General features: G+C 41.4%; 3 protein-coding genes across 18 annotated transcripts; 1 reads left to right on the top strand and 2 right to left on the bottom strand.

Annotated features, from left to right (window-relative positions):
• Positions 1-1,679: 1,679 nt before the first annotated feature.
• Positions 1,680-68,561, bottom strand: cacna1aa (calcium channel, voltage-dependent, P/Q type, alpha 1A subunit, a). 13 transcript variants are annotated; one of them, XM_069701089.1, is made up of 48 exons: positions 68,431-68,561; positions 67,901-68,040; positions 58,979-59,070; positions 57,802-57,954; positions 57,148-57,335; positions 55,053-55,156; positions 54,769-54,884; positions 53,971-54,015; positions 53,749-53,832; positions 52,733-52,939; positions 52,108-52,220; positions 51,649-51,761; positions 51,411-51,542; positions 51,091-51,163; positions 50,495-50,612; positions 50,029-50,096; positions 49,767-49,873; positions 47,219-47,269; positions 46,241-46,409; positions 45,385-46,013; positions 44,892-45,241; positions 44,651-44,786; positions 43,896-44,025; positions 43,378-43,437; positions 42,445-42,551; positions 35,172-35,271; positions 34,795-34,955; positions 34,431-34,571; positions 34,137-34,338; positions 33,873-34,037; positions 33,459-33,569; positions 31,097-31,180; positions 27,244-27,360; positions 27,011-27,076; positions 26,597-26,694; positions 26,272-26,422; positions 25,622-25,749; positions 23,406-23,502; positions 18,534-18,639; positions 17,859-17,966; positions 16,652-16,755; positions 14,301-14,416; positions 13,956-14,088; positions 12,177-12,290; positions 10,601-10,639; positions 8,440-8,656; positions 7,541-7,866; positions 1,680-6,223 (listed from the first exon to the last, which is right to left on the bottom strand). In XM_069701089.1, exons 1-48 carry the CDS (start codon positions 68,521-68,523, stop codon positions 5,423-5,425), a joined length of 7,263 nt encoding a protein of 2,420 aa, XP_069557190.1. In that variant the 5' UTR covers positions 68,524-68,561; the 3' UTR covers positions 1,680-5,422. The 13 variants fall into 13 exon arrangements, with proteins under 13 accessions (XP_069557190.1, XP_069557195.1, XP_069557193.1 ...); XM_069701094.1 differs by having other exon boundaries at positions 14,301-14,392; XM_069701092.1 differs by having other exon boundaries at positions 16,652-16,752.
• Positions 68,562-96,684: 28,123 nt separating this feature from the next.
• alkbh7 (alkB homolog 7) lies at positions 96,685-98,815 on the top strand. Of its 2 annotated transcripts, none has more exons than XM_069701088.1 (4): positions 96,685-97,100; positions 97,763-97,936; positions 98,041-98,165; positions 98,308-98,471. In XM_069701088.1, the coding sequence occupies exons 1-4, from the start codon at positions 96,828-96,830 to the stop codon at positions 98,330-98,332; spliced, it is 597 nt and encodes a 198-aa protein (XP_069557189.1). In that variant the 5' UTR covers positions 96,685-96,827; the 3' UTR covers positions 98,333-98,471. The 2 variants fall into 2 exon arrangements, with proteins under 2 accessions (XP_069557189.1, XP_069557188.1); XM_069701087.1 differs by having other exon boundaries at positions 96,687-97,100; positions 98,381-98,815.
• An 869-nt stretch (positions 98,816-99,684) lies between these two features.
• Positions 99,685-105,956, bottom strand: gtf2f1 (general transcription factor IIF, polypeptide 1). 3 transcript variants are annotated; one of them, XM_069701085.1, is made up of 15 exons: positions 105,906-105,947; positions 105,022-105,082; positions 104,706-104,778; positions 104,103-104,149; positions 103,874-103,946; positions 103,512-103,705; positions 102,888-103,058; positions 102,578-102,783; positions 102,285-102,435; positions 102,114-102,169; positions 101,753-101,884; positions 101,541-101,611; positions 101,093-101,237; positions 100,475-100,613; positions 99,685-100,283 (listed from the first exon to the last, which is right to left on the bottom strand). In XM_069701085.1, the coding sequence occupies exons 3-15, from the start codon at positions 104,715-104,717 to the stop codon at positions 100,079-100,081; spliced, it is 1,602 nt and encodes a 533-aa protein (XP_069557186.1). In that variant the 5' UTR covers positions 104,718-104,778; positions 105,022-105,082; positions 105,906-105,947; the 3' UTR covers positions 99,685-100,078. The 3 variants fall into 3 exon arrangements, with proteins under 3 accessions (XP_069557186.1, XP_069557185.1, XP_069557187.1); XM_069701084.1 differs by lacking the exon at positions 105,022-105,082 and having other exon boundaries at positions 105,906-105,956; XM_069701086.1 differs by lacking the exons at positions 99,685-100,283; positions 105,022-105,082 and having other exon boundaries at positions 100,500-100,613; positions 101,541-101,604; positions 101,745-101,884; positions 105,906-105,956.
• Positions 105,957-117,515: the final 11,559 nt, after the last annotated feature.

Here is a 117,515-nt window from a genome sequence, read left to right as displayed (position 1 = left end):
AACAATGAGTACAGTCAAACCAAGAAAATCGGATTGAGCACCAAGATTTGCAGTGTGAACTAAACGAGCTTCCCGATTTCTACAAAACGTGTGTATGTGAACTTGTGACAGCTGAGTATTACCACTATTAGGGAAATATTTTAAAGTCATGTTATGGCCCACTTTTTTGTGTTTCTGATCAAAAAGATTGTGTTTTAAGCGGCCAAACTTCCTTTGGACCTTAAAGGCAGCTGGCGAACACAAAACGATTTTTCCCTAAGGAGTCAATAGAAACAGAGCTCAAAGAAATTGAATATTGGCTTTGCATTTGGCCGATATTGGTGGATGGAAACAAGACTTCAAATGAATGTCTGCTGGAAGTTTAAGTAGCCAATTGTTTGCTTGCCGCAACAGCTTTATAAAGTTATATATCAGTGCTGTGTTCACAGCTTATTCTCATGTCCCCAACAGGCTAAAAAAAACAACAACAACAATGTAGCTTTAGAGGCAACCTGCGTTTCGGACCTTCAGCTCATCTGCACGCTCTTTCAGTTTTGTATTCAGGCTTTAAACAATTCTAGCCTGTGAAGGAGACTTTAGATCAACCCCAAGTTTCTTCCAGAGATTGGCTGTTCTACAAATGCAGATGGACATGCACATTTCTTTAAATAGTAAGTGATTTAATGGTGAAACCATAGACTGTATATTAAAATGGACTTAAGGCTCCAGGGCCGAAGAGTGAAGCCAATGCGGAAGTGCCTTAGAAGTGCAATACCGCCGAGGGCGCCAAGGGGTTGCTTTCAAAAATTCGGTGGCTCCATAGACTCCCATTCAAATTCTCTCATGACATACGACGTCAATAAAAAAAAATTTTTTTCAACAAGTCATCACTAAAGTCACTCTCGATCAGTGTTCTGGCGGTTCATCTGAAAATAATTTCATAATTAATTAGATAACAGGCCTCAAAGAGCGGTACATTTGGAGGCACGTCTGGTTTGATCGAAATGCTTGGAATGAAACCAGGCTTCTGCTGTTAGTAGGCTGGGCACGGTGTCCTCGCCATCTCGGTTAGATTGAGACAGATGGCTCTGGTCAGATCTACCACTCACTCTTCCCCAGCTTGGCAAAATATGGTCACTTCTCGCGCCAAAACAGCAAGATGGCGATGGCCAAAATGCCAGACTCGAAGCATCAAAATAGCACTTTGCAAATCAATGGGTTGGTTGCTGCTGGGGTGAAACAATCTGGAGGAGAAGTTGCTACACCTTCACTGCAAAGCAACTGAAACCAAAAGGAAGAAGATTTATCAAAATAGTTAAAAAAAGACTTTGACAATTAATATAGTCGGGGGTGTACTTGGAAAGAAATTCAGCCTTGGACTCATCTACTGGGACCGCGCCAGCCACAACCTACTCTCGTGCACACCCTGAATGACACCGAGAGGACAAGGTAGAGAGACAGTCAGGGCCGGTAAACATTTTTTTTTGGATGGACAAGAGAGGGGAGAGCAGCAGCGCTTGGGCTGTATTTTCAAATTCTGTATCTGCCATCTCCAGAACTGAAAACCCCAGCTTTAAGCAAAAAAACAACAACAACAACAACAACAAAAAACATCTGCATTACCCACTCGCAACACACATGCTCATTAAAAAGACAACAACAACAACAACAAAAAAATGCAAATAAGAAATGAGACAAAGCAGTGTGCATTCTCTCTGGATTTTATTCTTTAGGAAGAATTCTGTTTGGAATTACAAAATGCACTGGTAGAAATAGCGGTGAGACTGGTTGAGAGTGAGACAGGGAAGAGTGTGAGAGAGACAGAGTTAGAGAGAGGGGAAAAAAGAGGAAGTGAGTGAGAGATCAAAGGTCCAAAGGCCAGTTCTAATGAGTACGTCATCCGATTTGGCCAGCTCCTGCACCTCCTGACCCCCCACACAAAGTAGAAGGGAGAATTCACCATCTTCTGAACTGTATATTCTTTTCTTTGTATATATATATTTTTTTTGTAATCTTTTCATTAAAAACAGTTCTTTTTTTGTAGTGTCCTGAACATGGTTGTGTGGTGCCTCAACCCCATGTAACAGAAGAAATAAAACAAGACTTTGACTCTCACCAAAGTCTCTTTTGTGTTTTTACTCTTTAGACATTTTTTTTTTTCATTTTTTCATTTTTTTTGTTCTCAAAAATAGAAGGAAAAAAAGGAAACATTGCTTTTTAAAAACATCTATCTATTTATATATCTTTTTTTTTTTTTTTTTTTTTTCTCCTCTGAATTAATTAATCTGCTTTTTCTTTTATGTCCTGAAGATGACTTTTAACCCACGGTGTGGCATGCACATAGCACATGCATTTCTGGAACTAGATATTTTTTCCTTTTTGTTTTTAATCTTTTGTACTTCAAAAAAAAAAACATTTTTCTCCCAGTAGCGACTTTACATTGCTTTTTGAAGACTTTGTGTGGTTAATCAGCGTGTTAGTGGATTTTACTGCAGCATATACACAAAGATGGAAGGTGAACGGTTGGGGCTTTGCATGTTTCATTCAGGGTACATCACACACACACACACACACACACACACGCACGCACGCACGCACACGCACACGCACACGCACAATCATACAAACACAGAGTTGAAAGTCATTACAATGATATGACTGAAACATCTTAAGATCTCAAAAGGATTTCTGCAGACAAAGAATAGAAACCAAAGCAAGCGCAAAAACAAAACACCGAACTTCATCAGAAACACACTCACCCGTGTGTACACACACACACACACACACACACACACACACACACACACACGCAAAAAAACCCACTTACACGTACACAACCAGGAGCTACATACCCAGTGTGCTTTCTGATTTTAAATGTAGTGATGTGAAAAATACTTGTCTGACATTCCACTGAGGTTGGAAAGACACTAATAGGCAATTTTTTTTTTCTTTTTTTTTTTTCTTTTTCATTTCTATTTTTTCAATGCATTCTCTGGTCAGCATGTGATAGGCCTCCAGGTAAAATGTAGGTCAAATAAATGAATACTAAATGAAAATCATAACAATGTTGGGGCTGACGGTGGTGTGTGTTAGTGATAAGTGTTAGTTCGAGGCACACAGAGAAACACACAGAGAGAAATAAACATTATATAGGGTGTTACACACAGAACGTAGGTGGTTGTCCAGGACCATGACCAGGCCCAGATATCTTTTCTCCAACCCTGCTACAATGCACTTCAGTCACCCGTGTTTACACGGGGGGTGAACACAGGGGCGAGGTGGTCCACTCTTGAGCCAAACTGCATTACTGGTACTCTGGTACTTTATAACAACCAGGAAGGAAGGAAAAGGGAGCAGTACAAAAAAAACAGCGACACTGTTTGTCTTACAGCGCCACCCAAAGGTCACACGCGGTGGTGGAACTTTCCTTTAGCATCTGGACTGGACTCATCTGTAGGGCACTGTTATGGTTGATAAAACCCCCAAAGGGGATTCCACACAGTTATTAACTTTGAAAAAAGGTCAAAGAAGACCGGTGTATTGACAGCCTCGGGAAATGTCTGATTCTCGTCTTGCCGTCATGTAGCTCCACCCCAGGGTTGGAAAAATGATTAGCTGAGCTCAAAACCAAACAAACATACCGGACATAATGTAAGACCAAATATGGAGAATCTGTCTCATTCTCACGATCATCATGATCATTATAAGTTATTATATTCTCGGTTTATCCATTATTACGGTCAGTAACAATTAAAACAAAAATGAAGAGTTTCTCTCCTTTCTGCACCTTTCTATTGCTCTCTTCCTCTCTGATGCCTCTGTTTTAACCCCAAACCCTGGAAGACTTTGAGATGTTACTGATTTGTCAGACTCGACACCACATCTTTTTTTTCTTTTTTGTTTTGTTTTGTTTTTTTTGTATCCACGTTTATACCCTGCTTTCCATTATATCATTTTAGCCTCATGACCTTAGTTACAAAAATTTACTTCCACGGAAAAAAAAAAACATGTGCAATTCCAACTGTATCAGTGGCAGGCATTTGGCACAGAACAAACAGTAGACAAGCAAGCAAAAGTAATCATTTTGTTCCCTCTAGGTATACATACAATAACTGTCCAATCTCCATATAACCTTCTGACTTTTGACTTTTAGTGTAAATGAAGGTACAGAGAGAGGAATGTTATTCAGAGAGAGAGAGAGAGAGAGAGAGAAACAGAAAGCATTTGTAATAAAAAAGAGAGAAACCCCACAGACCACAACAGAAAGGACTGAGGAAAGTTTCCCTCCACAGACAGTAGATTCTCATTGTTGCTATTATTAGTATTCTTTTGTATCATTCATGCAGGATTCCATAGGGTGTACAACTCCGCAAGTCTAAAAGACGAAGCCGTGTGGGGTGCAACAGAAGATTCAAGCTTCAATGTTTTGAAGAAGTAGAAGAGAAGGAGGAAGAAGAAGAAGCAGCTGCAGGAATAGAAGAAGAAATACTGCAGAAAACAGTTATTGTTTTTTTTTGTTGTTGTTTTTTTTTTGTTTCTGAAACCCATCTCCACAATTTTGTTTTTCTTCTCTTGTAGGTCATATGTTGAGGTTGGTTAAATTGTCCGTTTCTGGGAGGAGTGCCTTCTCCAGTGACAGGGGTGAATATCCCCAAAGCACCCGTCCTGTCCTCTAGATTTTTGACACGGGGGTTCGCCGAACACCCGCCCGCGCAACACTCCCCAACTCTCCCACCCAGGAAGCCTTTTCACCTCATACAGGTGGAGGGCTCTTTGTCAGTTTGGTTCTTATTTAAAAACACAGATGATAAAACTCATCAATATTCAACTGGTGGCTGGGAGGGTTGGATTTGATTCTTTTAGGGGCTAACTTAACACAAGTTAGCTTTGAGAAGCAAACAAACAAACAAAAACAAAAACAAAAAACAGTGGTCGCTCTTTTGTCTCTGTAAAGTGTCACTGTAAAGTGTCTTTTGTCGAGTCGCAACTCTTGACATCTTGTGTGTGGCTATAGCTCATTGCCAGAGGCATAATTTAAGACACAAAGATTAGTGTCCGTCACTCCTCCTGCCTGCATCCTTAAACGCTGCAATTTGAGATTGGTCTCATTTGGCATCAAGAGATGATTAACAACAATGCCAGCAGAGCATGGAGGAGGTTTGTCACTTTCTCTTGCACTACGTGTTTCTCCAGATTCTGCCTCAGCATTCTTGTCCCTTCCCCTTCATCCCGATACCTAATCTTTCTTTTAGCCCCCCGTCCCTCGGACGTGCCAAGCAGAGGAGGAGAGGGAAAAAAAAAATAAAAAAATGCAACAGACAAGAAAGAAAAGTCTTGGTTTCCCTTGGCAGTCAGTGCTCTGGCTCAGAGCTTCCTCGCTTCTTTCGGTCAAGTTATCAATTACTTTTTTCCTCCTCACGCCCCTCCCCCCCGTCCCCAGAGGCTAGCACCAATCGTCGTCCTCCGTCTCGCTGTAGGGTTCATGCAGGCCCTTGCGGGGACCCCTTTGATGCCCGGCTGGAGGGGGGACCTTGTGAGGCCCGGTGTGAGGAGGTCCATGAAGGTGTGTGGAAGGCGATGAAGATCGGTAGCCGTTGGGTAGACGGCGCTGGGCAGCAGTCTGAACCTGGCCCTGCACAGGCCCAGTCAGGGCGGTGGTGGGAGGAGGCGCATGGCCGGCAGTCCGTGGTGAGGTGCGACTGGGCGGCGGGTGGGGGTTGTTTACAGGGTGTGGTTGCGGTGGAGGGAGGGGATGGGGATTATGTGGCTGCGCTTGTGTTGGAGGTGGCAGTGGGTGGTTGGTCAGGGCATGGGGGTGGGGGTTGCCACCCTGCATGGGGCCCGGCTCATAGGCAGGTGGTTCATGGTGGGGATCATAGTCCTGATAGTCCTGGTTGTAGAAACAGCCATCCCCTTCCATGGAGCCACCTCCTCCACCTGCGTCTCCCCAGCGAGGTGGGGGATGATGACCCTGGCGGGGAGTGACATGGTGGGCCACTGGGAGGCCAGCGGGGGGAGGACCCTGGCCTTGGGGAGGCTCTGGAGAAAAGTGGCGAGGGGCTGGGGCTGTGGGCCGGCCCTGTGGCCCCCCGGGAGGTGTGGGCATGGCCTTACGGACTACAGGGGAGTACGTGACATGGGGCCGAGGTGTTGCCGGGGTCTGAGGCAACTGTCGACGGCCTCGCCGCGGTGTACTGGTCCCCGAGGTTGAGGGGACGGGACTTCCGCTGACCGAACTACTGCCCTACACAAAAAGTGAAATAAAGCAAATAAAAAGAACGAACCACAAATTCAACGACAAAACATGTAGAATAAAGTAGAGGATGGTAAAGAGAGAGTATGGAACAATCAGAGAGGGAAGGAAAGAATGCGGAGAGGCAGAGAGAAAAGCAAGAAAAGACAAGAACAAGAACCACAACAGCAATAAGAAGAAAAGCACCAGTCATAATGTAAGTGGAGGAGAGAAAGGCAGAAATGAAAGGCATCAAACAGGAGCAGAGCAGTGGATGTGGATAAAAACGAAGAGTCCAAACAGCAGCATACATAGAGAAGCAAAATGTCACGCAGAGGAAAGAAAACAAAAGACGACAGGAGAAAAGAAGGGCAAAGGGTTGATTTCCACACCAACAAATGTAGTACAGGGTAAATTATGGTAACTAAACATACATAAAAAGGGTTTGGTTTGGTATTCTGACTGAGCTGTGTGATATATATGTCAAGTTTTAAATCACCACTCTTTTTTTTTTTTTTTTTTTTTAACGCAAAGGCAAAAACTGATGAGGGGAAAATTCTTCCTTTTCAAAGTTATAACAAAATATCAACACATAAGGCTAAATAATGTCCATCACAAGCAAAATATCATTTAGATTGGGTCTAAAGTGTTGCAGTATGTGTTTAGAAAAGGATGTCATAAAGGGAAACATAGTGGAGGGAACATGACATAACATTGGCAATCTAAAAACACTTGGGGAAGGCAGCTAAAGACAGGAGTAAGGTACTCAAATATACATTTTTATGCATATTTGTTTGGTTTTTGGTGGTTTAATAAAACATTTTCACTTGTATTTGCATTATTATACCACAATAATGCAGTAAAACATAAACATACATGGAGGGCAAATACTATCTCGGCCATGTTGGCCTCTAATTTGAGGGCAGTTAGTGGAGTATAAAGACTCAGGATGTTGCATTGTTTCTCCATCTAGTATTAAATCAAGGAGAGACTTTCTAGTCAGGAATGAGTTCATAGTACTTTTAGTCCCATTCAAAGCGTCTCCAGAGATCTGTTTTCCATCCAGCCATTACAGGTGGTGATGTGCTCTTTATCATCAGAGGAACATTTGTAACACAGCTCTTAATGCAGCACAGTGTTTCGTTATAGCCAGAAAAGACTGCTATAGGCCATTACTGGTTGATAGTCCACCACTTAACTGCCATCAAATTAGAGGCCCTTAAAATATAACAAGGAAACACTGAAAATGTTTTTGCAATAGGAACAATAGAAGGTGTGTTGCTCCAAAGTAGGTAGACACCACATGCCCATAATAACCCAGAATCCCACCTGTCTGTGTGTCATGCACTCACGACCCTCGCTGGGTGATCGCGACCAGCGCCGGTCCCTTTCTCTCTCCCTGTCCCGGTCGTGCTCCCTGTCCCGGTCGTGCTCCCTGTCCCGGTCGTGCTCGTGCTCTCTGTCGCGGGAGTGCCTGTGTCCGTACTCGCCCCCTCGCTCTGCTACGTAGCGCTCCTTGTCCACAGAGCCGTGGTGGTGGTGATGATGGTGGTGGTGCTTACGGTCCTTGGAGCGGCCGCGGTCTCTGTCGCGGTCCTTGTCTTTTGACGTGAGGTCACCCGACTGGGTGGTTGTGCTCAGGTCTGTGCCCAGGCCTGGTGATGGAGTTTCATTGGAGTTATTTGTGGGGTTGAGTTTGGAAAAAACAACTTAGTGTTTGGACCGCAAAATGGGTCCCCCAGCCTCTCCGCTGCAGTAGCAGTACAGATGTTTGTTTGGCTGCTAGGTTTGTTGTGTTGTTTTTTTTTTTTACTTTGGTAGACAACATTAGTTTAAAACTGCCTGGATGCTCGTCATATGTTGCAGACATTGGCTTGGCCTGAAGGTTGCTTTTAACTCTGCAGCTATTATTAGCTGCAGTGAGGTATATGTGACCGCCTAAAGGCTGCTATTACATACTGCTTTTTAAAAAAAAAAAAAAAATTTTACAACACTTAAGTAATGTGATACAAAACATAATGATCTTTCATGAGGTTTTGTTCAATGGATAAAAATGTGCTTCAATGATTGCAGTGTATTTAGAATTCAATTTAAAGCTGAGGATGTTTCTGCTTTCTTATAAAGTCCTTTCTACACTGTGCACCCGTGTTAATACAGCATCTGTCAAACCATCACATTGTTGCACTGTCTCTACATGAGGCAGTTTGTGTGTCTGCGGTCTCCCCCACCTGTGTCACCCTCCGTGTAGCGACAGAGGGACCTCTCAGATGCCCGATGACTCCGGTCTTTTCGCCGGTGTCCGTGTCTGGGAGTCCTCCCCTCCTCAGGTATTGAACGCTCCATGTTGTAATCGTCTGCGCCTCCTTTGTCTCGGTGGCCTCGCCCGGACCGGCTGTGGCCCAGCGACGAGACCGAGCGCTTCATGGGACTGCTGTCGTTGATGGTCTAAGAGAGAAAGAGAAAGAAACCACCGAGGGATGGAGAGAGAGAGAGGGAGAGAGAGAGAGAGAGAGATACAGGGAGAGGTGTTTCCTTTGACTGTTTAGTTGGTGTTTTCTGTGAGCGGTGGGGTAACACAAATAATGTGTATTTGTGTGCGTGTATATGTGTTAATGGGGTTTGTTTCTAAGGAAGCCCTCCACCCACCTTCCTCCCAAAATTCATCCCAAATCATACTCGCCCACATTAGTAATAATGTTGGAATCATGGTACTTTGAAAATATAGACACGGTATACATTTTATAAGGCATGGGGTCGGCAAGAAAGTCCACGTCCATCACAATTACTTCTGGGTCTACAGGAAAATATAATCACTTTTAATAAATCCACTGTAGAGAGATGCAACAAAATCTTGCGTGAACATAAATCAAAATAATCTTAACATTCTACGTAAATACTCAAATGTGCCAAAATTAACTTGAAAACATGTAAGGTCAATTACTAAAACCACAGTTTAAACTAAACTTGATCTTGCCTCTTTAATTATCCAGCATTATTCCATCAAAACATGATTTATGACACGATGATATTCTTTTCTGATAGTTCTGATGCTAGGGAGACACAGCAGTTAGCAAATATTTAAAACCCCCTTTGTTTATTTCAACTTTTAATTTGCAAAGTTATTAGAGAGACATTTATCTTATTTTTTAGGTATTTTTGGCTTCCTCTGAAGCCTCTGTAAATGAGAGGCTTAATAAATTAATCAAAAACATAGTCTGCTATATATTTCAGTGGCTAAAGTCCTGAGCTTGGCTACTAAAAGGCCAGTCCACTTTTGTTTCCTATTGCAATTGCCGACCCCTGATGATGAGGACTAAAAGGGTATATACAAAAAAATAATAAAAAGAAATAGAGGAAAAGAGATGATGGCAAACGGCCATGCCTTCCATGCTTCTGTAACTTGCTTAGTAGAAAAAAAAAAAAAAAAAGGGATAGAAGGGTCAGTAAAACTTGCAACATTTCTTCACCCCCGCCCACCCCCATAAATGTCCTGAACATGGCACATTCCAGGCTGCACAAAATTCTTCTATTCTTGCACTGTCTCAGCGTGCTCTCCTACAGCCATGCATGTACATAGGGGTTGTCCTGAGTCCTCGAACGACATGAAAACTTTCTTCGGCAGTGCTGAGGCCTCATGCTCGAAGGCAGGACAGAAGGACAGAGCCTATGGTGCCACAAGTTGCTGACCTGGGCATGAAAACCAGGTTACTTCAGTGCTAAATCCTATGGCAGCTGAGCTGGCCAAGTTTTGTGGTTATTGTACATTACACAAATTAAGTGACAGATTTTCTGGCTTCATAGAAGTAGCACTGAGAATCCCAACAACATATCCATTCACATATGCCCAAACCCCTCCTCTTTCTGTCTCTCATACTTCCACACACTCACACAAACACGCTTAAACACAATTCAACACATTTCTGGCATGCGGTTATGAATGGAGACCCGGACACAAATGGGAGACCACTGATCATCATTACAGACAAGCACACAGGCATGAGGACATAAAGCAAGAAAGCACGAGCAGCGGCAACTGAGCAAAGAGAGACAGAGACGCCGAAGGCCTGGAGACAGTAGTATGATGAGAGGGAACAGCAGAATTCAGCCCAATTCCAAACTTACTACAATAGGTGAATGAGAGAATGTAGCTGAGGATACTGGGATCAGTTTGGAAACTGGGCTGGCATATAATTTCATGCCAAAAAAAAAAAAAAAAAGGTTGTTATAATACATTTGAAGAAACCCCTGCACTCCAAAATTATAAATACACATGAAGACATGACAGATGAGGAAAAGAACAATCTTTCGAGAGTGTTTCGAGAGAGCGAAAAGGGATTGAAAAAGGAGAAAGAGGGGGAGGAGAGAAGACAGAGAAGACAGGGTACATACACTGAGGTTACTGCCACGTTGCTTCCCTTTCCTCCGCCGCTGTATGAGCACAGAGAAGACACACACAAACACACGCGCACACACCGAGCCACAAATACACCAAAGGTATGGCCACACATGGAGCATACACACAAAATCATGAAAAGGAAGAAGAGGGAGGGGAGAGAGGGCGGGGAGACAGGGATGGTTTGATACACAATGAAACACAGAAGTCAAAACCAAAGAGTGTTAGTTGGAGGTTTAATCCAAAAAGAGATGGGGTGCCACGGTGGAGAGAGGAAAGAGAGAGACAGGAAGAGAAGGAGGGACAGAGAAAGAAGGTCTGATTAGACACCGAAGCAGCAGTGAAGGTGGAAGAGAAACACTTACCACAGACAACTGGGGGTGGTTGGCGCCACAACAGTGTTTTATAGACAAGATCACCATGAAAGTGCTCAATCAACGGCACCACGGTCACAACAGCAGTGACGACAATTAGCAAAAGACACGCACAAATGGATATGTGCACACTCACTAACACAAACACGCACGCGCGCGCACGCACGCACACACACACACACACACACACACACACACACACACACACACACACACACACACACACACACACACACACACACACACACACTCACTCACGATTTCAAACAGCAGCAAAGTGACAGGAACAGTGTGACTTTTAGAGCACAGAGAACAATGAGGGCACAGATAAACTGCAGAAGACACAGATATACACAACACACACACACACACACACACGCACACGTCTGTAACACTCAATATCATGCCCATTCGAGTCCTGGTTTAAAAAAAGATAAAAAATAAAAACATGCCCCGGAAATTCAGAATGAGCTCAGCACAGGAAAAACCTTTGACAGGAAGGAAGAGACAGTTTAGTAAAACCACATGAACCACAAAAGAGAAATAAATCAGGGTCCTGACAAAACAAGAGGAAATAATGTGGGGGTAGAGAACTGTATATGTGTGTGTGTGTGTGTGTGTGTGTGTGTGTGTGTTTATTTATAAATGTGTTGTGTGCGGATGACAACCAGAGCACTCACCGGGAAATGAAACAATAGAAAATGAATGAGGGTGTGAGATGGAAAACAAGACAACCACAATTAAAAACCTTCATGCAGGTGTCAGGATGAGAGGAAGGGAAGAAGACAGCAGGAGAAACCAAAAAGGGATGGAAGGTCTGACTTTGCCTTTCTGTGGCCTTTTTGAATTCAAGCTTGGAGGTCAACATTTGAGCAAAAATATCTCCATGTTAAAATGTTGTCTTGATAGGATAGTCCACACAACGACAGCCACATTACTGGTTGTTCTTCGGCTGTAACCCAATATAAAATGTACCCCAATGATAACAGAGATTTGTGAACTGTGGTCTGTATATTGCAGAAGTCCCTTTAACCCTGCTCTAAGCTTTCTCCAATATGGATTCCAGTAACCGCAGCAAAATATTCTTTAAGCAACGAGTCAGACCTTTGTAAATGTGATCTTTCCAAACAAAAGGAGGTCAGGAACAGACATCATGGGGGAAACAGAGAGACAGTGGAGAGGTGAGAATGCTGCTCACTTGGTTGTCGCCTGGGAGGCGGGGCATGGAAGCGGCCCTGCCGTGGCCTTCCATTGGTGGAAAGTGCTCAGTATCCGAGTAACCATCCTGCCCCATCTCTCTCATCTCTACCGTCTGCAAACAGAGCAGGAGAGCAGGAGATGGTGTGACTGGCTGCCATGAAAACGAATAGGGAGGAGGGGGGAGGTAGGTGGTAAAGTTTGTTATCCAAAGAAAGCAGAGAACTGAGCGTCGCAGAGAGGCGAGTGTAGTCAGTGGGATAATTTGGTGAGTGTGTGTATGGTGAGTGACTTTGCCTGATTTCTTTAAATGCTGTTTTTGTTTTAAGTTGTTTTACGAATGGAATAAAAGAAATTGAACTGAATTGCAGATAAGAAGTCTCCAAACAAAATGTCATTTTGTATTTGCATATGCTGCTATCAATTGAGCTGCGAGCAAATGCCAGCAGAGGAAAGATTTTTTTTTATTTTTTTTTTATCAATGGCAATTATGCCCGACGGAGGAGCGTGTGAGTCACAGTAGGAATGGATTTGAGGGGAAAAGCGTATGCAGCCCAAAGGGCGAGTGAAAAACACAGCTGATGTGATGATAATGTTGGCCAGACGCCGGTGCGGATACGTTGCAGGCAGTAAATTAAGTTATGTACAAATGACAACTGCTTTGGCAGGTTAGCTTGTACACACTGCAGTTATCTAAAATACAGCATGTTGTCTTGGTCACAACCATGCAAATTTCCCCTGGCAAAAATGCAAAATTATATTTTTGTTTGGAGGATACCTTGAGAATCGGAGGAGAATCTGACGTCTGTCGGTTTGGCCTCACCTTGCTTAACCACACCTTGGATTTAAACAGAGGTGTGGCACTTTATTTTGCTCCTATGCCTTGCATCATTCCAACTACTGAGTCTGAACTTCTCCAGACCTCTAATGATTGGCTGACTGATTCAGAGACCTGTCAGGCCCTCCAAGAGGCTCATAAGCAGAAAGGTTTAACAGCACGAAGACAGAGACATGAACCACTCTGAAGACAGAGATACGATAGATTTCAAATAAATCGCGGAAATGTACAGTGAAGGAAAAAAAAATTCAGTTCGATGGAGACCGGTTCGAAAGACGGAGCCAATCAAAGAAAGGTTAACGCTAAGTGAGAACTGAAGAATCAAGGTAAGAGAGATTGCAGGAAAGGATACTGACCTACTTGTTAGAAATAATCAAAGGTATCTTTGCAGTAAGAATGTTGCATGTTATGACCACTGAACTTCTCTAGCCAGGGTGGCTTCAGTTTACACAGCAGAAGAATAAGCAAGTATGTATGATGTTAACTGAGCTGGAAAGTAAGAACATGAAACAAAGAGCAAATCAAAGCCCTCTTCAGCTACAGGCTGCTGTATTTGTATTTAAACCTCCTTTATAATGAAGCCCGAAGTCCTTCACCTTCATCTAAATCATGGGACATAAAGGTGTTATGAATAGGCACTGCTGTCCATGGAAGTGGAACTGCAATCTTTAACAGTGTAAAGATTAGAGTTTGTTTTACCATGTAACTGTCCTCAGTTGTTCTTTGTCGATAGCAATGACATGAAAGTAAAAACAAATGTTGGATGGACCAAGTGTTTGAATACTTGTTGACATATAAACCTACATACAACAAGGATGCATTTTATGTGTATAGAGTGTGTTGTTATTTGTATGGTCCTGTGTGTGTGTGTGTGTGTGTGTGTGTGTGTGTGTGTGTGTGTGTGTGTGTGTGTGTGTGCGCGCGCGTGTAAGGACCTTCTACCTGCGAGTTGGTCATGCTTCCCAGGCCATCTTCAGGGTGTCCTTCAGGGGTCCAGCTGCCGACCTGCTGGGATATCTCCTGAGCACGAGCCGTCACCCATGATTGGCTCTCTGGGAGCCCCCCTTCCGCCGGCCTAGGAGACACACACACACACACACACACACACACACACACACACACACACACACACACACACACACACACACACACACACACACACACACACACACACACACACACACACACACACACACACACAGAGACACGGACACATCTTCCTTCTCTGGTCTTCCTTCAACAAATCCCCTCCTGTAAAGTGAAACAAACCAACCACTTCTAACTCACAGATTGTTGACAGTGTCTGTTGTCTCAGGTGGAGGCAGGGCGTTGTTAAGTCCCGGAACCCCATCCAGGGCGGGGGTACTTGGCTCCATGGGCTGAAACAGTAATGGCGTTCGATTCTGTGTGAGATATACAACATGGCCGTCGCCAGCTATCAGGCAGACTGACAGGGAAATGCGGGGAAAAGGGGCAGAGCAGGAAAAGAGGGAGTGTAAATAGGGGGGGCTGTCGGCTACAGCAAGGCCAGGCAAACTACTTAATGGAAATGGAATAAACGGGGGAGAGGGACTCTTAAGCAAGCGATGCCCAGCAGCTAATATAAGTAAGAGATGAGTGGACTCAAGAGTGCATTCTGGGACCTAAGCAAAAGAGTGCACTATCGGGTTCAATAAGGTTCAGTTGTCATTCCAAAAAAAACTAAAACAAACAACAACAACAACAAAAACACATTTCAAATTCCTAAATAGGGGAACAATAAAAGAAGTCCCCCGTCCAAAGGATGATGGAGGGCATCATAGCAGATAAACACTGGAACAATCTTGTGGAGGGGAACATATAGCAGGTGAAATGCATGATGGGACTAGTCAAATATGAACTGCTATGTTCGTTGTCATTTATCAATTAGTCATCCACTGAAGAAGACGCAACAGTACGGCCAAATAACCACCTTTCGCAATCTCAAAGTGGCAGTAACCTTGTTACATATGCAAGTTGGATAAAGCAAACATTAAAAAGATAAAATAAAATCAGGAAATGTAAAATCTTTTACATTCAAAATGTCAAATTCTTGAGTTTTGTGATTTTAAAAGGTGTCATTTTCTTGATCCATCTACCTCAGGGGTCTCCAACCAGTGGCTTGCGAGTTAACTGTTAACTGGTAGAGATTTTATCAGTTGATTCTGCAGCTCTATCAACCTGGCTTCATGGACCTTCATAGCGAGCTTTGGCTCTTTGTTTAGCTATCAGGATCCAACTTTAGGTTTACTGACACAGCCTGACACCAGCTATTGAACATAGTGGAGAATTTAGCGGCTAAATTGCCAGATTTGCCTGAGAGCTAACAGGTAGCTCGCGAGCTTCTGGTTGAGTCAGTATGAGTTGAATGTCAATTGGTTATTGTTCAGATGAAAGAAGCTTATTCAGCTGGTTTGGTGGAGCTCAGCTATGTGAATAAATGTGACAAGTGTCCAAGAGCTGCGCGATTAGCGCTTGGACACTGGAATTCAAAGTAGCTCTCAGAAGAAAACAGGTGGGAGACCCCTGCTCTACCGTTGTTAAATTCCAAACTGTGGCATCTATGTGTGCAAACACTAAATACAATGTAAATGTAAAGTACAGCAGGTAAAGCATATTTGAAACTTTTAGATCACAGCGTGAGGTTGTCTGCACTGGTGACATTTTTGGATCGAGGCCTCTCATTGTGTGCTGCTGCAATGCAGCAGGTGGACTGAGGAGAGGAAATGATGTGGCCCATAGGTGTGTTAGCGGAGAGAAGAAGTGAAAATAAAAGACGATAAAGTACAAATAAATTAGTGAGCGTGGATAATTGTTTGTGGCCAGAGGCAGAGTAAAGGAAGGCAAAATGTCCATTAGAAAAAAGAAAAAGAAAAACAAAGTGGTGTTTTCCAACATTTTAAGTATTTCAATATGTTAAATAAGAAATGAATGAGTGCTGTCAGTAGCATGCAAATGTTTATGGTCTGGCAGCATTAACCTGTTCAGGACCATCACATTTTTGTTCCGATAAGATATCATCTTCCGTTAAATGCAGCAAAATGAATGTGGAGCGCGGTCATCTCTGTCATTGAAATCCTTCTCTCCTTTAACAAGAGGCAGTGTGCTGACTTAAAGGAAAGAAAACGTGCCAGAATGCAATGCGAACTGTCCAAGGTTACAAGCATGGGTGATGGGGAGTTAGAAGCTCTACAGTATCTTTACAAGCAGTCGATACAAGACAGGAGCTCAGCAAAAGAAGCCGTAGTGAAGGTTCCCATGATGTTCAGGTATGGGCACCTTTGGGGCTGTGACAACACTTCAGCCTGTTTAAAAGCAAATGCAACCTGCTAAATTCTCAGTTTCAAATTTTCTGTAAAGTATGGTAATTGACCTTGCATTTTTTTTTTCATCCATAATGCTGAAATTACTGGAGCACACTTTGCCCAGAAGATGGCAGCACAGTTTTTGCTGTGAATCCTTTGTAGGGACTCCTCCCTGATCTGAACAGCGGCTGTCACAGCCCGGGTTTGTATGAAGGAAGCTACAGACCTGTGGCCTTGATTTCAGCACGTCAGTCTGCCTTTATCTTTACACGGTCGGATGCGGCTAGGCTGTTACTTTACTAGAGACAGCAGTACCTGTTCGTCACGAAGAGCTTGCGATCGCTTGATCTTGCTCTGCCGGTAGTACTCCATGATCATCATGGCAGCGTAGATTTTCCCCACTGTCAGGTCTGTAGCTGCTGAGAGAATGACAAGTTACCCTGCAAGATTAGACCCTTTGGTATGGACCCTCAGCGCAAGGAATGGTAGAAAGTGGTGAGGCATGCACACAAAAACACACTTACACTCTCACATACATCTCACACACACACACACACACACACACACACACACACACACACACACACACACACACACACACACACACACACACACACACACACACACACACACACACACACACACACGAACATAAAGCAAATAGTCTTTTCACTGACAGATAGATTAAAATACCAGCATGTTCATTTATTCCAACTCTATTTAAACTGTATTGAGCATTTACTGAACAATAATCGCAAGCAAAAATCGTTTAATTGAAGAATATCATGCTGATATAAATCATGCTTGATAAGCAATACCAATCAATCAAACAAAATGCAGTCCCTCCAAATAAAATAATAACATAAAATCGGTGACATCTTTGAACTTGGTTGTAGAAGTGAAACTCAGTCCAGAATAGATTTCCGATGCTCCATGCTATTTTGATAGTAATTCTCATGCACTCCGCGAAACTAGAGCAGCTACTGTTTTACGTTTGGGCACCTGTGCATTTGCTCTCAGTGTAATCAAGGTTTAATTTGCAGAAATGTAGTGGACAGAGCTGACTGCCCTGGAGTGAAAAGACGTCTATAGAGAGTTAATCTATAGTAGGGCACCCTCTGATCTCAGGCACAGGGAGGAGGGGGCTGGGGGAGTGTTGTGGTCTAAACCTGGTGGTGGGTTTATTCTGCTGGGTGTAGGTAGAAGAAAGGACAGGAGTTATGGTTTTGTGTGTCCCGACTGTGTGTCTCTCTCTCTCTCTGTGTGTGTGTGTGTGTGTGTGTGTGTGTGTGTGTGTGTGCGCGGGTGTCTGACGTGCAGCCTCTGTTTGTCTTTCTAGACCTGAGGTATGTGTGTGTGAGGTGATGTGCCGGCTGATTCAGAGGGTGCGGCAGTGAGAGAGACTGGCTGAGAGAAGCGAACCTCAGGTGGCGTGAAGAGAAACAACGTCGGAGCACTGGGTGGCACGAGGTGGTCGAATCGAGCCGCGCTGCTGTGCCTACACCCACGCTCTGCAACTTACACTTGTGCGGTGTAACCAGCAAATCCAGGGTCTTCTGCGAGAGGTTGGGCCAGATGGCCATCATCTCTTTCCTCAGCTCGGCGTCCATCTGGTGCTTGTCGATGCCACCTAGTTTGGTCATAACCAGCACATGCATGCACACGTGCAGATACGTGCACAGATGCATGGACATCCGTGCCCAAGTAGGTGGACACAAATGAAGATGCATACAAAAATGCACATTAAAAGGTTGACCCATACACACAAAAGCCCACACGTCAGTCATAACCATTCAGATAGATAAAAAGAGGTATAAGACAAGACATACGAACATGAAAACAAACAGGAAAAAAATATGTTTTAATTAGTGAGGTAATAATAATTATGATCAAGTCATAGCTGCACTGAAAACTGTACACAGGCTGTACACACACTTGTGGCAGCATCTTGATTCCCCAACCTTCAGGCTCACAAACAAATTATCAACATGCTACACATAGGATCTCCACAGCCATAGTAAAGCACACTATACATAAGCTATGGAAGGAGAAGCGTCGCAGAGAGCTGAAGGTTTCTGGATTCAGCCCAGAAATAGCACCAAGAGCTCCACTAAGGTCAGAATAAGAAAAAAAAAGACAAGAGAGCTTGTGATAATTGGACCAAAGCATGTAGGGAGGGATCGGAAAGCTTCCGTACCCTTGGCGATCTTGATGTCCAGCGCAGTGCGGATCAAGGCCATGAGAGTGGAGTTGAAGTGGACCGAGTTGTCGTCGGCCACAGGCAGATCCATACGGAGCAGCCTCTGTGAGAGAGCCAGTGAGCAGTGAGAAAACTGTGGGGGAAGCAGGGTGAGTGTGGAACCTCCAGGTGACAAGGGGAAGGGGCTCAGAGGGAGGCAGGGAGGGGAGCGGGGAGAAGGTGGGAGTCTGAGGTTGGAGGAGCTGCTCATTGCATCTGCAGCAGGCACTGACTGGGTCTGTCTGTCATAGCTCAGACTGAGGTGCCAAATTAGGCATACTTAATTTTCAGAGCTGCAGTAACAACACATTCTCAGTAATTGTTTTGTGATGTGAAAGAACCTGTGAGGACCAGAGTGATCAATGAAAAACCTTCCATCGAGTCACACACTCATTTATTTGTCAGTTTTATTCTGTGTTTCTTGACATCCAAAGGACCTCACAGGTTCATTATGCATGCAGTCTCAAGCCTTCAATGACAAAAACGGAGGACCGGCTGAGCAGCAGCTACTATTATCCACAGCTCCCCCTAGAGGTTTGGAGGTTCACAGTGAACACAACAGAGACCAGAAGATAAACCAAAAACAAACCGAGCGACTGCTCTGAGGAAGAAGAACACTTTGTTTTTCGTTTATCGGTTTGATCAGTTGTAGGTCTTGTTGGTTGGTAATAGAACCAGACAACACAAAGTCACACACCATCTCGCAGAGTGACGTTCGTGCGTGTTTGGTGACATAAGACGGCAACCCGGCGACAACCCAGACATGCAGTGCCTCATCATGCCTCCCTCCCCACATTCCGATTAAAAGCCTCTCCTTTAATCCATTTTACCCCAAACCCTTCTTGCACATCCCGCCCGCATGCAGCATGCAGTGCACACACAATATGCCTCATAGGACAAGCAGCTGTGCAGCTGTACACTGAAAGCATCCTCTGTTGGCGACATTAAAATGAGTTTGTGAGATTTTTTTTTTAATGTGGCTGTTACAGGAGGCAATAAGAAAATTTGTAGACGATGGGGCTATGCTGAAATGATAGCACAAGTGGCCCTACTGCTAATTTTCTGATGTCTAATGTGTGAACAATGGATACAGACTTAGAGGGTTAATAGGTGAGAGAGAGCAGCGTTCTGTGGAAAAAGAAAGAAGGGGAAAAAAAAAAAAGCCCACGATGGAAGTGTTGTTTTGGTGCATAATGATTTTTCAGGTGAGAATGTAGGAAATATGAAGTGGGAATTTTTTTTTTTTTTCTGCCAGAAAAAAAACAAAAACAAGAATTGAAAGGGAAAGTTTAAGAGAAAGAGATGATAAAGAATTAAATGTTATGAGCTGGAGCAAAAGTAAAAGTGACAAAAAATGAAGAAACAAAACAATGCAAAGAAAAAATTGAAATAAACATCACCATACTTAGTTGGCTGTGTCTGTAAAAAAAAAAAAAAAAAAAAAAAAAAGCTGTCCTTTCTGAAGGCTCTGCTGCCTCTCTTCAGGACAGAGATGATCGAAGGTTAACAACAGTGGACCTACATGGGTCATTGTTCTGTGGACTGGTTGGAGGGGTCAAAGGTTTGGATCTCTCATTGGCAAGTGTTTTGGGGAAGTGGTAGGGATTGTAAGATATAAACACAGAAATGGTGGATTTCTGGACAATTGATCTAGTAGTATGTATCAAAGCATGCATGAAAAGCATGTTAGGTTGTTGAGCGGGGGAAACTGAGGTTGTTGTTTTTGTTTATTTCAGGAAGGAGGCTTATAGTTGATAAATAGTTTGAGAATACAAATTAGGAGAGAAAGAAAAAGAAGGAGGTTGGCAGTGTTCGGGGTTAAAAATAAAGATATGATAAAGTGAGAAAGAGACAGAGATAGAGAGCTAAAAAAACCTGGGTCAAATAGTACAGTTTAGACCCCCGAGGCAGCAAGCTTTAATTTCTTACGAGCTCATAGATATAGATTTCCATACAGGACAATTACCATAGACTGTTAAGTCAAGTAGCCTATGATAAATAATCTTGCAGCATTTCCTTGACTGACACGCTATAAATCAACCCCATGTTTAAGCCTTATCCATATACAATTGGAAAAAGTGTATAATGTCAGTATCATTTGACCCAGGTCTGTTGGAGAAGGAAGGGGAGGTGAATAAAGCAATGGTTAGCAATGGAGTAATCTCCTGTGCCTACAGGCCTTTTGGCTGGTAGCCCCCTGAGGCTCACAGTGATCCGCCAATGATTTTTCAACCTGATCACAAGAGGAGTTCCAAGAACATGTTGTAACATGAAGGTAAATGTGTCATTATTATTCTTTCTATTTGGATAATTGGTGTAAGATTCCTTGTGTCTGTGTTGTACTCGACAGACAGGGGCGTGTGCAGGAGGGAGGTGGTGGTGGAGGTGGTGATCGGCCATGCAGAAGGCAGGTGAGGGAGTGTATGTATGTGTGGGGAAGGGAGCAGTTTGCAGAGATGAAAGGGAGGGGGCTGGAAACAGAATAGAACTGCATTGACGACAGAACCAAAGGACAAAGAGAAGATTGGACTTGCAGATAGAAAAGGCTGCTTGGGGGCTTGGAGCTGCTACATGAAGGGTGACAGAAAAAGAACTGCTTCTGTATGGCAACCAAAGGCTCTCTGAGGAAAACACATCACTGACACAAGCCCTTCTGCTCTCTCTACCATGAAAAATAACAGAAAATATCCACGTGTAGGTTGATGTGACCTCATTCTGGGTGTGTTTCTGTGTACGTGTGTGTGTGTGTGTGTGTGTGTGTGTGTGTGTGTGTGTGTGTGTGTGTATCCGCCTCATCCACAGGATGGAACGAGTCGGAGGACAGAAGTCTAGCGGTCCTTCCAAGCCCTGCTGCACACGCATGCTTCTGTGTAAAAGTGTGTGTGTTTAGAAGTGCCTACCTGCATGGAAAGTTTATCATTAATATGATTTAATTGGTTTCATACAAATATGTCTAAGTAATTGCATTAATCTGTACACTTACTACCATCACTCTATTTGCAAAATAGTTAGAGCCCAACCGATTTGATTGGCTGATTTTAGCCTACCACAAATATGTTGCTGTTGGCGTAAGTTGGCTGATATGCACCAATATATATATTTTTTTCAACTGAACAAAATGAAGAAAAAGATGATTGGGGTACATTCGTAACTGTACCATTTGTTTTTGTTATGATTAATAATGATTAAATTCTCATGAAGTTTACTATTTCAGTGCACATATACTGTAAAAAAAATAATACTGCCTCCATTACATGGCTTTGTCACAAGTGTCAAAAGTGTCACTTGAAGAAAATGTGTTCAGAAAATTGGTTGATATCAATATCAGAATTTTTTTAATGCCCTCATATCAGTGTCGGGCATCGGCCCCAAAAATGCGACATCAGTGTCCATCATACACGGTGCAAACGAGCTGAGAAGGTCCCTCTTTTTCGTCCCCTCCTGTGGATATACACCCCCACCTCTAACCTTTCAACCTAATGGTCTTGCCACTGCCGCCACCCCACCAATCCCACGCCACCACACAACGCCACAACACCGACCAGCCCACCCTCACTTTCCACGAAAAGAAACAGAAACAGAACCAAAGAAACAATGACACTAAAGTTTACACCACGTGGAGCGTTGATAATCCCTGGCCCCTCCCTCCTATAGAGCCGACCCCCTCCCCCCCCAAAAAAAACCCACGACACCCATGGAAGACTCCGGTGAAGAAGGGGGCCTTTCTGACCTTGTAGGCCACCCGTGCTGGACACCTCTTCCCGAGGCCTAGTGGAGGACACATGTGCCTCAGCATGTCATACATTTCCCTGCAACTGATCCTGCCACTGCATCATCAGCCAGTACCACCACCCCATTAACAAAAGCACAAGAGAGAGAGAGAGAGAGAGAGAGAAAGAGAGAGAGAAGCAGATATTGAGAGAGGGGGGAAAGAGAACGGAAAAGATACAGCAGTAAAAAAAAAAGAGATGGAGGAGATATAGTTGAAAAAGAGAGGAGATATTAGCGAGAAGGGGAGAATGACAGAGAAAAATGACCAAAACAAAGTAACAAAACAACAGAAAAGACAAGGTTATTGAGCTGATTTGGAGAGATTGTGGTTTTGTGGCTTTTGTTTGAGCTACAGTTCTCTCTTAACAGTTTGTCATGACAAAACAGAGAGGGAGTAAATGACAAGAGAGAAGGGAGACAACAAGAGGGATCTGAGGATTGGACTTTGAAAAGTAAATATTCTCTTGTAGATAATTCTGTGCAAGCAAAGACAAGATACAGCATATGTGTGAGTGCGTGTGTTTGAGTGTGTACGTTTGCACAGAAGAGCAGGGCAGAGCTTGACAGCAGGCACCAAGCTGCTCCTGCTCGGATGAGAGAGGGGAGGAAGAGGAAGGGGTGTCAATGCAGTTTCTGTCTTTCCCCCAACCCCCAAATACTAAGAACAATGCAACACTACAGTGGGCAACCGTAGCTTGCTACATTATAGCCATGGCTCCACAGCAAGCAAAAGAAAAAGATATTCATAAGAAAATTAAAAAAATAAAAATAAATTTACTTTACAATGTGATAAAACGTCTAAATGTGGATTTTTGCCCCCACCCCCCATTTCAGTTAGTGCATTTCACATGCTTCTCTGGGTGTCTGCATTGTCCCACACATTCTCTCAGCAGTTCAGAATGCAAGTCGATAATGGTGGAAAAAAAAAGAAAAAAAAAAAAAAGAAGTTGTAAAGTGTAAATGAAAAAGAAAAAGAAAAACAAAGCAGCATTCACTCCATTCCTGGATGCTATGGCTAGCAAGTGTGGTTGAGAGGTTTTGTTTGAATGGAAGTCAAACCTTGCAGGCCACCCTATGGGGACATTTCTTGCCTAAGCCGAGAGGCGGGTCGATAACTCGTAATAAACTGTACATGTCCTTATAATGTATGCGCCCGCTGCAAGAAGAATACAGGGGAGTTAACAAACACACGCATACACACAGGGAAGAAACACACGCACACACACATCCAGAAAAAAAGAGAGAACATTGGGAGGAAGAGCACAAGAGTGACAAGAACACAGTATCTGAAAATACTTTACAAATATTTAAAAAAGGACTCTTGAGACACTTGAATACAACACACAAATAATAAACACATCACTTCACTGCATGGCACATTGTTTCACTTTACAAAGCCCTCGTCCTTTGTTCTCTCGTTTTTCTTTCTTCTTTTACGCCTTTAGTTTGACACCCCTTTCCTTCTGCTTTTTGAACCATCCCCTAACTGCATGTGTGCACAATGTAATTGATGGCATCGCAAACAGACTGGAAAACCACGTGCTTGGTAAAAAAGCTAATTGCCTAATAGGTGCTTGTGGAGTGCAGATCCCCTCCCTCTTAAATATGTGTTCAGTGTCAGCCATGTGTCTTCTGTTCCCTGTGCAGCAGTGTTCATTTCACAGTCTGTAATGTAGTGGTCGAAAAATAGCTCGTTAGTCTCAAGGTTGTCACAATTGTGCAATGCGCACAAAGGTTAAAAAGTTATAGGCAGATACATTTTTATACATTTCTAAAAAGTCTCTATTGATTATACAACATGTAGTTATTCTCCAGAAATCTGATTGGTCAACTGTACATTCGAAACGTGCTCAAATCAGCATAACAGCACACCCCGCTCTTCAATAGAAAATATTACTTTGCCGTCTCCATGGCAAATATATATAATTGGAATTGAATTTCATATAATATGCAATATAATTTAGTTTTTACTTGTGATAGGCCTATTAAATGTGACCCATTTGACGAAATCGGGTCTTTCTTTGTCCTTTTTTGTCGCTGACAGCACCCTTACCGTAATACCACGGATAGTCGTGCACTTAAAATCCAAGCGCCGGCTCACTCGACCGCAGTCCAGTGAGTGGGTGACACGGCGATACTATCTTAAAAATATATGTGCCCATGGATTTCTTCTTTTTCAGCCTGTGGCCTACAGCCTATTTTCAGCCGTAGTTACAATAAGATTGAGCTCGCAAAAGCACTTTTGTGAATCTTCGTGTTGAATCTATTCAGTTTGAAAAACAATCTCGAGAAAGCTTTAAAGCAGACTTGAAATTGTCTCTGTTGCTAGGTCGTAACTAAGGGTTGGCCTACTTGCTGGAGAAGTAAACTCATTGACGTCATTAATTGGCACGACCGTGATACGGTCAGTGCCGAGGTCCTTAATTTAATTATCTACTTTCTCTTAATTAAAGAAAGCCCTAACTTCTCAATGATCTATCTTTCCTTCTCCTTCGTCTTCTTTTCCTTTTATTTCACATTTTCCTGTTTATAGAAGTCTATGTGCCGTTTACAGGACAGCATGAGGGCAACACACAGGCACTGGAATGCAGTTACCATGAAACTTAGCATGTCTACAGTAGACACTCAGACTACAAGGACGTTTTTCTTTGGGGTGTAGACGTTGCCACATTAAGTTTTTAGCAGTATACCGATTCCAGATGAGGGAGAAGGTCCGGGAAGGGGTGAAGGGGGATCTCAGGACAGTTTACAGAAAGAGGGGAGGCAGGAGAGGAGAAAGGGAGGGGCTGTACGGCATGAGAGAGATAACCAGATGCCTGATGAGGTTATACTCCGATCCGTCACAGCCCGCTTGCAGCTTTTTCGCCAGAACATTAGTTTGTTTTAACTAGCGGACGCTTGTGCTTTGTTCATTTCTGTATTTTTCTATGCCATATAAAATATTGAAAAAAAAAAAAAAAAAAAAAACATCGGCAAAATGGTTGAGAAGTTGCTGCTTGGGTCTTTCTCTGTGTGAGCAATCTTATTAAAACAACCACATAAAACATACAAAAATGCATTTCATGTGTCTCAACGTGGGGTTGTAAGATACATAGATAGATACTTTATTTATCCCTCAAAGGGAAATTTTAATAGTTGTCTTGGTAGTTGTATGTAGACTGCATGCACAATTTTGTGTTCATAAATATGTGTGCAAATACTTCTACACGCATTACAGTTGTGTTTTCTTGTACATGTGTATATCTGCAGCTGAGTGTGTGAATGTTACCACTCACCAAGCAGCAGGATCATACTCGGCCCATATCCTGACATACTCATCCAGATGGTGAGGTCCCAGTATGGATGAATCTCTAGTGAGGTACTCAAAGTTGTCCATGATGACGGCCACAAACAGATTCAGCATCTACACGTGTGGGCACACACACACACACACACACACACACACACACACACACACACACACACACACACACACACACACACACACACACACACACACACACACACACACACACACACACACACACACACAATGGTAGGAAAGTTAAACTTCCCATCTGACAAATAGCCACTCACATAATTACGTAGTGAATTACTGATTCCTGTTTTTAGCCGGAACTAAAAGACGGTGAACAAATTGACAATAAAGATGGACATTTCTGCTCAGATTAAATTCAAAACAAATTTTAAGTTTTCATCTGGAGTCTTGGCATTTGGAGCATCCTGCCGGAAGAGATTATGCTGACATAAACAGGGCTTTCTTTTTACAAAAACATTTTTAGATGCAGCTAATACAATCTTCTAAAAGCTGCATCTGCTGTATTGGCATGGTGTACAAAATACAATCTGTATATCAAATGTTTTATGCTTTTCGAGTGATACTGGATCAAAAGTATAGGGGCAGGGTGTGGAAGTATGTGCTCACCAAGAATGAACAGAAGAAAATGAAGGAGACAAAGTAGAGGTAGGCAAACTGGCTGCCACACTCCGGCTCTGGATTCCCTGCCAGTAAGTCGCATTCTTTACCTCCCAGACACGACAGCATGATCTCGTGCCACGCCTCTCCCGTCGCGCTTCTGCAGACGCAAAAAGAGACTTCTTGATTTGTCAAGAACTTGAGGAAGTTTGTCAATCTCAAACATTTGTTCGGAGGACAAAAGGTGGACCCAGATATGCATGGAAATAAGCAAAAGTGTAATGTATAGACTATATACAGAGACCTTCACACACACACAGACACATATAAGCACCTAAAGAGAAGCATCAGAGCCATAATGAAGGTCCTGAAGTTGTTGTGCTGGTTGATGGCACTCTCTCCTTCCTCTTCGATGGCAATATTCCCAAACAGCTGTCAAACACAGTCAAAACAGTTGACACTGAAAAACAGACTGTAATTGCTAATCTGTGAGTTTTTAGGCCGTCTTTGACACCAAATCACGCAGGGCTAAGGAGTTTGACTCTGAAACTTTACGACACACATGCCGTTGTCTCTATTTCCATAATCTTCCTCCTCCTCCTCCTCCTCCCATCATGCACCAAATCCTTATGACTATTATCATCACCATCCTCATTCTCCTTCTCTACCGTGTCCTCCTCATCATAATTATCCTATAAAACATATTTAATGCATCCCAAAAGCACTGTAGGTGGAGGCTCTCACCCACCTGCATTCCAATGATGGCGTAGATGAAAAACAGCATGGCAATGAGGAGGCAGACATAAGGCAGAGCCTGAGGAGAGACACATTCATCGTTTGGTATTAAGCTGGTACGAAGTGAGAAAAGTGCACTGCACACGATACAAAAGATTGCACCTACGTACGTGTACATTTTGAACATGTAAAGTCTACACATGTGAATGCATATGTGTGCGTTATGCTGTATAATTGGAAGTTAACCTTGAAGGACTGAACAAAGGTCCAGAGCAAGATGCGGATGGTTTCTCCCTGCCTCAGCAGCTTGATGAGACGAGCTGCCCTGAATAGCCTCAGGAAACTTAGGTTGATGAAATTATTCTACAGAACAGCCACAACATAACCAGAGAGGGAGAGATATATGGAGAAGATGATGATGGGAGAGTGAAAAAAAAAAATAAAAAAAAGGGGGAAATAACAGAGGAAGGTGAAAGAGAGGGGCGAGGGTTGGAATAAAAGGAAAGAAAAGTTAGTTGGACTGCAAAGTGTAAAAACTATTTTCCTCAGACAACCAAAACATACAAAAATTAAAGGAAAAACAGTCAAACTCAAGTAAATGGAGATTCAAACTCAATACAAACGAAAGAATCGGGAGCCAAACAAGTCAAAGCAAACCAAACTAAAATCAGCAAGGCTCCAACAAGCTTTTCATACCCAGTAAGGTCAACAAAACAGAACAATACAACACAGGGGAAAGGAAATCATCCAAATCTAACTAGTTGTATCTAATTGGGATATATCATTAGTAACTGTGGTAGGAGAGGTGAGTAGTTAGAGTGCAGGGACGTCAGGACATTTTCTTGGAAAGACAACCAAATGCACTAATTCTCTCAAGGCAAAATATGCAATTTTTCTTTTTTTTAAATGAAGCAAGCCCACAGCATGCAGATGTGAACTGTTACAAGGCAAAGCATCAAATCAGCTCATGCACCATCCGAAGGGATTGACTGTGACAGACAGTAGCGCTGTCACAGCCAAGTAAGAACCTGGTTCAAGGACCAACGAAAGTCATTATATCTTTGGCTAACTTTAGGTTTCCATATGTTCAGTCTCATCGGCTTCATTATGTGGCTTACAAACTGCATTTAAGTTGAGACATCATTGTGGCAATTACAAGTGACTTTAATTTGATATTTTTTCATTTTTTCCACTTTTATTTATTTGAAAAATGAAACACAATATCGATTTATATGAAATCTAATTTTATAATATGTATATCATTATATATATATATATTTTTTTTTTCAACTGTTCACAACAGTAAAGAACAAAATACGGCAGTTTAGTGCTCGAAAGGAACTGGCAGCAGCACATGCAGGTTCCATTTACAATACGACATGTATTACAATGCTTTGAGTATGTGTGTGTGTGTGTGTGTGTGTGTGTGTGTTGTGAAAATAAAGAGTTCCTGCCAAAGACATGCAACGGGCAGCATGCATCACTTGTTCTCTCTGCCACAGGCAAAGCTTTGGACTCACTCTGTCGTTACTGGAAACACTCTCCCAGTCACTGTCATATGTATGTGTGTGTGTGTGTGTGTGTGTGTGTGTGTGTGTGTGTGTGTGTGTGTGTGTGTGTGTGTGTGTGTGTGTGTGTGTATTGTACAATGGCTAATCTCAATGGACAGATGTAGCAATCTATTTCAGTTTATAGAGTCCGATCCTTTACAAACTGTTAGTTTTCAGTAAAGGATACAAATACACTGTATATACTGTGTATATATACAGTGACTGACAGAGAGGCAACAAATAAAAATGTAGAGCTCACTCAGAGATGAGGTCTCTGAGTGATGGGAGTCAAGCACAGCACGCACATTTCACAGCCATTGACCAGGATGCAGTTAAAAGAGATGCAGTAAAATAAGATCTCCAAAAAATTACAAACCATCTACATGTGGATGTTGCAGACATATGGTTTATAGCAGCAAATTTTTGGATTTTTGGTTGGTTCGAAGAACAACCACACAGATTGACCAAGCCGGTTGTCATGGGTGGACACAGAGGATTCATAGTGCATTTTGATTGGACGGAATCACAGCAAGTAGTAGTTGTTGGGGGGGAGGAGGGGGATGGGGCGAAGTAGATTACAGTAGGTCGTCGTTAAGTTTGTGGACGATTTAAAGAAAGCATGTAAAAAGATAAAAACAAAGAAAGAAATCAACGGTCATTACAGAGACATATTAGCACATCAGCTGGTGTCTGTCTGCAGATTTATACAATAATAGCAAGAATCAAGATGGCAGGGTATTTTTGTAAAAATGTAAATAAATATCCATCATTTTATGTCAATATAAAGATCAGCTCGTCGCAGAAATAATGACTAGAATTTGACTGGCGAATAAATTCAATTTAAGCCTCGAGAGGGCTTGAATCATTGGCGTCCCCCCCGCTTCCTCAGACAGAACTGTGAGGTCACAGGGATTCGTAACTTTGCTCTCGAATCTTGGTCGAGCATTTACTGTACAAATCTGACATTCTTGGGCATAACCTTTTGAATTGCTTTGAATCAAAGCTATCCAAGAGGTCGACACATCTCTTCAATACAGTTTATGTCTTCCATTCCTACCAAGTTCTACCTGAAATTCTGTATGACTTCAATCCTAAGGCAACAAGAGGCAACTTTTAAGGTGTGTTCAGACAGCATATTTTCACCCTCCATTATTCGCACAGGTTATTCACCCCAAACAGTCAATGTTACAATTGTTAAATGGTAGCTCTGAGCTAGCTCATGAGTATGTCTCTCGTTTTTCCTCTCATCTTTCTACATTTGTAAGATGATTCATAAAGTCCCAAGACACATGCTCATTTTTCTTTGCTACAGTTGAAATTTCTTCACCTCAGTTTGCAGCAGCCTGGGCAAATTCATATCTAATCACACCGATACATCAACGCATCTTTGCATTGACTTTGTATGCATCTGAAAATGTTCTATCTGAACACAACTTGAGAATTATTTCTAAATATGATATCTCTCCTGATATCTGCAGCAAAGAGACATTATATACGCACTCACACATACAGACCAGAGCAACACATCATCAGTTCATGCTGTCTCATTCTAGTGTTTCATGTTATCATATACAGTGAACCCTCGCTATAACGCGGTTCACCTTTCACGGTCTCGCTGCTTCACGGATTTGCATCGTGCATTGAAATCACATTACGACTATATGTAACGTAGATATATTTAATGTCCAGTTCTATCTATTTCAATTGTAAAATAAAGGTTACTACTTAACGGATTTCGCCTATCACGGTTTCTATTTGGAACGTAACCCCCGCGAAAAACGAGGGTTCACTGTATATAGCTTTCAGCTTTCAGGTGATCTAAAACAACCTGCTATTGTTACCGTTATCTGAAATAATTGAATGTACGGGAATAAATGGAATGTGTTTTTATTTATGATGGGTATGATTTTAGTGCAATTTGTAGCAACAATGTCACTCTGGACACAAAATATGATTCACTAATTCACCTCTATTTATGACGCTAAAGAAAGGGGGCACAACTTTTCTTTCTCAAATGTTTCATTTTCTTAGTCTAGCTCTTTGTGTAGTCTTATTTTTAAATGGGCCTTCAAGACTTCAGCTGCAGTTAATAACTAAAGTCTGATTCAACTTTAAAGCCCATTTGAGCCACCAGAGCTGCAACCTGATAACATGACTGACTAGTTGGCTGTTCGGAGAAGCTGTCAGCATGCTCCCTGCCTCGCTGTCAGTGGCTCAGTGCTGGCTAGCTGGATCCCACCAACTGGGACAATTATATAAGACTTTCAAGAGATGCTCATGCATGACTGAACAGCGCTAGACTGGAACTCATGCTCTCCCCTTACTCCTTGTCTTGTCTACTGTATGTTTTTTTAGACAGTGTGGCAGATGTGAAAGTCCACAGACGTATGCTGAAGCTCACCTCGCAAATACTTCAGTCAAACTTGCGCAACAAACATACATTGAGCAAACACTGATAGTTTAAGGTCTAATCTGTGTGCATATAGTCTTGATTCCTCAGTACAGAGCATACACATCTTTACACCAACGCCTCAAATCCTGCTACTTACCCCAAGCTCTGTAACCAGGATGTCAGTAATGCTGCCCAGAACTGTCACACAGTCAAAAATATTCCAGGCATCTTTGAAATAATTCTGTGATTAGGACAAGAGAGAGGAGACAGAAGAGAAGGAGTACAAGAGAGAGAGAGAGAGAGGCAACACAGGGACAGAGAGGACAGGAGTATGAAGTGGAAAAAGGAAAAGTATGAGGTGACATGCGGAGAGAGTGACACAGCAGAAGAACATGGATGTGGCAGGGAAGCAGACAAAGAGGAAGTTAGAAAGGAATAGAGGAGATACATATTGACAGAGAAATGGGGCGATGCAAGGGGATGAAGTAAAGATAGACCCACATTGAAATAACAGAGAAAAGGGGATGGTAAGATTAAAGTAATATTAGAAGTAAAATGCACACAAGGTGGAAAGAGATTGAGAGGCAAAGAATGAGAAAATGAGAGAAAGAGAGAGAGAATGTGTGTCAGACAGAATGAGAAAGAAGAAAGTGGACAAAAAAAAACAAAAAAGACATGTCAGTGTCCGACAGGAACAGGAAAGAAATTAGATGAGACAAATGGACCATCAGTGACGGCATGTTGGACGGATGCCAGCAGACAGGCTAAGGACAAATTGTACTGCATCAGAAGACTACAGCAGCCTTCAAACATCACATACTGTAGGTATATTTCTGTATCACACAAATCAATCCAACATAAAGTCACAGTGAATGTTTCCCATTTCAAAAACTTTCATAAAAGTATTGGATATCTAATTACCTCCATCCATATATCTGTTTAAATATATTTATCCACAAATGCATATAATTGTTAATTCTTTTAAAATGTTCTTTTTAAAAGTAGAGCGACTCAAAGAGAAAAGGCCGTGGGACACTCAGGACGAAATTCTAATGAGCGAGCTCTGTTATACTTTTGCTTTTCTACATATTGCCTGAAGCCAAACTGTGCATTAGACAAGTGGAGGGACACGGGAGGAGCCAGGGAGGCGGCTATTAAAATAAACCACCTTGAAACACACACACACACACACACACACACACACACACACACACACACACACACACACACACACACACACGTATGCACACTGACATATCTGGGAGTCGAGGTTAGTTGTATTTACAACAGGCACGTTGAGTGCACTCAAGACTAAAATCTGATTCTGTTTAAACGCCACCCTCTCTGTAATCTTTATGTCTTTTTTTACCGCCTGTATGTCATTCACTCTCTCTCTTCTAATTACTGGATTACCGCTCCCCCTCTATCCTCCCATCCAGGAACAATGTCCTCTGTCCATTTTGTCCTTGTCCACCTCCACTGTAGCTCCAATAACTGCGCACTTTACTGCCGACCTCTGTTAGTGTTTCTTTGCATCTTTGCTTTTTACCTAAAAGAAAAAAAAGAAGCTAATTATTAGTTCCTCCGCTGCCGTTTTCGACATTTTGGTGTCTTTCAGCACATTCAGTACCATGTGAAATTCTTACCAACAATAAAACTATTACAGGACAATTAAAATTAGGGCTGGGTATTGTTAAAACAAAGTTTTGATACTGTTACCAGTACCTTGATTTTGATACCGGTTCCTGAATGAAACATTTTCCTATACCAATTTTATGAGATCCATTTTTAATAAAAAGATAGTAACACTTGGTTTTCTTCTGTTGCTACAATTTAAAAGTGTCCCTTTAACACCTTGAATGTCCCTTTAACACCTTGAATGCAGGCTATTGGTATTCAAACATTTGAACCCTAACCCTAAGTGCCACGCATGCAGGCAATCAGTAGAAACTAGCTGGCAGATGGTGCACAGAGAAGCCTCCAGTTACTGTGCCCAAAAATTTGTATGAAAAGGGCGATACCGGATAGTATCAAAGCAATTCAGTTGGTGCCATAAAAGAATTGAAGTTTGGCACCTTGTCTTAAATTCAATACAAAGCCAAAAAAACTAAACATATAACAACTTTCCTGAGCTCTAAGATCAGGGTGGATGTCAAAGTGGAGTAGATCTGCAAAGAATTTGAGCTGCGGACATCACCAGTTGTTACAAAGAACCTTTTTTTTTTTTTTTTTGTGCTCCATAAAATGTTTCTGGAGTATTTTCCCTTCCAAATTTTTTTTTTTTTTGCGTTCGAGTGAATCCCGGTTTTGATTTCTGCATTTTTGTCTCACGGAGGACATTTTTCATTGTGTCACGATTGTATCGCCTTGTCCGCAAGTCTCACCGCACGTCTTGGTGATCTCTGTACGTACGGCCTTGTGATAATATTAACAGCCGACTCTTATTGTGGCAATTTGACAAAGACGCAGTAGAGCGGTACACCCTCGCCACACACAAACCCGCGCAAACGTACACTCACCAGTACTCCAAAGGCGATGATCTTGAGTACACACTCCATGGAGAAGAGGGAGGTAAACACTATGTTCAGGTTGCCTAACACAGCTTCATAGGTATCAGAAGCTCCGTCGTACTATAAACATAAACACACGCACACGCAGCCGGGGACAGAAAGGAGGGTGAGCGTAAAGACATATAAAGCGACAGATCAGCTCACTCAAACCAGAGTCCTTCAAATGTGAAACAGTACAAACAGCGTCAGTCTAACCAAAAGAGTGTAGGGTGCACTGCATGTTTTTAACTGGCGCAGGCAGCAAGAGCTAAAGGTACAAAGCTAGACAAATGTGAACCTCAGCACCTTAACGGTTGATAGTCCATGTTGTTTATGTTCCTGTTTGTATCACTGTTTTTGTGTTTGTAGCTCGTCGACTTTTACCTTCATCATCAGCACAACGGTGTTGAGCGCGATCATTGCCATGATGGTATACTCAAACGGCGGCGATACCACGAACTCCCACATTTTGTACTGGAAGCTCAGCTTGTTTTGAGGCATATGGCGAGTCAGAGGCCTGGCGTTGATGGCAAAGTCTATACAGGCTCTCTGTCGAAAACAAACAACGAATACAGTTTTTGTCGTTTCCATTTCTCGACCAAAACCTTTTATTCCCAACTCCCCTTTGCTTCCTCAATCCTTCCTCACCTCATTCTTTTCTAAACTGTAGTCCTCCATCATCTTGTCTCCTTGTTCTTGGAAGGTGATGATAATGAGAGCGACGAAGATGTTGACGAAGAAGAAGGGGAAGACCACGAAGTACACCACGTAAAAGATGGACATTTCCATCCTGTATCCTGGGCTCGGGCCCTGGTTCTCATAGGTCGCATCCACTGAATGTTTCAGCACCCTGAATGTTTCGGAGACAGGAACAGGAGGGCGTTACGGCTCGTCACAAACCACGTGTGCCGCATGTGACCGCACATCTTCGCGTGTACTCACTGCGGCCACCCCTCTCCGGTTGAAACAGTGAAGAGGGTGAGGAGGGCCCAAGCCACATTGTCGTAGTGGAAATCGTACTTCTTCCACTCCCGCTTCTGCGCCTTCACTTCGTTATCACGTTCATACACCAGATACTCGCCTCTGGAATACACGTCATCAGCACAATGAGTGGAGAGTTGCCTCATGCATTTATATATTTGTGTGTTTCTGAGCAGACACTGAAAATGCAGAGGAAGCAGGAGAGACGCTTGAAGCATAAATCCTATCCTAATTATAACGTGTGAAGGGAGATGAAACCAAATATTATGCCGGCGACCAGAACATTTTCACAGCTCGTGGGAGAGTACAGTTGGTATTTCCTGACCTGCAATCGCGCTCAAACTCTTTGGATTCATCGGTGCAGTAAAAGAAACGGCCCTTGAAGAGCTGAACAGCCACCACAGCGAAGATGAACATGAAGAGTAAGTAGACGATCAAGATGTTGAGCACATTCTTCAGAGAGTTCACCACACAGTCAAACACAGCCTGGGGACGCAGGGGGATGTTGGTTACAGGATGAAAAAACAAACAAGCATTGGATTTAAATGATTTTGACTGTGTGTATTTTGGTCTGGAACTGTGGTGGCAAATTAAGAGGGGTGAGGGGGGGGGATAAGATTTGAACAATTTTCTGGTGGCAGTCAACATATCTTTCATAAGTTTACCCTACTCTGAGGTGAAAGTTTTTCTGCGTGAACCTGCCTTGAGTTTGGGAAGACGTTTAATAGTCTTCAGAGGTCGTAGCACTCTCAGGACCCTCAGAGACTTGATGGTGCTGATGTCTTTTCCCTTACTGCTCCCCCTACATACACACACATTCACACAGACATACCAAACCAAGAAACAGATACAAACACGCACACACAACACACACACACACACACGCACACACACACACACACACACGCACACACACACAAATGAAAAGAGTCAGCAGGTTTTAGGTTACACAGTGCGACAACCTTAGTCCCCTGGAATCCAAAATGGCAGCGGGCAGCCCATTTCTCGACGGCATTTGTGTCCGAGTTAACTCAAAATGAGTAACTGCGTCTGGGGTTTAATACATAGCAACACATGCAGCATTGCTATCATATTACGTCCGCTTCAGCCTCGTTTTTTTTTTTTTTTTTTAAGTGTGGGGTTAGCATTGTAGCTACATGCCAGTAGTAGTGGTGGTGTTTCACGACCACAGTACATGCTATGGGAACAGCTGATATCATTCCTGTCCGAATGCTATCTGGGAGCTCCACTCGTTTTGACACTTTGCGATGTGTTTCGAGGCTTCACGAAGACGGCTGAAGCCTCAGCTCGCACATGCCCAGCTCATGGTGAAATATATTCATGCTGCATTGAAACCTTGCTTTTCCATGCTGCAGCATTTTTTATTTATTTTTTTCATTTAAGCAGCACCTTTGAGTGACGGAGAACTCTATTCTATATCGAGACATTTACAGAGAGAGTTTAGTCGTGATCTCAGCAAGACATAAATAAACCAATATTTTCTGTTAAGAGCGAACTAACAAATGTAAAGTGAAGTGCCCTCCTGCTCCCAACTGTAAACAGTTACCGGGTTAAAAAAAATATATATATATATAACGCCTTAAAATTCAAACACGAGTCGTAATTTGGGAGCGTCACTGTCTTCAAAAGCAGTAGAAAAGGAATTAAATAAACAGCCAAACTCTCTCTTTTGATGACTCAGTTCATTTCTATAAGCTCTAAAGTACAAGTAGGATCAGCTGGTTTTACATCATTGTTCAAACAGCATGGAATCTTGTCTTATAGGGCTGTTTGCCAAGACAAAGATATTTTAGCGAGCATCTCTTGATGAAATGCTGAGCCAAACCTCTGTTTTATCAGCACTTTAGCTTTCTAGGTACAGGTGTACCTGCTCTTTTGTCAAAGGTATAAACTTACAAATTTAAGAACTAAAAACAAGCCAACTACTTGATAAACTGACTATGCACTAAGTACATGTCCAAAGAAGAAAAAGCATTACAGGAGTTAGCTGATGCTAAAAAAAAAAAGAAAAAAGGTTGCTCTGTAAAAAGCAAAATCATAAGGTCTGTCTATTAAATAATTGTCCAACTTCTCAGCATGATGTAAAACTAAACTTTATAGTAGTTTTATTGCCCTAATTTATCAAATGCCTCACTTATTCAGTGTAAAGATCAAGATGAAGTGATTAAGTTCAAAGGTCATTGAAAGTGGTCCTTAGGGGAGACGGCAGCTGTGTGTATAGCTGCCTGTGTCTTACAGCTGTTCCACCAGATGGTAGACTGCTGGTGGTTGTGTGCATGTGTGTGATTTTGTGTGTGCAAGTCTTTACTTGTGTGTATGGGAGTGTGTGCTGGTGTGCACGTGTGAAGAACTCCTAGTTTCTAAACATTTTTTTCTCTTTTTGCTGTAGCTGTGTGCCTTTGTTTGGTCAAATTTACAGCAGTCTTTGGACCTAGTTTCTGTCCACATTTATTTCAATATTTTTGTGTGATGCAATACGCTCAAAATATCACTTTGCATCTGTGTGATTGAGATAATATGGAGGTTTAGTTTTGTTTTGAGTCGTTTGAGGAGTTGTTCCATGGTGAACAATGGAAAAAGGGAAGAACAGAAGTACACATTTCTGCTGCGATGTGGGATGGTTGACAAGGAAAGAGATGTATAGTCAGAAAAACAGAGAGTGCAGAGGGAGAAAATGAGGAGGAAAAAGAAAGAGAACTTTACCCGCCGCCGCTGCTGTTGGTCCAAACGAAGAGATGAGTAAAGGGTGAGAGACAGCAAGACAAAGGGAGAGGAGACAAAAAAAAGACACCAGGTGGGTGAAGGAAACAGAATGGAACACACAAAAAAAGGAGGAATTTCGAGGAAAAACATCCATGAGAGACAGGGAGAAAGAGAGAACACAAAGCCTCCTTTTTGTTAGATCAACGCTCCCACCTTCACACTACTGTCACTAAATCAAACATACACATGCACCTAAACAGGCACAGTTTAGAAAACAAACTACTGCCCTCATCATTGACACCATGTTGGTGATGGGTCTATTGGCCACATGTTATCATTTCAGTTGTTAAATACCACATATGCATTTTGCAGTGGTAAATCCACTTTTAACACTCCTTTTGAAAAGCATTGATTCACATTAAGGTGAAACCCGAGTCATAATTAAATGCTTAAACCACTCTTAATGAGGACCAACATGCCCGCCTATAAACTCGTTTTACACAGATAATGCCTAAAGAACAAACACTGCCTGCGGTAAAAAAAAAAAAAAAAAAAAAAGAAGCTTTTCACAGTATGCAGGTATGTATCCCTTTAGGCTAAACAGATTCGATAAGTCATCATCTCTGCCTAGGAAGCCTGTCTGAACATGAATCTAGGTCTGACTGCAGAAATATGCAGGACAGCGGCAAAAGTGGTCCAAGACACAGCAGCCCTCAGACCAGACTAATTGGATTAAAGGAGCGATAAACATCTCCAATGAGACTACTGATCCTTTCTGGAGTGCTGTTTGATTCCCACCAATTGAATTAAGGCGGCACTATCTGGATGTGTATGAGTCTGTTCTGATCTCCCCTTCGACCATTAGTGTCGTTAACCCCTACCTGTAGTTAAATCAGACCTTGTTGGCCAGATTAGTTATTATTGGTTGTTAAACATTTCCATATTTCCACATCTGTTTCAAAAATTGTATGACTGCATACACCTTAGTTCATACTGAACATTTCTGCAGGAAGTAGAGTTACTGAGAAAAGAAACGCACATAAAACTGAAGACAGACGTGCGGACAGATGTATATAGTATACACACACAGAAACACAGATTTAAGTGAAATAAGGAGGAAAAGTGTTAGGGAAACACACAACACGCATATAAAGATGATTCAGAAAGAATAACTGGGGTAAAATCCAGTCTTATAAATGGAGCACCGCCACTAGAACCCTGGAGCACCTGCCTTGTTGATGATTTCTTAATTCAGCTGCAGGCATACAATGCACTACAGAACAAAGAAGTAACAGGTGTTTGGTTTTCTGCTATTTCTTAATTCAAAAATGTGTGCTCATATCGCCACAGATAAGCTGCAAAAACCGAGAGATTGTGTGGAAATTACTGTCAAACAGAGTTTGACTGCAGAGCCGTTTTAAATGGCTGACAATATTTGTGATAAACAGTTACTTTTGTCTCCTCTTCCGAGGTGACATTTTTCATTAACGTTACAGAATTATTCTCCACCACAAACTCAGTGACAGTCACCAACTGATCCATTGACAGTGGTCTTAATGTACCTACATCTCATCCAGCAGTACAAAACAAAATAAATGAAAAGAGAGGCTGTGGTTCCAACCACAAAAGGCGTCCTTAAGATGGTGGGATCTTGCCTTCCTCATTTTCAGGGAAAGAATTTTGAAAGAACTCTTTTGTAAGGACTTTTCTGAGGCCAGAAGGAGGAAGAAGAAGTAAGGGAGATTTTGGGTGTCACTACGAATGAAGAAAGGAGAGAAGGAGTGGTTAAAAAGGAAGAAAGAAGGGGAGACCTCTTTAGCTATTTTAACAACTGTGTGCTTTACTACTGAGTGATCAAGACCTCCAGGACTCCAGGCCAATGGAAAAACTGTTCAAGAGAGTTCTGGAAAGACATTAGAGGATACCATGCTGGGAAAATGCACTGGTGTGGTTTGTTTATTGCTAAAAACCATCAAGATTTAATGAATCCCAATTGAAGTTTTTCAAATCAATTGTGCACAATGAATTTACTTAATTATATTTCTTAGCCATTTCCATTTACATGGATTGAACACCTTACACGTGTATGGGGACAGACTCGTCATTGAGTCTTTGAAAATGTGTTTTAGTATAATTTCAATTCACTTCCGCTGAAATGTAGCCCAGTTCTGCCAGACTATTGGTCACAGCTTCAGTTCACTGTGATTACAGTCCGGAAACCTTTTTGCAATAACGTTTGCACAGCCACTTTAAGGGTTGAGCAAATCAGCGACCGGTGTTGTGGCTGTGTGCGATGTCTAAATTTGTAGCAGTAGTAGGGTTTTGGAAGATATGGTGGTCAATGCCAATTGGTCAAAGCCTGCTCCAATAGTTTCCCAATTAACTCGAGGGCTACACCAAGTAGGATGCAACGACTGGAATTTGGGTCTGGTATCACCAAGCTAACTGAAATGAGTAATATAGTTGAGAATTACTGAAAAATGTGACGTGTCATCAAGTATCTAGGAAACAGTTGCTAATTCACCATCATTGTGACTAAATTTCTAGGACTATATTCAAATAAAATCCAATACAACAGCCCTGCAATGAATCCTCTTTTTTTGAAAGTTTATAATGTTCAAAGAGGTGTCGTCTATTTGACAACTATGTCCAACTGTATAAAAGTTTTAGAGGATGCAGATCGTGTGTATTAGGCTGAAATACATAGAAAAGGATGTCTTTAGAAATAGGATTTATAGCAGAGCCACTATATTGGGATGCATTTGATCACATAGGTGTTCAGATACCCAGAAGCACAAACAGATAACTGGGGAATGAAGCAACCCCCATCCTATATCAATTAACCAACACAAGAAGAGGCTTCATGTCATACAACATGAATGGTGAAGGGAGAGAGTACAGCGGTCTAAAATCACCAAACACACTGTGCTTACAGTCATGATGATTCACTGAGAGCAGACAATTGACTTTTACTGTATTCCACCCTGCATGAGCAGTGTATTACTGTCATAAAGCAACACAGACAACAATTAAACATGGCTTTGGACTCTTATTTGTAGCAACCTGCTGAACTTTTAGGGCCTAGATGATAACGCAAGACCGAAGCTATGCACAAATCGTAACTAAACGTCTTACTTCATGGGTCAACAGGCTCGTGTCTTACAATTTTATTCAGACTGTCAATGCCAATGACTGTTTACATTTACAGCGAGCTGAAGTTGTGCATACGCTCATCACAAGGTGGATTTGCTTTTGGGTAAATTGCAAATGTTCACTTACTTGCACAGTAAACACGTTGCAGGACCGACATCACTAGTGAATCCTTTATTAGTGATCTCCCTTCCCAACCGAAGTGGAGGCGCCGTGGAAGGATGCAAAAAAAAAAAAAAAAAAAAAAAAAAGGGGGGTGATGGGCGAGGAGGCATCCGGGCTTGGCTGGCAGCTAGCCCCTGCGGGCCGGCTGTCTCGGCCATTGTCCTCGCACATGTGCACTCCTTTAGACGGCAAGGTGGATCACATGCGTCTTTTGGGGTCTGCCCAGCGGGACATGAGAGAATGCGGCGTTTGTGTGTGTGTGTGTTCACTGAACCATGGCTCGACGACAACATCCCGGACTCCGCCGTTGGTCTTGACCGGCTAACATTGCCACCGGGCGGACAGAGCCTCAGTTACGGCAGGGAGGGACTCGCGGTGGCGGATCGAGTCTGCATCTACGTTAACGACGCTCGGTGTCGGGATGCTGTGGTTGTTTGCAGACACTGCTCACCGCTGGCGGAGATGTTCATAACCCACCTGCCGAGGGAGTTCGCAGCAGGTGTAGTGCCCCACTCCCCCCCCCAACACCAACACCAAGGACAGGAATGAGGAACAGCTCCAACCGCAAGACCCTGCAGCGCTTCTGATTGATGAACAGCTTCGCCATGAGGCTGACGGGATGCTGGGCTCTCTCTCCCCTCTCTCCCACTCGCCCCATGAAATATTTTGCACTGTGGACCCATATTTACACCACGTTGTCTGTTTTATTGTTGTTGTTGCATATTTTTTCTTTTTATTTGCACACAGTGGGACTGTGAGAAACGGGTTTTCGATCCATCTCAATGTCTGTATGTCATATAGTGGATTGACATTAAATACGTCGAAGTTGAAGTTAAAAACATAATCCAATGCTAGTCGAAATTCTTGCTCTCCATGTGAGCATGCTTCTTGTGTATGCCACATCTACCACCTTTCTCCACTCATGCGTAATTTACACACCGCAGCCTCAAAAACAAGAATATTTGTAGGGCTTATTTGCATTACTGTTTCCTGGAAATACATGTTTATAGTCATCACATTGAATCCAGCACTGCCTCATATTTCTACAGATGACCTGTGTGAGAATTTGTGTAGAGGTTATACAGCATTACCATTTTGAACTTGTATTGTATGCCTTTAGAATATACTAATATCACGTTGCATGACATTTCATGTAGCTTGCAGTCCTGAAGGTCTAGTTTACTTCATATTCTCCCCAACCATGCAAAAGAAAAATCCAAGTTTCGTACCCAGCACAGTACTCACAGCCTAATCCTGAATGTAACTCAGTTATGCAAATAGAACTGCATTTAATCCTGGCAGCCATGCAGATTAAGTAGAGTTTAAGGTACCTGCTTTGTCGTGGTGAGGGTTGTGGAGATTTTTGGAAGTGAGCCCGGCATGACCAGGCCTGGCTTTGCATGGGACTTTAACTCTAGAACGCCCTGGGCACTAAAGGGTTACAGGTGCAAAGGTCGGTCCTCACCTCTCACTCAGGGAAATAGAGGTGGATAGGAAGAGGAAGCTGGGGTACTATTTTCGTAACATGTCGGGGTGTAAGCAGTAGGTGGAGGGGCTTAGAATGAGTTGGGGCAGAGAAATGGAAGGACTGCAGGAGCAAAGGTGAAGGTGAAAGAGAAGATGTAAGGAAATGGCCAAAATTAGAGGATTGGCCATTTGTACCGGAAGCTCAGGTAAGAAAAAGTTGAATGGAGGACTGAGGGGGACAAGAGAATGGAAAACTACGGCGAGAGAGACAGAAAATGTCGGGGAGAGAGAGAGAATGAGAGAACAGAGAGCGGGGGAGAGAGGCGAGGCCAAAAATGCGCTATGAGTGAGTATTGAATAACGGGAGGCTGAACTCCAAGGTACCAGTGAGGCAGCAGACAGCCAGGAGAAGAGGAAGAGCGAAGAGAGAAGAGAGGAGAGGACATGGGGAGGCAGGAGGGAGACTTACGTGAAGGCGAAGGCCACCAGAGCACCACTAACCACTATAAAGTCAAGGATGTTCCACAAGTCCCGGAAATAAGAGCCCTGGTGCAAGACCAACCCCAGATCCACCATCTGGAAGAGAGACAGAAAACATGTATGAGGCACACAATTTGGTCTTGGTGTGCTATAAATGTCATAAGTGTCAGGGCTTTAGACTGCAACAAAAATTGTCTTATTTCTGACCTTTCTTTAAAGTGAGTAAGTTAAAAATTTAACATGGTTGCTTTTGTGAGAGTAAATGATGAGAAGCAGCGAGACACACAGCACATGTGGGATGTATGTTCTGAAAGTCGAGGACACAAACAATCCATTAATCTGTTACTGTCTTCTAAAAATGAAGTGGTCTACAGCAGATTATTTTAAATACAATATTAAGAGGGAGGGGAAGAGGCTAGTGATTAGGGAGAGGAAACGATAGCGAACACAATTGTAGACAATGTGGCCTGTACATTGCAGCCAACTGTTATCGAGTCAAAACAGTTGAAGTTGCACGACGGCAATAAGAAACACAAAATCTGCAGGGACCAATACATGACCTGAAAAATGGTCCCCCTCTTGACTTCTTTTCTTCTGGTAGAAGACGGCTTATAATGTCAGCCACGGCTCGTAGCAGATTCAAATATTTAGAAAATATCAAGTTTTGAGTCACTGTCAATTTTAACATTGATGCAAAACTAGGGAATGAAAATAAAGATAACAATTCATTAGCATGCAAGGTCACTGATTCATACAATGCAGTACCAAAAGAAAGCAGGTGGCACCAACTGACGTGCTGGTGCGAGTTGTGAGACCAACTGTGAAAGTATGCAGCACCGGTGCCACCAGTGGAAAAGTTAGTCTTCCGCCCGTGTCCATTTCAGAGGAAAATGTCCAGTCTTGATTTGGCACACTGCCTTACCTTTATCAGCATCTCAAACGTGAACACTCCTGTGAAGACGTAGTCAAAATAGCGTAGAACCTGCACAAAGAAAAAGATGGACTAATTTGCTGCTGCATCCAGGTACTGGTAACATTAGAAGTAAATGAAAATACTGTACTATGAATTTATTGCATATTTCATATGGCTGTTTTATTACTGGTGGAGGCAGTACTTCAAAAACATACTGTAACTGTTTATAACACCTATAAAAAAAAAACATGCTATACAGAAGGAATCTATGAGTTTGTCTCACTGTGGATGAGTTTGAAAAATGTGAAAATCCTGAAAAATATAACAATTTCTTTGAATTATGTTCTGACAATCAAAATAATGGTAAGAGATTTGACTTATATATGCTTGACTTATATATTTTATGTGATACTGTGGCCATTGGTCCGCCCCATCACATGTAAGACAAAAACAGCCAGCATATACAAAATCATTAGACATCATTCACACAAAAACATTGATACGTGAACATGTATGGACTTTCTTACATTGTTTCGAGGGGATTCAGGCCAGACAGGATCTTCAGCAGCCAGGGCAATACTGCTCATGGCAATGACCAGCAGGATGCACATCTCAAAATAACGCAAGGTGCAGATGTAGTGGCATGCCCGTCGAAACCTAGGAAAACAAACTCATTTGGTTGTCTCTTCCATTAGGGCTGTGCGTACCATTAGATCTAATTTGTGAGTATAATTAGAGCTGTAGTGGAGGCTAAACACATATAAACAAAAATGTACACACCCCAGAATTGCTGAAATAGTGTTTACACAACCCTCCCTCAGCGTATACGGAGACTTTACACCTGTTAATGCGCTAAGAGGCTTGCTCTCTCAATCTCTTCTGCAAGCACGACATCCCTTTAACAGATTATCACAGTGACCGCCAACACACAATCTTGCATGGAAACCACATACAGTTGATTTAGTTTTAATTGAGATTGTATTTATTAAACGGAGACCGATCCTTCCAACAGCTGAGGGAAAGCAAGGTTTACCCGCCCCTTTCTTTACCACTATAGCCCTAACTTCGAGTGCGTGCAAGGGTTTGTGTGTGTGTACAAATGCTGTAGTTGACACTTTAGTCAGTTCATGTATTTTCAGTGCCAGATTTAGCTCTGAATCTAAAGATAAACACAATTTAAACGTTGAGTAAATGCCTCAAGTATGTATTTTGTGTATGCATTGTGTTTCCATCTATGTGGGTTCATGTAGTTTAGGTCAGTGTGTGTGCATGTTCCACTTACGGGTTGGTGGTGGACAGGATGAACATGGAGCTAAATGGAGGCATGGGCTTTGGTCCTCCCTCGCCTCGCTTCTCATCATCATCATCATCCTTATCTTCTTTTGCTGGCAGAGGCTCCGTGTTGGCATTCTTATTAACTGGATCACGAGGGGAGAAAAAACATGGGGTACGATGAAAGGTTGAAAATGAAAGCTAGTTTTTTAAGAAAATAGTCAAAGTACACACATTTATTCATCTCTTACCTTGCAGTATGGCATTGGTGGATGGAAAAATAGGCATATCTACAGCTGTGTAGTCAGGGTGGGGTAGCCTGATCACACTGTTGGCACGGTGATGTCCGATGTTACCATAGCTATCTAACGCAACCAAACTTCCGTGAGTGCCACTGTTGGTAAGATGGAGGGCTGATCCAAAGCCAGGTGCTACATTGTGATTGGCAATTGGATTCGAGCGACCATCGCTGGGTGGAGTAGAGCCGGAAACCAGTTTGGTATTCATGAGGTTGTCCATATCCTCGCTGTATTGGCTATTCTGCCTGGAGAGGGCCTTCTGGATAGGCCGTGTGGTAGAGAGGTTGGGAACACTGCAATCCCTAGAAAGAGGTAAGAGATAAGAAATGACATACAAATAAAAGTGTGGCAAAAGTACAGACAAAGTGGGCAGAGACAAATAGTGTAAACTTTTTGAATCAGAGGACAAGTGCATCATTTCTACAGCCATGTGCAATGGACATACTTCCTTCTGCGTTGGCACATCCTCTTCCCCTCGCCGTCTGTTTGATTGCCATGCCGATTTCTTCTTGGCCTCCTCTCACTGCCCTCGCCAGCTCCTTCGTGCTCTCCTCCTTCTCCACCTCCGTCCACCCCTTTGCTCTTATGCCTCCCTGATTTTCCAGGTCCTCCGCCACCACCCTCGCCATCTTCTGTGTTCTTTCGATGTGACCTGGGCCTCCTGTGTTCTGACTGTCCCCCCCCTCGGCTGCCGCTCCGGGTATGGTGATGACGCCGGGCCGGCCTCTCCTCCGAGCCCGGCCCAGGAATCACTGTGGCGTCCAATCGGACATGAGAGGCGTGGTGGTGCTCGCCTTTACGGCTTCGCCTACTCTCTGTGGACTCGCCCCGCTCCAACGGAGGCCTGGGCGGGGCGGAACCTCCTCCACCACCCCCTCCTACTTGGCCGTGGTGCTCATGGAGGCCTGTTTGCCTGTTGAGCTCATCAGCAGGATGGTGCTGGCTGACACAGAGGTCTAAATTGTTGGCAGTGGTCTTGTTGGTGTTGTTGTTGCGGTTCTCATGGGGGTCAACCACTAAGGGCCGATCAAGATGGGTCTTCATGTCCGGGCGGATTTGACGTGAGTAGTTCACCTGCGAGAAGAGGAGAGGACAGAGAGCATAGAGGGAAGGATTGAAGATACAGAGGAGAGTTTTACTCCTTAGCAAGACCAAAAGTGGGAAAATTTCACATGGCAGCATGAATAAAAAAACAGGTGGACAACATGTTAACATCATCATCATCATCATCATCATCACTGCCGTAACTTGTGTACACTGATAGCACAAGTCTAGAGGCCCTCGTTTGTCTTGTCCTTTACATTGTTCTGCTCCTCCCTCCCTGTCCTTGCCTTCCAGTGCTCGTCAGGGTCCAGCTCGTTATAGAGGGCCTCGCGGCTGGATGCTAGAGTCTGCTTCCTCAGTTCCTTGGTGCGCTGTTCCCACACTGAGTTATTAATCCCCTTGTTGTTGTTCTTCTGCTGCTCCTTACTGCAAAAAGGAAGCATGGCGGAGAGGGAGAGGAGGATTGGCGGCGTTAAGACCTGATTTAAGACTTGATGCGGTGCAAATGTACACATAAAGACACGAGTATGATGACATGAAAACCAACACCAAAACTATAAGTACATAAAATAGCCAGGACATAAAGACACACTGAGGGGCCACAGACATATAAAGGGTCATTTGGCTGGACCTATAAGAACAAAGCTCTGGGTGTCAACACGGCTTACCAAAGCGCAAGACAGGACAGCCCTGCTTTGGTAAACCATGTGGGGACACAACATGGAGGATAACACTGAGGCAAGGTCAAAATGTGTTATAATAATGTATAATTGACCAACCAAGCTAAAGAATGCACAATTTAATGAACAAAAAAAAAGAAAGAAGGAAAATGGCCCCCCAAAATTCCCATTGAGCTGAATCAAATAGATTGAACTGTTCAGAGAAGTCATTTTACTAACTTGATACAGAAAAATCAGTGACCACCTCCTTCTTTACCCTCCAAAACTTCTACTACTAATCATCGTGAACTCCCTTTTCTCTGAGGGCCAACAGTCAACCACAGTAAAGCAACAGCCGTACTGCGAGGTGCAGGCAACAGAAAAAAAATACTCTTCAAAATAAGCCAACACAAAGAACAGCTAAAGAAAGCCAGGTATGTAATTCATAAAAATAAAAGGTAAGAACAAAGGTGACGAGGAAAGGAAGGTGTTCTAAAACACCAAAGAAAGCAAGGAATGATTGTAAAGTCAATAAACAGAAGGGACTCAGAAATGAATAAACAAATAAATAAATACCAGTCCAGAAAGGGGTCGGTAGCGTTGTGACACTCACTGTGTACTTTGTTGCTGAGGAGGGAAACAGCTGGTGAGTGAGATGGCACGAAAGAACAGAAGGAGGGTTTCATTCCAAAATGGGCTCTCCATCCACGTTATTTAAAAAGAAGTTAGCCTACTCTGAAAAACATCCTTATTCAAATATAAAGTGATGTGAAAATCTAATCATGAGAATAAGTAAACTTTATTCCTGAAATGCAAAAAGTGAAAAAAAAATCTCAGAAATGTATTTTTTGCCAAAAAGATTCAGCCTTTTGGAATGCAACCCGACACACACACACACACACACACACACACACACACACACACACACACACACACACACACACACACACACACACACACACACACACACACACACACACACACACACAACACACGCACCCAAACAGACATCCACACACACAATCCACAAACCTCCGCAGTTTACTCCAACTGTTTAAACAATGTCATGTTTTACTTTGCTATAGAGCACCTTAACCGTTTAGGAAACGTTAAAGGGAGAAGCTAGTTTAGCATAGCAGGTTGTGCTTGAGTTGTAGTGACTGAAAGCACAGTTGTGAGACTCCTACCAGCTTTTTAGACTGAAAATAGCAAAGTAATTCAAAACCAGTTTACTAAATTGTCCCTGTATTCCTGCCCTCTGTTCGAATGGCATGGGCGCTTAAGGGGGACTGGTTTTATTTGGAGAGTACTAGTCAGACTTCATGTAGCCTTACAACAGTTTTCCCTGGGTTTTGTTTAGCTTTAATGACAGCCTCCTTCCTCATTCCACAGTACCATAGAATATCTTCTTAAGAGATTTTCCATGCGCTGCTCATATCCCTTGGTTTTAAATCCCTGCTTGGAAAAACATTACTGGAATTTCAATGTTTTTCCTTTTTTATCCTACAGAAATTAAGATTTGGATTTACACTGATACAATGGAGTGTCGTGCTCACAGCAGCCCTGTATTGCTGAGAGCTGAACTCAACTTTAAACCAAGACTCTACTATCAACTCTACCCTGGTCTCTTAGGTTTTACAAAAGGTTGAAACAACATGTAAATACATCTGTACTATACATACATTTTGTGTGGCCAGTTTTCTGTGGAGGTGTTCAGGCTTAGTAACGCTTTACTAAGTCAGTGACAGGACTTCAGTACACAACGTTTCAGTACACAAGTGGAGCTTCCCTCACTAAACCAACACACACTCAACATTTCTCTTTCTCGCACACACAAACATATACACATGCACTGTATTTAAAAGAAATATTAAAGGTAATTAAGAATCCCATTTAAAATAAGGTTTACTGATGCATACACACAAATGATCACAGCACAGTGAAGTACAATACACAACACAAACAGTAACAAGAAACAGTGTGATTCATGACATTATGAACATGTTAAGAGCACGTGTGTGCATGTGTAATATAGGATTGAATCCGCTGGTCACTGCATCTGTGTGTGAATACTGCATGATGAATTAGTGTGGTGAGGTCAGGTCTGTGTGCACCTGTTATATGTGTGGTATTTATAAGCAGACATGGGCTCCCTCTGTAGTGTGTGTGCACACGTGCGTGTGTGTGTGTGTGTGTGTGTGCGCGTACACATTTGTGTGTATCTAGGAGTGAGAGAGTGTGAACTTTACCAGTAGTGAAAGGAAAGACCCCTGTGTATACAGAAAAAAGAGATCAAAGACTCCCCTGACCAGAGGAGAGCTGGACCAGATCAATGTAACACCGGCGTGTGTGTGTGTGTGTGTGTGTGTGTGTGTGTGTGTGTGTGTGTGTGTGTGTGTGTGCGTGCGTGCGTGCGTGCGTGTGTGTGTGATTAAATATGCGCTTGTCACAAAGACAAAGAAAAAGAAAAAGAAGAGCGTGTTTCAGTTTATCACTAAAATTTGCTGTTGCCAGATTTACACAGGCCTGTTTCAAACCACGAATATTAGAAGATGATAGAAATACACACGAAGCTTTACATCCAGATTTTCTGGACACAAGCTTCCCTTGCCGAGTCTGCTGGGAATTTATTCGAGATCAAACTAAAATAGAAAAATTAAAACTCTTAGAATGACCGTAAATTCATTCAACAATTTGAAGCAGGGACAACACCGTCCTTCTTTATACTGAAAATATATCAGGGGCCAGAGAAAGGCCCGAAGTATCTTTGTGGTTTCAAATTGAAGCCAAATCAGGGAGTGGACTGAAGGTCAGTATTGTAATACAATGTTTTTAAGTGCAAAGATTCTATGAAGCTCAGTGTGATGTAAAAAAACAACAACCTCTTTGTAATCACCTACGTCGCCACTGTCAGATTGATACCGGGTGAAGTGATGAGGTAAGGGTCCAAATTTGAATAGATAACGCAGGATCATTAACAATCACTTCAGTGTGCTACACTGTTGCTCTCTCCAAGGTGCTGAATCCTGCGTAAGTGCTTACACTCTTAGATGTCATAAAATTCCTGCCGGTGATAAAAAAAAAAAAATGGAGTAGCCCAACAGTAATAGTGACAGGAACTCACGCTGCAATGGAGAGGTTGGCAGCAGACAGTGGGCTGACTTCAGCCACCTCCTTGGCTTTCTGCAGGGCGATCTTCTGACTGGCAGCCTCCTCCTCTTCCTGTTCATCCTGCGGAAAGAAATTAGGGAGGGAATTAGAAGCAAGACATGGTTGAAGTGAGAACAGTGCAAGTGAGGGGAGAAAATATTGAATGGAGTATACAGTAAACTCATGGTGGTAAGAAACGGTTCTGGGATGTTAAGCATAATTAAACTGTAGTGTACCTTGGTCAGTTCCTGTGCATTGGCCAAATTGTCCACAGCGATGGCCAAGAACACATTCAGCAGAGTGTCTGAACGCAGAGTTAAAAGCAAAATCCAAAAGCATTTAGGAGATTGTTTGTACACAAGCATAGAGCATAAAGGGCTTGGCTAAACCACGAATATTATAATGTATTTCATGGCAAGTTGATATATTGGATTACATTAGAAGGTCGTAGCGAGCATATAATTAATGATAGAATAACATCTCAGACAGAGATCCCTCTCCAGTGTCTGGTTTGGCTTACATGGATAAATGCTCATACCTGTGTGTGCATGTATGCACTTACAGTATCTTTTGCATAGCTTTGTATTGAGTCTAAAGTAAACTTAAAATATGAAAATGTAGATGTCCTCACTTTAAGTGTCTACTTTATCTCAGTGTTCTGTGTGCACTATACTTCTTTGCAATGTCACTGCCAAAGGATACAGTTGCCAAAAAGTGTGAGCACGATGAAGAACACAGAGAAGACCATGCCCTTGTTGACTCCACCCTGAGACTTAATGCCGTCGTACATCACCATGTTCCAGTCCTCGCCGGTCAGGATCTGGCGCGCACACACACACACACACACACACACACACACACACACACACACACACACACACACACACACACACACACACACACACACACACACACACACACACACACACACACACACACACACACACACACACACACACACACACACGAATAATCAGACAAGGCCATACTAACACTCAGTAATTTGGTGAGTGTATATATGTGCACGCAATTCATTTAAAATGCTGCAGTCTAAGCACACACTCAGTCTCTCTTAGACACACGCCTTAAAGCACGTGAACAGGTTTTAGCACAATCATGCTCCTGACTAATGACATTTAAGAATTCAAAAGTTGCATTCTACATTTTACATCACTTCCTCGTGTGTAAATCCTCTTTCGTCTTTTAATCGTTTAGTCCTAATCCTGCCTCCGTCTTCTCCCACCACTCTGCTTCCCTCCCTCCTTCCCTTTTTACAGTACATTGTCTCCTCCGCTCACCTGGAACACTGTCATTATTGCTGCCGGGAAGGTATCGAAGTTGGTCGGAGGGGTGCCATTTTCAAAATTAAACCTAGCGGGTATAAAGGAAAAAAAAAAAAAAAAAAACAATAGGAGAGAGAGATGGAAAAGAGAAGTGTGAATGAAAGAACACAGAAGTAAAGAAGCAGTCAGCATGAAGAAGGCAGTGAAAACCAGAGGCATCGTACAACCACAACATATGTTTTTCCAAAAACGTCTTAAAAAAAAAAAAGACTCCCTTTAATGACTATTAAAAGGAAGGTAGAAGAGAAATCAAGGTAAGGGAAACGAGCACTGACTGTCCTCCGAAGAGCTGCATGCCAAGCAGGGCAAAGACAACTATGAAGAGGAAGAGCAGGAAGAGCAAGCTGATGATGGACTTCATGGAGTTGAGCAGAGAGACGACAAGGTTACGCAAAGATGCCCAGTACCTGATGAACAGAGACCAAAAAGGGCGTGTTTAGTTGTGGTTGATGTCAGTGTAATATGACGTCCTTTATTTGAATATGACAAAAATAATGATAACAACGGACTCACTTGGTGACTTTGAATATCCTCAATAACCTGAGAGCTCGCAGTACACTGATGCCAAACGATGTGCCCGGCTGGATGATGGAATACAGCACTTCGAATATACTGCCACATATCACCTGTACAGGCATATGCAGGCATGTGGTTATTCATCAGAATTAGTAAATAATGTGCATACATCAGCATACAGTGTGACACGTTTGTGTGTATGTGAGGTTTATATGTGCCAACGCAGTTATTTTTACGTGTTTAATAGGTGTGAATGTTTGCACCTGCATGAGGTTGTACACGTGTGTGTGTGTGTGTGTGTGTGTGTGTGTGTGTGTGTGTGTGTGTGTGTGTGTGTGTGTGTGTGTGTGTGTGTGTGTGTGTGTGTGTGTGTGTGTGTGTGTGTGTGTGTGTGTGTGTGTGTGTGTGTGTATGCGGGTGTGTTTTGTTTTGTATTTCTTCGCAGTGGAGACTCACAATGCAGTCAAAGCAGTTGAAGGAGGAGTTGAGGTAGGCCTGCTTGCCCAGGCCATACATCTTCACCATCATCTCTGTCAGGAATATCCCAAGGAAGATTAATTCAGCAAAATCTACATGGAGGGAAGAAGAAGAGAGGAGGGGGCCATCAGTCTCTGTTTCCAACCATCCATCCACCCATCCACCCATCCAGCCATATGTGCGCAAGAAAAGCCCGTATTTCATGATTATATAAGTGTGTATTTCTATTTGCAATTTATTTCAACACATCTTCTGGTTTAAATATATATATTTTTATACCATTTTAATCTCTTTGCAATTCGTTTGTTTCCATTTTTTTCTTATCTCAGTTGATTCTATCCCATTTATGAGTGTTCGTAAGTGTGTATGTATACATTTAAAACGAGAGAGAATAAGACAAGAATCTGCGTGAGAGGAAGGTGCTGTGTGTTTGGATGTGCTTGTGTTAAATGGTTGGGTCAGCTCTTTCATGGATTTAGTCACATTACTGAAGAATTTGCTCACCCACTCCCTTCCAGTAAGCTGTCATGACAGTATTTGTGCATTTGTGGAGATAATCTGTGCATGCTTGCACTAAGTATGCGTGCGTTCCCCTCCTACTCACATAGAAAATCAGAAAGTGGTTCAGGCTGGTCGTAGTGCACCACAGCCACACACATTGTGTTGAGGCCCACCAAACACAGTACGGTCCAGTAAAAGGTCTGGGACTTGACAGCGTGTCGGATGAAGAAGCGTAATCGTCGCTCCCGCCGCTTGAAAGTCGACCCTTCGAGCTTGGAGCTCTTCAAGCTGGCGCGGGCAAACGGTGAACCTGGAAGAGTGAGCAAGGAAGATTGTATAACATCAGCTTCACTGTCAAGTGAACAGTGGTTCATTTGCATGATTGTGAATTAAGGGTATATATCTATATAGTTTCTTTTTACCGCTTTGATGCCGGCATTACTGTTCACAGTACTTGCTTGCACACTTAGCGTGTATATGAAGGATTCAAATTTTTATCAACTAATAGACAAATTAGGTCAAAATTTCCTATTCCTATATCGCAGAATGTTAACAGAAACATTAATGATACTCAAACAGGTTTACATTATTCTCGATGCTTAGATCATAGCAGAAAAAAAGGAGAGGAGAGGAGAGGAGAGGAGAGGAGAGGAGAGGAGAGGAGAGGAGAGGAGAGGAGAGGAGAGGAGAGGAGGAGAGGAGAGGAGAGGAGAGGAGAGGAGAGGAGAGGAGAGGAGGGTCAGGTAATGCTGATATGCAAGATAAGATAGCATCTCTATGCACCTGTGGTTTGCCTCTATGTGTGTGTGTGTGTGTGTGTGTGTGTGTGTGTGTGTGTGTGTGTGTGTGTGTGTGTGTGTGTGTGTGTGTGTGTGTGTGTGTGTGTGTGTGTGTGTGTGTGTGTGTGTGTGTGTGTTGTGGGAACATAATTCTATTTACAAAGTCACAATATGCAGTAAATGACTAATGTTAAGTTTTGGTTAAGATTAGTATGAGGGATGGTAAGTCTCCAGGAAATGAATGCAAGTCAATGTAATGGCCCCTGAAATAAAGGAAAAACGTGTGTGTCTGCATGTGCGTGTGTGCGTGTGTGCGAGAGAGACACACAATGTATCTTACCTACTGCCAGGTCGCCCTCCCCTTCCTCTGGGTTTAGAAGCTCAGCTTTGTTCTTATGGTTCTTTGTGGCTCGCCTTCGAGTACCTGTAATCAAAAGAAAATGTATCTGTAACAAAAACATACTGATGCTGACATGTAAACTGATGTGTTACATTTATTAGTATCATTTAAAAGAGAGGGGAAAAAAAATCACATTAACATATGCACAGTAGAAATTCATACCGTCATATTCATTTTCATTTTCATCGTCCGCCAAGATGACCTCTTCTACAAAACACACACAAACAAACATGTTAATACAATATGTAGCTCCACTAAATTTACATCTGGTTACTTTCACAATACCTACCAACCTTTTTCTTTTTTTTAATAATCAATTGCCATTTCTAATTTAATTAAAACTGTAAAGAAGGAGTTTGGCCTGCACCTGTGCGTGTTACTCATCCCTCCCTCCTTTGTGTTTCAGCTTCCTTGTTTTTATGTAGATTGTCTTTTCACAAGGATCAAAGGTCTGTTCCTCCTACCTGCTCCTTTATCTGCTCCTTCCTAAATCTACCATCCAACCCTCCATTCCTCTTATCTCCTCTACATCTGTCCTGTCCTCGGCAGATGGGCCAAAAGACTAGGAAAGAGACCTATAGGCAAACACTGGGTCTTCTTGATCCAGATATTAAAACAAGTGTCTTTAATCCCTCCCACAGTGATTCAAATCACGACAAATATGCACATTGTACAGGTGCACTGGCGTTAAATTGAAGTTTGTGTAACATCTTGAGGAGACTTATACCTTTACTACACTAATAGTCCAGAATTGTGAGACAATTCATCATTTTTAGGCAAGTAATATCAAATTGCACCTCCTTACGGTAATGTCACAAGCTGGTTGTGAATTAGTTAGTTCACTGCCGGTGTGCACAAATATGGAGGCCCTGCATGCTCACAACAATAATCCTTAAGTCAACAACAAATACATCACAATATTGCCTGTGAACAAGTTGCAACATGATAAATTGTACATACCTGCTTTGCAGATCCACTCCAGGTAACCGTTGAGTTCCCTTTCAATCTGCTGCTGTCTTCTGAGCTTCAGGAACTCGCTCCTGTTCTCCACACGCTCTCTCTCTTTGGCAAACTCCCTACAAGGAAGCACACCACACAAATTTACTGGAAACTTTCTATGTATTTCTTTGTATTTTTAGTGTGACGTACATCCAACAAACTGTAAATATTTTCTACCATTTATTAAATGGTGAATGTAAAAAAATGTAAAATAATGAATAACCAACCCTTTGTCACACACTTACCCTGACAACACACCCAGCACCAGGTTGAGCATGAAGAAGGAGCCGATGATGATGAGGGGGATGAAGTACATCCAGTTCCATGCACTCCCTGAGGCATCGTTGCTCTGGAAACAACACACGGGGAGACATGAGACGGAGTGATCAATGTTTTACTCTTTACCCGTGTACATGATTAAAATAGCATCTCAGCTAACAGAAACATCACATCATCAATTGTACAAGAACCTAAAAGGTGGTTTGGAATCCAAATATTAAATCAGTAAGGCAGAAACAGATGGCAAAACTGAGCAGCTGCATGAAATATTTGTAAAGGCATATATTTTGGTTTGTCAAAGTCTGTCTCTGTATTGAAGAAACTATTTTTCTTTTCAGGGTTGATTGTCAAGTTAAGCATCCATACACGCCACAAATGATATTTTCCTTAAATACTCAGAATACCAAGAAGCTGTTCATATAGTTGAAGAAAATCTGGAGTAAACATCATGATAATAATCTGTGTGAATCTCAAGAATGAAAGTCCAGTCAATGCTGCCATTAAAGAAATAGGAGGTCAGTGCACTGCTGTCCACTGTTGTTGGAAATATATGCTACAGCAGGGCTGACATGATTTTGCTTTAAGTCATCTCAATAAGTAAATGCATATCTGCCACTCTATTTAGCTGCTCTGTCAGAGTAAATAATGTATAACAAAGGCTTTGCTGTCTCCGTCTCTGTCTCTGCCATCCTCCTGTCCAGACCGTTCCTCCATTTTCTTTATTCACTCCCTATTGTTTTGTGTCTTCCCGTTGCTTTTTCCAGCCTTCTTTAATTTACGTAAATGTTTGTTCATTCTTTCCTTCATTCCCTTCTTCTTCTTACCCTCCATCCTGCCTCCTTTTTCTGTGACCATCTCCTCCCTGTCACTTCTCAGCCTCTACATTGATTTTCTTGTATTTTACCCTTCCCACCTTGATACACCTGCTTCTCCTTCCTGTATTAAGATCTCTTTCTCCTAGCCTCCCCTCTCCATCCTCCCCAGTCTCCTCCATCTTTCCTTCCTCCTGCACGAAAGCTTGTATCGCCGCTGTGTACCCAATGTACCGCAGACACTTTTTTCTACCATTAAACTTTTATTGCTCCCCTCCCCAGCAGCTGCAAGAATAACTCGGGCTGAACAGGCCCTTTTAAATATAGAGCAGCAACGGGAAGGAGGGACACAAGGAGAGAGACACAGAGTGAGAGGGGACAGGAGGGAGGAATGGAGGAGGAAAGGCACCGGGGAGAGAAAGATAAAGAAAGAAAAAAAGTGGGGGAACAAAGAACAACAACCAAAAAAAAAAAAAAAAGAGCAGCTGGGAAGAATAAGACAGGCTGAGAGGGAAGGGAGATTGGAAAAGAAACGACTACAGTAACACTCAAAGACCCTCATCTACCTCTGGTCTCCATAGCAACCGTTACCACTGAAGGCAGGGAACTATTCAGTCTTAGACATGAGTGATGATACTGTTCAGAACCTGGTACCCATTTTATGAGTAGATGCAGTGTGCACAGGTTGAAATCACCGGAGGTCTTACCAGCTGAATTTTAATATTTTATAAGAAAAAAAATATATACAGTATATGGTTTGGTTGCACAGTCAATTCAAAACCTGAAAATACTATAGTGACTACTGACTGACATGTTGAACAAAAATAAGACCCGAGTTCAGATAAATTTCATCCTTTTTACCTTTTAACCTTCTGCTTGTCAGTTTTATCCATAAAAAAAAGGAACACTAAATATGGCAGAAATACTGCTTTGATAATACATTAGAAGTAATGTATTTATACCTTTCCCCTGAACACAGGGTCCACATGGTAAACAAACTGATAGATTTCTCTAATTCTCATTAACTGGCAAAGGTGTTTGTCTGCTGTTGCAGCCCATCCATGACAACGACTGATGGGTTTTTACATTCTGGGCTGTTTTCTCTTCACTTGAATGATTCTTGTTATTCTCGCACATACCTAATGGCACAAAAAGTCTTTTATTTTATTCCTGCCTTACTCGATGCATCGTGCTCTGTAGACATGCTCTGGTCAGCGATTGTGTACATAAGTTGTTCAGCAGTACGTACATAGTAGAGCAGGTCGGTCCAGCCCTCCATGGTGATACACTGGAAGACGGTGAGAATAGCAAACAGGATGTTGTCGAACTGGGTGATGCCATAGTTTGGTCCCAACCAGTACTGTCTACAGGTGGTGCCCTGTGGACACAGCCGCGACGGAAGCTCTGTCCCACACGGAAACTCTTCTCGGATCTCACCTGAACGTGGGAGGAATGGAGAGGTGGATCAAAATAAAAGGCAGGTAGAGGCACATATATACAGTATATATATATATATATTATTATTATTTTTTTTTTTTTAAAGTTATTGTAGACACAGTGTTCTTTCTGATCTATAAACTTCCTTTAGGGGAAACGTTGGCAAAGGCCACAGATACAGAATGCTGAGGCGAAATTCACCATCACAAAATCATGCTTGAGATACTGCAAACAATTTAATGCCAAAGATGCTATGTAGTTGAACTACATTTCATTACTAATTTTAGCACTGCAACTATTTAAAGTCCACCTCAGCAGGAACAGGTGCAGTCTTCTCTGGGGCAAACAGTAAGCAAATTAATCCTGACTGCGCTATCGGCAAACACACGCGCGCGCGCACACACACACACACACACACACACACACACACACACACAAACACACACAACACACACACACTCCGTACCTGTGTGATTGTCAAAGCAGGTTGTGTGGAATTTGCCCATGTAGAACTCCAGGCCGATGATGGCAAACATGAGGATGGCAAAGAAAAGCAGCAGGCCAATTTGCAGCAGAGGGATCATGGCCTTCATGATGGATTTGAGCACCACCTGTAAGCCTGAAGGACACAGATATATCATCAGGATTTTTTTCCTTAAAGTTATCATTGTAAGTTTTACTTTTAACGGGTTTCTAACAATAAGAATCACAGGATCTGAAAAGACGGCTCTCTCCTTCTACTAATCAGAGCAGTTAAGCTTTTTTATAAAGAAATCCCTTCATATCCTGCACCAGATGGTTCTTTTTTTCACCGCTTAATGCACCTAAAACCACAGACAGTAAGAAAATCAGTATATGACTTCTTTCATGACAAAATGAGAACTTTAATATCGGGATTTTTTTTTTAAATTTCTTCGCATTCATCATTTGTTATGAAATCCCCTTTAAAGACTGTATCAGTCACTTATATCAGGATTCTTAGATTACACAGTTAACTACTTTGCTGCTCTGAGTGGAGGAGGTCCCAGTTTTATGCTACAGAAGTCATTCAACCTGTGATCACACAATATGGTCTGCTGACATGTTTAGCTGACATTAAATAAATTCTTTCTAAAATATATATTCTTACAAACAAAATGTCTCAAAGGCGTCAATGACTTTTAATTTCACGTCCTCAAATGTTTTGGGAAATGCTGCCACCCTTTTTTCAAATGTACAGCACATATATGGTGTCATACTCCAATTTGACAGAAACCCGAGTGACTTTTGTGATGAGTAAGCCCTGGTTTGCCTGTTCAGGCCTATAGTGGGGAACGGGCTATTAATAACACTGCAGTGGCAGTCGTGCTGGAACTCTACTGCCATCATAACATTTTAAAAATGAGCAGAGTCTGCATAGAAGAGCCGCTTTTGTTGGTGCATTATGCAGAACAACACAGAAGCGGCATAAATCCTTGACCCAAATGCTTCTCCGTGCTATTTTGATCCTTCAATAAAGTCTAAAACCATTCTGCACTTTACAAATATCAGTTTGTCATTTGTTAAGGAATGACACAGAAGCTGTTTGGCATAAGGGTGGGAGGCAAAAACTGCAAGAAAGTCTTTATTTTTAGTGGTAGTTCAAATGAGGAGTATCAACTTACTGGGAATACCGGACACCAGTTTGAGAGGCCGCAGCACTCGCACAGCCCTGAGGGTCCGCAAGTCAAAATCTGAGCCCACAGTGGACAGAATCCTGAAGGGAAAAAGACAAATGCACAGAAGTGTGCACAGCAAATCAAATAAATATATAATCAATATATAAGCTTGTCACTGTCAGTCAACCTCAATGTTTCTATCTTTCACACTCAAACACACTCACGTCCATGCCAAGTCATCACACACAAGCAGCTGAGCACTGTATGTAAATCCTGTAAGAGCTGAGCTGATCAATACAGCTGACAAGTGAAGTAGGACAGAGAAGTGTATCAGGATGAAGGAGGGATGCACTAAAGGAGGGTGTTTTGTATCAGGATCAGAGAGGGGCTAGAAAATGTGAAGGGGGAGAGATTGAGAGACGGAGGAGAGGGAGGATGGGAGGACAAAGACGGAGGGTTGAGGGGAGAGAAAGTTAGAGGCACCGAGAGAGAAAGAAAGACAGAGTGGGAGGGGGTGGGGGGGGGTGGAGCTCTGGCAGATGGTGAGAAGCAGAGATGCTGACTCGCTTATTTCTGCCTATTCTTATTCTTGCTACATCTATTTCTCTCCAACTCGTCGTCAGACTACAGAGTAAACAAGTTCTGGTGTGTGCTACCGCACCTGAATCGCCACTCGTCATCTGAATAGAAGATTGTAAACAGCATGTGTGTGTCTGTGTGCACTTGAGAGGGTTAAGATGTTCCCTTGAGCTGCCAGACTTCCAGTCAGTCCCCTCGTCTGACGCACACCGTGAATCATCCTACTTCCCACTTCTCTCTCTCTCTCTCTCTCTCTCTCTTTCATCCTGTCTCTCTGACACATTTCTGCTTTCCTCTGTTCCACTAAAAGGCCCAGTGACACAGCAGAGCCTTAATCACAGGTTTGAAGTCCGCCTGCTTTGCTAGGAATCCAACGAATTAAGATCGAAGGGAACAGCGACACCGACTCAGGGTCTATGGGTGATGGTATACTCAGTTGTGGTTTTGAATGCCGTATTGCGTAACCAGGAAGCCCCCCCACTGGTAGGTGCTCTCCATCACGAGTGCAGGACCCAAGTCCTTGTAATGACATTGTGTGATATCAAATGCCTCGTCAGAGGCTGACCTGTAACTGAGAGGTTCCTGGTTTGGTCAGAAGGTATTAATGTACTTTGTCTGCACAAGACCTGACATTTTTCAGAGGTACATTATAGCTGGGAGCAATACAATTAAAGTGAGACCTATAAATCACAGAAATGCAAATGTCTTCTGAAGAAGGCGTCTCTGCCAAGGGACAGGGAACAAAGACAAGCAATCAAAACTGATTGTGTCTGTAAAAAGAATCAATGCCAGTAAGAAAGCAAATCAACTGACTGTAAAATTGAATTAAGAAAAGCATTTATATTTTTTTAATACATATTATGTGGAGTTTGACCACTAGTCCACAAAACGACGCTGGGTTATGTCTGTAAACACATTCCTGGGTTGTTCGGGATACTGTAAACACAGTGTTGTCTTAATCATGCTGGGTCAAAGGGGTCGTAAGGGGTTTCATTACAGCTGAACACCTGGTTGGGATATTTTAACCCAGGAGCTGCTTCATCCTTCTCCTCTATTGTCCAACTGTCTGCTGGAACTTTCTGGATTCATCTCTTGAGGTGGTCAGATGTTGACATAGAGGCCAGATTTTATGGTAAGTTATTATGAATACTTTACCTGTACTGTAATAAATTAAAGCTAAACCATAACTGCAGCCTTTTGGGATTTAAAAAAAATAAAAATGTATGTGTGACAGTCTCCTGGCTTTATTGTTCACCTGGCTTCAGCTGTGGTGTTGCACATTTTTATCATAACATTTTATGTAATGTTAGCTGGTTAGCTATTGTTAGATTTTATTATTGTGTGAAGGTAAGGGGCATCATGTTTCTAACCAGTCAACCTCCATATGCTTAGCTGTTGTCCTGAGGTCTCTGTCTCTTTTGGGGTAAAACTGACTTGTGCAGCAGACTTCCATTTTGCTCCTTCCTTTGATTAACTTCATCAAATGCTGCTGTCACCTTTACCGGTAACATCCTCTCACATCAAGACAGCACAGCATTAGTAGATGCATTATACCGGCAGTTGTCACGTAAGTTCATCCAATTTGAAACATAAATTAGCCTATTCATAGTTCTGCATTCACACCATATATCCATTTTATTTAAAATAAAAATAAAAAAATAATGCATAATATTGTAAAATTAAATGGCTATCTTCTTTGTTGAGAATTTGAAAAGAAAGTATTTACGTTAAAAGATTTTTACTGAAACATTTTAATTTTGTTTCGCTGTAACAAGCTGTTATGGATGAGTTGTCCCATCAAATGCAAGGCAATATAAACGTGCCTAATCACCACCATGATGGCCTGTCTTTGTATAATGTGTGTACATGATTATGGGGAATTTATATAAAGTACATAACAATCGTGATTATGTAGCATTATTATTAATATCATTATTAAATAGAAAGTTAGCAAGGCAATAAGACAAGAAATAACCCAATGTATTGGTAATATTTAACCCAATATAGTTATTTTCACTCACTAAATTGGGTCAAATTAAATAACCCAGTGTGGGTCCTATTTAATCCAGCAATAGAGTTCATTTGACTCATTGGGTTGGTTAAAATGAACCCAGCATTGTTTTGTGTGAGGAGCTCACTGTGGAGCAATATTTTTATGGGTATACCCTCGTTTGTTTGTGTTGTGCATGCGAGCACATGGATGCCGATGGTTGTTGAGGGTAACATGAATAAATATATTCTTAATAAAATCTAATATTTTATCAAAAGTATGTTTAGAAAATTTAAGCAAAGACAAACTGTATGTTCACTTGTTACAATTAAAAAAAAAAAAAAAAAAAATTACACAAATTGTTTAAGACATATTTTGACTGTATTGCTACTCAGAATTAGCTTCCTGTCTGCTCATGCAGGAAGATGAAACTCAATATTTCTTTGACCGGTTGTTGTATTTCAATAAATGTATGTTACTCTTGATAGCAATAAGTTCTTGTTGAGAACACTGCTTCACAGGGAAGGCACAGAGCAGGCTCGGCTACACAACGTGACCCAGAAAGCAGGTAAGGATTTAGTGTTTCGCTCAAGGATACATTAGCCTGAAAGATACTCAGCAACACAGAACACTACAATGATGCAACTGAGGATGGCAATGAGAGGAAAGATGATTTTGACAATGTAAAGGTGGACTTGCAACACACAAGAGAAGACAGAAATGCACAAGGAAGAGAGGAAAACTAAAAGTAGCAAATTATTAAAAAAAAAAAACAACAACAACTAATTCACACTGAAAGATGCACAAGATGATGATCAGAAAGCCTACTAAGCCTTCTGTGTTTGAAATGTGGGGACTTGCAGTATTGAGCTTGAGGCATTTTTATTTATCCTCTAATCCCACATTAGAGGATAAATAAAATGCTTGTATGAAGCATTGTATGAAGCAATGTATGAACATTTTAACAATGCTGATGGCTGTGATTTTCTGATAGAAATAACCTGCATATTTAAATACGGCGTGTGTGTGTGTGTGTGTGTGTGTGTGTGTGTGTGTGTGTGTGTGTGTGTGTGTGTGTGTGTGTGTGTGTGTGTGTGTGTGTGTGTGTGTGTGTGTGTGTGTGTGTGTGTGTTGCTGTCTGTGCTGACATGAACAAACACAAACACACACACACACACACACACACACACACCTGTTTTCATTTTGAGTATAAATAATACATGATGATCTGTGTTTGCATTATTGGGGACTCAATACAGAAACCATTTGACGAAGTCCTGCCCACAATTAATTGATTAAGTACAAATCAATTAATGTAATCTATTTCTGTCACATGACTATCAATACAGTAACACTGACGCTGACGACAACGGTGATGACAAAAATGATGATGATGACGATGGCGATGAAGGTGCCAAGAATGATGATGATGATGATGTGGTAAAAATATTTCCATTTCTAAACAGCATCTGCTGTCACAAACAGTGTCAGACCGATGAGGCAGTTCCTCATTCACACCGTCTCCACGGTTACTGGGCCCTTTCTCATTCATAAGTGTTTCCATGGCAACAGAGACCTTGGCTCATTGATAGAATCTCTGCATCACCTTGGTAACAGGGCCAAGGGAGGAGCTAAATTGATTGTTGTTGGTTTTTTTTCCTCATCTCTTGTCTCTTTAATGTAAATGTTTCGCAACTCACACAGCACACGTGTACACGGACACACACATCTGCACAGCAAACAGGCATAGGTTGGAGCTGAAACGTATCGACGGAAAAATAATTGTATTTATTTAAGTATGCACGGTGGAAAGTGGGTCATTTGTAATGAAAAAAAAAAATCTTCCTCATCAGGGACAGACGCAGTCTCCTGTATATGTCGTACACTTAAACCAAAAACACGCACAGGTAAACACAGACGCCTGCACTTTAGAGGGAGGAACACTAATGATTGAGGAGAATCACAATAAGCAATACTGTGATTACACAATCTCCCCACTGTCCACTTCTCCTGGGAATCCAACGCATTATACAAACAATATTTTTTGCCCGTTCTCTCTGTCTGCTTTCCTGCTGACTTCAGCTAAACGTAGTTAATTATCTCCGTTCACATCACTGACTAAATCGCTTCATCTCCCCTCCAAACGCTCAACTTATCTTTCCTTGTGTCCTTCCTTTCTTCTCTTACCGTGATTCAGCTATTTCAAATTTAACATATTGTCAAGATTGGACATGTTCTCTTATATTAAACCCTACCTTAGCAAGAAAAGGTGGAAGATCATTAATGACATTTTATCCTTTTATAATGATATTTGATGAATTTTACATTGGTGGAAAAAGCATTACACATGTAGCTTCATGTCAGAAATGAGGGTAGTACCTTCACAACACACTATTTCATTATCTGAATGTTAAAGCTACTCAGAATTGCAATTTATTTCTCACAGTAACCCTGAAACACATTTTAAACTGGAGGACGCACGGTCGCCTGCCAGAAAGTCCTGGATGTGAACCTGCTGGCCAGCTGGGGCCTTTCTGTGTGGAGTCTTATTCCGGGTGCTCTAGTTTCCTCCCACAGTCCAAAAACATGTGACTTTAGGCTAACTGGCGACTCTAAATTGACCGTAGGTGTGAATACGAGCGCGAAAAGGTTGTCTGCCTTCATGTGTCAGCCTTGTTATTGACTAGTGACCAGTCCGGGGTGTACCCTGCCACTCGTTCTGTGTCAGCTGGGATTGTCTCGAAAGAGGAGGAAAAAAAAGAGCTAACGGATGGATGGACATACCACTTTAAGACAGCATGATTTCATAATACTTCTAAATGTTCAAAAAACTCAGTAATTTTTCTTATTGACAATATTTAATGTATCATTAATTTGAATATTACATTTCAGTTGATTTTAAAGTAATTAAAAGGTCCTCCCTTGCTTTGCTCCTTCACTTCTCTATGTTCGTCGTATCTAATCAAGAAGCTGAACAAGCGTACAGGAAGGCATTACAGAGGGGGATGGCTATAAACTAAGGGTAATTGGACTAATAATCAATAGTGGATATAAAAAACAACTAGCTTATTCCCAGTGCCAAACCACTCTGGCAATTTACTACAACAGATCAGGTCAGCACACACATAAGGGTGCGCACAAATCAAATGACATCTAACAAGGTTGTAGAGTGAATGCCTCATCTAGCTAATCTATTCAGACGTGTTAAGTGCCATTTGTGTGTTTGTATGTGTTTGAAGGGAGCGCCAGCAAGTGCACAAGGGGTGAGTCGGAAACGGAAAAGAATGTTTGAAGTGGAAATGCGTCTGTGTGTGTGTGTGTGTGTGTGTGTGTGTGTGTGTGTGTGTGTGTGTGTGTGTGTGTGTGTGTGTGTGTGTGTGTGTGTAGGTGTAGGTGTGTGCGTGTGCATGCATGTGCATTGGTCAGTGTTATCAAAGGTTTCCACCAGAGGTGGGTAGAAAGGCCAAGTAGCCTTTCATCTTCAAAGAGCTGTCCTGCTAAAAACACAACCGCCATTCACTGAAAGCACAACAAAGAACTGTGTGTGTGTGTGTGTGTGTGTGTGTGTGTGTGTGTGTGTGTGTGTGTGTGTGTGTGTGTGCGTGCGTGCGTGTGCGTGCGTGCGTGCGTGCGTGTGTGTGAGTGTAAAATGTATTGACTTCAGTCTGTGTCCATAATGTATCATGGGAATGTACAGTATACTGTTTGTGTGTTGGAAGAACTGCAGCATATTCTCTCAATATAACACTCACCTTTACTGTCGATCATGTTTGGCGACTGTCGTTTACACTGCACAACAACAGTATGTTGACGTCATGAAACATTCTTAAATATTCCACTATACTTTTCTTATTACGAGTCATCTGAGAGAGAGAGAGAGAGAGAGAGAGAGAGAGAGAGAGAGAGAGAGAGAGAGAGAGAGAGAGAGAGAGAGAGAGAGAGAGAGAGAGAGAGAGAGAGAGAGAGAGAGAGAGAGAGAGAGAGAGAGAGAGAGAGAGAGAGAGAGAGAGAGAGTCCTCCTTCCTCTATATTTTACCTAATTATTTCAATGATGCGTTTGTTTTTAGGCCTTTAATTGTTCTATCACTTCCCTTACTTCACACCTCAACCTGCAGAATAGCGCCTCAGATCGTGGCAATTCCCGCACGGTGTCTTTTCCACTGCCTGTTTGTGTGTGCCCGGAGTGATTTGTCACTCATCTATATCTATTCATAACACAACCAACTTCATTTCAGTGTCTAGATATTACCAATCAGTGCTTGTGGAGCCCATGATCACCCCGAAGCCATCAGACACCTCACTTCAGAATAATCTACAAAAAGATCTGTTGGTGCAACAGAGAGATCGGGGAGCAGTTTTAATACGATTTAATAATGGATTTTTGATAATTGATTTTGTCTTACTAAACACAAGGGAGAGGGAGGATGTGAGACAAGGCATTAAATGGGGGTCTCGTTTCCTTCTGCTCTACATCTCCTTCCTATCCTTCTTCCTCTCTGCGGCTCACTACTTCCTGCTGTCTCTCTGACACTCGTCCTCTCACCTCTCTTCTCTCTTACAGTCACTGTTGTGCCACACTGAGAGGAACTTGGCTTCATGATTGCTCTTATTAAAGCATAAGGACATACTGCCAGACTGAGTGCTCACTCAGCGTGTGTGTGTGTGTGTGTGTGTGTGTGTGTGTGTGTGTGTGTGTGTGTGTGTGTGTGTGTGTGTGTGTGTGTGTGTGTGTGTGTGTGTGTGTGTGTGTGTGTGTGTGTGTGTGTGTGTGTGTGAGAGAGAGAGAGAGAGAGAGAGAGTGAGAAAGAGAAAGGTGGGCAGAAGGGGGCAATCACTTTTTTACTTTTTTTTCACAGGTGCTTTGTCAGCAAAGATGCACAAGGTTTATGTAACCCATGAAGCTCTCCAAATCCCCACGTGCACACACACAAACATGCAACGACCTCAGTGGAATAATCTGCGCCAGTACTCCCACACAATATTTTCACTGGACACACTAGCCCATAGTACAATTGTACTATGTAATTTAATGACACGGGCAAAAAAAAGTATGACTGCTGTTAAAATGCACCGCGTCTCTTGTTTTAACAGATGAAATCAGAAAGAAACAACAGAAGCAGGCGGAAAGTACAGCATGAAGTTAAAGGCCATCTTAACATGTTCGGTGGCAAATCAGCTTTGAGCTCCCAGACATTCGCAAGCATTTAATACACATTTGTCCTCTTTCATTACTCATGCACTCACTCATGCATCATCTCCATCAAGGCCACGTCAGTCTTTAGCTGGACCCGTACACCAGTATGTGACAGTCGTAAACACATCAGTGGAGCTTACTGCGTCTTTAAAGAAATATGTATGGTAGAAGGAATGACATTTGACAGTCGGGTTTGATGGATGGATCGGCAAATGGATACAAGACAAATCAGTGCATTACTGAATATGAAATGGAAATCCATTTGCATGGTGTACAAACAACCATTCAGCTCCTCTTCCCTCATTTTATTTCAGTCAATCTGATTTATTATCTATTTCCTCCGCTCTGTTTCTATAATCTGGAATCTAATAATAACTTTATCATGTTAATTCTATTACTATGTATCTTAACTCCCCCTTATTGACAACATTTCTGTCACAGGCGTCCCTTTGTGCTTGTTCTCACCTTCTTATTGAGCATTACAATGAAATAGCATTGTGGTCCAATGCAAAACTGCATTGTGGTCACTGTCCAACCCTCCTCCTTCTGAAGGAAATTGCTTTAGTGTTGCATTTGGTATCTAAATCTCCTCATGTTTTCACTGCTGGTCTTTATATGCTCTCTGGTCTGCTGTTTTCCCTCCCTTTCTTGTTCTCTTTAATTTTTTTGCACTCTTACTGTCTGTTTAAATGATTTCCCTTCACCTCTCTGTCACGACTTACCAAGCAGCACCTGTAAACTTGTTTTTTACATCATCCCTCCTTGCCTTCTCTCCAGTGTCAGCTCCCGCTGTGCCCCCCACCCCTTCTGTCTCTGTATATATCGAGGTGACATTTGTTCACTACCCAGGCTGCAGGCTGCCTGCAGTTGTACTCTGTGATCTCACTGCTGCCTTACGCAGGATGGAGCCATTCATTAGGGCAAAGGAGCAGGGAAAGGACACTCGCACACATATGTGCATACAGGATCACACTAAAACACATGACAAGCTCTCACAAAACCCTTTGTTTTTTCATGCTCGTACATATTATGCATGCACGTGTGTGAGTGTGAGTGTGTGTGTGTGTGTGTGTGTGTGTGTGTGTGTGTGTGTGTGTGTGTGTGTGTGTGTGTGTGTGTGTGTGTGTGTGTGTGCTTTCCTCGTGTCTATTTGTTTGCCACTCACCCTGTGAGCACCACCACAAAGTCCATGACGTTCCATCCATTTCTCAGGTAGGAGTTCTTATGGAAGGCGAAACCAAGCGCCAGGATCTTTATTCCAGACTCAAAACAGAAGATCCCAATGAAGTACGGCTCTGTATCATCCTGATGAGCGAGAGGGAGAACAAGCAAAGGATGGGAGAGGGGAAAGAGGAAGGAAGGTTAAGGGATCTTAAAAAAACAAAAAAAAACCACTGAGATAAAGAAGGACAGCTTTCAGTAAGTATATGAGTTTGTTTTCATATGTGTTGACTTTTTGAAGGCAAGTGTGGCTACAAAGAGATGAATGAGAATTTGTCTTATATATGCATATGCAGATTTATATTTTGTCATGCATCCTAAAAAATATATACAGTTGCATTTTTTTTTCCAGAGTGAAAAATAATCTGAAGCTGCACACATCTCCACTGCAGGTAAACAAAGCCACAACTGTCCCCCGGATTTCATCATGTCTACATGTGGCACACATCCTATAACATTGTCTGTTGAACTTACCAGGCGTTCAGACAGCGGTGTCTTGTCCCCATCGGGCAAATGTTGTTCCAGAGCCAGGACGATGCAGTTGGCAATGATGGTGGCTAAAATCATCCACTCAAATGGAGTGAGGAAGGTCAGTCAAGGAACAAATCGAGGCAGTTTCTACCCCAAATAAAATGCGCAAAATGTAAAAAATACAACTTGACATAGTAAGTGTTTTTTAGTCTCACTTCTATAGCTTTACAACAAGCAGTACCACGAGTAAAACACGTTTGTCACACTCTACACTTAGTGGTTGATTAGGCCAACATGTTTCTGCGTTTGTATAACATCAACATTTCTTTCTGCAGCCAGTTGGGGTTTTTAATAATCATTATTATAAACAGTGCTTCCGTGTAGGTGCAAATCAGACCAGATATTTATGGTAGAGATGGGCCAGATGGCCAAAACTTGCAGATTTGAGCTTTATTTTGTTTTCAAATGCGAACACATAAAACTTGATTAGCAGTTTTGTAAACTATACAAGTAGATAAAAAGATGAGAATGCCTAATTATTAATTTTGTATTCAACTATTTAGGCTGCAAGGCACCATAAATCCTAAACAGAATATTAAACCAAAGAGTGTCTATCATTATTTATTTTTTTTAATTTATGCATTTCAAGGGTAAAAAAATGCATGCTATAATAACAACATCCAAGATCCGGAGATAAAATGATAACATTGGTATACTAATATAGAACAATAAAAATAATCTCCACACTTTGTAAGCATTTGGAAATCAGGGTGCTCCTTCTGTGGTAATTTTCAAGTACACCTACGGCGCCATATGACAGGGCAGGCTGCGAAACTCACGGTAAATGAAGTGTCAGTTAAGATAATATCCCTGCTCTCAGGTCAAAGGTCAAAAGGAGAGTCAAGTGTATGCAATACACTTGTGAGTGTGAGTGAGTAAGAACGACAGGAGGCCTAGCGCTCAAATGGACTGATGTCTGGCTCGTTTCTGCCACTGCAACCTGTTTACACACACAAATACACACACACACACACACACACACACACACACACACACACACACACACACACACACACACACACACACACACACACACACACACACACACACACAAGCCATCATTATGAGTCAGTTAAATATGTTCTGCTAAGTGTATTTTCTGGTGACACACCACCCACACGGACAAACAAAACAAACACACACACACTCACACAGAAACAGACATAGGCTATATTAAAGTGTTAGCGTGTGATAGCATGCCTGGACACTGAGCGAGATTCATTGTGACATCACCATTTGGCTTTATGTAGTGTACGTAACATCTAACAGCGAGTACAGGGAGTGGGGAGAGAGAGAGACACACAAATAAAGGAAAGACAGAGCATCTTATTGTACATCTTCTCGTGTGTCACAGCATTTTGTCTAACACATGCAAATATAGACTGACTCTTGTCTTCTTAAATCAGTGCCCCTGTCTCATTAAGGTCACAGGATAAACAGTTACATTTAAAGGAGGCGACCGAGTGGAGAGTGAATGATTGACAGAGTGCAACCGTGTGATGGACATGATGGAGGGATTAAGAGAGGGAGAAGGAGGAATCAAGGGACAAAGAAAAAAAAGGATGAGGACAGAAAGGCGAGAATAGAGGACAAAAATAAGTATTTGATTTATGATCATGTGTACATAGACAGCAAGGACATTTACAGCATATAAAGTGGGTGTTTTGCCAATGTGTAATTTCCAAGCCACCCCATTAACACCCCAGTGCCACTATTCTATTCTCTCTCCTCCTCTTCACCTTGTTCCTACTTGCTTGCTTCCTTTGGGAGCAGCCATTCCCGTGCTGGTGGGGGGAGGGGGAAATTGAATTCTACCGAGACAAGAGGAAGCTATTTACAGAAACATGCATCATACATGTGCGAAACATGTCTTTTACGGACCCTCTCTGTGGTTTTTGCATGTGCATGTTTGTTTTCTCCTGTCACGATGAGGAGGAGGTGAAACACTGCTCTAGTCTGGTCTAACCTCTCAGTGGTGTGTGTGTGTGTGTGTGTGTGTGTGTGTGTGTGTGTGTGTGTGTGTGTGTGTGTGTGTGTGTGTGTGTGTGTGTGTGTGTGTGTGTGTGTGTGTGTGTGTGTGTGTGTGTGTGTGTGTTTGCGTGTGCGTGTGTTAGTGCCTGCGATCATGTGCATGTGTTTGACCACTTTTAACAGGCACACATGACTAGAACACCCAGGGCCCCGCTCAATTAGCCTTTCTGCCCAGCTATGTGCGCGTATGAACGTGTATACAGAATGTATATGCATGTGCGTATGCGTTGGACAATGAGAGGGCGGGGTGTAGCCGACTGAAAAAGGGAGAGGGAGGAACAAGGAGAGGGCAAGAGAGAAGGAGAAAGACTGATATAGAAACACGGGGACAAAGGGACAAATGTGTTCGTATGCGTGTGATGTGCATAAGTAATACTCCTCATGAGGGGTGGCTGTTCAATGTGTGCGTATGTGATGATTATCTGGCACATTTCTGCCTGCATTATGTTTCGACCTGATGTGTGATATGCTCACTCCTTACACTGGCAGTGTGTGTGTCTATATGAATGTGTGAAAAAAAAAAAAAAAACAGTAGAAAGTGGTGTTGTCATTATATCATCAATTATGGAATACTTTATGTGACTATTGCCTTGTCCCAAAAACTATATATGATTTTACTGGTGCCTGCTTGTACCACCGTCTACCGCCAGAAGGGGGCGGTAACGACCCTAAAAGCTCTTTATCAACCCCCATTAGCATCAAAAACAAGAACAAAAGCATGTTACTACCAGGTGTTGGTAAAACGTATGTGGTGCTGTGAGATGAAATCCTACTGTACAAACGAGATAAACAATTAAAGACGACTGCAGCCTTCAAAAAGTTCTGTGTGGAACTATAAAAACAATGAACAAAAATGAGGTGCAACGAAATCTGCCAGGTAAAGCTGGCACGTCCTTAGCCTGCCGCAGGTACGCACGGTCGCTTTCGAGCTTCGCACCGAGCAGACGGTCCACAGATCAGCCATCAATGGCTATTGTCATCACACGAAGTTTGTAGAGCGATCAACGGCCCTCATCGCAAAGACGATAGCTTAATACAAGCTTCTCGCCTGCTTTGTTTGTGTTTACAGCATGAATGGGTCCTCTGTCTTTCAAGGTATAGTCGAATATTTCCCAGTGAAAATCAAAAAGGCTTTTTGCATAAAATGCCCATCCCTAATTCGCAGAGACGCAAGTATCCTTGATACCCCCTGTGCTCACACACAGACGCTTATACCAGTTCAGCACATGAATAAATGACTCACACTTTGCCTTAAACCTTCAAGTATAAATCTCCTCTTCCTCCTTCCTGAATTGCTATTTATAACAACTTCACAGAGTTAAAAGCAAGGGAAGAATCAGGGGTGAGAGAGAGAGACAGAGAAAGGAAGCGAGAGAGAGAGAGAGAGAGAGAGCGAGAGAGGGGGATGAGAATAATTTTGCTCTCTCACCACTCACCCCCACCCACCCTTAATTTTTCTAATGTTTCCTTGGGGAAAGTGTCTCTTCTTTTGCTTCCCTTGTGCTCCTCTCTCGCCGCTACAGTACCCCTGGCTCCGCATAAGCTCGCTTTATATTAGGTGTGTGTCTGTGTGTGTTTATACGCGGTAATGGGGACAGTAGTAGGTCGTAGACGGAGGTCTCGCCAAGAAAAAGGGAAGTGAGGCCCTCAAAGTACACCACTGGTGCCAAACACTCACACATAGAAATATACACACACTAAAACTGGCCTCTTTTTTTTATATATATATTTTTTAACTTTGTCCATCACTGCTCTGTACAGTCTTTATGTTCGCTCTCTCTCCTACCTCCTCAGTAAAGCCGTGGCCTGTGTCTCACTGATACATTTCTCTCTACCAACCCTGTTAAGCCCCCTCTCTCTTCCTACCACACCTTATATCCCCATCCCTTCGTTCATTATTCTCCCACCCGGTTTTTCCTCATGGCTTTTCTTCCCTCCTCTTTTCTTACTTCTTTCTGTCTCTTCCACATTCTTGCATGTCTCCTTCCAATCTCTCCTAACCCTAACCTTACTCTTTCTAAATTCGCCCATCAATCATCCCTATCTCTATCATGCCATCTCTGTTCAGTATTGAATGAGAGAGAGAGAGAGAGAGAGAGAGAGAGGAAAGTGAGATGCTGTGTCAGCAAATGCACGAGGACAAAGACAGCAAGAGACAGTATGAAAAATAAAGGTTAGATAGGAAGAAAATAAATGGAGGACAAAACTAGAAGAGAGAGGAGAGTAGGAAAGAGAGAAAAAGAGAGACAGAAATTGTCCTGTGGGCACAGACATGATTGAAAAGAGTGAGTGGTGAGGAATGAAAGAGAGAGAAGGAGGGAGGACATAGCAGAGGGAGGGAAACAACAATGGGGAAGAGAGAAGGGCACAGGAGTGCTGAATGAGGAATAAAGCAAGAGAATGACAAAGGGGTGTGAGAGTATTGCAGTATTTTCTTCTCCTGCATGCTCTCTCGAAAGTAGGTTAGTGGCAGAATTTGCACACACACACATATATATATATATACAAAGGGAGGGGAGATGAAAGGAAGGGAGTGGGTGGGAGATGTACATCATGCTGCCACATACAGTGCACATGCGTGTATTCCCGTGTGCCACCGACACACAGCACTATACGGTTAACCCCTACATTGATACCTATATTGAAACGCTCCACACCACGACGTGAGAATATCTCACACGTGCCTCACAATTGTATAGCAGCCTTGTGGCAGGCATATGCATAAACACACGCGCTGACTAATGCAGGGCTCTACACAGTATTTTACAGTGAGTAAAGATTACAAAGTACCATAAACTTTCGATACACAGCGACTAACAGTTGGTTTAAAACGCTTGATTAAAACTAGCGTTTTTTTTTTTTTTTTTTTTGCTCACATGCTAACATGTAGCCTTTCCCGTCGATGTTCCACAATAAAAGCTTCTTACTGGTTCGTCAATGTGAAAGCTTTTTAGTGCGACCGCTAGAATGCGGACCAGTCCTGTAAACGAGAATATCTGTCACTGAGTCAGACTGATCAACTCCCCATTGGTCAGGTGGATGCGCCGACTTCCTGTATCCATTTCAAATTAAAATCTCTAGCTTCAAATTAAAAGCACTCTAGTGGTACACAATCCAGCCATTTACTGGCCTTATCTTGTGATACGAAAAAGGGGCCTCTGTCTAATAGGCATGGACCACTGAGAAAAAAAACATATTGCAAAACCAATACATCAAAAATGTTTTTTTTTTCAATGCTTAAATAAATTGAACATTTAATATTTAAATATTCCCCTGCAATATTTTATTCAAACATAGTTTTTAAGTTTAAGTAAGTATTTAAAAAAAAAAAAAAAAAAAAAATCTGTCACAAAGCTTTGTCAGTATTTTAAGTTGCATAGTGTCAGTAGATATATGGTCTCCCACTTTCATTGTCCTCCACTGGTTTTCACATCATAATTTCACATGTATGAAATAAATTGTCTGTTAATAAACTCTATCTCACTCAAACATTTTTCCCGGTGCTCCAAAATTTTATTTTGTGCTCCAACATTCTTTCATTTAGCAGCATATACTCTTTGGAAAAAAAAAAAAAAGTCAGCGTAGAGCCCTGACTTACATCCAGACACACATACATAACCACAACAGATTTTTTTTTTCCAAAATGCCCCCCCCCCTCCCCCTGTTGAGGGGGCAACATCTCCACAGTCCAGTCCCTCTCTCTACCACCTCCATTCTTGTGCCATATTTGACATTCAAGCACAAATAACCACACGTGTGCAGTACACACATACACCCACAGTAAACTTCGCTACACTTGTCTGCCAATGGAGTCCAGACCAGCTGTTAACTTTTGGGAAGGTGCCAGTCTCTTTATTTAAAAAAAAAAAAAAAAAAAAAAAAGCAGGCATGATGGTTTGAGTCTTTTCCACTCTGACATTCAATTTACTCAGTTTATTTCTGATCGACCACACTTCTTTGTTTTCTGAAGAACATTTACTTCCAATGTTTCCACAGAAAACAAAGATTGGCCAATAATAGTGCAAGTTCTATTATCACTATTCAGATTTAAGAAAGAATAAGCATCTCTGATTGATTTTAGTTCTGCTAAAATACTGGAGCCCCAAAAAACACAAGGACACAAAAGCAGCCTTACTTTGCTCAATAGAAGTTTTCTATAGCTCCTTCATTCTGTATCTTTCTCTATTTGGACAGTGGTTGTGTGTTGCTATGTAGGAGGTACAGAGTTTTATGTATACTACGTTCACCATTTGTTTTCACAGCCCTGTCAACAAACATCAAATATAACTTGTGAATGCACTTTTCTTGTGCTGCAAACACCCATTCTGAATGTCTCAAAACCAAATGTGCCTCAGGAAAGGTTTTGTGTTGTTTTCAAGAGAAAGACAAAAGGAAGAAAATAGGAAGTAGTTGAACTCATAAGTTTGCAGTCTCCCCTTTTCTCTGTCAGTTTATTTATATCGCTCACTGCCCCCCCCCCCTCCCACCACCACCACCACCCTCTCTCTCTCTCTCTGTGTCCTGTTACATTATGCAGCAGTGGCAGAGCAGCTCAAATGATTACTTCACTTTCTCGTCACATTTCCCTCAGAAACACTGATTTGATCGAATGAATGGGATTAAGCAGTGTGGTTGAAACCAATCTAATTATTTTGATAATCAGCAGCCATAAAGATAAGAGACATGCTTCAAGTGCTTCATTTTATTCCTGTATTATACAATTCGAATAGAAATGTATGAATTGAAGTTACAGTTTCTTTTCGCATTTCAAATGTCGCACTGATTTTTGACATTTTGCCATACGACACAAACCAAACACACGTCCTCGGTGCTACAAAAAAATATTCCGGATTTTACATTCATCCTACTTTGACACCATATTTGACTGCATTGCCAAACAAATGGGAGCACCCAAAGGCCTGTTTAGCCCTGCTGGGCCTCTCTCTTAGTCTCACTTAGCATCAGTCACTGTGTATAGTCCTCACAGTCGCCCACTCCTCCTCCTTGTTTATTCCACACGGCATATGTTGCGTCTCTATCTCACCCCTGCCACTGCCTCTCCCTCATCACCCACATATAGCCGAGTTGTCACTTTGTACAAGATGCTGACGGTGGTGTGTGTGTGTGTGTGTGTGTGTGTATAGAGTGCTGCATGTGACACTTTCTTACATTAGCTATACAGTCTGTTCCGGAAGGCAGGCGCTGTGTTAATATGAAATGTGTCTGTATACCTGACAGGATTTGCTGATTTAACTGTGCGTACTCACTTGCTCTTCATTGCCGGTGTGTATTTGTGTGTGCGCGAGCTCGAGTGTGTGCCAGCACGCCCTGCAGGTAGAGTGCTGGTTTCCAGCAGGGTTTGTCTAGTAACAGCCACAACACGTGACCAAAAAACATGGGCATGAAAAAAATCAATCCATCACAGACTCTCTCCCTTGCTGTTTTCTCTCTCTTCACGTATCCAAAATCCCAAAAATAGATCTGCCCCACGTCACTGCACCCCCCTTTTATACTCACACTCACAGACACATTCTCAAAGACACACACCTAACACTAACACTAACACACATGCAGCACACACACACACACACACACACACACACACACACACACACACACACACACACACACACACACACACACACACACACACACACACACACACACACACACACACACACACACAAACCAGCCTGCAACTGAATTATTCAGCAAAGCCAGAACGCACAGCTAAGAGAAATAGGAATGAGAAAAATCCAGAGGAAAAGAGAGAGAACGATGATAAGAAAAAGAGAAAGAATAACCTTCAATTTAGTGTGCCTACAGTAAACATGGATAAACAGACACATTAGAGCGGCAGCCAGTGGGTTCAGGAGTATCCATCAAATATTATCATAAGGATCTCTGTCGCTGTATGTGAGATTTTTTTTGGAAAGGACTGTGATGTTCTTAACAAGATGGACTTAAATGCCATAATATCTGACTTAAAAAGCATAAGTCTTACAATGTGGAAGTGACTCCACAATAAATATTTACACTGATCTCTGAGGTTATCGTGTTGATAGGCAAGAGGCCTTACCTTGTCCTAAACAATGACACAGCACAATAACCCTGTCCTAAATTAACTATATGTAGTATAAAACATCTGTACACGAGATTTGACTAAAGCAATGGACAATGGCAGATTTTTCTGGCAGCTGCTAATACCAAGATTTCTATCGTGATGTATGCCATAGTTGCTACACAGCACCAAGTTTCTATATTGATTTTGCTTCCATTGCTCAATTGCCATATATATTACAAGGGCGACCATCTGCAGTAGCCGACATAAAAAAACAGCTAGCATAATGCATTTATCAGATTTTAGAGGATCAATTGATCATCTGAAAACAATGTAGCATGTCATTTTAATTTGCTCTTTGTGACTTGTCTCCCCACCCCCAACCCCAGTCACTTCACATTTACATTTACAAATGAATTAGCATGTTAACCATAAAGAACTTCATGCACTATCACCGCTCCACAAATGTAACTTTCTTTTAAAGACTTTCTGCTTCCCTTTGGTCAAAAATAATAAAAGTATATACATATAAAATGTTCTTCAATTTTGTAATAAGAAATTATATAATTTCAGAGTTATTCAATATTATATAATGAATGCAGGTAAATGCAGAATGCAGAGGGATTGTAATATTTTGTACAAAAATACTGTATCAGAGCGGTTTTGATGAAAGTGTAACACAATACACGTGTTATTGCTTTCTGTATAATTTTGAAAAACATGCCAACAGCAACAAAAAGATTGACAGAAAACAGAGGTGGAGAGAGGGAAATGTAGATTCCTTACGAATGACCTCTGTGTTCTCCACCTCGATGTAAGAAAACTTTGACATATTTTTCAGTGAACACACCGACACTCAAGGAAAAAGGCACACAGACAGCCAAATGATGATGATATGAGCAAGGAATCTATTATGTTGTTTTATATATTATAAATAATATAAAGCAAAAATCCTTGCTGTTTAAACTGAAAGTGGGTTTAGAATATAGCCATGATATTCTCTATAATATTGGAAAAATATTGACTGATTAATCAGTCCCACTTTTTCTGAAGACAGATTTTAGAACCGCTGCAGATGAAAAATACATACGGCACATAATGAGAAAAATCAAATGTATTTTGTCCGAGCGTTAAAAAGAAAGAAGAGAATAATCAAAAAAGATTCAGCTTTCTTACAAGCTGGTTTGTGTGTGGGTCCGTGGTCGTGCAAACCCCAGTGCTGAGTCTGCTCGTAGGGGCTCAGGATACGGATCAATTCACACATTTATTACCAAACAGTCAAAGGTATGAGGGAGACAGATTGAGCCTAAAGGACACACACACACACACACACACACACACACACACACACACACACACACACACACACACACACACACACACACACACACACACACACACACACACACACACACACACACACACACACACACACACACACACACACACACACACACAGCGTATGCCGACAGACCACTAAACAAGACTTAAATTGCAGTAGTCAGGGTGAAAAATGAACCCAAAACTTCAGAAAAAAAATGCTTTAAAATACACAGATGGCAAAATTAGACGGGCGACAGCATAGAGGAGAGTGAGGGGAACAGCAGATGAGAGAAAGATCAGATTTGAGTGAAAGAAAAAAAGTACAGGTGACCCCTGAGAGGAGATGACAAAATTTCACTTCCTATCAATCAAAGAGTGAGATGGGAAGAGGGACGAAGAAGGGAGGACAGGGTAAGCATCAGCACTTACAATGTGTATATTGTATTATTTAAACTACAGGAAAATTGTGGGGATGAAAAAAAATGCCCGCAAAGCCCATCAATTATGGTTAAGACTTGTTTTTTTGGTTAAAATTATGGTTATATTTAGGCACGGAACTGTTACGGCGAGGTAAATATATGAGTCACTGCAACGTCTGTCAAAGTGGCAAAAACAAGTTTGTGTGTGTGAGTCTGGGCCGCAGTATAGCTGGCCATCCCTGAGTGTATGTCTCTCCACCACTTTGTGTTAAATGATTTATATGCAGACAGGCAGTTTGATTTCCCCCCCACCCCCCCTTTCTCTCTCCCCATTGTTTCTTATTAGCCTATCTGTCTCGATAATGTCTGTCTTTCTGTCTTCTCAGTTTCTGCCTCTCCGTAGTCCATCTCTCTGTTCTGCTTCTCTACTCCAGCTTCATGTTAGAAGCAGAGCAGAAACAATCTTTTACCTCATCTCTCTATCTCTAACGCGCACACACACACACACACACACACACACACACACACACACACACACACACACACACACACACACACACACACACACACACACACACACACACACACACACACACACACACACACACACACACACACACACACACACACACTTCTTCTCTGCTTTGGAAAGACTCCTTGTCTCACAGACCACACAAAGACAGACGTTAACCCTTTCTCCTCATCCTTAGCCAAATACCCGCAAAACAAGTTTGAAAGAAAATATCTTACTTAACAGTGTATCTATGTAGAAATGTTCCATGAAGATGCTGTTAAGTGTGCAAACAACCAGACCTCTATGTGAACTGGAGAACATTAAAGGAAAGAGGGTTGAAGAAAGAAGGGCAATGTATCGTTTGGGCTCTTTTCAAGCAGCTCCTGTTATTTTTAGTCTGGCTTGATGTGATTTCTGATGACCAGACTGAGGAGAAAAAGAGTCCCCATGTGTGTCCTGGAAGAGTACATGTGTATGTATATCTGCCAAATGAAAGGAAAGGGGGGGGGACGGCAGCGCAAGAACAGCTGATCGACAAGACAGTGACAGACTTATTAATGAGTAAATCCACTGAAACACACAGATTCTGCACACAGCTAAGCTAATGTTAAATCTGTTTAGTTATCAGCTGACAGTAGCAAGCTGGAGAACTGCCAATAAATAATTTAGATTCTGCAGTGAACGTAGATCACCGACATACCAATCCACCAAAAACACCCAGGTCTCTTTCTCTTTCTCTGGCTCTCCGTTAATGGGTGTGTCTGCCTCACATAATCACTTACTGTAAAAAAAAATATATAACCCCTGGACTGCCTGTCACTTGACATGATGTGCATTGTTACAAAAGTAATAAAGAACTGACTATTCTCTATGGTGCCCTTGTCCAGGTAACAGTGTCGGGACTCACTCTAACATACCTGAAAAGTGGGCTTCCTTTGACACAATCAGGAAGTGAGTAATAATGCCACGTCATACATCACTGGTCCTCATCCTTCCCTCCACTTCCCTACCACTTCCTTCCCTCTGTTGGAGGTTTTTCTCCCTTAAAGAGGAGTTGTTCCCCCCCCCCCTCCTAGCTTATGTGGGAATTGTTGTATTGTTGGGTTTCTCTGTTTAATGTTGTAAAGTTCCACTGTGAGGATTTGAATGTGTTAAGTGCCATGAAATAACCTATGTTGTGATTTGGCGCTATATAAATAAAATTGAATTGAATTGAATTGAATTGAATTGAATTGAATTGAATTGAATTGAATTGAATTGAATTGAATTGAATTGAATTGAATAGTCAGCAGATGTACAAAACGTCAGACAATGACATTTTACTAGAATATTAAAAGTCACTTATGATTCACACATCGTTAGAATTAGTGTAGGGTTTCCATCATTTGGTTTGATGAGAGAATATGTCTGTGGCTATATGCAAAACCACAACTCACCGGGACAGTCTAATCTACGACCTTGAGTGGGGATATCAAGATCAGAAATTTGCAGCACCCTGCTCGTGATCTAAGCTATCCCTACACCTAAACAAGATCACGTTAACGTGATGCAGCTGAAGTCACTAACGGGAACATTTCAGAGAATGAACATTTTGATGACATTGTTAATAAAAAGCCAACAGTCACTTGCTCAGGTTGCATTCTGTGTAGATATTTGCGGTGTATTCTCCTTTTGCACCATTTGCACATTTTTGGATACCTAGAATTTTTTCAATGATTGTGACACAAATAAAAAACATCTCAACACATAACTCGGTGTGTGTGTGTTTTTTTCCCCACGTGTTGCAGCGTACTTGTTGCTGCACTTGCCACTTAACATGTTGTTATTTTCCAGTATCTCCAGTTCCTGCAGCATCTACAGTATCTGAGGTACTTTTGGTACCAGGGAAAAACAAGTACTGTCTGAATTACAGAGCTTTTTCTATTGACTTGGTATCTAAATATCAGTTCCCATGACACTGCTGAAGACCAGACAATTTTTTTTTTGTTTTAATGAAATGTTTTCATTTTTACCACAGATTAATAGGTTTTTTTTTTTAAAGACAGGACACTGATTGATCGCACACTGGAACAGCTAAACCAAAAGTAAAATCAAACTCACTAATCCTCAGTCATTTGCTCTCATTGATTCTGGGTCAGAATCCACATCTACAATGAAATATGGAACTCGGAGATTGAGCCACTTTTACAAGAAAACACAAGCATAAAACTCACAGCGTGAACAGGACCATACGCTCATGAATTTCTGCTGAACTAACAATGAATTGTTATGTAGTCGGCTCGCCAGTGTTCCAAACGACTTCTCTAACTTAAAGTGTCAGGCGTTGGACGCACAGACAACACTTGTCAACATACTGCTGGTTTTAGCCTTTTCTTGAGATCTGCTGACTGTGATAAAAACACAGAAAACCACCAGTTGTTCTTCAATATCTCTCACACACCCTTTGATTGTGAAAGGGGGGAGCTTTTTTACAAAACACATTACTTGTGTTGTATTTCATATTGAGCTCAGTGCTGCAATAGAAAGAACATACTGTATTGACTTTCTCTCCATTTACAACAGCAGGAGAAAAAAAAAACACTTAGGTGTACGCTGATGACGCAGACAGCACCATATGATGTGCGTGCAGTGAGGCTGTGCGGCTGTGTTTGTGTACTGAATATGTTTGCAGGTGCTGAAATGATCGCCCTGTGGAGGTGCAGATTATGAACTTCGCTGGCACTTAAACCCAGAACAAACAAAGGAACGCATGAAAGCACATTTACGGTAATGCCACTGTGTAACATGCGGCATTGTTTCAACAAGGTCAAATGGGCAGTGAGGGTCAAAGGTCAGTGAGACAGCCAGCAGGGATTTCATTCCTAAGGTCCTATAGGATGACCCTTTTAGTTTTGACTTCCCATCAGTATGTAACATGATGTGTTATTTCTGACCACGCTATTAGAACAATACCAGAACAATCACTATGTTATATGCTATAATACATGCTCTGTGGTATATTTCTGGGTCGAGCCCAAAACACTGTAGCAGGGTATGTACAGTGGTGGAAAATAACTATGTACATTTACCCAAGTACTGTACTTAAGTACATTTCTGATATACTTGTACTTCAAGTATTTCCATTTAATACTACTTTATAGTTCTACTCCAAGACAATTCAGAAGGAAATATTGTTCTCTCTAATCAATTGCATTTATTTTACAGCTGTAGTTACATTTAAGATAAATATTTGACACAATGGATATAGCAAGCTTTTAAAATACAACACAGTGTCAAAGACTAAACCAGTGGTTTCCAGCCTTTTTGGCTTTTGACAAAAAAGGAGTCAGGGTCACATTTCAGATGTCTATTGTTTTTTAACAGCTCAAACAAATATGGATTTGTCCCTCTAAACTTGTCACGTGGTTGAATTTCAATAACTGTTCAAATGATAACTCACTAAATATCAAAGGTTATAGGAAGAAAAAAAAATCCCAAAACTGAAAAAAGATTTGTGGATCAGAACATTTTTTTCTTTCTTCTCCCAGTAATCATCTGAGGACCCCTCACATGTATCTGCTGTGTCTTTGTGTTTCTTTCTTTTTGTTTGTTTGTTTGTTTTTTCAGCATGTTTTACTGCATTGCATTATTTATGAAAACTATGTCAAATACCTGTATAGCAATGAACTAACTATTTCAATACTATATATGTTTCAAACTCACTCATAAAAATAAATGCTGGCATTGGTTGTATTAACCAAGGCACTATTTGTCTACTGCTTGTTTTAAAAACAAAAATGGCACAGTAATGTGCCTGAACTCTGTAATTCTAATTAAACAACCAAATACGAGCCGACTGGATCTAAATGTGGATGTGAGAGAATAGTTATTTATATGGTACTCCCATGGGTCCACAGTCAGTTCACACTAAATAAAGCTGCAGGTCATAATTCAGCTGATTAGTGAATCCTCTGAGAGTCATACATCTGCTGAATCAAAATGCTGTTTCAATCTCCATTCAGTGAAACATCAGTCCATTAAATCCACTTAATCAACATTCCCCTGGCAACCCTCATGATGACCATGGATTCTCATGAATCAGCCACGAATCTTTGAGTTTTAAGGAACTGCAACCATTATTTCTGAACCCTTTTTCACTATTGTCTTATGCAGTAAGATTTAGTTAAATGCTGGCCAGCAAAGGACAAATGGCAGTTATTTCAACAGAGAAAAGAAATCTCTGAAAATCAGGGGTGTCTAAGAAAGATTTGAACAGAAAACCCTTGTCTGCAAGAAAACAGATGGATGTTCAAGTGCAGACATCTGCAAAATCTTCCTGCGTAGAGGCAAAGTAGTCTTTTTTTTTTTTTTTTTTTTTTACCTGCCACAATCGATACTTCTGAGTAACTTAAATTGCTAGGTGCCTTTTTGCATCTTTATGGGCTATTTGCTTCCTTTGTTGTACATTATATGGGTTTAACAAAGTGCAAGGAGACAGTTATGACTACATGATATATCTAGAGCATAATGTGTTCAAATAGACAAAAGAGTAAGAATTTGGACTGCAATTACTGTAGTCAATGAGAATCAATTGACATCTACCTTTGCCGGCTCCTGTATCAGTTTCCTATCAATTATGTACATCTAGGAGGTGTAAAAAAAAATAAAAATAGCATCAATAACCATGTTAATGTACAGTATAATCCACTTTGGTTCCTTTTTTTGTTTGGTTTGGTTTGGTTTGAACTATTTGTCTGACAGCTGATGAGACACTGGAGGACTCCAGTGGCACAGCGGTGTCTGGAGGTACCTGAAATGACCTTATCATTGATATGGGCATTGTACCTGCAGAGTGAGGACTTCCACAACTGACTAAAGCTTTCACCCATTAGTTAATTTAGCAGGACGTAATCCATTCAAAGGACAATTAAACGTGAGCCAGGCAGATAAATCTTCAACTGTAAAAGGGAGATTTTATACTTGATTATTAATTAAACTTCTTTTTTAAAGAATTTCTGAAGATGCAGTGAGTTTTGTCTTTGAAATTTTGATTGAAGGAGGTTAAAAACAAATCTAAAATAACATTAACATGACATCATGAAACCCATTTTGTTCCCTGTAACCACAACACCACATGCCACAGAATTAGAAATGAATAATGAATTGAATCAAAACCCTCACATTGTGTCAAGAAATACTGAACGTCGTACATTAGTCTCTGACTAAATGCAACACCACCTCAAAACTACTACAAAGAGACACAAAATGACTAGAAGGACACGCAAAACGGACGCAAAAAGACACGAAGCAACTACAATACAAAGAGACATAAAAAATACCACAGAGATGCAAAATGGCAACGAAGACACACAAAACAACCATAAAACAAGTACAGAGAGGAATGCAAGGTAATGACAAAAAGAGGCCAAATGAAAACCTTCCCTCAAGATACAAAAAATGATGTAAAGAGATGCAAAATACACCAAAGAGCTCATCCCTGCAGCCCTCTTTCTGGGTGCCTTGCTGTTATATCCTGTTTGCATTTAAAAGTGGAGGGTAAAGGTGCCCTGGTGGCGTAGGGGTTAAGGCACTGACCGCTACGTTTTTGCTTCTGACCGAGGAACCTCCTCCTCTACTATCCTTTTTCCACAGTCATCTAAAGTATCCAATTGATGCATGAAATGCAACAAAACATATTTTTTTAAACCCCAAAAGCGACACGTGCCGAGACACTCAACTCTTTTCTTCCAGCTGCCCTGCCTTCATTAGACCCGTCTCCACCAGGCCATGGACACATCACATGCTGCCGAGTATAGTGATGGGGGTGGGGGGGGGGATACACCAATTCTACAATGACAAAAAGATTGTGTACTTGACAAAGTTTAAAGCTGTCTGGGACCAGCTATGAAAAGGAAAGGGAAATTTACAGGTATTACTAATGAAATGAATGAATGGTCCCATAAAGCGTAAGGACTGTGTATTTAAGTCTGTCAGTATTATCCTATTCATCATTTGGAGTTATAAATTTGCTCTAAATTATTTTGGAAATGAAATCTATGCCTACAGAACATCAGTTTTCCAGCTCACTCTTGCTCTCTCTTGCCAACACGTCTGTGATTTAGTTGGTGAATAGACTTGATTCAGAGGCACTTATTAGTAGCTCCTGCATTTCACTAGAACAGTCCAATTAGTGTGTGCAGTTATGTCATGGCTCAAGCATCAGCAGGGATCAATATTATCATTACTCCAATTTCCCCTCTTGCCATTAACACTCAGAGAAACTTACTCCCACATTTGCATGCATTCACACAGACATACACAGATCCTGGAAATCATTTCCTATTTCTCCCCATGCAAACGTGTGCAATATGTGCTGATTTTAGAAATATGAAAATGCAGGAGGCTGGTGGGAAGATGGGAATGTAACACTGTCACACTTAGTGGTTGTTGTGCACACACACACACACACACACACACACACACACACACACACACACACACACACACACACACACACACACACACACACACACACACACACACACACACACACACACACAGTTTCAAATGATGGCACATTCATTCAGTGACACCTGCATCTTGTGTGATTAAGACAAGCCTCAAAATCGGTAGGGGGGATTAAATACTGTGTCAATGCGCAAGTTAATCGCTATTATACTCACACTTACATGTCTTCTCTCTCTCTATCACTCACTCACAAACTCACTAACGCTCTCTCTTTCTCACACACACACACACACACACACACACACACACACACACACACACACACACACACACACACACACACACACACACACACACACACACACACACAGAAAAACATACACACACCATATCTGGAAAGACACCTGCATCATGCTGATATGAGATCGTGTGTGTACATCACTGCAAGGACACACACACACACACACACAGTCACTGATTATTTTCATCTCTCTCTTGGTTCCCCCCACCTCCCTCCAGTCTCTCTGTACCGGCGCTACGCGTTGGCTATAGGCCTTCTGCATATGCTGACATCAGCAACCAGCAGCGCCCTCTAGACACCCCACACCACACCACCCCACCCCACACCACAGACACACCACACCACACCACACATAGGAAACGTATATCAAGGAAGTCCCACGCGACTGTGACATGAAATTACTAACAAATGTGATTGATGGTGATCAACAGCCTCGTAAAAGGGGCAGCTGCTCCAACCGCCTCCTCTTAATTAACTATAAATTACATGTCCAGCATTTCCTCTGTCACCTGCTGTAGCTTACCTCAAATGGACTTGCATTGATGGATTTGCTTGTTACACCTTTATTATGAGGACATAATGTAAAGCCTGCAACTCATTGAATAAGAAAAAAAAAAAAAAAAAACGTGAACCACTCAATCAGACAGCTGTCTGCACATCAGGCCTACCTATAGGCCCACAGGATCAGCGTTTACTCACTGCACAATGCCAGGTAAAGGATATGGCCATTCGGTGATCTTTTTGGCGTATTTTCTCACGAAGTTATCCTCGCTGAAAATGAACAGCGAACGGTTGACAGTGAAACAGTTCTGGCGCACGGGTATGGGGTTATAAAGGGCCATTGTCCGGGCTCTCTGCGCCATAGACTGCTTGTACACTCTCTGGCCCCCGGGCCCTCCGGGTGGACCGTGCCCGTGGCCGTGGCCATGCCCGTGGCCGTGACCGTGTCCGTGGGGTCCACCTTGCCTGCTACCACCGCGGCCGCCCGGGCCCCCTCCACCGGGCCCTCCGCCATACCTGGACGGTACCTCGTCTCCGAACCGTGCCATTCTGTGGACACCAAAAGCCAATCTTCACGAAGCAGCGGAGAAGGAGACCAATGCTCAGCTGTGCAGCCACACAACATTACATCCCATCTGGATCAGAACGTCTCATATGCACAACGGGTTGTCTTGTGAGCGGATGCTGAACACCTGCACCCGGCGAGCAGTTATGCAGCTCTTGGTTTTTAGCAGACGAGGACGCCCATGTACTGTCTCTTTCTCTGCGCGTCTCTGCCAACGGCCAATTGTGGGTGTGAGGAAATTAAATGTGTGGCCGGTTGGCTGACTGGTTGCACTGTAGGGTAGTGCCGTGGGGTGCCTCAGTCTTCGTCCGCTCTTATGTCCATATAAAGCCGGATTCGCCCCCAACATGAAACCATGGGGAGTCTGTAGCGAGTTAACATGAATGTTTCATGTTCTCCATGGCTCCTGCCTGTATCAGAGCGCACCAGAGCTTCCTGCACCTCTCCGGGAGATTCATTTCTTTACTCTCATGATGGCATGTAATGACAATCTAAACGTCCCCAAATATCACACGGGCCTCAATAAATAAGATTGTCGAATATGAATCTGAAAATAATTAACAGCCTACAGCTATCTATGGCCGTCAGTGACGTTCAACTTGGCATTTTGGAAACAGACGTGTTTCCGAAGACTTAAAAGGCATTGAAATGGGAAAAGCTACAATTATTTATTTATTTTTGAAACATCCGCAATGTTTGATACGGCGTGTGGCAATAATGTGGCTCCCGCCACCTTACAGTTGTTTTACCAGTACGCTCGGACAAGCCTTGAGACCAGGAAAAATGTGACATTTGTCTTTCATTAGTCTTATTTCAGAATTCATGATCTCGAGCAGAGAAGAGAAAGAAAAATACCGTTTTCCTTTGAAATGTCGGTGTCATTGTTGTCTTGCGCTGTAGATCAAATTATTTTCTCAAACGAATTCAGTAGCATCCTCCCTCGTTGCAACCATCATCTTCTATCCCTCACCTGCGCGGCCATCAAGAAGCTGAGCAAGGGACACACACGGACGGCGTCGTCAAAGACAAGGGTATGACGGCCGCTTCTCCGCCGCCTTACACCCTCTCATGATCTTGGTTTGGCCGTTCGAGGTGCAGCAGTGCTGACAAAATCCCTCACCATCCCCGCCCCGAAAAGTCTAACCGTCGTCCGCACTGATAAAACCAAATGTCCTGGCAGAGCGTCCTCTCTCTCTCTCTCTCTCTCTCTCTCTCTCTCTCTCTCTCTCTCTCTCATTGGAGTCGGGTAGTGCGTTCCTCGCCGCCTGCTCTCTTTGCGTCCAGCGGCCCCAAGGGGAGGTGGAGAGGGACAAACGGACGGACGGATGGATGGATTGATCGGTGAATGGATGGAGACAAAAAAAAAAAAGAAACATGAAAGGGAGGAGACTAACTGTTTCCTCGGAATTCAGGGCCGGAGTCTGTCTAGAAATGAAATAAATCGCACCGTGCGCGAAATCGTTGTCTCTCAGCTTGTGTGTACTATAATGAGAGCCTGATCGGTTCTGCAGCCACAGCGCATGACGCACGCAGCTCGTCCAACTTCCAGACCTATGTCACAGACGCAGGCATCATCTATCGCCTGTTTCTTTTTTTTTTTTTTTTTTTTTTTTTTTAACGCGCTTCAGACTACAGCCTTGGCGGTCGGACCTCTAAAGCCGTCAAACTCCAAATCAATTTCAAATCATGCGTAAAAAATAGCCCGTTGGTGTTGCAAGACAGGTGACATCGGCCGTTGTGATACAATCTTTCTGTTTTCCTTCCACTTCTATATGAATGTGTATTTCATAAACACCTATTAGGTATACTTATTATTGTGTGTGTGTGTGTGTGTGTGTGTGTGTGTGTGTGTGTGTGTGTGTGTGTGTGTGTGTGTGTGTGTGTGTGTGTGTGTGTGTGTGTGTGTGTGTGTGGAGAGGAAGTGTGTGTGTATGTGTGGAGGCGCGGGGGGTGGGGGTATTGGTATCATGCAGCTCCTGCGAAGATACAGCTGCACCCCAGGCTGACAATGACTGCGCGCACACGGGCGCACGTATGGAATAAATGCGCGTCAATGTGTGCGCGCGCGAGTCTGCGTGTGTTTGTTAGGGAAGGTGCAGGGGGGGGGGGGGGAGTCTATTCTTAGCAACAGACATTTGGAAATTAATGGACGAAGAGGGCTCTCTCTCCTCCCTCCCTCCCTGAAACCGATTCGAGGATCTTCCTCCCTGGCTCACCATCCTCTCCTCTCCTCTCCTCTCGGCTTTCATCATCGCTCCACCAAAACACCGGTGCCTGTTCAAGGTGTGACCATATGCTCTGCGCTAAAGCCCGAAGCACACGACAGATCAACTCTCTGTGACAACACAGACGAAAGAAAGGATACGTGGATGGACAATGTCAATCAGATCACAAGAACTGCAGTACTTTTTTTTTTCTTTACATGCCCAGTTCCACGTTTCAGCTGTCAATTCTTGCACATTTGTAAATAGATCAAATTCCAACGCAAATCTCCAAGCGGAAAGTGGAGAAGGGTGGCAAAGAGTGGTGTCAGAGTCAATGAATGCCTCTAGTCAGTGTTCACCTTTGGCAAAGTGGCGGTGCCACGTCACCTGAAGAAGAGGAGGAGAAGGCAGAAGCTCACGACGTGCAGTGCAACATTCTCTTATGTGACTTAATTGATTGACTCCACAAATAGCCGCCTCTGTGAATTGGAAATAATCAGGCATATACACATTTAAGGCTGACCAGCAGAATTAATCCACCTCTCGGAGATATTGAATCAGGAAAGAAACCCTGCACGTGCGAGTGCCAATCAATAACAGCGCGACCTTAAACGTCTATCCGATATGTCAGAAAGGGATCGGTTTGCGTTGTGTCCACTTAAGCAAGACTTCCTGCCGTGGTAGTGAGACTGACCCCACCACGAGGGCATGCAAGAGCACACATTTGGATTCAATGATTGATTGATTGATTGATTGATTGATAGATAGATAGATAGATAGATAGATAGATAGATAGATAGATAGATAGATAGATAGATAGATAGATAGATAGATAGATAGATAGATAGACAGACAGACAGACAGACAGACAGACAGACAGACAGACAGATAGATAGATAGATAGATAGATAGATAGATAGATAGATAGATAGATAGATAGATAGATAGATAGATAGATAGATAGATAGATACTGTAGATAGATAGACAGACAGACAGACAGACAGACAGACAGACAGACAGACAGACAGACAGATAGATAGATAGATAGATAGATAGATAGATAGATAGACAGACAGACAGACAGACAGACAGACAGACAGATAGATAGATAGATAGATAGATAGATAGATAGATAGATAGATAGATAGATAGATAGATAGATAGATAGATAGATAGATAGATAGATAGATAGATAGATAGATAGATAGATAGATAGATAGATAGATACTGTAGATAGACAGACAGACAGACAGACAGACAGACAGACAGACAGACAGACAGACAGACAGACAGACAGACAGATAGATAGATAGATAGATAGATAGATAGATAGATAGATACTGTAGATAGATAGACAGACAGACAGACAGACAGACAGACAGACAGACAGACAGACAGACAGACAGACAGATAGATAGATAGATAGATAGATAGATAGATAGATAGATAGATAGATAGATAGATAGATAGATAGATAGATAGATAGATAGATAGATAGATAGATAGATAGATAGATAGATAGATAGATAGATAGATAGATACTGTAGATAGATAGACAGACAGACAGACAGACAGACAGACAGACAGACAGATAGACAGATAGATAGACAGATAGACAGATAGATAGATAGATAGATAGATAGATAGATAGATAGATAGATAGATAGATAGATAGATACTGTAGATAGATAGACAGACAGACAGACAGACAGACAGACAGACAGACAGACAGACAGACAGACAGATAGACAGATAGATAGATAGATAGATAGATAGATAGATAGATAGATAGATAGATAGATAGATAGATAGATAGATAGATACTGTAGATAGATAGACAGACAGACAGACAGACAGACAGACAGACAGACAGACAGACAGACAGACAGACAGACAGACAGACAGATAGATAGATAGATAGATAGATAGATAGATAGATAGATAGATAGATAGATAGATAGATAGATAGATAGATAGATAGATAGATAGATAGATAGATAGATACTGTAGATAGATAGACAGACAGACAGACAGACAGACAGACAGACAGACAGACAGACAGATAGATAGATAGATAGATAGATAGATAGATAGATAGATAGATAGATAGATAGATAGATAGATAGATAGATAGATAGATAGATAGATAGATAGATAGATAGATAGATGGATCAGACAGACAGACATAGAGATCACGTTAGTTTTTTCCCCACAATATTGCTTATATTATTGTCATAATTTCAGAACCATGGACAGCACCTCATGGCTCGCAACAATATATTCTACAGTTATGTCAGCACCACAGAGAGTCGCACAAAACCAGAGCAGCCTCAATTCTGTGAACATGGGGGATTGCAGGGGCTCTAGGGGTTTGTTACTTCTTTACTGGATGAGAGATGTCAACTTAACCCACTCTAGTATACCAGAATGGTGGTCACTTTGCCTCTGGAAAGAATAATGCCTTTCCTATTCAGTCATTGCCACGATAGGCACTCAAACTCACAACTGTTCAACTTTTGCTCCTAAGGAAGAAAAATAGGCCTGTTACTGGGGTGGCAAGAATGTATAAGTGTGTGAGGCTTATATTGTTATGTGTGAGGTTAGGGCCGGTTGCATGGTAAGACTTGGTTTTAATATGTTTGACTAAGGTTTGAGTAAGGAGTGAGGTTAGCCAATTTAGTTGTGGGGTAGGCTCGGCAATGCAATGAGAATCCTCACAAGTACAGAGAGACAAATGTATGTGTGTGTGGGAGAGATTTTGAAGTCCTTTGTTGTGTCATTGTGGAACAAAGCCCATGAGCATAATACATACAGAAAAGGTTTGGGAAAGGAATGCATGGGGTATGTCGTTAGTAAAATTAGGGATTGGACCAATCATTCGTACAATATATTAACATGTGATCTTATACTTTAAATAAATATGGAGACAAATATATTGATATTAAATCTCTGGTGTCTGTATATTATTTTGACTTAGGGATTGGATGTATTCATCATTTACAGTATTTTTGAACTTGCGTATGACTAATGTTGCATTTGACTGATGTTGCTCATGGTATTTACATGATCCTTCCTTTTGAAAACGTCCTCTAGTTTTATGGGCTCTTACATCGCATGCATGTGTGCTCACAAAGGTGTGTGTTTACACTTGGGCGTTATGATCTGTGAAATTATCTATTGCTCTTCGGTGCTGGAGCCTTTGAGGAGCAGCAGCCTTCTGTCCAAACCTGTTACTCCACACAGCCAGCACAAGAAGCACTGAAGAGCAACAGCTCCAAGGCCACCTATGCCTTAACCATTGTTAACAGGAACACATTCAATGTCTCTACAAAGGAGATAGAGATACATGATAAAAAATAAATAAAAAAATAGGGTGTATTTATATTGTATTCAGCGGAGAAAAATAATGCAACATGCGAAGCTACAGCAGTGTCTGTGAGTGAGTAGAGCTTGCAATTGACAAAGATTAAAACCGCAGCTGTCTGCTTAATTTGAGAAAAGGAGAACATTTCTTTAGGACCTGGGCAACTTACACATTATGCAAGTCTATAAGGGATTGTGTTAATAATTGAATCAGAAGGTTGATGGGACACAATATTTGGGCTGTTAGTATCTGACATCCATCACGTTTTAGGTCTTTACTTCCTACTTTCGCGTTTGTGCCCTCTTAATAATACAAAATCGTCCAAGCATCCTCTGACAGTGCTCAGATCATTCGATAAAACATGCAGTGTGATGACTGATGTTATGTGTCAGATGTAATAATGAACATCAGGTAATAGTTGACATAGCTTGGATGCTGAAATCTGTGAGGAAGCTGTTGAGATGACAACTGCATCTTTGAAAATAAAGGAATGATTCTGCACAACTGGATGGAGAAAGTAATTAACTTTTAATGCCTTTAGCCAAAGAGGGATTATGAATAATCGCAACAGAATTATTCGCTTACCTGAAGTAAGTTAATTCACTAAATATGGTGAAATCATGCAGTCACACTGCGAACATGCTTAAAAACCCGTCATTCCATCTCTAGAGATGAAGAGAGTCTGGGCAGTTCTCTGTTGGTTTTCTTTCTCAATCAGATGTTCAAATAGTGGGTAGCTGTGAGGCTCGAGCTCTGAGGCGAGGGCCTAAAAAGGAGCGTCGTGACTCAATGATTCATAAGGCTGAATAATTCAATGGTTGGATGCATGTAGAGCACTCCGCCCCTGCTGAACCCGGTCCTCCACCAACCCATTGCAGACTTTCATGTAAACCTCTGCAAGGTGCATATCATATACATCAGACTGTTGTTAACGGTCAAGTAAAACTCAATGCCAGATTGCAGTATAGTCACAGTTGTTATTTTCCTGTTGTTATGACATAGTGCACATCTTTACATAACCAGAGGGAAAAGTAAGGTGAACATGCAAGTGTCCATCTGTAAGAAAACTGGGTAATTTACTTGGTTGAGTTAAAACAAAAAACCAACAAAAAAAAAATCCAACATGCATCTTATAAAGAGGCAGTGTAAGAGATGGATTGTGGTACATACACCAACTTTGATACAAAACAAAGGGCTCATATAGTCACTGAGTAGAGGACATACAGTTACAACACTACAGTTCTCATAACAAAGAGCTGACAGCCGAGTCATTTCATGACCATGGACAGAGCATGTTGGGATAGTCCAAACATCCTCATAAAGTAATGCAACGCTAACCTGTGTACTGAAAATGAGCAATCACAGACAAAGACCTCACAAGCATAAGGTGGTGATTTCATTCCCCTTTTCTCGGTCCTTTCTTCCCTGTGTGTGTGCCCTAAAGTGAATTTCAATGTGTGACTTAAAAAAAAAAGAACCTGCTGAAATATTTCACAAGTTATTTGGTAATAGTTCAACTATTTAACTAATGATCTCAAGGAATTCGGGGATTCAATCATCAACGATACATAACATTATTAAAAGATACAGATAACCCGGAGAGATCTCTGTACACAACGGACAAGGCCAAAAAACAATATTGGACGGCTGTGATCTTCAGGTCCTCATACCACACTGCATTAAAAAATGGACATGATTTTGTAATGGAAATCACTGCATGGGCTCAGGAACACTTCCGAAAATCATTGTATGTGAAAACAATTCATCGCTGCTTCCACAAATGCAGATTAAAACTCTGCCATGCACAGAAGAAACCATACCGTATATAAGCATGATCCAGAAACACTGCTGCCTTCGCTAGGCCATGACTTCATTTAACATGGACTGAAGTGAAGTGGAAAACTGTCCTGTGATCTGAGGTCTTTCACCCAGCGTCCCAACTTTTTTGGAAACAGGGTTGTAACTTTGTCACCTCACAACCTGCCCCAAACCATTATAAACACAACATCTCGACTTAAAACGAAAATATTGTCATTCCGCTCTAGTGTTAAGATATTTATGTCTCAAAAGATAGTAATAAAAATGCTATCTTATGATATGATCCTTGGTGTTTAATATTGTGCACTAATGGCAAACGGGTTACACACAAGTATCTTGCAAAAAATACTGCCAAGTACTTTTCTGGTGATTTTCATTTTAATTGCATGATTCAACAGAAGGCATAATGATGCCTCCAGGAAAAACTGACCGATGATAATTCGGTGAATCATAGAGGCTTTAAATGACTGCACCAACTGGGAATTAAAACATGTAGCCAAAACACTCATCATGGTTGGATGAATGTAATGCTGGGGGCAGCAACATGGCATCCAACAATGAAATGGGCATCCCATCAGTTGTATGTGTGTGTTGGAGGAGGGGTTGTGCGAGTTTTTTTTAATAGTTTTTTTTTATTATTGTGGATGCTCAGTGACCGAGACCAACAGTCGGCTCACAGAAGGAGCACTAATAATCCTTGTATATGCAGTGGATGCATTTGGATTGTTACGTGTATAGGCTAATGCACACATGTATCAAAAGCAGGATTTGTCTCTGTATGTGCGAGTATGGTGGATAGAGCAAAGTGCGGCAGAAAAAAAATACCGCACGCTGCAGACGTATGCAGTAATTAGCACTAGTATTGCAAGTTTAAACATCTAGAATGAATGGTCTAGTCGTAGAGCAAGCCAGCTGGTCATGCACTAGCAAAATCTTCTTTCTCCGTTAGTCAATCTTGTCCCTGCTTCCTGGAAGTTGCGCGTTTCATTACGGATCTATAATTGAACCAAAAGTCCACACATTTATTTTCAGGGGTACAGGAGATACTTCACTTCCCTAATATACTAGCATCTCCCTAACAAAGGGTTTTGCCTGGAAACAAGAGGAAGCAGAAGAGAGAGGGTGGTAACCTGTCCTTAGTGGTAAGTAGGCCAGTGTTTCTATTTTTTTTTTTTTTTTTTTTAAGAGAATCTCTAGTGAGGATGAAGTCATCATTTTATCTTCTCTTGCAACTCTCTCCTCCCTCCTTTTCATACCCTATTTCTTTTCCAACCTTGCAAATATCACCTTTTCACTCTGTGGGCCTACGCGGGCCAAAGAAAATGGGCAATATCCGTATTTTCTGTATTCATTAATCCTGTGCTGTATTTATTGGTTCTTATTTTTGTACCACATTTCTTTTGCTATTTTTTTTTAAATTTCGTAATAATTTATGTGGCCTATACATTTCAGTTCTGTTGTTTCATTACTGTTGTTCTTTGGTTCGTCTTTTTACGGTGGAGGCTGTCATGTAATCACATTGTGAACAATTCAATTTCTAATACATTATTAATGAGTTTAAAAATCTAAAAGAAATCTAGCTGTTATTTCTACCAGACACTTTTCAACCCCCCTGCACCGTGTAAGTCTTTTCAGAAAGCAGCTCTGCAATAAATAGGACCTTTTTAAAAAAAAAAAAAAAAAAAAAAAGTGTCCACCTCCATGTGCACACTAAAAACTACATCTTTTTGAAACACTGCTTTATGTCTCAGTGTTTACTTATTAACCCGAGTATATTTACAATCATCAGTGTTCACTGCCCTCCGCTGTTCACACTGAAGAACTACAACATCTGCATTCCCATGCTTCCCTGGCTGCCACTCTTCCATGTATGTGTTCATGTCCCCAAATCGTTAGAACTAGCAGCAGCTGTTTTTCCACTTTTGACCATGCACTTTTGCATGCATGCCTAGAAGCTTGCACATACATATAAACATCGAGGCAAGCTGTTGGGCCAATAATCGAAATAACACTTGCTGGCTATAATTTAAATAAAAAACTGCCACCAAGGTCCCATTGCTGTCTGTTTTCCTAGAATTCAGTTCAAGATCATGATCCTTCGATATTACCTTGACAAAAGAGAAGAGACCGCATGTGTGTAGAGAAACACACTCTTTCTTGATTAATCAAATAGTTGCTTGGTGTTTGAAATGTCAAAAAGGGTGAGAAAATGTCGACATTTAGTGCAGGCTAAAATGTTTTGTTTTGTCCAGACCAACGGTTCAAAGTGCAAAAGGTATTCAGTTTATCATCACGGAAGGTTAAAGGCAGCAGAAAACATCATCTCTGGAATCAGAGAATGTTCGCATTTTTCTAGAAGAAAAAGACTGATGCAAAAATGATAAACTGGTTATCAAAATAGTTGGCAAATAATTCTGGGGTCAATTAACTTGCTTGATTAATACGACTTTCGTTGCAGCTATACTTTGTATGCCTAAAAAAAAAAAAAATAAGACTATTATTTCATGGACACGGGCATTTTTTTTAAAATACTTATTGTTATTTACTTTCTTAGGGAAATAGAAAATGGTTATATTTCTAAAACACATTTCAGAGGTTCTTAATCGTGTTTCGGGCGTTTTGTTGCTGGAAGACTACGTCCCCCACAACGCATTGCGATCGCAACATGGCGCGTCACATAGTTCCTTGACTAACGTCAACAAGAAAGCAACGCAAACAGGACTATTTAACGACGCTGACTCGTCGTCGACTCACACTGCCGGTTGCCACTAACGCCATTTCAGTCGCGAGGATGAAACTGTTGCGCACGCTGTTAAGACAAGTCCACAAGCCAGCTGCTTCCGCTGGCCACCGGCGTCGCCTGAGCTCTGGCGGCGGCTGCGGCCCGCTGCCTCTCCGAGGTGAGGCTCCGGTCGTGGGGTCAAGCCGGGAGCTGGTGCGCCGACTCGGATCGCAGGTGGAGGTGAGAGCGGGCTTCATCACCGAGGACGAGGAGGCTGCTCTACTGGGAGAGCTCGAGCCGGGCCTGAAGAAGAAGCGCTACGAATTCGACCACTGGGACGACGTGAGTCGCGTTTATTGGTCCCGCTTGAACGTTTAATTTACTTCCATGAAACAAGATTCTTTATTTTTTTTTTTTCTTCCCATGATTAAATCAGCCCAGTCAGTAAAGGCTTTAGATGCCAATGACCTTTTTTTTTTTTTTTTATATACACCCAGTTGCCAGTTTGTCAGGTGTTTATACAGCCTAATGCAACAGTCCTGCAGTAGACTGTAGTTTGACTGGTGTTGAATCAACTTTAGGATAATTTGGCTGAATGTAGTTTATAGTACTGTTGAACTGCATTGCGTTTAGTTTTTTTTTTTTAACCACTCTTTTACATCATTGACTGGTAGGTTTAAAAACAGATAGTCCTCTGTATAATGCGATGCAGTCCAACAGCACCTTTACTGCAGAACATTTGTATTCGACTGCATGAGTTTTAGCTGTGTAAGGGATAAACTGGCAGCCGAGTGTGACTGTGTAAAATAATCAGACGTAGTTCCCAGATCACGTTTCAGACCCAGAGGCTAAATACTGGCCTTTAATTCAATATTGTATCAGAAACACAAGTGTGCCCCCCCCCCCTCTCTCCCCTCAGGTCACTTACTGCAAAGTTAGATCGTTATTTGAATTGAGAAGTGATGCTGACTTCATCTGTGCTGCGCTCACTTTTACGCATTAAGGCAATTCACGGGTACCGGGAGACTGAGCGTGCGAGTTGGGGGGCAGCATGTGAAGAGATCTTGAGTCGGGTCCGATCTGCAGCGTTTCCTGAAGGAAGCCCTCTGCTCGGCCCTGTGCACATTCTAGATTTGGACAAAACTGGCTACATCAAACCCCACATCGACAGTGTCAAGGTGGGTTTCCCCTTTTTTATTTTTTTTTTATTTTATTTCACTGTAACCTTTGGTTTTGTATGGCTCTTATTGTCATTCTGTCTGTCCATTTTCTAATTTTTCAGTTCTGTGGCAGCACCATTGCGGGCCTGAGTCTTTTGTCAGACAGTGTCATGCGCTTAGTGAAGGAGGATGCCGCCAGTGAATGGCTGGACCTGCTGCTGCCCCGACGCTCCCTCTACATACTGAGGTTCGGTATATGACACTGAACTCGGTTCAAATAGTACATTTTCTGAATATAAAGTATTTCAAGTTCTCTGATTACCGCAAAGAGCTAAGTGGCGGATGTTTTAAATACCGTAAATGAGTCTTACCCAAGTCCCACTCTGCAGGGTACCTGACGATATCGAAGTTTAAACAAGAGTCCGTGGTGCGTTTCATCCTGTCCTCTTCACACCTGTACAGGGACCGGGCCAGATATAACTTCACTCACGAGATCCTGAAAGATGAGGGGTCAGTGTTCAACGGACAGAGAGTTCCTCGGCAGCGTCGAATCTCCGTCATCTGCCGGAACATTCCGGGCTAACGGCTTAGATGTTAACAGGACATGAGTTGAGCTCGGAGGATTGGCTCGGTGATCTTCATGGAGATATTAAAGCTGATCTCCTTAAAGTCGTTTTAGTTACTGTGACGATGATGTGTCAAAGACATCCTTAATCCTGTTCTAAAGGCTGTAGGGTTTGATGTCGGTGTCCAGTGCAGAGTCCCCATTCAGCAACACCCAGTCCTGGCCTGTCACCCAGAACCCCAGGACCCCAGGACAGCTACTCTACAGCTGCAGCTTCTTCACCCTCGTTGGCATTCATACGCCTCGCAGAGAGGAGAATTGAACGTGTGTGTGTGTGTGTGTGTGTGTGTGGGGGGGGGGTGTCAATGTCTCCCACTGTTGCCAATGCTCAAACATGAACTGTGTCTCCAGGATTTTCTGCCACTGAATCAGGCTTAATATCTGAAGGGACATACACGTGCATCTGCACTTGTGGAGCAGACAATAGGTTCACCCTTCTGAAATGACCCGTGATTGGTGTAAAGTCTCTGTCACGGCTACGTTTTCTAAACCCTGAACACGAAGCTAATAGAAGCTGTAGAGACCTAGTGTTCTCGCAGACCACTGAAATTACAATTTGCTGAAAGGTTATGAAAAGACATGTTCCCCGACGACACCCAAAAAAGGGAAGCGTCTACCGCAGCTTAAACTAAATGAACTCCTTATTGTTAGACTCCTGAAGCCTCTTTAAAATCCTGCTAATTGAAATAAATTGCAGGATTGTACCAACCTTTCAAACAGCTCCGCCATTTAAGTCTGAACAGCATTTAAATCAGCACTCACTGCTGGACGGGATGTGAGCTATATACAAATGTTGGGTAACGTTAAAATGGTTCTAAATTTTGTATTTATATGAAACTATCACTTTGGTGTGTTCCTCTATTTCTGCATTATACAGACTCTGAAACATGTCCAGTGCACTTTACCATGTCAAATAAAAGGTAATTCAAATGGAATAAGGTCTCTTCTTGGTTCAGTGTGTGACGTTTCTATTTGAATAATAGAAACAAGTAATATACATACTACATAGCTGGTTCCTCTTTTTTGACCACTCTAGGGGGAAAAGTGTCACGAAGTAATAATAATAATAATTATTAAGATGTTTTTTGTTTATTATTATAAACATAAAGGGAATGTGATGGGTGAGGTACATAGATACATCTTTAATATAGTCACTTTAAATTTTATTAGAAAAGTTTCTACCTCAGAAAAACAAGTTATAGACTCTTTGCATTCACCAAGTTCTAAGTTAGACTGTTTACACATGTAGACAAACCATGCAGAGATTGATTTGTTTTATCCTCACTAAGGTTTCTGTTACTGAGAGAATTTTAGACTATGAAAAAACAAATTCAAAATACTTGCCAAAATACTTCTTTTTTTTTTTTTTGATAGATGCCACCTGGGAAGAGAGTTTCACCTTCTGCTGCTGCTGCACAAGCACAAGTTGTGCGACACAAAACCCCACTTCCGTTGGTCTGGGGCTTTTTGAAAAACACCAAAACCTTTCAGTAGAAGAGGTTATTGTCCCGTCCCCCGTCCCCCCCTCCGATTGGTTACTCAGTGAGGTAGAAGTGCATTTTGTCGTTTACATTTTTGCGCTCGGGATTGAGGCGTTTAAGGATCTGTGCCAGCACATTGACAGTCTGCTCACTGCTCAAACCTGTGCGCTTGGTCTGGAACTTCTTCAGCAAGTCTTTGGTGGTCATCGGTTTACGGATCAGGTAGCGCCGGACTGCTTCCTCTGTCAGCTGCACATCACTGTTGGGGCAAGTGAAGATAAAAGAAGAGTGATTTTACCACCGAGACATACTTGCTTTTTAGGTTTAAACGAAATACCTATTTGTATTCTGAAGTCAGCTGCGTTAATTATGACATATTTTAAAGTTTTGCAAAAAAATCTAAGATATATAGAAGTTTATACCTATAAGAGGCAGAAAAGAACAAAATACCTTGAGCTAGGAGTGGATTTGCCTGATGGGGGTTGAGGTGTGCTCTTCCCAGATGGAGCAGGGCTCTGACTGCTGGGCTCCATCTTTAGCCTTTTGGCAGCTGGAGAGTCAGTGTTCGGACCCTGCGTCTGTCTCTTGCCTGTCGATTAGATTAGACTTTATTAATCCCACAATGGGGAATTTTACTCGTCACAGCAGCACAGAAAAAAAAAAAAAAAAAAAAAGTGCACACAATATGAACAATTTTAAAAAATACTTATGAGATATAGGAAATAAGATGGAGAAAAAAAATAATTATTAAAATAAATAAATAAATAAGAGCAACGAATAAAAAAATACACACAGACATAGACTATATACACAAAAACAAATTAAACAAAAATAAATACAGTTTGGAATGATGAACGTAAAAGTGGCAGGTGCTGTGGAATGAGATGACCAGTGCAACATTATAGAAAAGGGAGACTGAGTTGGAATCGAATGGCAAAAAAAGACAAGTCTCAGAATTGACAGCCACTTGTAGAAAGTTCCACACACGTACATTAAAACATCTCTCGTTTGTCTTGATTTAATTGTAATTTTGTGTGTGTGTGTTTGTGTTGGTTTACGGGCAAACACCTTGTTCTAGCTTGCTGGCAGCGGCGCGGAGTGTGTTGGAGGTGCAGGCGGGGTCGATGGATGGTGTCCCTGGACGACTGCCGGTCCTGGAGCTGCCGGCGGAGCCTCGACCGCCTCCACCACGCTTTGGAGGAGTGCGCTTCTTCTGAGAGGAGGAGGGTAAAACGGATCTTTAGTGGAAATTAAAAAAGATGCACACTAAAAAAAAAATGGAAATAAAAACGCATTCACACGTTCACCACTGATAGAAAATAGCTCAGCGATACAGAATTTGAAGCACGGTGTTAAAGTATATTCGTTATTTTATGAGCATTGGGGAAAGGCTACGGATAACGGCAAAAAAATATTTTTACCAACAATGATTATAAAAAAAAAATACATAGGTGAGGTCATGATTTGGAGGAAGAAATACACTATTCATTTGCTCAGCCACACACACACTAATCACCATGAACAAAGCAGAGGCTGTTTCTCCCTCGATGTCGCTGTCTTCTGAGGTGTCCGATTCTCCGCTGCTGTCTGTGACACACGAACCCACACAACTCAATACCATTTTACCCTTTGTCCTTGTCCATCGTTTAACATTGCTTAGATTGTTCGAGACTTCATTCAGCAGCATGTATTTTGTCAAACTGTCACCGGTCTTCATGACGTCCGTACCTTTTTTCTTCTTCTTTTCCGTTTGAACCGGGGTTTTCTTCCCTTCCTCTTCCTCTTCCTCCTCTTTCGCTTCCTCCTCATTCTGTTTCTCCTCCTCGCTCTCTTCCTCGCTTTCAGATGCCTCATCAATCCCTACAAAAGACAAATATGTAGAAAGAAAACAACCTAAATACAGAGAAGTAAACTCTGAAAAGTGATTATTGACAATTTAAGGGCACCACACACACACACACACACTCAAGATTATAGATATGAACATGAAATTCATACCAGTCAAATTATTACTTGCCTGGTGATCATGTGCCTAGTTTTAGGAATTTTTTTTGTGTCTTTTCAATGTTTAATAATGAATAGATCTGACCTTTGGGGTGGTCTTCTCCTTTGCTGGACTTTCCCTTCTCCGGCTCTTCGTCTGAGCTAATTTAGGACAACAAAATACCCCATCAGTAAGAAAACAAACACAACCCTCATTCCCACCACACATAGTGTCCATAAAGAGCAATTTTACATGCCACAATGTGAGGGATCATACCTGCTTTCATCTGACATATAATCCACTTCTAGACCCTCGTAGTCGCCGTCATCGCTGTCTTCAAGGGCCTCGTTTTCATTGCTCTTTCTCTTCTTTTTCTTTGCTTTTCCTTTGCCTGTGTCTTTCTTCACTTTGGTCTTGCTCTCTCCATCTGTCCAATAAAAGAGAGGGGCCCCGAGTGGTTGAAAAAAAAAAAAAAGAACATCAAACAATGAAACGGGAGAGGAAAATGTGGACAGGAATGTCTGGTTTGAATTGGCTGCTGGAGTCCCTTCCTGCTTGTTTCTCCTTACCTTCCCCCATACTGCTGTCGCTGTCATCGCTGCTCATCTCCAGGTCATCTTCCAGGTCGTGGATGCGCAGTTCACCCCCTCTCCCACCTCCCTTCTTTTTCTTCTTCCCAGATTTATCCGTCTCATCCTCGTCATCATCGCCCCGCTCCTGCTCCCGCAGACGCCTCTGAAGCATAATACTGAAGTGATTCACCACCTTGTTCCTCCTGTAAAAAGAGGATCAATAAGTGGCTGACACATTTGCAAACTAAGGACTAAATTTAAGTACTCATTTTCCTTCATCACTGTGAAACACCCGTCCCTCACTCACCTGCCCCACTCCTCCTCGGCTTCCTCAGCAGTCAGAGTGCGGTGCTTGGCCAGCGGTGTGAAGTTGTACCAGCCGTGGACAGGAAAGGCCTCAAAAGCTCCATCAGGGCATTGTGTAAAGATGTAGTAGGAGGCATTTTCTGTAACACCGCCCTTCTTTAGACCTTTGAACCTGACATAAACACATTCACACACAGAAGGAGAGAGTGGCTGTATTGCAAACAGTAGTGATCCCCATTCATGGGCAGCAGCGACAAACTACACACAATAAGTTTTCATTCATTTCCACGAATGCGGGTTTTGTCAACAAACTTTAAAAACTACAAAAGGACACAGTTAGCCACTAAATGGTTTCAAAAATTTGACAGCCCGAATCTGTCCTACATTAAATCATCTGCAGATTTCAAGAAACAGACGGAGAGATTTCTCTAAATAATACCTCATGTAACATCTCAGTTTCACTTACATCCTGTGTTTGTTCCTGATATACTGGACAAATTAGCTTAATATTTACATAAGTATGTAGTATCAGTAAGGACATATCTAAATACTGAAACACCAATTAAGGGTTGTGAGTTCATGAAAGTAGCAGTGATTCAGAGAGTAACAAAGTCTCTCTCCTCACCTCTTGCCCGCCTTGCCGTTGACTTTGAGAATCCAGGGCTGGTCCTCTACTTTGAACTCACGGGTCACGATGCCAAACTTCTTCCGCCGAGCTTCCTCACGCTGCTTTTTGCCAAACTCGCTACCTGCTGCGCCTTCCGCATTCTCCTCCTCTCCGTATATCCGACGAGCACTCATGTCTCTCTCCATACGAGCCTGGAGATGTTAGGAAGTGTGAAAGTCAAACTTTAGACTTGTTATGGCATTCTCTGGATCCTCTTCAGGCGAATCGCGCCGCATGTCACTGCTGCCTCATACTGACTCTGGCCCCACCAAGCAGCTCTATCCGCCAGGTGTCGATACAGTGACATGTAGCCCACATACCTGTGTCCAGGTTGAACAGTTGACTTTGTCCCCTGAATTGAATGCCATTATATTGTACTTCTTGCTGGTGTTTCTGTGGGGCAGACAAACAAAAGATGTCGTTAACTAACAAAACCCCGCGTGAAAAATGCAAGAAATAGAATGCGTCGAGCTTTTCTTTTTCAGTTTAAATAATACAACAAGGAGGTAACTGAGACAAGGCTTGTCCACACAGTTTTGTGGTACTCACTTAGGGACTCGCACAGTGTATTCTGTGGTTGAGGAACTGCTGCTCCCCTGCAAGACAAACAAATACAGGGAATTTCTTTGAAAGGAGTGTGTAAGGCAAGGCAAGTTCATTTATATAGCACATTTCAACAACAAGGCAATTCAAAGTGCTTCACATAAAACCATTAAAAGCATCAAAACATCAGGCAAAAGAAAAGGACATTTAAAAACAATTAAGAACATTGATTGAAACTTTAAAAACAGTCATTAAAACATTAAACAAGCTAAAAATAGAATAAAAGTTGCAGAGCAGTTTAAGAAAAAGAATACAGTAGTAAAAATGCAGAAATACAGGAAATTGATCAACATCCTTGAATCTGGTTCAATTCATCTATAATGTCATTTCATAGATGTGCAGTGTATATCAGACAATGGCCTCTTCATCACATTACTGTGTCGTGTGATGAGCTGGTGGTGAATAATAAAACAAAGCTGGCCAAATGGCACGTATGCCAGGCTAGCTAGCTTGAGGTATATTTACAGAAGTAAACATGTCACAACACTGGACTTCAATAACATAAAAGTACGATTTGGTCTGTTGTAGTTGAGTTAAGTCACAACTTACCAGTGATGTCATGGTTGGTGGTCTGTCTTCGGATTTATTCACATTCACTGCTGCTTCAGGTCAGTTGGATACACTTTTTAAAAGAAATTGCGTTAATAACAGTATTTATATGGTTAAGTGTGCAAAGCAAAGTGCCATCACGTTGTCAATTGTTTGCAAGTCGAACTTTATGCAATCTAGCTGCCACAAAGAGACTTGAGGAAGCCGGTTTGTCATGTTCTTTTGCAAAAATGTACAAGTTCATTTCACAAAAACCTCGAATCCCCGGATGAAAGAAAACATGATATTCAAGTCAAAATTAATCACATGTTTTTACCAATTTATGACTCTTGTTGACCCCTTAGAGACTCTTACAGGACACCATCAAATATCTTGATCTAAAAAAAAGGGATGCATTACTGTAGATTAAACCAGCCAACAGTATACCGCAGGGCTGGTTGAGAAGGACACAATTAAACTTTCACATTTTGACCAAATACCGCAATATGGACATTCAACGATATTGTAGAGGTGCTTTCAAAAACAAAACAAAACAAAACAAAAAACATTTACACAGTAAGATTTTTGATAATCATCAATAATATGAATATAATGAATAAAAGGAAAATAACAACAACTAGAACAGTCTGGTGACTTCAGAAAAGGACATCACGTCCCTATGCAGCCTTTAAAACCAGGAAAAGACCCTGATTATGCCCTGTCACGATAAAAGGACATCCGGAAATCAAAGACAATATCAAGTCTCATAGAAAATGCAATATAATATCAATATATTGCCCAGCCCTGGTGAAAAGTAGTTTAAAAAAAAAAAAAAGAAAGAAAAGAAAAGCAAAACCTGTATTAACAACAGCAGTAAAATGCAACTGTCGATTTAATGCAGAGTCCAGTTGTGAATGCAGTAGTTCAACGTGTTATTTATTATTACTTTTTACAACAGAGACGGACGATGCAGGGTTTCCATGAGGGTTGGACGTTATTGAACATAAATATATTAACACATTTGTGCACCGTTGTCACGTTAGCTCTTGATGCTACTTGAGCAACGGGCAGCCGCTGTGGCTGCGGTCGGTACCCTCCGGTACGAGAACGAGCCACGTTCAAACTCAAAATGTGAAACAAATGCAAACCATACAGACAAAAGATTTGCCCTGAAGACATTAAACAGACAATCTGGTATCTACAACAAACATATTCATTTACCGGTTCGCGCACTCCCACTGTGCTTGTTCCGTTAACCTATACGGCCGATAGGAAACGTTTACCAGGAATAAATGGTTCCTAGCAACTCGCCGATCCTCCTTTCATTTTTATTTTTTGTTATTTTTTTAAACTCATGCTGGGGTCGGCGCGGGTTATACCAGGGTTGTATGAAGCTTTGGGGAATTCAATTAGCAGACAAATGTAAAGGTATACACAGATACTTTGTAAATAAATGAATAAATTAAGTTAAATTCAATTAAATTACATTTAAATTATACATAACGTAAAAAAACAAGTTGAAACAGAAATTAACACATTTGATCCAAAAATGATTGCTGAGATTTATTTTCAATATTATTTACGGGTGCATTTAATGGCATGTTACATGATCCATTAGGTAATTTTTATAGGCTATTTCTATTTTATTTTTGCAGGTAGGGTGCTTCGTGGTCGTATCCCTTTTTAGTTTTAACCCGTGGCAAGAAGACCGCAATTGTGACCACAGATCTTCTAGTTCGTGCCCTTTAATTGCTTCAGGCTGGGGATTATATTTTGAAAGCCTTCAGGATGTGTTATTACGTTATCGTGTCTGCTCTGGGCCCAGTTATTCCACAAATGTGACCACAATATATTATTTTCTCACTCAAACACAATTGTTGTTTAACAAACTCCTTTATTTGCTATACATTGCTGTTACTGCCGTTTATAGCATGATAATCCGCTGAAGACAGAGAGTTATACGTGTTGCATTTATATCAGTATGGCGAGTACTGCAGCACTGTACATTCTCAATGAGACTACTAGATGGAAGCAAACACAGGACTTTAAACACACGGATCAAACAAAATCACTTCCATGCAGAATGTGACATCTGGCAGAATTAAAGGAAAAATACAGATTTTGTGTATTCTGTTCACAGTCAAATATCCAAATTGATTTAAAGAATAAATCTAAACAACAACAAAAAAGCAACCACTAACAGTAGTATTACTGTGGACCCGATTATTGGAATGTATCAATGCAGAGGAAAACAAAGGGGCTGATTTACCAAGATCTCAAATAAAGGGTGCTAAATTGCCTGTTTTTTTTTCCAAACGTTTGCACATTTATTTTGCACCCGTTTTGCGGGTGATTTAGTAAGAGTATTTGCGTCACTGATATCAGGTGCGAATCACTGTATTTAAATGAGGGGGGTTGCGTGTGTTAAAGTGATTCTAAGAATGGAAAACAGAGCGACTGCAAAAGGAAAAGGAAATCTGATTCCATTGAAATTAAGAAATATAAATATAACAAGACCGTGGGAAAAACAAAAAGGCTTAATAATAAAACTTCGGCAAATAAAATAAGAGGAACGGTGGTTGAGATCCTCTAACAAACACCGATCAGCAGGTCCGGCTCTTTCTCTGATGAGCAGGTGACTTTTCATTCAGTGCCTCGCGAGAGCTCGTGAACCTTACGAAGCTGCCTGTGAGTTCTGAGGGACACATTCTGACCCGGGACAGCACACCTGAATAACGGGACTGGGTGGGATATGCAAGCAGCTATACACTGGAATAACCCAGAGGCAGGACGATGCTGAGTCGTAAGACGTTTTTTTTTTAAATTGCTGGTATTGCTTGGCTCCTCCTTGTTATTGGCTGTCAATCATCATTCAATAACTCAGAAGTGTCATCGCTGGACAAACTATATGTCTGAATAATTTCTGCCTCTGACATCTCAAAAATGTTTCCACGGGTGTAAAACCACGTTCTCAACGTATTATTTAGTTTCCCTGCGTCTCCTTCTCACCACATTAAGAGCAGCCGTCTCTCCAGATTTGCGCATCTGTTAAATACGTTCCTTTCAGTCGTACTAAAATACACAACAATCACTTCTCCTATTTCTACTTTCAGGATTAGTCAATATCGTTGCAGGTGCGAAGTTGTTCTATTTGCATTTCCCCTCCCACTATTTTGCACCTTCATGTAGAAACGCCCAATATGACATATGCATTCAGGCAAACACGCAAAATGGACAACGTGTGCTAAATTGGACATTTGGAAGAAACAATCCTCACTGAACGTCATTTGTAAATCTGCTTGGATATTTGTTTATGGGTGGTGTGAAGTTTGCACGTGATTTTCACAGGCAAACCTTTAGTAAATCAGGCCCAAAGTGTATTATTTACTGCCCATAATATACTGTATACCTCTTTCCAAATACTTATTTGTGTCACATTTGAAGATATTCCCTCACAACATTACAGAGATATAGCGTCCACAATGGAAAACAGGTGTAAGGTTAAAAAAAAAAAAAAAAATTTTTTTTTTTTTTACTTTAATCTAATAACACTGAAAACTATGGACAAAGTCCTTACCAAAAAAACCTCACGATACACAAAGGGCTTAAGGAGTGGCCAGTATAACTGGTCAATATTTATGTGCTACAAGGGAAGGGGAACGCCACAGACCTGGGTTTGCCAAGGCCATTATTCAGTAGATTCTCTCTTCATTCACTCTCTTTTTGTCATTTTCACCTGACATGTTGCTTGATCTGTGTTGCAATGTCAACATGAATTCATTAATGTCATGCTCCAACACCGTAGTGTGTGGAACATCACCAAATAGCTCTCGATTGGCTTGAATCACAGCCTCAATGTCTGCCTGTGATCAAAGGCATGTGATCAAATCAAATAGTCGATCTATGTTGAGTATTCTGGCACACTCTCAATCTGCATCACTTACATTTGATATTGGTATTCATCATTAATTTGTATCTTCTTTTGGAGCTGGAGAAATAACCAAGGAAACGGACTCAGAGATCACACCATCTGAGGCAGGAGCAGCACGGACACCAGGATGGAACTGGATTCAGGAGGTAATCTCTGGTATAATAGGGCTTTAGGGGAAGAAGATGGTAATGTAATATGTTGACATTTGTGAACACCTTGAATGGCTAAGGACTGCTGCTCAGAGATAAAGTTATGTTTCTAAACTTATTCATAGAGTAATAAATTATCATCAGACCAGAAATAATAAAAAAAAAAAAAACAGCTGGTGAAATATCAGCCTTGTTCTCATGCTTGTAAAAAAATATTATAAAAAATATTATTTTTATAATTATAAAAAATATACTGCACGAGACTGTCGTGATGTAATTACTGGTTAAAGTGTTCACATTATAGCCAGTAAGTCTTTCAAAGTGTAATTTTACTAAGGCTTGGGAAACTTGCAAATAGTTTTAAATTCATGCTAATCATTTGCAAAGTGCTGTTTACCAGAAAAGTGTCTTTTCCTTTTCTGCAATTGTGTGACTACAGCTTTAATCAGAAACATGTGGTGTGAGTGCATTCTCATTCTCTCTCTCTCTCTCTCTCTCTCTCTCTCTCTCTCTCTCTCTCTCTCTCTCTCTTTCTATATATATATGTATATATATATATATATATACTTGGTCAAGGCTGAAGAACAGAAAGATGAATAAAGATTAGAGAGGAGAAATGCAAGCCTTATAAATATCATCCTGAAACTTAATTTTTTTAATTACACAAGTAGGTGCTTAGCTTTACAGCAACTTAAATGTCAACTACCTTTTGTAGTTTTCTTTCACATGGTTACAATCATTTGTTCATCCTTTCTTATACCTCTCATTAGTTATCCATGGAATCGGCATGTTTTTGCTCACATCATTGTTGAGGAAAGCTAATTATTTTTTACCTTTTTCAATATTAGCGGATAGCTCTGTGTTTATGTGAACACACTATAATCTGGTGAGCAGCCAAAGTTTCAAGATAATGAGGGCAAGAGCATATACTCACCAATGTAAGATTTGAGTCTGTACTATAAATTTGTTTATTAAGATGACTCCTGCAAGACATTAACACAATGCTTTTTTTTTTTCACTCATTTATACACATTTTGTGCTTTCTATTTGTGATTTTTATTGTTTTGAATCCATAATAAACTTCTTTTCTCTTTCAAGTTTTTCCAGTTTTTTACTGAAATACAGCCAGACCTTTTTGACCTTGAATTTTTCCATATAGTATTCAAATGGTTTTGACCGGACAACGTTATTCTCGAGCTATAAGATTTTCACAGAAAAGCAGAAGCTTTCTGTTCACCTTCTCTGTAGTTGTGCATGTCATGTGGTGTGCTGTGCTACACTGCAACAGGTAAGTCACAGGCCCACAGCTAGCGCGTGTCTTAGAGGACAATTAACCCTCAGAAATTCATGGCGACGTCTTCGTCCTCTGCTGATATTATTGTTTTTCAGAAGCTCTTGCGGCTTGTTAAAAGCTCAATGTGATGATTTAGGCAAATCTATTGGCAGATGTGGAATACAACTTTTATAGTTAGAATGTTTTTCTTGTAACATCCCCTGAAAACAAGACTCGTGTTTTTGTTATCGTGCTTTGAATGTGCCCTTAATATGTCCATAAAGACCACAAACCTGTTTATATGGATAATAACAATTTGAAAAAGTTTAGTCCTATGTCTTGTGTTTTCTAAAATGTCTTTTAAATGTGCATTTGTCAAGTGAAAATGATATAAACACATTTTTTTTGACAGATATAGATCGTAAAAGTAAAATTAAAGTTGCATTCAAACTGATTTGCAGTAGGTTTCTGAGATGAGCGGCATAATAACTAAACAGTGTTTCCTCGAGGTTCAGTATTTACCCGTGTTGGTGGGTGGTGTGGTGTGTGAAGAATATACATGCAGGCTAGCGCCTACAGCCTATCTGTTGGTGCTAGCTTGGCTAGACTCAGTTATTGCAATACGCAGAAAATAGTGAAATAAGGCATTCAAATGTGTGATTTACCTATAATGAAACCAAGGGCCTGATTTGCTAATGGTTTGCATGTGAAAATCACGTGCAAACTCCACACCACCTGCAAAAAAATGTCCAAGCACATTTACGAACAACGTGCAGTGAGGATTGCGTCTTTCAAATGTACAATTTAACACGCGTTGTCCATTGTGTGTGTTTGACTGCATGTATATGTAATATTGGGCATTTCTGCTTGAAGGTGCAAAATACTGGGAGGGGAAATGCAAATAGAACCATTTAACACCAGCAAGCCTTTTTTTCCCCCACCTTTTGGTTTTTCCCACAGTATTGACTTTCATGCTAATAATCTCCTATATCATGTTTTGTTCTTGTTATATTTATATTTCTTAATTTCAATGGGATCAGATTTCCTTTTCCTTTTGCGGTCGCTCTGTTTTCCATTGCTGGAATCACTTTAACACACCAAACCCCTTATTGAAATACAATGATTTGCACCTGATATCAGTGATGCAATTACTCTTAGTAAATCACCCGCAAAACGGGTGCAAAAAAAATTGCAAACTTTTGGAAGGAACACGCAATTTAGTACCCTTTATTTGAGATCTTAATAAATCAGGCACCAAGTCTTCTTTTTTTTTTCCTCATATTGGCAGCTCTTAATTTGCCTGAGCAGACTGTGGACTTGACTTATTAAGAAAAACAAACAAACAGTAAAATGTCATTTTTTAGCAATTGTACAAAAAGAATATAGGTTTCACAAAACTGAAACTATTTCAAAGAGTCCCTGGGTTCTCTGGGAAAATCTTCTCTAGATTTAAGTAGTCTAAGTAAAGTGGGTTTTGATCTGGACCTGGTCTAATGGTCTAGATGTAAAGACAGCAGTGAAATCTGTCAGATCTAAATTACAGAAAGAAGGCAGCAGATACAGTGCATCCGGAAAGTATTCACAGCGCTTCACTTTTTCCACATTTTGTTATATTACAGCCTTATTCCAAAATGGATTAAATTAATTTTTCCCCTCAAAATTCTACACACAATACCCCATAATGACAATGTTAAATTTTTTTTGTTGAAAATTTTGCAAATCTGTTAAAAATCAAAAATGAAAAAAAATTACATGTACATAAGTATTCATAGCCTTTGCCATTACACTCAAAATTGAGCTCAGGTGCATCCTGTTTCCACTGATCATCCTTGAGATGTTTCTACAACTTGATTGGAGTCCACCTGTGGTAAATTCAGTTGATTGGACATGATTTAGAAAGACACACACCGTCTATATAAGGTCCCACAGTTGACAGTGCATGTCAGAGCACAAACCAAGCCATGAAGTCCAAAGAATTGTCTGTAGACCTCTGAGACAGGATTGTATCGAGGCACAGATCTGGGGAAGGGTACAGAAAAATGTCTGCAGCATTGAAGGTCCCAATGAGCACAGTGGCCTCAATCATCCATAAATGGAAGAAGTTTGGCCGCCAGGCCAAACTGAGCGATCGGGGGAGAAGGGCCTTAGTCAGGGAGGTGACCAAGAACCCGTTGGTCACTCTGACAGAGCTCCAACGTTGCTCTGTGAAGAGAGGAGAACCTTCCAGAAGGACAACCATCTCTGCAGCACTCCACCAAGCAGGCCTGTATGGTAGAGTGGCCAGACGGAAGCCACTCCTCAGTAAAAGGCACATGACAGCCCACCTGGAGTTCACCAAAAGGCACCTGAAGGACTGTCAGACCATGAGAAACTAAATTCTCTGGTCTGATGAAACAAAGATTGAACTCTTTGGAGTGAATGCCAAGCGTCATGTCTGGAGGAAACCAGGCACCGCTCATCACCTGGCCAATACCATCTCTACGGTGAAGCATGGTGGTGGCAGCATCATGCTGTGGGGATGTTTTTCAGCGGCAGGAACTGGGAGACTAGTCAGGATGGAGGGAAAGATGAATGCAGCAATGTACAGAGACATCCTTGATGAAAACCTTCTCCAGAGCGCTCCGGAGAAGACTGGGGCGAAGGTTCATCTTTTAACAGGACAACGACCCGAAGCACACAGCCAAGATAACAAAGGAATGGCTTCGGGACAACTCTGTGAATGTCCTTGAGAGGCCCAAGCAGAGCCCAGACTTGAACCCGATTGAACATCTCTGGAGAGATCTGAAAATGGCTGTGCACCGATGCTCCCCATCCAACCTGATGGAGCTTGAGAGGTCCTGCAAAGAAGAATGGGAGAAACTGTCCCAAAATAGGTGTGCCAAGCTTATAGCATCGTACTCAAAAAGACTTGAGGGTGTAATTTCTGCCAAAGGTGCTTCAACAAAATATTGAGCAAAGGCTGTGAATACTTATGTACGTGTTATATTTTCGTTCTTTATTTTTAATAGATTTGCAAAAAATTTAAACAAACTATTTTCACTTTGTCATTATGGGATATTGTGTGTAGAATTTTGAGGAAAAAAAATGAATTTAATCCATTTTGGAATAAGGCTGTAACATAACAAAATGTGGAAAAAGTGAAGTGCTGTGAATACTTTCCGGATGCACAGTACATCCTGACACACATTGAATAATAGGTGCAGGCTACTTCATTCTCTTTTCTCCACTAATTTATTCAACATAACAAGTCAGGGAATTTGCATTGTTCTTTGCATTTGCATGACACCTTTAAAAAAAACCTTTCTTGGTTGGTTTATAAGGTTTACTTTGGAGACTTCACACTATTAGAACTGATCTGTGAACTTGACATGCCATGATGAACTCTGAATTGTTACTTTTTCTGGGTAAGTGAATTTGTATTTTTGTGAGAATCTCCAAACTTTTTAACTGAAGGAAGCATATCTGTTCCTAATTTAAATTAATATGTGAGTGCTGCTAATTTTGATGTGAAAATATTCAGTTCAAATCAAATAAAGTTTATTATTTAAATTTGAGACTTTTAATTATAATCTTATGAAGAAATGACATGTACTTCAAAAAACATTGAGGCCTATAATGATGTGAATTAATTATGTAAAGTGTCAAATTTCTTGCTTTTTGTTATTTGTTGTTGAACATGTATCAAATTCACATAACATTTTGCAAATTTGTCCAGGGCACCAGCAAAATATTCACTTTCCAATGTTGTTTTAATTATTTTTTTTTTTAATTTTTTTTTAAGGTTTACTTATCATCCCTGTCTATTGTAGGTTTCCTCCTGGTTTGAATGAATTTACATAGTTATACACAAAAACACTTTCAAACAGTGAGTGAACTAACCAACACGGCTATCAATGTTTTCTTGTTATTTATAGGTTCTTGTGATAGATACACCAACATAACTGTGCCATAGCGCAAGTGAGAGTTAAAATCTACCTCTTTCCCTGGCTATCCTAGAGGTGATCACCATCGTCTCAACCAGTGGTGGCACGTCACAGGTATTGGAGGAGACAACATCATGCTTCAGAGCTTATTATGGCACCAAAAAAAAATTATATTTATATTTCATCTACTTTTCCAAATTCTTTGTCTATAACCCCTAAAAAGATGACTACTTCTGGTAAAATTGGTCAACGTAGAACTCATCCATTTTATATATATGTATATATGTGTGTCTCTGTCCTGGAGGATTCCACATATTCACACCATTAGCATACCCATATGATGGTATAGCCTACTTAACCTGTGAGTTGCAGCTAACTCTTGTAATGCTTTGTTTTCAATTTCATTGTCAAAATACACAAAAAAAGGCACATTACATGCATATTAGACCTAAATATAGAGGTTAGAAAACATGACTAAATTAAAACGAAATCTTACAGCCTAAAATACATCTATGTAAAATATGTCACACACCTTGATAGAAACTCAAATTTAATAGACAGTTTGCTGTTAAAGAACTTAATCTTGTAACTGCAGAGATGTTAACTTCAAATAGTGAGCTCAGTAAAGAAAGTTTGCAGAAATGTATCAGAGTTGGCCCGATTTAATGAGCCTTGTGTGATGGCAGGAGACTTTCTTGCAAAATTAAGCAGCTACTTCTAAATGGTTGGGTTTCAGGCAATGCTGTCCACCTCATGCAGTGAGAAGTGCACCAAGTTTAGTGTAAAGTAGAGTACATTTTTGATACGTGTTATACCTATTGGATATTGTTCTTTGTTGAACAGCTGTTTGCATGGTCGCATATGGTTCCTGGGTCATGTAAAATGCAGTTTCAAGAATTGGCGAACTTTTGCATTAAAAAACAACAATGATGTTAAAAACCCCAACAACCATGGGTGTGACACAATTATTGCTTACTTAAAAGAAGCAAAGTAAATGTCCCGAATCTGGGCCCATTCATAATATGCTATTAAAGTTGCTTTAGTTGCCAGTACCTACAATTTTTTAGAAGTGATCAAAGGCTGGTCATTTGTAGGGGAAATTGCCCTTCAAAAACATGTTGTAATTGTTTTATCTCTGTTTAGATCATAAGGGTTGTAAACCAGACTCCTGTGGACCATTTTCTGAGTGTAGTCTGAAAGGTTTTTGTGTTGATGGATATGAAATCCCAGCAGATCGCATACTCCAGATTCATATGGTTGTGTCGTTAAGTATACATCCAAAACAATAAGTTATGTTGTAATATTAAACAACCATATTGCCACGATTTACTGAAATTATGGTTGTTTATGATTTTCAGGATGAATATATGTTTTGTTTTTTTGTAGATCAAGATGTGTCTAATATGCAGTGCTTAAAGAATAATCCATTAATTAGACCTTTTGTAGTCAAAAAAATATATGGTGAGCTGAAAGTAATCTGCAAGTGGGCAAATTTCTGTTTAATTACATGAACTGTTCCTTCTTCAGATATTGATGAGTGTTTCAACTCAACTGTCTGTGGTCCCGATTCTGTCTGCAACAACACACCTGGAGCTTATACCGGCAAATGTCAACCCAGTTATATACCGACTGATCCAAACCAAGAGCCCAGGAAGAACATCATCTGTATTGGCATTTGCAAAACTGAGATTTCAAACGTCAAACCGTTTTTTTGTTGGTGGGCGAGTTTTACATTGAAGACTTCACACAGTCAGGACTGATCTGTGGACCTGACATGTCATGATGGACTGTGCATCCTCACTTTTCCTGGGTAAGTTAATTTGTATTTTTGTACAGATATGTGAGAACCTCCAAGCTTATTATCATTATTATATCTGACTAGTCCTAATTTTGAATCTATATGCCAGTGCTGCTAGTATTCATTTGAAAATAGTGTTATTAATGATGGAACATAATATGATTCATGACTTCTAATGAAAGCATTCTGAAGAAATGACTGGTACTTGAAGGAACATCAAAATATGGCATTAAAAACCTAAATGTCGCATATTTTACAGTTTTTTTGGTGTTTCATTTGCTTCATATCCATGAGAAGATATTTTTGTGGTTTTAAGTACTAAAAAACATCTCAATACTTTTACATCTTCTGTCTTGAGCTTCTTCCTAGAACTCCAAACAGCATCGTTGTTAAATATGTATGTTTCTTTTGGACTGAACATTTTTAAACTTTCACGGTATTTATGTGGCATCCAGATTAGTTTTATATATAAAAAAGAAATGGAAATCCGAATTTATACAAAATGGGACCATTAAACCGTAAGTGTCAAGTTAATTTTTTTCTTGCTTGCTGTTGAAAATGTAAAAAATGAACACGATATATTGCACACAAAAAAAAAGAAGCCAAGCACTGAAAAATTCTTCACTCTCGTTTCTCTATTTTTCAGGTTTACTTATCATCCCTGTGTGTTGTGATTTTCCTCCTGGTATGGATTAATACCATTTACATAGAGACACAGCAAAATATCCTCAAACATTGGGTGAAATAACCATGATGACTACTACTGTTTACTTGTTACTTGCAGGTTCTTGTGATGGCTACACCAACCTAACAGACCCGTGGCGCAACCGAGACTTTAAATCTACTTCTTTCCCTGGTTTTCCGAAATCAGATGACCATCTTATTAATCATTGGTGGCGCTTCGCAGGGATTGGGGGAGATAGAGTTATTTCAAAATGTTTTGTTTACAACCGGGGTGGCACATCATATGCAATGTATATTTCAACTCCATATCCAACAACTGAGTCTGTAACCCCCACAACAGCGACTGCTTATACTCGTTATGGAAGTTGTTATGGGTACAGTGTTTCTGTGAGTGTGGTTCTGTGTCCTGGAGGATTCTACGTACACAAACCATTATCCCGCCACTCTGTCGCCATTGCTACGGGTTACGTAATCTGTGAGTTGCAGCTAACTCTTTTAATCCCGTTATTTCTTTGTCAAGACATGAAAGACTTCTCTTACTTTTACCACAAAGCTAATTGTCAACATTCTCAGGTTATCTCAAACTTGCCAGGAATAAGGAAACTGAAACGTACTAAATACATTCACCCAATTAAAGCTAACAGCTCTATCGAATCCAGAATTAATAACTTAATCTAACATTTGAAATTTAAAGTTCTCCAAGAATGGTGTTGCGTGCTTTATTTTCCATTTGACTTACCAAATGGCTGAAATAGTGAAAATATAAAGAGTAATTTCTCAATGTGTGGTATGGTCAGTCTCTTTGTATAGTTCTATATGGCAACAAATATTTCTGGGTTGTGTGACTGACAGTTTCAAGAAAAAGTTACAATAAATACAGTTTTTCTATTGATGTCATTTGATTAGTCATTCATATATTATTATTGTATCTATTATTTTATATCATTGGAGTTTATTTGTTTAAATTATCTATTATTTTTGGAAACCAACAACAAACACCTTGACCACTATAATATAAGATGTGACATTATCATTGCATTACTTTAAATAAACAATGTAAATGTTCTATATCT

The sequence above is a fragment of the Brachyistius frenatus genome, unplaced genomic scaffold (genome assembly GCF_029030835.1).
Source record: "Brachyistius frenatus isolate BFR_SWC_R1_liver_20210118 unplaced genomic scaffold, ASM2903083v1 Contig_36, whole genome shotgun sequence".
NCBI classification, from domain to species: domain Eukaryota; kingdom Metazoa; phylum Chordata; class Actinopteri; family Embiotocidae; genus Brachyistius; species Brachyistius frenatus.
This window is presented reverse-complemented; position numbering and strand designations above follow the sequence as displayed.

Coding starts and splice junctions, on each gene's coding strand:
- cacna1aa (XM_069701089.1), bottom strand. CDS start 68,523: ATGATTTTAGCCACCATCATTGCCAACTGCATCGTCCTGGCTCTGGAA. Junction 50,613..51,090: donor CAATAATGACAGTGTTCCAG/GTGAGCGGAGGA, acceptor TGTGCGCGCCAG/ATCCTGACCGGCGAGGACTG. Junction 47,270..49,766: donor GCCAACCTCTCCATTGCAGC/GTGAGTTCCTGT, acceptor TTCCCTCCTCAG/CAACAAAGTACACAGTGAGT.
- alkbh7 (XM_069701087.1), top strand. CDS start 96,828: ATGAAACTGTTGCGCACGCTGTTAAGACAAGTCCACAAGCCAGCTGCT. Junction 97,937..98,040: donor CCCACATCGACAGTGTCAAG/GTGGGTTTCCCC, acceptor CTAATTTTTCAG/TTCTGTGGCAGCACCATTGC. Junction 98,166..98,380: donor CGCTCCCTCTACATACTGAG/GTTCGGTATATG, acceptor ACACCTGTACAG/GGACCGGGCCAGATATAACT.
- gtf2f1 (XM_069701084.1), bottom strand. Junction 103,059..103,511: donor AACGGCAAGGCGGGCAAGAG/GTGAGGAGAGAG, acceptor TGTTTATGTCAG/GTTCAAAGGTCTAAAGAAGG. Junction 101,238..101,540: donor CAGCCTCTGCTTTGTTCATG/GTGATTAGTGTG, acceptor TCCTCCTCTCAG/AAGAAGCGCACTCCTCCAAA.